The 144,179-nt window shown below is 44.5% G+C and overlaps 1 protein-coding gene and 2 long non-coding RNA genes across 3 annotated transcripts; 2 read left to right on the forward strand and 1 right to left on the reverse strand.

Moving 5' to 3' along the window:
• Window positions 1–28,138: 28,138 nt before the first annotated feature.
• Window positions 28,139–89,087, reverse strand: Sema6a (semaphorin 6A). The gene is made up of 18 exons (XM_059246181.1): window positions 88,966–89,087; window positions 86,758–86,875; window positions 81,970–82,030; window positions 81,006–81,068; window positions 80,181–80,282; window positions 74,340–74,430; window positions 70,819–70,938; window positions 70,056–70,144; window positions 68,960–69,177; window positions 66,481–66,612; window positions 63,633–63,788; window positions 62,101–62,277; window positions 61,666–61,806; window positions 61,497–61,577; window positions 59,411–59,469; window positions 56,799–56,819; window positions 51,187–51,351; window positions 28,139–30,235 (listed from the first exon to the last, which is right to left on the reverse strand). The coding sequence occupies exons 1-18, from the start codon at window positions 89,063–89,065 to the stop codon at window positions 29,034–29,036; spliced, it is 3,096 nt and encodes a 1,031-aa protein (XP_059102164.1). The 5' UTR covers window positions 89,066–89,087; the 3' UTR covers window positions 28,139–29,033.
• Window positions 29,932–31,024, forward strand: LOC131895694 (uncharacterized). Its single transcript, XR_009375241.1, has 2 exons — window positions 29,932–30,215; window positions 30,591–31,024. It is a non-coding gene; the product is annotated as an uncharacterized LOC131895694 (long non-coding RNA).
• LOC131895693 (uncharacterized) lies at window positions 31,747–97,840 on the forward strand. The gene is made up of 4 exons (XR_009375240.1): window positions 31,747–31,898; window positions 33,833–34,033; window positions 88,210–88,267; window positions 97,472–97,840. It is a non-coding gene; the product is annotated as an uncharacterized LOC131895693 (long non-coding RNA).
• The last annotated feature ends 46,339 nt before the right edge of the window (window positions 97,841–144,179 follow it).

Here is a 144,179-nt window from a genome sequence, read left to right on the forward strand (position 1 = left end):
CTTTACTTGGACAGTAAAGGACTTCATATCAGAGTGAGACTGTTTAGAGGCGGCACAACTTCCTATTTCCTTAAGGGACGAGCGTCAGGATTATTGTTTCTCTGAGTAAGAGTCAAACTATTGTCAATAGAAAAAACAAGTGCTCTGGGCGAACTCAGACTGTCTTCACTTCAAAAGAAAGTCGGTTATTATTGGACATGCTGGCTTGCTCTCAAGAAATCGTAAGGTTGCTTGAGACATCCTCAGTGGTGGAGACACTGAAGTGGACCCTTGCCAAACATGAGACCAGACCCACACTCGTGGCCTTACAGCCAGCAAAGGAAAACAGAGGACAGGGATACCATCTTGTACCACCCCAGACTTCAGTCCCACTGGGCCTGCAGGCGTGGCCCTCTTGGGAAGGTATATGTCCAGGTAGATAGGAATACGAAACTAGAAGAAGGAGCAGGGATTGTTTCTGACTCTTTTGCCTGCTCTTGGGGATGCTTTCCTTCTACTGGGTCACCTTGTTCAGCCTTCATATGAGAGGAGGTGCCTAGTCTTATTGCAACTTGATATGCCATGTTTGGTTGACATCCCCTGGGAGGCCTGCCCTTTGCTGAAGGAAAACGGAGAAGTGGATGGGGATGAGGGGAGGAACGGGGGGAGAGGAGGGAAGGGAAACTGTGGTCGGGATGTAATATATGAGAGAATAAATTAATAATAAAGAAAAAAGGGAAGAAACTGGAAGAGAAGGAGGAGAGCTGGGAGACCTCGGAAGGCCCAGGATAGGTTTGGATAGGTTCGGCAGCCACTGCGCTGTGCTGAGGAAAGCGCTGAGGTGGTGTGTGAGAACTACAGTCTTGCCCCAGCTCTGCTCTCCAGGCCTGGGTGTCAGGCTCAAAGCTGTATCCATCCACTTACAGAGAGGTTTCTTCAGCTGGCAACTCCTTTTCACTGGGAAATTGTTTATCTTACTCGTGGGTAAAATCAGTCTGCAAATCAACCACTTACAGATAAGAAATCACAAAGAAATTTTATTTTAAAACAATTCTTTGGTATATATATATATATATATATATATATATATATATATATATATATAATCTCACCATTTGCTAAAGAGAAAGCCACATTTGCATACAGATGAGGTAGGCATGCTTGTTTATTATTACATACAGAACTAAATCTTGGCTAACTAGTTAATACTGCAAAATACAGAGGGTCACCAATGTTTTTTAGAGTTGATGGGGAGTTTGATTTTGTAATTGTCAATGCTGAGAACCTGCTTTACATAAATACGGAGTACAAAACAGAAGAAGGATGTTTACAGCTATTTCAAAAATTGTTCAAATTCTATCCTGAACCTAAGACAAAACTCAATGAAGATTTTTAAGTGAAACTCAAGTCAGCACACCCAGCAGCGTTTTTAAAAGTCAGACATTCTGCAGGGTGGTGGCACACGCCTTTAATCCCAGCACTTGGGAGGCAGAGGCAGGAGGATCTCTGTGAGTTTGAGGCCAGCCTGGTCTACAGAGCCGAGTTCCAGGAGAGCCAGAACTACACAGAAAAACCTTGTCTCAAAAAACAAACAAACAAACAAAAAACAGACATTCTAGCACAATATAATGAAAGATAGGCTAATTCGATACTTTGATGCTACAGGACAACAGTAGGAAAGCTTTGCAGGACTAAATGATTGTGTTTCGGTAAGAACAGAAAACTTTGTATGTCCAGAAAAAACCCTGCAAGGTATAACACAGTCTGAAATGTGAGCTGAGTGGGTGATTATTACAGGAGTTGTTTGGCCTCACCCTGTGTGGTGGCTGCCAGCATACAGAGTGTGAAGTGCCTACTTCATGTTTTCAGAACCAGCACCTTAGTAGGATCGCCCCATGCAACATGCAACATGGGCAAGACCTGTGAGAAACATCCCAGACTGGCTGGTTTTGGTTTTGAATTTTTTTTTGGAGGGGAGGGGGGTTGTTGTTGTTACTACATCTAAATACTTTGTGCTGTTGCTAAAATTCTTGCAAGCCCCAAATTCAGTGACATGGTCCCATCTGATGTCATAAGTAGTAATTTTAGGGAGCTTTCTGTGTTTTTTTTAATTCCTATAGTCACAGCGTGAAGTAGCACCTGCTCTGGGCTAGAACAAAGTACCGAATATGTGGGACATCCCCTGAAGGCCCCAACTCCAAGGCTTTGTTCTTCTACCTCAACCCTTGTACAGAGCAAGGAGCGATGTTAGCTAAATAAATCCCTTCCATCCGGCTTGTCTACTGTGTCGGCCTTTGGATGCCTTCTTCTCCGTCCCATGGAGTGTCCTGCTGAGTTCAGAGTGGCTCCTTCTGGGGAAGATATGGCAGTGGGCTTCCCAGAGAGGAAACACCTGTTTCCTGGTCCATTGGCAACAGCGCCCAGCCCTTCCCACTGGGCTTCTATGAGGAATCCACAGCAGTTTCCCAAGCCTGAGGGGGTCTGAGGCGATGTAGGCGTATTCTTGCTTTCTGTAGGCCCCCCATTAGGTAGTGAGGGACATCCTCCTGTGGGATTTAAAAAAAAAAAAAAAAGGTCCAGAGACGCCCGGATTCAAACCTCCTCTATTGCCAAAGTCGAAATCATACTTTTAATTTTGTTCAGAGAATTCACGTCTTTGCATTCCCTTGTTTTATTTTTCTTTCCTCTGTTTGTGATGCATTTGGGGAGAGAGCCAAGTTTTGTGGGGCCCCTTGCTTATGCAGTTTGGAAGGCCTGCCTTATGGCAGACATCTAAAATAACAATATGGAGCTTGGGGTAGCTAGGAATGCTCACGTAGAAAGATGGGAAGTGTGGGGGTATTGAAATGGGGTTTTACTGAGTTCGTGGTGCTTCCACACGACACATTTAGTCTTGGTTCTTCCTTTGTGTACAGGAGAGGAACAGCCAAGAGCCAGAGCCTTCCGATGGGGAAAACGGGGAGACACTTACCCTCCTGGGCCTTCCAGCATTTCCTCCACTGTACACAGACGGGACAGAGCGCTTTGACAACACCGTGGTCAGCTCTGCTGTGTGGTGTCACAGCAGGGGTGAGTGCAGAGAGAGAGCAGAGGCAGAGTGCTGGGTGGGCAGCCCTTCTGATCATAAAGTGAGTGGGTTGCTCATGCAAAGACCTTCTTACCTGTCACGTGTCCTCCTCACTCCCACACCCACCCCCTCTGTCCCTCTTCCTCCTTCCCGTCAATCTTTTTCTTTCTGAGACAATAGCTCACTACACAGCTGACTTTGAACTCACCATCCTCCTGCCTCAGCTTTCAAAGGTCTGGGTTACAGGCATGTACCATGCCTACTAGGTCTGGATTTTGCTAGCTGAATTTAAAATTCTGAGGACATGTCTGTGGTCTGTGAAAGGATTCTGGGAAATCTGAGGAATAAGTGACCATAGGTAACCCTGGCCTGAGAGCATCTGTAGGGGAGTCATGAAATTGTGGGGGACTGTGAAAGACTGGTTCACAGAGGAAGAACAAATCATTCTGGCCTTTAAAAGGCCAACAAGCATTGCCACAGAGCCCTATGAGAAGACTTCCTATATCAAACAGCAGGTCACAACCAATATTCAGTGTCTGCATTTTGAGGCCACAATCATCTAAAAGCAGATTTTTATTTATTTATTTATTTGACTGGATTGCATCCCAAGCCTTCCTCAGGCTTTCTGGTACCATAAATCATGTCTGTGTTCTGTGTTCAAGCTTATAAAAATATCTCCGTTTCTACTGGACTTGCTCAGCTTTGGACAGTGAGCAAGCTTTTATGGAGGCAGACCAGTGAGGGATGTCGGATCCCATGGACCAGTGAGGGATGTTGGATCCTGTGGACCAGTGAGGGATGTCGGATCCCGTGGAGAGCCTGCAGAGGCTGATGCTGGAAGGGAAGAGTGATTGTCAGAGAATGAGCAAGGTCGGAGGACCCCTCTTTCTTCCTGCAGAGCTGGAGAACAGAACTGCAGCTATGACCCTTCCCTGAGTCTTAATCCCACCCCAGGCATTTAGAATAGGTATATTTCCTATGCACACCTCTGTCCTAAGCTCTTGGGCTTTGTCTGAACTCACTGTCGTTGGTCCCCATCCTGTTCTGAGCTTCTGCCCCTCATTCAGCTGTGCTGCCCTGGGCTTTGAGTTCTACTGAAACCTGCATTCATCACTGGCATTAATGGGGGCAGGCCACATTTTATTCTCTAACTACACAGAGGTAGGAAAGTACCTGTGCGTCCTTCACCGCCGAATGTATTTTTAGATGACTCACAGATGTGGCTTCTCTTTCTTTCTTTCCTTTTTTTTTCCTTCCTCAAACTCCTAGTTTTATTCTTGGAAGCAGCCCCCCTGCTGCTGACTTTACTTCTCTTCTTGGCTGTGTTTAAGGAGGGCTGCTGTGCCCAGTCTCTCATTATCTGCTTAAGGGTGAAGAAGGACATGACGATCGGCTGAGAAAGAACACTGAGTTCACATGGAAAGCCCTGGGTGCAGCCCTAGTTTGCTCCGAGTGAGGATTTTTTGATAAATTTGAGCCTGCACCTGGGTCTTCTGGGTGTAGATTTGAGGATTTTCCCCCCCCTTAGTTTGTTGTTTATTTGCTTTGAGACTAGGTCTCATGTATCCCAGGCTGGCCTTGAACTATGAACTATAAATGTAGTCTAGGATGACCTTGTGACCTTGACTCTCTGATCCTCCTGCCACAGGTGTCCTGTGCCTGTAATCCCAGCACTCAGGACACCATGTCTGTTTTATGTAGAGATGGGGATTGATGCCAGGGCTTTGTGCATGATAGACAAGCACTGTACCAACTGAGCCTCTTGGACTTAGGATCTTAAGTGAAATACTCCCATCCAAGATCTGAGTTCATCACTCCCTGCATAAAAAAAAAAAGTTGTAGTTCCTGTATCAAAGGCCTTTGATACATTGCATAACATTGCATTAATAAGGCCTTCATTGTTTAACTGTACCCAGGTCCCAGGCCTCCATGGACCCCACATACCATCTGCTCCACTTCCCCCTGAAACTGGCCCCACAGATCCGTGCTCTCTTTGCATGATTGGGATCCTCTTGCTCCATTTCAGTCTCCTGTGCATCAGCACCTATCACCTAGAACTCCTGACAGCTTTGTATTCTAGTCTTCTGTCGGGAGGGAGTGAAGTCCTGAAGGAATGTGTGTTGTTGACATGGACATGGCTATGTCAAGGACACCAATGCCTTTGACTCCCATGGGGGTGGGAAAGCCTTCCCTGAATGAGACTCTAAAGAATGGCAAAGCCTCCTTTTGGTTGGAGCATGAATGTTGACAATGTGTGCAGAAAATGTCCGCCGCTGCTCTATTCCCCTCGGATAGTTAGAACCTGAAGACTGTTCCCTAATAGAGACGGCTCCTAACAGGATTGGATAAACCTGCCTCCTTGTTCACCTGTGTGCCATAAACCTGTCTTCTCCTTGTTCAGATGGATGTAAAACCCCACCTCCCTCTTCAACTGGATACAGTCAGCACACTGAGCCTCTGGATCCTGTGGCTTCTCCATCAGAGAGCCTGGACCACTTGAGCCCCGCTTCTGTGGGTCTGTAATTTCTCCAGTGTGTTGTCACATCTTCATCTTCTCATCACTCCTGGACAGGGCTCCTGGGCCCAAGCCATGCACTGACACCTCCTTCCACCTTCCTCTAGAACATCATCAAAATTAATTTCAATTATTTGCTCATGTTTATATTCCTCATTTGCCCGTGAGTTCAGTGACAGACAGTGCTCGGTTCTTTTTATTTTTTCCCTGCCTTTTTGAAACAGTGTTTCTCTGGGTAGCCCTGGCTGGCCTCGAACTCACAGAGATCTGCCTGCCTCTGCCTCCCAAGTGCTGAGTTTAAAGGCGTGCGCCACCACCGCCCCGCCCTAGTGCTGGATTCTTAGTCTCACTGGTAAACTCTGAGCACCAAGTGTGGCAAGCAGGTATCTGATAGATAAAATGAATAGTTCTGGAAAGGTAGTTTTCCCTTGGACACCAGAAAACGCGGAGTTTAAAAACAAATAAGTCTCCAAAACCCCAAATAAAACAAACCCCAGCTCTCTGCTGACCGAAGGAGCCGGTTCCTTGGAGGCTGTTCATGCTCCTCCTGATGATCTGCTAGTTAAAGACAGCTGTGTATCAGCAAGCTCTCTGTGTGTCTCTGTATCTGTCTCTGTCTCTCTCTCCTTGTGTGTGTGTGTGTGTGTGTGTGTGTGTGTGTGTGTGTGTGTGTGAGAGAGAGAGAGAGAGAGAGAGAGAGAGAGAGAGAGAGAGAGAGAGATGGAAATTTAGAGATAAACTGGAGTAATTATTCTATCGAAATCCTCCTTCCCCACATCACCCCATCTCTTTCTTGCCTCTAGTTTTCTGACAGTAGTTTTAGAGCCGGTCCGGTCTTTCATATCCATGCTTTCCTCTGGAAGCTGTGTGACGTCCTTTTGGAAGCAGGTGGGGTATCAATAATAAATGAGATGAACATGTGATATGGCGCTCTAACGATGCCTCACCGCCTGCTGCAGCAGGCGGCATCTCCCTGCCGCGGCTGTGTGTTCCGACTCCCCGCACATCCTCACCCCTGCAGATGTACACCCTGAATTCTGGGTCACACTTAGGAGTTGACAAGGTCTGTGTCTCTTTGTGTCAGCCCAGATGAGACCCAGGAAGGGATCTTCGCTTATGACCTTCTTCAGGATCTCTTGCAAATGTCAGGATGTAGTACTGTGCATGCAATACTTTTCCCTATGCCATGGACAGTAAGGCCCCAATGCCTGCCAAGGGCTTTCCTCTTAGCAAGGATGCTGAAAAAGCAGATAATTTGGAAAATGTTAAGACACAGAGTGACTCTCCACATACCATCCCTGGCCACACAATTTTATATACAATTTCAAGGGGACCCTGAACTTGAGTTTTAAAACTTAGTCTTGAAGCCCTGTCTCTAGAAAAAAAAAAAACAAAAAAAAAAACAAAAACAAAAACCTTAATCTTTATAGACTGGCTTAAGGGAGACGCTGTAACGCACTTGAGTAAATACTCGGCAAATCCAAGATGATCAAAAGGAAGAGCAAGGCAGCTTGCATTTACTTGCTTGGAAACCACTACAGTCTTTAAAAGTATTGACATAAACGCACCTATTGACCGGTGGATGGAATAAGAAGGGAAAAGGATCTAAGAAAGTATTTTTAAAACATATAATACACCTGATGGTCTCCCTCAGGGATCCCGGAGCAAAACCATGCTCAGAAAGACAGAGCCGTGGTTTACAATGGGGTGGTCTTCTCCCCAGGGAACATTTGGATGTTTGCCCTGGACAGTCTCTTTGTAGTCACAACTAGGATGCAGGTGGTACTGGACATAATGAGCAGAGTTGACAGGATGTTGCTGACATCTTGTAACGCACAGGGTAGTCCCCACAGCCAAGAGTCAGCTACTTCCAATGCCAATAGCAATGTGGTTAAGAAACCGTAATATAAAGGTCTGAGTCTGGGACTTAGGTCTTGCTCAGCAGTGAGATCTTATGGAAACCATGTTAGGGTTTGACAGTGGGGGTGGGGGGCTCAGTCTGGCCCACAGTCAGTAACCTGGACCCAGAACTGGCAGAACTAGACATTGGGAGAAATAGCAGGGCCAGATCTGTTCTCTCCCCAACCCCCCTTGAGGCTGTGGGGGAGCTGTATGGAATGCTGTGCGACACAGATGTCAGGCCTAGTACTCAGACAAGGAGCAGCAGGTCTGGGTGCTGTCCCAGCCAGAAGCCCAGAGGAGCTGGCACAGGACCCTGCACCCTACAGTGACCTTCAAAGCACAGCTGTGTCGTGACCAACTTCCAGGTTTTCCCTGAACTGTCTCTTCCTGGAATCACACAGGGAAGGGAATTTCGGAAAAGGGAGTTGTAGCTCAGCTGAGGTAACAGAGGTCACCTCACTGGTGTTACAAGCCAGTGGGAAATAGACTCATGTAATACACAGGGTTACAACAACGTGTGCGTACGTGGAAGACAGGACAATTACAAACTTGTCTAAAATTGAGATTCAGGAAAATGGAGAAAGTCAATGAAGAAAAAAGAGGGAAAATTCCCCCCTTGTTTTCCTACGTTAATGTAAACTTGCTTTTCTTGATTAATACTGAAGAATGTGAAAACTGAAATGATAAGCCTTTTGACCCACAAGACTGGCTAGACTTACAGAACTAGAGGCCCTGCATGGGACGTCAAGACATGAGAAGAGTAATTTTATCTGTTAATAATTTTACTGTAAATTATAGCAATATATTCAAGAAATAACTATTACTATTGAAACACACATACTCTTTGTCTAAATTTTAGAAACCCAGGAAATAAGTAAAATTTTAAGGTATAAGTTAAGGTTTGTGTACTATAGCCTGGTTGACTAAATACATGATGCTGTATATTCATGGTATTATAATATTATGAAGTGTAATAGCACTATTGTCTTGGGTATTTGGATAATACAAATAATATATTTCACAATCTATGGTTGGAGCCGAGATAAGACAAAGAATGTAAGGGTGTACCTCATACTGTCGGCAGTGATTTCTCCGTGTCTGTGTGTGTGTGTGTGTGTGTGTGTGTGTGTGTGTGTGTGTGTGTGTGTTTTCCTATATGAGGGGGTTGCTCAGAGGAAAAAAAATACTATGCATAAATAGAGACTGAATAACGTGAGCTGACTTCAGAGGTCTTGTCATCTAAAGAAACATGTCTATCTTAGAGTTGTTCTTACAGGAGACACATTCATAGAGCCTAGGCTTTCACTTACACACATTTGCTCTTTCTTATGGGATACCTCTAAATCTCCTATGAAGGCTAATCCTGGTTGCCAGCTTGATATATCTGGAGAAAGGAAATCTCAGTTGAAGAACTGCCTTGGTTATATTGGTCTGTATGGTATTTTCTTGATTGCTAATTGATAGAGAAGGGCCCATCCCATTATGGGAGGTTCCACCCTTAATCTATTAGACTATTTAGGTCAGTTGAGGTGGGCAGACTCACCCTACAGGTAGACCGTGCTATTTCCTGCTCGATTACTTTACTATTGCTGTGACAAAACACCCTGACCAAGGCAACTTGTAAAAGAAATCATTTAATTTGGGGCTCATGGTTCCAGAGGGCTCGAGTCCATGATCGTCATGGCGAGGAGCATGGCGGTAGTTAGGCATGGAGCTGGAGCAGTAGCTGAGAGCTCACCTCTGATCCACAAGCATAAGACAGAGAGAGAAGGGGAGGGAAAGAGCCCTAACTGGGAGTGAGATGGGCTTTTGAAACCTCCAAGGCCACCCCTGGTGACACACCTCCTCCACCATGCCCATGCCTCCTGAGCAGGAGCGTCTGTCAGTCTCTTCTTGACCACAGCTACCACGTGATCAGTTCCCTCAAGCTCCTGCTGCCACTGCTTCCTCATCATGATGCACTACTGTCACCTTGAACACCGAACCAAAACAAACCTTTTCTCTCTTAAGTTGCATTTACCAGGATATTTTAGGACAACCACAGAAAAATTCAGTACAATACCCACCAGCCAAATACTATTTCCACAGCTAATTATCACTCATCTTTTAAGCTGGGAATACCTCCAAGTGACCTTGTATGGGTATGGTGTATGTACATGTTTTTACGTGCGCATGTGTGTGTTGGTGTCTGTCTGTGGAGGCCAGAGGTTGATGGGAGGTATCTTCATTAATTATTCTCCACCTCAGTTTTTAATTATTTTGTTTACTATTATCGTGGAGGGGTGTGTATGATGCAGGAGCGTGTGTGTGTGTGTGTGTGTGTGTGTGTGTGTGTGTGTGTGTGTGTCTCTCTCTCTCTCTGCTGGCAGTCACATGTGTGCCAGGGTGCGAGTGTGGGAATGAGAGGATTACTTTGGGGAGTTAATTCTCTCCTTCCACTGTAAATTCTGGGGATGGAACTCAGGTCACCAGTAACCAGCATGTGATCTCAAGTTTTTGAGACAAGGTCTCTTGTTGAGCCCGGAGTTCTCCAATTTGGCTAGACTGGTTGGTCAGCAAATCCTGAGATCTTCCCAGCTCTGCCTCCTCAGTGTTGGGATTATGTGTGCATACCACCATGCTTGACTTCTGGGCTGGGGATCCAAATTCAGGTACTCATGCTTGTTAGGCAAGTATTTTACCAATTAAGGAATCTTCCCAGCCCCAAGATGCTTTCTCAAGCTCCATCCAGTCCCACAGCCTGTGGGGGGACCCTCCTCTCGCTCCGCTGTGAGTCACGCATGAGCGGGCAGCCTACTGTGGCGTGCTCATCTTTTGACTTGCTCATTTTCTCCATCCCCTTGAACAGCACATGAAGCATGGTCTGCCGTGTGTTTTCTGACTAAACGCATCAATTTCAAATTTTTCTAGCAGACATTTTCAGGAAAACACACTTGTTTGTTTTGACCGCTAGGATTCCGCTACAATCCTTGTGATCCTAACATCCAAGCAATGAGAGTAAGGCTTCGCTAAGGGGGAACTCTGTATTATTAGAACTCCATTTCCCACCCGCTGCACCCAGGCATCCCACATTCCCTCATCTATGAACACAATTTGTGTGTTGAGCTTTTTTTTTTTTTTTTCCCCTTCCTTACTTGACAGCTGGTACTCTGATATTCTGGGAAAATATATTTTAATTTTACCATTAAAGTATAAAAATACATGGAACACCTATTGAGTCACATTAGCCACGTAGAATGTCGTGTTTGTTTAAACACATTCGGGTCCTAGAGACTGCTTACCACACTGCCACTCAGCCTAATGGTCTTGTACGGGTGTTGTCTAGATGTTAGAGCTCAGTGAATTTGTATGCACAGCCAGACTTCAGGATAACTGATGAACACCTAGTGCTCCCTGAATGTGCTGGGATCCCTGGATCCTGTGAATATTCCAGGAGTTTAGCCTTTGATCAACCAACAAGGCAAGATGGAGGAATGGCCCATTGAGATGAAGAAATAGAAGCAGAAAATTTAAGGGACTTTGCTCAGCTGCTGTGGTGACGTGAAACCCAACATTCCAACTACACTCCCTCTTGTGCCCTTGGATGGCACCTGGGACAGGAAGTACCTGTCCACATACATGCAGGCTGCAAATAAGCTGTGATCTGTTCAGGCTAGAAGGCTGCGGGGCCTCCAGGGGAACAGCAGCTACAGACCCAGGGCTCCAGTCCCCGATGCCAAGTCGGAAAGGCATTCACTGGCCAGTCTCTGCTAAGTGTTTGGGTCACGGTGGACTGTGCTTTGGACACCTACCTTGCAATAGCAATCTGTCCGGATAACCCAGCTGAGTAAAGTTTACTGTAGCCTCCCTCCTTAGACAGAGGGCTCATACTAAACGCCCACTTCCGGTTTCACCACATATCAGTGTACACCTTCCCCGTCACGCTGCACTTTAACCCCAGCTCTTCCCTGGCATATAGGAACTGTACCATCTCCAGATGTTCAGTGGCTTCCAGCTGTGCACCTTGGGCCTGGGCTTCCAAGGACTCATACATTGGTTATGATGTATTTAGCGTAAGTGAATATATCTAGGATCCCGTACATGCTGGGCAAGTGTTCTACCTCTGAACTCTACCCCTGTCCTCTTTTTAGTCCCAGGCAAGCAGGAAGGATGTCCTCATGGCTTCTCCATCTTTTCCATAGGCTGCTTCTGAGATGGAATCCCCCATCTGTGGATGAAATCGCCTATGCTCATTTAAATCCAACTCAGCCCACAGTAAAGCCATGTGGGATGGGAACTGGGGTCTCTCATGTCCTGCTCTGTCCTTTAGCAGAAGCCTGGGGCATTGCATATGTCAACAAGCTTTAGTTGCTTCGGCATTTCTTAGTTCCTGTCTTTGTGAAAGGCTCCTCCTTGTCCTGCACAGTTCCTCATACAGTGTCTCATCTATAAAGGTGGTTGCTAAATGTGTCTTGATGACAATAATGACTGTCATACCAACTCTCTCTCACAAAGGTCCTGCATGCCAAAACAAAACAAAACAGAAAAACTGGTATTGTGTTCAACTGCAAGAGGTTTCTTCTCAGTCTTTTGCTCGTGTAGACTCACTGCCCAGACAGGAAGAGAGGAAAGAGGAGCTAGGGGGCTGGCTCAGTGGATAAAGTGTAAGCACGAGGACCTGAGTTCACACGCCCAACACTAGTGTAAAAGCCAAGTGTGCCGGGGCACCTGTGACCCCAGTGCTGAGGTAGAGATGGGGGGGGATTCCCAGAGTCCGCTGGCCAGCCATTCTAGCCAATCTGTGAGCAATGGGCTCAGTGATTGACACTGTCTTGAAAAAAATAAAAAAGGGAGGGTGATAGAGGAGGACACCCACCTTATATTCCTGTCTTCCACTTTACACACACAGACACACTTACACACTCATATGCATATACACTCACACACTCACATATACTCACACAGTCACACACACACACACACACACACACACACACAGATGGGCACTCACTATCACCATCCATCCACTCCATCTGGTGTCTTCTCTGAGTCCCAGGCCAGATGAAGCGGATGCACACAGAGCAAGGGCTGCTGTGATGAGGCTGTAGCTGTCCCATCCTTCACTCACTCCCTACAAAGTCCCACAACTTCTTGAAAATATCACTTCGCTTTTCACCCCAGATTTTTGAATAAGTGAAACTTGAAGCTTTAATTCCCTATTTATTTTAAAAATCTAATTTAACTCCTTCCCACACAGCCCAGATGTTCCCCCAGGCTTCTTACGATATCCTTTCGACACCGGTTATGATGGAGGGAATCAGGGGACACCAGAGGTGCCGTCCCTAACATCTTGCTCCTTAAAAGGTTCTTAGGAGACAGTTTCTCCTGCCCCTCATCCTGAACTTCTCTGCTACCTATACTCACTGGTGGCCTTGCCCATGAACTTGGAGAATGTATAAGCCTGCTAATTCAGGCACCTCTCTGTCAGCCTGCATATGCCAGCACATCACAGGGATGGAAGACGAGCCAAAGCAAAAATAAAATTCAAATAAATGGTATTTAGAGACCAGGAAGCAGGCTAATTTAGATGTGATTTTTAAAAGACTGGGTTGACTTTTTCCCCCTTAATTTCTTAGTTGAGGTTTGGGGATTTTTTTTTTTTTTTTTGGAGTGGTAAAGCAAAATGGTATAAATTTTTCCTTATTTCTTACTTCCACTTGCTTCAGAGAGTAGTGGTAGCTCACATCTATTTCCTTTGTGTAGAACAGGCAGTCAATTAATGAAAGGACACTTGGGCTGCTGGTCGAGTTTACTCAGTCCATCTAGCTTCCCACAGCTGAGAGAGGAAAAGGCAGATGTTAAACACTGCTGAAAAAAAAAAATTAAGAGGAGCCCTGGTCCTTGAACCACCTCTAGGAGATATGGCATTACATTTTTCTGTGTTTCCTAGGAAACCAGTTCGGTGTAAAATGTATTCTTTGTCTTCTGCTCTTTGCAAAATTGTTTGAGCCATCATATCTCATAAAAGGTTGCTTCACAGGCAATTTGAACAGCATTAAAAAAAGCTTAATCTGCAGTTTGCTACAGTGAAGGCGATATACCTTTATGGGAGGTTGAATGTTTCAGATTGTGTTTGGTGAAAACGGATAAGATTATGCTATTATTGCTGAAGCAGCCGTGAAATCAAACTTGTTGTCTTTTCCCCTTCCAAATATGTCCAGGTCGCTTTTAAAATAATCTCCTAAGGTGGCTTTAGGAGATTCTTATCATTACTTACTCCGCAGAAGCATTAAGAACTCTCCCTCTTGGTCCTGACTCCTCTCTTACTCCCGGCTAAGAGCTGGAGGCACATATTTCGTCCCCACAGATAATGTGCTTATGTGTCTGTGGTGCCGCACTGGTCAGAATGTCCCCAGATACAGGCTCTGTTGTGGTGTATCAACTCTGATTCATGTTCCACTACCTGTGAGTGTTCTCTCGTCATTTTGTTTTTGTGAGTGACTTTGGACCCATATGTGCACTGGGATGGGGATGTGGTGAGGGTCAAGTGTGAGGGTGTCGGAAGGTGTTTGAAGCACTTGGAATTTCAACTATTAACTTTATCTCAGATGCTAAAGCCCTTTGAAAAACAGGATGCACATCTCAGCAGGACTGGCGTGGGTGTGCACATATGGACTTGCTGCAGGATTGGCTGCACGTTGCCACCATGGATTGCCGGAAGAGAGTCTGTCTCCCATCCATTCCTCGTGTCGTTAATCACTGGTTTCTACAGTGTAGGCTGTCTCTTGGTTTCTGCTAGTCACCCTTGATCATGTTTAAAAGTGACTGAAAGCCTTGGCTACAGGGTCACCTAAATGTACACCCCAGATCCACTAATTACTAGCTTGGTGTGTATGAGAAAATCCTTTAAGTTTCTATACTAGAGTTGCTTTGTGTTTCAAATAGAAATAGCAAAGGCTGCCTACCTGATAGGTTTCTTGTGAGGATCAAATGGCCTACTATGAGAAAACACCTAGGCTGGTGTCAGTGCGATGAATGCGCAATTTGTACCTCAACTATCATCACATCTAGGGCAACCACTAGCAGTGATTTTCGTCTCTGTGGTGCATGGAGACTCCACTCCTACCGTCTGCTAATGAGCTCTCCATTTAGTAAATGATTACTGTACACCTACCATTTGCTAGGCTCGGTGTAGACGGTGGGCTTGTAAAAGTGGGAGATAATAAAATTATCGCTCTTAATATGCTTAGAGCACAGGGTGAGCAAAGCTCTGTGATCAGCAATAGAAGGTTACAGGCAGAGGGTGCTCTGAGAGCTGTGAGCACACCACAGCCAGGGAGTTCTGTAGACATTTACTGGGGACAGGAGCCTGAGATAAATGCCTATGCAGCCTGTGTCCTCATCGACTACTGTATCCTCACAACCTACAATAGGACTGATATGACCTTACATATACAAAATGTTATTTAAAATATTTAATTGATAAATATTGAACTTAAGTCCAGTGTATAATGATAATTTGATACAAAAGATGACTATTTGATAAATATATGCACATAGAGAGTAGTGATGACCATGATGGAATTAAGTAACATAGCTATCATGCTTAGGGTGTACATTAGATCCCCACAACTTGTTCATCTTATAAATAAAGTTTGTACCCTTTGACCACCATCTGTCCATTTCCCCTCTACCTTAGTTCTTAGCAACTACCATTCTGCCCCCGCCCCATTTCTGTGAGCTCCATTTTGTGTCTATTCCACACACTATATAGTCACTTTATGCCGATTTATTTAACTTAACATAATGTTCTTTGAATTTATCCCTGTTCTTATAAAATATGATTCCCTCATTTATGATTTAATACTATTCCTCTGTAAGGGTATACACTGCACTTTCTTTTATCTTTTCATTCTTTGATAAGTAAGTTATTTACATAGATTGGCTTTTGTGAAAAACAGGGTAATAAACAAGGCATGAGGTGACTTCTCACTGTGGTTTTGGGTGTCATTTTCTGGTGCTTAGGGAAGCTGATCACTGTTTGTACATCTACTGGGCACTTGTGTGTCCTCTTTGGGAGGTCTGTTCAAGTCCTTTGCCTGAGTTTAGCCAGGTTGTTTGCCTTTCTCCACCAACTTTGTGAATTCTTTGTGTAGTTTGGATTTTAGTGCCCCTATTAGAGGTATGATTTGCAAATATTATGTTGTCCTCCATCCATAAGTTGACTTTGCCTTGTGTTGTTTGGCTCCCTTGCTGATAGAAGCTTCTTAGTATGATGCCATTTCACTCATATATTTGCTTTCGTTGCCCAGGTTTCATGGAAAACAAATCATTGCTAACACTAATGTCAAGGAGCATTTTCCCTGTTTTCTTCTAGTTTTACAGTTTCTGACCCTACATCAAAATGTTTCATTGCCAATGTTTAAAAAAAAAAATGATATGTACCATGAGGATTTTAGCACAACTGTGCTATTTAGTTTTATCTGTCAGATTGACACAACCTAGACTCATCTGAGAGGAGAGTCTTCAAGAGGAATTATCCAAATCAACTTGGCCTGTGTGCAAGTCTGTGAGGGATTGTCTCGATTACCAGTTGAGGTAGGAAGACCCACTCTGGTATGTGGGCAGCATCATTTCGTGAATTGAGCCCTGGGGTTGAAAAAGCTAGCTGAGTAGTAAGCAAGAAAGGCTGTGTATATTACCTCTTGGCACTTGACTGTGGATGTGATGTCTTCAGCTGTTTGAATTCTTGCTTTGACTTCACTGAAATCATGGACTCTAAACTGGGATTGTAAGCTTAATAAGCCCCTTTCTCTCCTAAGATGCTTTTTTGTCTTCTATCAAAGCAACAGAAGTGAGACTAGAACAACCTGAAATCTACATTTCTGCACCTCCTTTGATGTTCATTGTAGCCCTGGGATACACTCTGTAATGGTTTGAATATGAATGCCACTCCCCATAAGCTCATTTTTTGAATGCTTAAATATCGGGGAGTAGTACTACTTAGAATTGGGAGGTATGGCCTTCTTGGGGGTAGGTGTGGCCTTATTGGAGGAAGTATGTCACTAGAGGTGGGCTTTGAGGTTTCAAGAGTGCATGCCAGGCCCAGTGGCTCTCTGTCTTCCTGCTGCCTGCAGATACAGATGTAGACCTCTCAGGCTACTTCTCCACCACCGTGTCTGCCTGCATGCCTCCATGTTCTTCAACATGATATAAATGGACTAAACCTTTGAAGCTGAAAGCAAGCTACAGCTAAATGCTTTCCTTTATCAGGGTTGCCTTGGTCATGGTGTCTCTTTATAGCAAGAGATCACTGACTAAGACAGAAGTTGGTGCCAGGGAGCAGGATACTGTTGTCACAGGCCTGACCATGCTGTTTGTTGGCAGAATGTGGACTTTGAGACTTTGGATTAGGAAAGCAGTTGAGTGCTTTACTCAGGGTTTAATGGGCCATACCAGTAGGTGAGTGGAAGCCAGTGGTACTGAGAGCAATGTAGATTATGACCCCTGGCTCAAGGGGTTGCAGAGGAGAGGAATATTAATAAGTGGCCTAGAGACCATTCTTATGATATTTTGGCAAAGAATGTGGCTGCTTTCTGCCCTTGTCCAAAATATCTGCCTGAGGCTAAATTGGAGAGTTTTGGATTAATGGCTTTGGCCGAGGAGATTTCAAGACTCTGTCATATGGTTATTAGTGGCCACTGTTACACTGATCTATTTTGTAAAGGAGCAAACTGAGAAAGGAAAAATACAACATGTACAGTTTGAGGAGAAAAGGAGCACCAGGAAGTGTAAGAGAGCTAAGTCCAGTGCTCAAGGAGAAGACAAGTTTGAAGAAAAGCCTGATGTTAAATGGGATAAAGGGGGTGATGACCTCAGGGCAAGACCCTGCCCAGCTGAGCTTCCAACTTGTGAAAAGGAATTAAAGAAAAGCTTAAGCAGTGAAGAAAACCATCAGAAACAGAAGGCTGATGAAATGTATTTGAATGAAATGGCCAAGTTCCAGCCCCAGGAAGCAGAAGAACATGGCAGCTTTAGCCATGTTCTGACTTTAGAGTTACCTTTGCCCCTAAGGAACACTGTCGGGGCCAGGCATGTGTCAGGGGTGTCCCTGCATGGAGGCCCAGAGACACCCTTGAAGCTGTGAAGGTGAAACCTGGATTGTGTCAGAGACCCCAAGATGTTGGGGATACCTACCAAGGAAAGCTGCTAACAGGGGGTGGAACCAGCCCAATGGAAAGAAGTGTGTTACAGTCAACAAAGCTGATAGTGGTTGGAGATCTGAAGAGTGTTTTGACATCAATCATAGAGATGCAGAATTGGGAGTTTGCCCAGCTGTTTTTCAGTCTTACTTTGGTCCAATATTTCCTCACTGTGCTCTCTTTCCTCCTTTTTGGAATGGTAATGTATGTTCTGTGCCACTGCATGTAGGAAGTATGTGTTTGTTTTTAATTTATTATTATTATTTTGATTTTACAAGGATTGCAGTTAGGATGGCCTTGAGTCTCAGAAGATGCTTTGAACTTGGGACTTCTAAACAGTGTTGAGACTGTGATAGATGATGGGGACTTTTGAAGTTGGACTGAATGCATTTTGAATATGATTTGGCTACAAGCCTATGGGGGGGGGTCAGAAAGTGAACACAGTGGTTTGAATAAGAATGGCCCCATAGATTCATGTGCTTGAACGCTTAGTCATCAGGGAGTGACACTACTTAGAAGGATTAGGAGGTGTGGCCTTGTTGGAGGAAGTGTGTCACTGGTGGTGGGTTTTGAGGTTTCAAAATCCCAAGGCAGATCTTACTAATATACACTCGCTCCTATGGGATGTGAACAACAGCATTCCATGCCATCCATGAGATCAGTCCTTATGATGACTGAGTGGGTGACCAGTTGGATCTGTTTCCATTTGCACTGACTGAGAATTTGTCAGAACTTGACGGAAATTGTCAGACATTTTATAAAATTGTCAAAATTTAGAAGAACTTGTGTCTGGATATGGGAGCCACATATCAACTGAAAAGCTGTCCCACTGACCTTGGACCCTACGCTGTAGAGCTATTATGTAAGAGTGAAATAAATTTCTATCCGGTTTTTTTCCCCCTAGCCTCTGTGTTCTAGAATTACTTTTATCAGAAGTTAGCATTCTTTAGTATAGCATGGTCTCATTCGATGAGATAATAATTTGGGTCCACCTGTCTTTCTCCCCACATCTGCCACAAAGAAGCAGTGCATAATTGAGCAAACAGTCATGTCTGCATTTATTCTTCTTGAAAGTGAAAGTACTGAATTAGGCCTTTCAATATTATGACATAATAGTGACTAATATTTTTAGTATAATGCTTTAGAGTTTTTCCCCTGCAAGGAAAGTCATGAACTCCTGGGATATGAGATAGAGACGGATTTGGGATGGAGTGAGTAGTTCTTCTATCCAGGCCATTTTTGCAGTAGAAAATGAAGCAGTTTAGGTCTGGGGCACAGCAACATTGAAGATGCCTTTGGGATATGTAGCTGTGAACATAATCAGTTTGAAGTGTGAGTCACCAAAACGGATTGGCAAGCCAAGGTTACCAGGCATCCTGACCTGGGGCACAGAGTGTAAGATTCCTGGCCCAAAGGCAGTGAGTGAATTTACAGATGATTCCCTGGAGGGACTTCTGGGCCCCGTTGAGCATCCTACTCAGAGGCTGCAGTTTTTCTAACACAGCACAGTAGAGCCCGGCGTGGTAGAGGAGGCAGGTTTGTCTAGGCTACCCATTTGGGAATGGACTAGGAGAGCTGCATTGTAGGATTTCCTGCCCCCGGGCCACCATGTGGACATCATCACATGGCCAAAATGCCACAACAATGAAACAGAAACAGAACTCTTTAGCTGTCTAGGCAGGGTAGCAAAGCCTGCTTAGCCAGGTACCACTGGTTGCTTTTGTTTTTAGATAAGAAATAGCTGGGGTGGGGGGAGGGGAAGAGAGAGAGCACATGCGCATGAAAGAGTAAGAGAAAGCAAGAGAGTGAGAGATTAAGATGGGGTGGGTGGGTGTGGGGGGGTGGAGGATTGATTTTCATTATCAGCAAGATGGTAGGTAACTCAAAGTCATTTAATTTGATGATGTAGAGGGCTGGGATTCTCATTTTGTCAACCACACTGGGAACGGGAGATAGAGTAGGGTTTTGAGTCTTTCAAGTACTCTTTAAACATTTGCCTGATTTTATTTCTGCACTCTCCTGCAGGGTGGACAGGGAGGCATCACTAAATCTATTTTTCCAGGTTCAGAAAAGAACAGGCCAGAAATTTGAACTTCTGTCCCAAAAGGTGACCCACGGAGAGCAGGGCCAGCTCCCTTCTCAGCTGCCTTGCCCTGAGAAGGGAAAGTGCCAAGCTACTAAATGAAGAATGATTGTTCTTAAGAGCCTCTGAGGGTGGGGCTTGAAGCATTTCTTTCCCACAGCGCCAACCCCCCCCCCCCCACACACACACATACACACACATACACACGCCGAGCTGTATCCCTGGGCTCAGATCCATCTGTTGCTCTAGCCAGGTAACGAGAGAGAGGATTGTTTTGGGGTAACTCTTTCCTTGAGGACAAAATGATCCCTTTGGCTTCTGGATTAGAAAGCCCAACAGATTGAGTGACAAGGAAAAGTTTTTGATCTTGCTATTATAGTCACCTAATTAAAATGAGATGCAGATGCTCCAGCACCTAGTAATTTTCACCTCACTTACTTTGGCTGCAATTACAGCCCTTCCCTACTGACTTACACTGTTTAAATTACACAGGCAGAGGAAATATGACTATATACCTGTTTCTATTCATACATATACGTCTAACACATTATCTTTTCTCCCGAAGCAAGAAATGTGATCACAGGCTTTCTCTTCACCCTGGAAACAGAGGAGAATAAATCTTTGGTTCTTAAGTAAAATTAAACACCAATAAGAATTCAAATCAGCTGACACCTACACCAACCGTCAACAGACAATTTTGTCACACACACACACACACACACACACACACACACACACACACACACACCCCTTGTCTCCAGGAAAGGAGGAGGCGGGCATTCAACAATGGCAATCCAGACTCTGAAATACATAACCTCCTTTTCCAAGTTAACTGGCTATTGACTCTGACCCTTTGGATCAGGGGAAGTTAATTGCTTCCAAAGTTGTTACCCTTAATGAGTGCATAATTAAGTAAACAGCACTGCAGTGCAGGTGGGATTACATACATGTTTTATGCCCAAATTACTGGAGTTGATCACAATCAAGGTTCCTTATTTACCGCAAAGCACGTTTGCGTACAGGGAAAAGCCTACATAGCTTGGAAACAGGCCTTTAATTGTCCAACAAACAAGCAAACAAAACACCGAGCAATCAGAACAAAGAAAACAGTGGGATCCGAGAATGTCCACCTGCATCCCCTGTCAGCAGGATCTTAAATCATCTGCCCATGGCTGGAGGAGATGGGCGTCTTCAGAGTGCTGTGGAGAGGTCCAGTCTGGTGACTGTCCAGCCACACAGCCTGGAGACAACACGGAAGGAAGCTCCTTCTCTCCCATACAGCATGTTGTTTTAGCTTATGTGCTCCGGGAGGTCTACTCTGTGGCCCTTACAGAACAGGACTTGGGGCATAGATGATGATGAGGGAAATGGGAGGTAGAGGACAGATGTTGTTTTCTGTGTCTTGAAATATTGTTCTAGGCATGTAAGCAGATTAACTGTTCACATCACCCTGCGGGGCCAGAGAGACAATAGTGGACATTCCTTCCACACCTTTCTTTTCCTAACTACCTCTGTCCTTTGGAGGAAGAAGGCTGGGAAAACTCTCCAAGCTGCCGGGTGTAGGTGGGACAGATCTCTTTTTGCTTGTTTGTTTTTATTTTGTTTTGTTTTGTTTTTGTTTTGTTTTGTTTTTTTGTCTGCTCCTCATGCAGCCTGGGTTCTTGCAAATTGCTGAACCTTCTTTTGGGACCTGTGTGGCAGGGATAGGAGGAAACAGCTACCCAGGCTGAGTCGTTTACCTTTTTCTTTGCTTGGAGGCAAACTATCAGCATGCATGGAGTGGCAGGGTCCACCCTTAGAAGGACAGCCACCACGCTTGGCTCTGGCTCCTTCTTGCCCTCCTTTATTGAGCGTTCTTAATAACATGGCTGGCCCCAGGACTCTGCAGACGCAGGAAGGAAGAGTTGTGTTCTTTAATTATGGAAAAATATTAGAGCACAATGGCCCTAAAATAGAACCTGTGCACTGAGCCCTTATTTGGGGGACTTTATTGTTGTGATCATCCCTCTTGGGAAACGCCGCAGGAGTCTCTTCCCTTTCAGTGAAGCTGGGTAATTGTGTAACCCGAGGTATCCCTGAGAGAGCGGCAGGGATGATGTCAACACACAGGTTTGTGAAACATGACTATGTTTCCATGCTAAGTGCTGTCCTGAGAGGTTCCCCCCTGAATTCCAATTTCTGTAAAATGGGGATGATCATGTGCCTGCTGTCCATCACACCAGGCTAAGATGAAGATCAAGGGGTATATAATGGACAAGACACTTGCAAATTACAATATTCAAAAAATGCATAGTACTATGCTTTTCGGTAGTTGGAAACCAAGACTTTCTCTAGGTGATGGGACCATTCCACTTTTATTTTTATTTTTTTAAAGATAGTTCTACTATTAAAATTCATACTTTTTCACTGACAGGACACTAGCTATGCAAAACGTTCAGCGTTCTCATCAGAGGGTGGGCACAACATTTTGTTGAGAGCAGCCCACTTTCTCACCTCCCCTACCCGTGCTCAGAAAGATGTCATGACACCCAAGAAGTGATCTGCTCCTGGCTGAGTTGTCATCATTATCCTTATCAGGAGGAACCTAGGAGCCCTGGCCCAAGTGTCTTTTGTCGTTGGTTTCTTGGTATCTGGTGGTGTGCTCAAGGTCACCTTCATCTGTTTTTATTGTTGTTGCTGGAAACCAATGAAAGCTGCTTCTGATTTCATGGTTCCCCACTTTCCCCTTTCATTATCTTCCCGGATTTGGACCATTATTACAGTGGGCGGGGCTAGCAGGATGGAGGACTTGCCTTGGGGACGGTGGTAATGAATCTCTGGAGAGCTCTCCTTCTGAATGTCATTAGGAGGAATGAAGAAGCTGTTAGCCACCTCGGCCATTGTCACTGGCTGTAAGGGACCTGCATAAAGCTCCCGGAAACCTCTTCGGTTCACATTTCTGAATTTGTCATTCATCACGACTCCCCCCAGAAGTGCTTAGGTTGAACCCAGGTTCATCAAGAAAAGAGGTGACAAACGGTGCTTCTGGAAGGACTACTTTCAGAAGACACCAGTTCTGCAATTATGACCTCTGTGACAGTTTTGGTTCAAGAAAAAAAACCCACAGCATAGAGTGTGTGTGTGTGTGTGTGTGTGTGTGTGTGTGTGTGTGTGTGTGTGTGTGTGTGTGTACATGAGCATGCATGTTTTCTGAGGGGGTTAGGAAACCCTATGCAAATCAGCTGCCTCCCTTGATTTGCTCAAATTTCATTTCCATTACTATCGGGACATCTGCACAGTTTTCTGCCCAGCCACATTTAATGCACATCCATTCTGCCCTAACCCTCCATCGAGGTCAAACTCCCCCATCTCAGGGGATATACAATACTCTAAATGGAATATTGAAGATCCCCATCTGTCTGGTAGTCCCAATCAATAAATGTGAGCCCTTCCGTCCCGCTTCTGTAGGAGAGACACGTCACCACCTGGTTTCAAGACAAGCGTGAGATGGGGTTTCTCAGGGTTACTGGTCCAAACAGCCAGCTGTCACAGGGCTGAGCCAGGGAAAGGCTTATGTTCTTCATCACATTACTTCATTTCTAAGGGCTTCTTCTAAATTCCTCCTGTCTCTTTCCCTTCAGCCAAATGGACCAGTGTCTGAACTCAGAACTGTCTTTCTGACACTTTCACTTGCTGAATGACTTCGTTCTGAAGGAGCCTTTGTTCAGACAGCAAAACCCAGGCATGGGGGTTCTGGAGCGTCATGGTTGCCTTCTGCCAAATTGCAAGGCTGAGTTTACCTGACACAGAACTTAAGAAAAGAAGTAAGGTCCAAGATGTCCACTCTGGACCCATGAAACACCTAGCCTGGCATCTGTATGAGGACAGTCACTCCTTAGGCACAACAGTTTAAAGACACCCTGCAGAAGCCTCCGGTCTCGTTAACAAGCGCCCAAGCAAGCAAACACGGCAATTAAAAATCTGGGTTGTCTGAAATGTTCTTTTCCCATCCAAGTGGGGGCATCCCCGGGGCGCCAGCGAAAATACTTGCTACACCTGTTCAGCCTCTGTTGCCTCCTCGCAAGGCCAGCACAAGCTGACTGCGGTAGACGGCACCAGATAAGTATAAGGTTGCCCTGGAAGGATAGCCTACCTCACACCTAGGGCTCCTGCCCACCCCTTGCCTTGGCAGAGATAAAGGTTCCCAGTATGCTGAGCTAGCTGGGGAAGTGTGGGGCCTGTGAAGGAGGACTGAGGTTGAGATGTCATAGAGGGAAGGCATCAGGTCTTTGTATCGAATGCTGCTCTGAGGATCTGAGCGAATGGGGGTAAGAGACAATGGACGGGCCGGGTGGTGGTGGCGCACGCCTTTAATCCCAGCACTCGGGAGGCAGAGCCAGGCGGATCTCTGTGAGTTCGAGGCCAGCCTGGTCTCCAAAGCGAGTTCCAGGAAAGGCGCAAAGCTCCATAGAGAAACCCTGTCTCAAAAAAAAAAAACAAAAAAAAAAAACAAAAAAAAAAAAAAAAAAAAAGAGACGATGGACGGGGTTCAGCTCAGCTGTTCTCTATCAGCTTTGGGATCATAAGCAAATCCTCCCCTCAGTCCCATCTCTTCCCCCATTATTATTTTTTTAAATGGAGCAGCTGTGGGCCATCCTTCCAGTTCTATGAGAGGACACTTGGGGACAACTGGGCGGGACAAACTTGCCAATCATGCAAGAAGAGAAGTTTTTGTCTAGCCTTGGATGGACAATGTCAGAGTGGCTTTCTGTTTTCTTGACGTGGAGCTGGATGAGGGCTTTCCCCTTAAGTTGCCACTACCAATGGGGCGTATCACTTGGCATGCTTCCAGCTGCCTGCACCTATGCCCTAGGACCAGCCATTTTCCACATTGTTGCCGGTGGCTTTTCAAGGGCATGGATACATGGGTTACTCGCTCTGCAAGCAGGGGAGGGCTCTGGTGCTCAGTAGTTCAAATCCTAGCACATAAGAGTCGGGTCTTCCAGTCCATCCTCACCCTTGCCCTTACAGGTTCTCACAGGCCCCGCTCAAGGCAATCCAAGCTTTTCCTTTCCCAGACACAACACAAGCTGCCTTGGCATAAGCTAGCTCCTTTCTGGGCTGGATGGCCAGAGAATGCTTCCTTTAAGGACCAGCTCAAAGGTGGCCGTGTGACCTGGGTTCTGGGGAACTTGTTCAGTACTTGGTCCTTACCTTTGAATGGTAATTAAAGGAGCTATGCTAATCTCTCTGTGCAAACGAGGAGACAAAAACAGTCAGCTCTGTGCCCAGTGTGTTGGCACTATGTACTTCAAGAAACAGTGCTAGTGGATATGGCCAATTATGTGACATGCTTATAAGAAAATGCCATTATGATGCTCGTTCACTAGATATAATGACTATATATCACTAGATACAATGACTATATATCACTAGATACAATGACTATATATCACTAGACATAATGACTATATATCACTAGATACAATGACTATATACCAATACAAATGTGCATTTAAAAAAGAACTCAACTGGAAGCGATTTATGAGATGACTGGGCCAGACCAAGACATCACTCCAGATGTGAACTGAGGCCCACCCTGAGCCTGCAGCTTCTCACACTCAAACTGGCTTAAAACATATTTTTACTACTAAAGGTCACAACTAAAACACCATAGCCAAAGACTTGTCTAAATAATCGTTTTTAGTATGCCTCCAGAGGGGAAAACCTGACATAGGCATCTCATAACAGCTTCCTGGGGGTGAGGTGTCAAGCTCTTCATCCCAATGTGACTCCAGCCATCTTCCCAGTTACAAGAAAGAAATGCTAACAGGGAGTAAAATCCAGCGCCCTCCACCTTATCCATATGTAAGAAGGCTGAAGTCACATCTATGCAAGGATCTATTTTTAGTGGACCCTCCACACTAAAACCCTGGCCTTGATCTCTGACTATCAAGTCTACCGTAAATGTTTGATGAGGAACAAGCCTGTAAAAAGAAAGCGCACGAAATGAATAGAGGGAGTCGACGCGTGTTCTGCCTTTTAATTACAGAGGCTTCTGCTAAACTCCTGCTCCAGGGTGGGTGCAGGCAGAGAAACCACATCGATAAGTTGGGTGGAGGGAGCAGGCTGAGGATACAGCAAACGAATATGTCTAACTATGTGGTTATTTATACTGCTGAAACCAGATAGAGGTGGAAGAGAGAGAATGTATCCTGAAAGGGCGAGGGGGTGGCTAAAAAAAATGGAAATTGAAGACATAAACAAAAGCATTCAGGACACAAAAGATAACGTAGAACAGTCCGGTTTTATTACTCATAAGTAATAAAGAGCCCTTTCCTTGCTTTTTCTTTCTTCCTCCTTTTCTTTTTCACTTTTCTTCTTCTTTTTCCCCCCACAATATACATTAAACTGTGAATCGGATGTTAGGGTGTGTGGAGACGGAAGGAAAAGTTGGTGACATCACAATATTTTTACAACTTTACAACCAATGTAAGTCCAAGTCTGTGGCATCTACAGTGTCTAGCCAGGGTGGAAGGTAAAGGCACACTCAGGTTTATGGACGATCCCCCCAACACAAGGCGAGGGCACAGAGGGAGAGGAACGCGGAAATGCTGAAGACCAGCTCAAGACACGCGGTCCTGCAGGGTTAACACTACAAGGAATGGGCTGCGGGATGCAGGGATGTGGGTTTTGACATGGGTCTCCGTAACACAGCTGAGGCAATGGTACCCATGTTCACACCCAGGCTGGGGCAATACTCTTGGGAATCAAACACTGGTGAGAAGGTCACAGGGTGATCAACACCCATTACCTTTTGAATTCTTGTATTTGCAAAGGAAAGGCCAGGGGGAAAACAGTTATCTGTTTCTAGAAATTCTTTGTGGTGTCAGGGCACAGTGGTTACAGGCAAAATAAAGCCCAATGACATCTTAAGTACCCCAAAGAACAGCCTCACTGATCAGCAAAGGGACTCTTGGGACAAAGGGCTATGCACCTGTCCTCGGCTGGTGACTGCTCTGATTGCAGATGCAACACAGTAACTAACCAACCCAAATTTGTCCTTGGCAATCTTTTTTTTTTTTCCTGAAAGTTTTTTTTTTTATGATTTTATTTTTACTACAACACTAAATCCAGACCAAACTGGAAAAAGAAAGAGACAAAGAGACCACCGAATAAACTGTTTATATGAAAAACAATGCCAATAGTTACAGTGTGCAGACAATTCTTTGTTTATGGGGGAGTAAACAAAGGTTCCTTCTGTGTGCTTTAGCAAATGAAAAATAAGGGGAGAAAAACAAAACAAAACAAAACCACACACACACTACCCCCTCTCAACCCTCTACAAACACAAACAGATAAAGGAATTGAAAACAAAACAAAAGAACCTTTGCCCCAGAAAAATGGATTTTGCAGCATCCATTGTGGTTTGCCTTGTATTTTTAGGGTACCCATTAATCACAGCAGGGACCAGCCTGCCCGGTCTACTTCCTGGTTTTCTCTGTGCATCGCATGGGTGTGCTGAAGGCACAGCTTGGAGACTCCTCCCATCTGCCTCCCCAACCACCACAGCAAGTTCTCCAGTCAGTGGACACAGCGGAGGCGAGGGCTGGGACTTCAGCCCCTTCTCTGCCGGCTCAGGAGGATGTCACCATATTGAAATGATCTGGGAATATCAGGGGAGCAGAGAGCTCTGGGAAAGGGGATTTGCCACCCACAACACTCGTGGCGAGGGGGAGGGTACATGCTTGTTAGCACAGCCAAGGGTGGTTGGAGTTGGCACAACGGAAGGCATTGGAACTATAGGATGTCACCCAGCCTTCGGTATTACAATCATCACTACTGCATTCTTTTTCCATCTGCTTGACTTCAGTCTTCCAGAGGGCGGAGTGGAGGGTGGGGTTTAAATAAATATCTGCATTTATTTCAAGTAGGAAAAAAAAAAGAAAAAGTTGATCGTAACGACAGTTGACAAGTGTACACAACTCAGGGTGTAAGGCACAAATTTACATGTGGAAAACAGGCTATTCACAGATGTAACCCCACGAAACACCCGTGTGATCAAATCACTAGTGTATGCAAGGTAGCAGCCAGCATATTAATTAGTTCACACAGTTTGTGGATTTTCGTTTGCTGTCTCACATGCAAGGTGACATGAGATGGGAGGGGCTTCACAAGCTGGTGCCTTCGTGACAGTGGGAGTCTCAGACAAAGCCATGTTTCCGGCAATGGGGCATAGGTGCCGTTCTGAACATTTCTGTTCTGGTTGGAATTTAGGATCTGGAAGGATTTTTAAACTTTTTTTTTTTTCTTGGTTGGAGACTAAACTGACCATTTAACTGGGAGATTTAAATCAACATTCCCCTCTAAGCACTGTCCTTTTGCTACTGACCCGATAGTCCAAACACAAAGCTCAGAATTCCAGCTCCAACTTATTTACTCAGTGAATTTATTGTAAAAATAAAGAAACTCAATTATTCCAGTTAATGGATTTCACGTTAAATAGTTTAACTTTCCACGGGCTTTCTGCAGAGCTGTTCATACGGTGGCATTTGGAAGAGTCTTTTCCTTAAGGAAAAAGAAAAGGGTGAACAATAAATAAGAGTTACTTGAGTTAACGGTCACGTTATTCATTAAAAGCGAAGAGGAGCAGAAATCTATGACATCGTTGCCCAACATGGCATTTACCTGCTTTAACAAAGCCGTAACACTGGCGGGCATTTCACAGTATCTGCGCATAGTAAACTTCTGCCATTGTTAAAGTCTGAGTTAGAATTATCAATGAATTCTTTATTTATTTTTATTTTTTTTTTGTTTTTTTTAATTTTCATGTTTTTTTTTTGAAAAATGTATTTGTGTTTTAAAGTTTTGAACGCTTAGCCCAGTTTGGTAACGTCCCATGCAAGCAGGGACAAAATGTTATGGTGGTTGTTCACGTGTGTGTGTGTGTGTGTGTGTGTGTGTGTGTGTGTGTGTAGTGCACGCATATGAGTGTGGGGTGTGCATGTGTGTTCATGTGGGGATGGGGCGCGGATGTGCTTTTGGCTCATGTTTGTGATGATACTGAAGTCTTTCGTGAGTCCGACCTGCTGTACGATGTGGGGGAGTGTGAAGGAAGAGAATGGACGTGCCTGTAGCTAACCTTCACCAAACCACATGGCCTGCTTTTCAAGAGTGTCCCTGTGTCCCAGGGAGGAGGACTCAGCGTCCTCAACTCCTCCAGGGCCATCTTGGTCGGGTGGATACTCGAGGCAGTGGAGACCTTGCTGAGCTGGGTGGGTGCCTCGCCTCGTCTGATGCTTCGACTCCTGGCCCCAACCCCAGGGATTATGTACACGCATCATTGGGCTTCATGGATGTGGAAAGGGGAGCAAAGGAGGGTTTGGGGGGTACATCTGGCTTTAGCGAGGGGGTGCGCTTCAGCCCCGACCTCGTCAGTGAGTTGTAGGCATTGAGGCTGGGCTGCCTCGAAACAGTCACAGCCTGGCCAGGGGGCTGGGAGCCGTGCACCTGGATAGAGTCCACCCGCTGCGGGGCGGGAGGCGGGTTGTCTCCCCGGCCAAAGCTCTGGTTCCTGGAGAGGTGGGAGGAATTGGAGGAGTTAGTATTGTTTCTTTTGAGAGTGGTGGCCTGGTGGCTTCTCGTGAGCGAGTTCGTGGGGTAGCTCCTCTTATACTCAAGCCCGTAGGAGGAGGAGTGGTGCATTTCCAGCCGCTTGCTTAGGCCGGTCTGGGACAGCGAGGCTCCTGGGGGGCCCAACGAGGCCTCGCGCTGTGGAACTTTGGGGGGCAGGCTGTCCAGGTTCTCCACGAGGTTCACCCCGTGGTTGGGACTCTTGCTGCTCAGATGCTCTTTGATGGTCTTATACTCCAGGGTGGCAGCCTGGTCCTCCAGGGCCATCTGAGCCACCACCTCGCTCATTTTAGGCTGATCCACGTACTCATGCTGGTAGCCCTGCTGCGTGATGGGCAGCACCACCACGCTGGGGATGTGACTTGGGGAAGCCCGTAGGGGCAGGTCCGTGGGAATCACCGGGGAGCCCATAGGGGGCATGTCCTTGGTGCAGGCGTTGATGAGGTTCTGATTCCTCTCCCACTCGCGGCTGCCCCGGTTGGGCTTCCGCTTCTGCTGCAGCGTCGGGGTGGATTCCGGGGTGGGCAGGGCGGTGAGGTCGAGGTGGTGCTGATCAGCCTTGATGAGCATCTTGGCCGTGTTGCTAGGCGTGGCCAGCTTGCCGTTGTGCATGAGTGGCGTGAGGATGGCCTCCGGCTTCGGGTCTTTGGACTGGGTGTCCCCAAAGAGGCCACTGAGCTTGGTGACGCTGCTCATCGATCCCCGACGCGAGTGGGTGAGCTCTTTCTCCTTGCGCTGCACGACGGCCACGTCTTTGCGCCGGTGATCGCACACACAATACACGATGATGCCCGAGAAGACGGCCCCCATGACAAAAGCCAGAATGACTGCAATGGCCAAGAGGGTGACAGGAACAAGCTGGTCGTTGCTTTTGAGGTAACTTTCCCGAATCACTCCTGTAATAGACATCGCACATGACATTAAGAAACAACAACAACAACAAAACCATACTGTGAGGCTTACTGGTGTTTGGCAATCACACTGTTAATTAATAACAGGAATAAGTGACAGCAGCACCTCTGCATAGCTTGTCTTCAGGGTGCAGCTTGCCAAACATGAACTAATTAATCCTCCCTGCCCCCATACCACCCCAGCCAGCCCCGGGACGTATGTACATTAATTTTATTTGTTGTCTTCCTTGTGGCTTTCATTCTCTCTGGTCCATGATTTCTCAACTTCTTTCTAAGGACGATGGCAGGTTGACACTTTATTTATCTGGCTTTTCCTTTTGATCTCTTCCACCTTCTACAGAATTAGAATACATGCGCTATCCTGAGTCTGGAGGAAGCAGCGGCTATTTTATGGATGTTAAATGAACAAATCACCCAACAACCCAAGCTTTCCATTCAGCCTTTTTCTGAGGACTGCCTGTGACAACAGGGGGGCTCTGTCTGGAGAAAGGCATGTTTGCTTTCGAAGCCACAAGAGGATGGAGGCTTTGTGTCACCACAGTGAAAAATAGCTTAAGCTCACAGGTTACAATATTTACACTTATTTTGCATCAAAAAAGGAAAAGCCACACTCGATTTCAGGTAAATGTGCAGCAGCTGAAAAAAATATTTAAATCAGGGGCCCGTTGTGGGCTTGTAAAGTGTCAGGTCCCATTATTACTCTTAGGGCTTGCTGTCACTACGAGATTCTTCAGCAGAGCTGATCTCTTCGATTTAATAAAAATTAAGTGGCTACCCCCATCTATTACCTTCCACTACATTAACCAAGAAGCTTGGTTTCTGGAAAAAAAGTTGCCTTTTCTATCCCTGCTTAATCAGCCACCAAGCTGAGCGGTTCTAATCAAATGCAAACACTGAAGCTTTTATTTTTTAATACCAAGTGTGAACAGACACCACAGCCCTCAGATCCTAAGTGCTTGACGCCGGTAGCTAAAAAAATAAAATCTCAAATACTTCCATCCCTGCCTCTGGAGAGGGAAAGAACATGAATACATTAGAGGCACCGCACGAGGAAATGTAAACATTGTTCCTATTATGGAAAGATGGCAAGACAGAAAATGTACCTTGTCTGGTCTCTGGAGACAGATTTTTCACCTGCTAAATCAACTCTTTCTGGAATGTGTTTAATGTATTTTGCTGGCAAGTGTAAGTGGCATTGAATTAAAATGAAATGAAATAAAAAAATCTCTATCCATTCCCAAACTCACACCACTCATCCCTTAAACTTTGGTGACTGTTGCTGTTACATTTTAAATGTCACAGCCCAGACCTAGAAGAAACACAGCTCTGTCATGAGGGGTTTTCTGACTAAAATATTTTGATTACTCAAGTGATGGTTTAGAAACCCAGAGGACCTAGCTGGAAGATCACACTCTTCTCTCTCAACAATCCTCTTCAACTGTGACATCACTTGTGCCTGCCGGGGTGGGATGGGGGTGGAGTGGGGGTAGGGGGCCGGGGAGGTGGCTGTCCTGTGACAAAGGAGTCTGACTTCCAGTGGGGGTAAACAGAAGTAGCAAACACCTTTTAAGATGCAAAATTTTATGATTAAACAAATACCCCTGGTGATGAGGGATCAAGGTCCCCCACGGAACACAAGTAGAACATGGTAAGCCACTGAATAATTTCCCAATGTGACATTTTTCAAATATTTCCAGACTTATCTTCTGGAGCTTTTTAAAGGGTAAAAACCAAAGAGGGGGGGGGTGAACCAGCAAGGAAATGTGGTTCTAACTCACACATTATATGTGTGGTGCTCCCCAGACGATGGGGTGTCTTGCATTCAAATATGTTTTCATATCTATGCCTGAAAGAAAATGTGCTAATGAAAATTTCTTCCTAAAATTTGCATTTCCTTGTTGTTGTGTTCAAATAGCAACTGATTTTCCCTTAGTTTTGATTGTGTATGGAATTCTATCGCGCGCATTCTTTACTCCCTACACAACCGCACGAACAAATGTGTACACCTGTGAATAAAATGGTTTTATTTTATTTTTTCTCATTGATTTGGTGAGTTCCATGGTTCTAACCACGGCAAGACTCCCATCCACAGAAGGACGTTCCCACCACAATGGGCATTTCACAGAGTCTCTTTAGGTGCTCACATTTAGTGGGGACCGTCTTCCCAAGGAATGTGTAATTATTAGAGGAAGCTGCCTACAATGGGCTTCGGTGTTCTAGAATTTAAATGGCTCTCAGTTTCGAGTCTCAACCTTCCTAATGCTGCGACCCTTTAATAGAGTTCCTCAAGTTGTGGTGACCCCCAACCATAAAGTTATTTTCATTGCTACTTCATAACTGTGATTTTGTTACTGTTACGGATCTCAGTGTCAATGTCTGGCATACAGAATGGCCTTAGGTGACCCTTGTGAAAGGCTCATTGGATCCTCAAAGGGGTCATGACCTACAGGATGAGAACCACTGGTTTAGAAGGTCCAAGGGAAGGATAAAACCAAAGCTAAGTGTTGAGACCAGGTATCATAAGGACTCCCCATTTCACATCTTCCCCCAAATGACACAGTAACCAGGTGCAGTGTGTTTTCAGTCGTTACAACAAGTTTGGTGATGAGTAAGAGGAACGCAAGGAAGCTACTTCCTTCACCCTGTCCTTTGTTGGATGTCAACTGTGTATGGGGACAAACTACTTAGAAGGCTAGTCCCCAGGAGATAATGGTCTTTGTTCTGAAGACTGGCAAATCAAATCTTCTAACTAGAGCATCCTAACTAGCTGTGCGTCATTTGGTCATATACGTCCGTCTCTAAGGAAATGCCAACGGGTCTGCAATCACAGCTCCTACACAAAGCAGCACCGAGCCAGCCCCTCCCCCTGCAGGTTGCCCTTTTAGCAGAGGGTAGTTGCTCATCTGAAAATGAGTTCACTCATGGGATTGAGTTCAGCCCCTACCAGCCCCTTGCCTGTAGACACACCCTCCCGACCATGTAGTGAGCAGAATATGACTTCAGTACAATAAGGCTAGGACAACAACCCATTAACTTCACTGGGGGTTCTGTCCAGTTACCACATTTATCCATCGCTTCTTATGCATAATTTCAGCTCCTAAATATTATTCTTTCATGTAAAGGTCTTTAGCTTTCTGAGACTCATAGAAACCACTCACTCTTTCACCAGCAAAGACTTTTTTAGCTGATGACATGTGAGTTCAGGTTTCTGGTTGTTAACAAGTCAAGTAGGGTATGACCTTTCAGGAAAGTGGTACGACTATTCTCTTCTGTCTCATTTTGCTGTGTAAATAGTGCCAAAAACAAAAAACAGAAAACCTTTCTGTATCTCTTCATCTTTTAGGTGACTGAAGCCTGGGGCGGGGGTGGGGTGGGGGGTGGGGTGGTTCACTGATCTGTTTAGACAAATCCAGAAACCCCAAGCTCCATGTTCAAAACAGACCAGGTATTAAATAGAAAGTGAAGCTAGGAAAGGGGATTTTACTTTTGGAAATGCCTTCCAAACTTAAAGATTTCTGTGTATATCATGAAAATCAACAAAGGAGCATTTATGGCAATAATTAAATTAACTTTGTGATCTAGCCATGGTGAAGGCTTGAACTTCAATCAACCCAGTGGGGCTGATTCAACCAGCATGACGTAAGACCTCCAAGGGTCTGGAGTCTTGGGTCCTCACCTATAGACTGGTGACATTTTGGAGAGTGGCTTTTAACACTTCTGGACCTCAGTTTTTTTCATCTATAACATGGGGTCAACACTAAATGTCAGAAGACTCCACAGAAGGTAAGTGGTGAGTCAGTGATTCTCCGAGAGCTTCAGCATTAGCGGTAAGGCACAGCAGCTCTGGTTGAGTCTGCTAGTTATCCATCTCCCCAGGGAGGTGGGCAGACACATCCTTCCTGCTCCATGTGCTGTCCAAATGTGGACAGCCAAAGAGATGAGGAGACTCAAGGCAACACAGACAATGTTTTTATTTCCGGACAGCGTGTAGGTCCCCAACTTTGAAATAATTAAAACAAAGCTGGAAAATACTGAGCAAAACCCAGCAAGGGCAGTAAGATGCCCTGTGGACTAACACATCTCCAGCTCCCTGAAGCGGTCGCCACACCATTCACACTTGTCACCCTGACCTTCCCCAGGACTCAGAGTTATGTAGTTTAATAAGTGACTATTGACCATATATATGGGTTTTCAGTACATTGTAGGGACATTTTAAAATACATTTCTAACCGTATGATCCTGTGATTCATCTTTGGATTGACTATATAACCTTGCTTTGGAGGTCTCAGAAGGAAACGGTCTTCAGTTTTGATCATTTTGATAGTAACACCCATCAGACAAATGAAGAGAGATCCACAAAGGTACCCAGGTATTTGCTCAAAACAATAAGAGGAGAAACTGTCTTATAAATGAAAAGAAGTGGGCTCTGGGATAATTCCAAGGGAGCCTATGCAGGTGAAAGGTGATTTGTGATGACTGGGTGCTCCAGTGAGATTCCTTAATTCGAAACAAACGCATCCCTGCAAAGGGTTAAGGGCCACAGGCTGGGGCCGCAATGGACACCCGTTGCTTCAGATGCTGCATGGAAACCTGGGGATGGGACAGTCTCACCTGCCCAGGTGCCCCGACATGGCAGGAGGAAAGAATAGGCTTCTCCACTCTGGGCAGGTGATAGCTTTCTATCAATCCCCAGGACGTCTGTTCTCACCGGTTGAAAATGGGGCCTTAGGAATGAAAACAGGATCTGAAAAGTGCTCTGCATTGATTCATTAACCACCGGCTATGTCTCACCAGTCATAAGGCGCTAAATGGATCTTCATTTCCACCTTCCCACTGCAGGAAGCAAGGAGCACAAACATACAGAGTTCTCTGAAACCAGGCCTTAAACTGGAAGAACTAAGAAAGGTAGTGTCTCTGTGCTTTCTTGTCTTTTTAGAAGTGAGAGTTTTCAGGTTGCCTAGAGGCCTCAGTGAGGGAATCTGAAGCCCTTCAGAGGCCAAAGCAATGAAAAGATTATGAAGGATACCGTCCCCAGGCCCTGCAACACACACATGATTCAAAATAAGAGCAATTATAGATTGTAAAACCAAAAGGAGCAAACCCGATACAGTCCTGAATCTTCCCAGGATGACCTTGCAAATGAATCCTGAAATGTCAGGACCCCAGTCCTCTGTTTTGAAGAGTGGCTCTTGTAGGTCGCTCTGATTATGATTCCTCTGTGCCTGCCTCATCTGTGCGTGGGGGTCACATCTGGCCTCCAGGACAATGTACTCTAGACACGATGCTATCTCCTGACTCGGGTTAGGCTGAGATTCTCTGGGTGTCTTTCTTTTCAGCCTCCTGATATTAGCACCTTTGTGGCTGCCCTCATCAGACATTTCCTGAGCACACTAAAGCACAATGCCGGGAGGCTGAAGCCAGGAAGAAGGCAGACCTTGCTCTTAACTCCACCCGAAGTATAGAAACAGAATAGGATACTGCACTCCTGCTCCAAGGCTGAACAAAAGCTTTAACAAGGAGATGAGACTGAGCTGAGCCTTAAAGACATGTAGGGCTGTAGAAATGCAGAAAGAAAAAAAAAAGGGGGGGGGGGACTAATGAAGGGTGACAGCTTTATTCAGCAATAGGGAGGAGTCTAACGCCCTTCTGGTTCCTTACACGTCAGTGTGACCCACCCTGCTGCACTGTCCTTTGGTACTGGAGTTTCACAAACCCTTGACCCTTCTGTCCGGGAACATCTCCCACCTTCTCACATATGAGGCTCTATTATTCGAGTCGCAGCTCGGATGGAGAAGGACTCCCCACCGGGCCAGATCTACCTGCTACGTGCCATCTCGGCTCTGTTCTTCTCTGCTATAGTTCCTCACTGGCGAGATGCACACCCTATGTTCCTCTTCCTCAGCAAAGCTGCTCTAAGAGAAATGAATTCAACCCTCACTCCCGGGGAGAACGATGTCCAGCAGCTATCTGTTAAACCAACTGTAAATAAACGCTTGGGTGAATGGATACAGCTGGAGGAGAGCTAAGACAATTAGAAGCTACATGCATTTGGGAGAAGGACAGGAATAGCCTTGAATGACCAAAAAAAAAAAAAAATGTGCTTAGAAAACCTGGCAGTCTTAGAAGGAAAGTTATTTCCTCTTGTCAAGGGAAGCGGCCTCTAAGCTTGCTTTGTTCTATATTGAATTCATTACTGAAAAACCACTAGCTTACGAAGAAACCAGAGCCAAGTACCCTTGCACCTAAAGCACAGCTATCATATTATTATCATCATCATTCTTTCTAAAATTAAAATGCTCAATCTTCAAGTGTACCTATCACCTGCCACTTACACAGAGACCTGGGAGATACTACAGGACCTGTCAAAACAGACAAAGAGATCAAATCAGTTCTGCTTATGAAGCTAAAACCTGAGCCTGCTCCGACCCCTCCAATGACCTCTCTCCTGGTCTAAGATGCAGGCAGCCGGGAAACTCGAAATGGTTAAGTGCATACTTTAGCCTCTCACCCTGGTTCAGTGGGCTGCCTGTTTGGGAGCTGCGGTGGTATGATGGATGTGTCTGTCTCCATAGTGAAGTGATTAATAGGCATCTGTGTCGAGCGGACCCGGTGACCACAAAGACAACAAAGCTTTTCTGTGTCCTTTAGAGAAATATGCAAAGGCGAAAAGGAGGATGGACAGACATTTCCTCCATCGTTGAGCCAGAGGGGGTTTGTGTTGGGTCTGAGAACTAAGAACGATGGCAAACCCCCAAAAAAAGCCCCAGAGTCGAATTCCCTAAAAATAGACTCTCGATTCTGCTTTATAGTAAGACAAGCCTGCAATTTCCTTGAAATCCTCATAACAACTTGAGTGAATAGAATCTAACAACCCAATTTTTCTTGTTTGAAAATCTTATTGCAACAAACTGCCACGCTCAGAGTCTTCCAAGGCAATACGAATGAATGGACCAACCGAGAGCCAGAACCGCCAGGGCTAACCACACAGAGCCCACTGTAATCCCCATGAAGAGGAGGAAAAAAAAAAAAAACAAGCAGCAGGAAAGCCTCAACTGCAGACAATCTCTCCTCGGGGCCACACCCCAGCCCATAGGGATGACCACAGGGCATATGAAATGGGAGCTTTCTGTGGTTATCTTGGCAGGAAACGGTGTTCTTCTTGTCTTAGGGCCTAACGCTAACCAGATGGTTTGGGATAGACTGAAAATGCCAGCAGCCCTGGAAATGGGCTCAGAATTTGTAGCTCAAACTTTCCTTTTTATTTCTTTTTTCTTTTTTTCTTTTTTTCTTTTTTTTTGCTTCCTGGCACGATATAGATTAGGCATTGGGAGGAGTCTCTAGTCTTCGAGATGTCTAAAGTTAGGTGACTCACCATGGCTGAGTATGGGCAGCCTCTGGCCCTGGCTAGTTAGGAACCCCCATCTAGGACTCACAACATTGAAAGGATGTTTGCTGTGGCTGGCTGCAGATGAGCCCTCTGCCAGTTCTACCATCTCTAAAATGGACACAGTTGGGGTTAAGATGCCTTCACAGGCAGAGAAAGGAGAGCCAGTGTGAAACTCGCTCAGCTTCATTTTTATTAGGAATGCTGCCTTCATTTCCCCCTGCGCTTGGTTTCTGCATCCTCTGTGGCTCTGCTGGTTTAGAGGTGACCTTGCCAGTGGGATGGTGCATTTAGACAGTAGCCTAGTGTCTCTGTTGGGCCGAGAGTCACAGTAGATTAACTTTTAAAGCCGTGCCTTGGAATGTCGGTCTGTGGGCCCATGCTTTAGGACTGTTATTATCCCCATAAGTTTAGTGATTATGTTAGATTTAAAAAGTTTTTGTACAAAATTAGTTTTATTATTTTTAATTGTGTGTGTGTATGCATGGATATGTATGTTCGCATTCATCCTAGCATCAGTGGAAGGTAAAGGTATCCCACTTAGAGCCAGAGTTATGGGTGGTTTTAAGTTGCCTGATGTGGGTGCTGGGCACTGAAACTCTGGTCCTCTAAAGAGCTGTATAAACACTTAATAGCTGAGCCATCTTCAGCCCCATTTACACAATTTTCAAGGCTTATTTTCCTGTCCTAAGGTTTTCTTTCTAAGTAAGATTGTGATCTTTAACATCCACATGGTCCCTGAAATCAGACCAACGGTCTCATCCTGTCTTCTTTCCTTTGCCTTAAAATGAGGCATCGCACTATGAAATGGGGAACCGAGTCACCTTATAAAATTGGGGAATCCAGGTAATTCTTTGTTTGGATTATGTGTGGGGCTTTGATTTTTCTCTACAAAGCAAAGATAAAACAAATAAGAGGGAAGAGGTCTGCCTTGATAATATTCCAAGAGGACACTGGGAGGTGGTAGTTAAGAATATAAACTTGGAGGTCATAAAGACCTGGATTCGAGATTTGGTTCTATAAATAACCGACTGTGTGACCTGTGGGCATGTCTCTCCATCAGCCCCAGAAACACAGGTTATAAGATGAGGGTTATTAGAAGGATGAAATGTGTTTAGCAGATCAACACATGGAGAGCAGTTGGCCTGCTCAGGAAAAACACAACAGCAGTGTTTCTAGAATTTCGGTGAGTTGCCTGCCTTGAACATGGTCTCAAGATAGACGACTGTAAAAGCATACTTTGGTACAACCTAACTGTGTTAGTTAAGAGTGGAGAAGAAAAGCTTAAAACATACAGCCCCAAGTCTTGGCAAACGTGCTTCAAAGATACCCCATCAGCAACTTGAACAGTGTGATGAGTCAGTGCCCCCCAGCATCAGCATCACCTTGAACTTGTTAAAGACACAACTCGACAGGTCCAGCCTAGACCCTCCTCTGCATCCGATCTTAGCCGGGTCTGACACTGGTGTTTCTCGAATTCACTAACATTTTTGAACCCTGCCTTCAATGTCACCAGCAATGTTTTAGAAAACAAATCTACACAATTTAGCTCTGAAGCCCTATTTCAGACACAACTGAGGCAATAGATAATCAGATTTCCAAAAATGTTTTATGAAAAACATAAGAAGTAAATGAACCAAGTGTGCCTTGGTGTTCAAAGTGCAAATCTTTAGGTTATATATGTGTGTGTGTGTGTGATTTTTTTACTCTGATTAACACTAATGTTCTGACAAAGAATACAAAAGTGATGCTGTTTTATTAGAAAACAACTAAATCTATCATATTTTTTCCTTGCACACATTACTCTCATCTTTTTAAAGATTTTATTATTTTTACTCATGTGTATGTGCCTCGGGGGGGGGGGGGGATGTACATGTAAATACCTGACATAAATATTACATGTACCTTAAAATATTCCACTACACTCATAACACCAAATAAAGCCACCCCAACTTGTTAGTTCCATGGCTCCTGGGAAGATGCCCATGGCCTCTAGTGGCCCTAACATGAAGACATGATGTTCCCATCTCTGTAAGAGGGGCCATTGGTTATTGATTGGTTATTGATTACATAACTCAGATGTGTCCCCGATCAGATCAGCCCAGGGAGGTCTGGATCTCAGGGGTAGAAGAGGCAGAATGCCTGGAGTGCCCAGCATTGGGTAAAGTCGCCTCCTCTAATGAAACCCATCTAACAGTACCCCCAAATCAGCTCCTTAAACTCCATTTATGACCACTGAAAATTGCTCAGGGCATGTAAAAAAATCTTTCCCCCTACCTCTTCACGACTAGACACAAGAAAAGGAACCCAGGAAGGTAAGAGGAACCTGAGTTCATGTTTCACCCCAATGTTAAAGTACTGCTTTATGATACCAAAAATGCCCAGCATGGCAGTGTACTCAATGGAACCTGGCACTTTGCGTCTGTAAAGGCGAACTGAATCTGAAAACCCATAGAAATGCATGACTTTTTAAGTTACATTAAATTTCTGTTGTGTGCTTTTAAATCACAGAGTGCAAGGCCAATCAGCACTTGGGGTGTATTTATTACCCTAACAAATGTCAGATGATTGTGTCCAGCGTTATCTATTATTTATGAATAACAAGAGGCTGGAGGACTGCAAATGACATACTTTAATATGTCTAAAAGGTTAGGCATAATCCAGTTTACAGCCCTATAAATTTCTTGACACCTATTTCCCCTTTGAAGAAAGCCCTGTCAGTGGCTGTCCATACAGAACTTCTATTATTTCTGTGCCATTCATAAGCACTGCCTCAGACTCCAGTGAAGTCATGGTAGATGCACATTTGAAAAGAAATGCATCCTTGTAAAAATATAAACTTTAAAAATAACCAGGGTGGGAGAACTCCAATGACTCCATTAAAAATGAACCGCTCCACACAGACAGCTCCCAAGCAGCAGACTTAGAAGAAATTAGGAACTATTAATTGAAGATGACAAACCTTCACATTGTCTGGAATAATGGGCTTTCGGACACTGATGAAGATCCCATCTAACTCGTGCCCAGGATATTTGAGTATACCCAACCAGGTTTCAGCAGTTTGCTCTAGGGCCTTGCTGAGATTTCAAGTACTAAAGAGATTGATGTCTGGTGAAGTTTGCAGGGCTGCTGACAGTCCATCCAGCAGTCTGTGCTCTTGGCAGGGCTATCCTGATGGCTTTGAACACTCTGTATCTCCCTGGTACCAACAAGAGGGCAAAGCTTTTCATGTCCTTTCTCTCTGGGGCAGTGGGGCTCGTTATATGTTTGGAGCAAGCCCGCTAGAGTTTGAGGCCATTAGGCAAAGAGAAGCTATCCTTAGGAAATTAGCCATTTTCCTAGGCCCTCTGTAGACCAGTCTGCCCACAGAACATTGAGGGTTGGAAAGCAAGCTGTTTCCGAAGTCTTCAGACTCACAAACTACACAAAACTGAGTAAGCTCTGAGAGAAAGTTAGTATCATCTTTCCATTCTTACATGGGACCCAAACTCTTAAATTGACTCTTCACAATTTCATTAGGAAGACACAACAGAATCTAGGGGAACAGAGTGCAGTTGAATCAATTAAAGAGCAAGTGTGTAACTGCTCCAGATGTTCTGTTAATAAGATCATGCCTAGCCTAGTCCCCGGAGTCCTTGAAAGTTCCATTAAGCTGTCAGGAAACTTTGTCATTGTGTGTGTTTTTGTACAAAGGATGGGAGAGAGTGGAAAAAAACCAAAGGAGAGTGAGGGGAAGGGTGGGGTAAAGTGTCATGTCGGAACGATAGGGCCTGAGAACACAGGAAAGGCAAGAAGAACAGCTGGACGGCAAATTTCTTTTCTTTAATACACCACGGTTTAAGCTGCTGCTTTAAAAGTAAAAAAGTCTAAGCTTTCTTAATCATAATTTAAGACCTTCATTTTGGAAGAAAATGGGTGTTATGTGGAAAAGGGGGCTTAGTGGGTGTCTCTAGGAAATTCCAATATTGGTGTACTGATTCAGGCAGGCAGGGAGATGTAATAGCTTTTGCATGGCTGACATTTAACTTTTTTTTTTCCCTCTCTACCCTTTCCACAATAATCTCATCAAGACCTTAGATGAATTCAGCTGGTTGTCAAGAGGATAGAAAATTAATTAGATCAGATCTACATCCTTGCCTGCACCACCGGAGGAACAATTGCACTGTCTGCATGGGATTCTCAGCCTGAGCCTCCTCCCTGACAAATGCACCCAGGAAGTCCCCACATCCTCCACCCTGAGGCCCACGTTGTCCATAGCACCATTTTCCTAGGTCCTTCCCAAGGGAGAGAGCACTCAAGTAGATTCTCTTTCTGGGAGGGGAGACAAGTAATATTCTAAAGCTGAAGGGTAACACATTGGATTACATTTTCACTTTTTTTCTTAGCCTCCCATGACTTCAAGTTCTGTCACGGGTGAAACATGTTACACATCACATACTCCAGCACCTAACTAAAGGGGCAGAGAAGGCCTCATTTGGAGTTCAGCTTGCTAGGGCTTTCCCTGGAATCAGGAGCTTACTTTGGCAAGAGCATCTACCAGAAAAATGTCAACAATGAGCAGTAATAAACTTGTTAGAACTAAAATTGATACAAAAATCCCTCCCCCGAATTCCTAGAATATATGTAATCCAGAAGCACACGTGACCCAACAAGCCGGCTGGTGTATACATCACTGACAATCAACCTTTGTCTTTTCCTTCCTTCCTTCCTTTCCTCGGGCCTCTGGCTTCTGCTGTCTTCCATTCTACCCCCATGCCTGCCAAAAAAGCTAAGACACCTTAGCATGACATTCAGGGCTCTTACTTTGATCTCAGTTCACATTCCAGCCCTTCACATTCTGGATCACTTTAGTCACCGCACATGACATGCCTCTTAGTGACTCACCCAGTGCTGGAGCAGCTCTGTGACTTGTCCATTCAATTTGTTCCCCTTGCAATGGTTTTCCCTCTTGCTCTGCTATTGACATCCATTTCCCCACCAACCCTTTCCTGTTACTGACACCCACCATTTCCTCCACCGCTTTTCAAGGCCTTTCCCTAGTCTACCCTACTCGGAAGCAGCCATGGCCTGTTTTTACCTTACCAGTGCTCTGTCTTCCCATTTTTTGTCCTTGACTTCTCTTGCACGGACTTGCTTCGGTCTCACCAGAAGCTAGCTGTGTATCTCACCCACTAACTGGAAACTGCTTCTGTGCAGGTTCCTATCAAAATCTGTATTTTCGACAGGCAGTGGTGGCGCACGCTTTTAATCTCAGCACTCAGATGGCAGAGGCAGGTGGATCTCTGAGATCAGGGACAGCCTGGTCTACAGAGTGAGTTCCAGGACAACCAGGGCTAGACAGAGAGAATCTCTCTTGAAAAAACAAAACAAAATAAAACAAAATCTGTATCTTCTTTAACATCCAGTACAAGACTTACATTTGTGCATAGACGTTTGTTGAATGAATAAAGAAACAGAGGAATGCTTTTAAGGGTTTTTGTTTGTTTGTTTGTTTTGTGTGTGTGTGTGTGTGTGTGTGTGTGTGTGTGTACAAAGGCCAGAGGACAAACTTGGGTGTTATTCCTCAGGATGCCATCTGTCTTTTGTCTGTGTGTATTTGTGCACAGGTACAAACGCACATGTCTAGTACTAGGGCTCCAGGAACAAGGCACCATATCTAGCTGTTTCCGTGGTTGCAAAGACTAGAATTCACGTTCTCATGCTTTTCTACCATACACTTCACTGACAGCCTTCCCCACAACCCTAAGAGTTTGTTCTTTCGTCTTTCTTTGAGACGACGGCTCCCGTCACCACTACTGAATCTTTACTTCCTAGTGCTTTCTCAGTCTCAGTCTCCCACAAACAAACAAGCACGAAAGTGAGACCAAACACCTATATGGATCACAGGACAGTTGACCAAAACTTTCATGCTAAGTAGACTTTAAAACAACAAATCTATTAACTTGTCTTGCTTGGGAGCAATTCTACTTATGAGCCTTCCTCCATAACAGTGTTAATTGGAGCCTACTTTCAGTGGGTGTCTGTTACCAGTACCATGTTTCTGATGGATATAAAAATTTTAGTGATTATTTCCTGAAATCAAATGTGATGAAACTATCACAGAAGGATTTGTTGTTGTTGTTGTTGTTGTTGTTGTTTGTCTGTGTAGCCCTGGCTGTCCTGGAACTTGCTCTGTAGACCAGGCTGGCCTCAAACTCAGAGCAGAGATCTGCCTGTTTCTGCCTCCTGAGTATTGGGATCAAAGGCTTGGGCCATCGTGGCCAGTTACAGAAGGAATTCTTAAACTGAGTGCTCTGATATGGTTTATTCTAAATCTGCCAGCTCTGAGACCAAAGTTATTAGCACAGCTTCATGGAGTCTACTTATGCTACTTAACTTTTTGACAGCTTGACATAAGCTAGAATCATCTGGGAAGAGGGACGCTCAATTGAGGAACTGCTTCCATTGGATTGGTCTGTGAGTGATGCCATCCCTGGGCAGGTGGTCCTGCCATCTATAAGAATGGAGAAAGCCAGTAAGCACCATTCCTCCATGATTCCTGCCTCTGATTCGGCTTGAGTTCCTGCTTGACTCCCTTCAGCATGGATTGTTACTGGGATGTGTGAGCCAAGTAAGGGCTTCCCTCCCCGAGCTGCCTTGGGTCATGGTGACTTTCACAGCAACAGGAAGCAAAGCAGGACTCTGCAGCTGTTAAACTTCAGACACAGAGGGATGCTTTGGAGAAAGTACATCGCGTGAGGGAACTGGGATAAACCAATGGGTTCGGGTAGAAAAAACAGACAGGATACTTGCTAAATATAAACTTGGATAATAAACAATAGTGCTTTAAAAGTATGTCTCATGTAATATTTGGTATATGCTTATACTGGAAGCATTCACTCTTATCTACATATTTGAAAAATAGTATTTAAGTATATTTGAAGTTCAAATTTCTCTGAGCACGTTGTACTTTACCAAGCAGTTCTCCTTTTCTACTTTCCAGCACTGTGTTTCCATAGCTCTATGACTCTCACAGTCATTTAAAAGCTATTAAAATTGCTGTGTGTGTGTATGTGTGTGTGTGTGTGTGTGTGTGTGTGTGTGTACACGCTGGTGCCATAGCATGCACATGTAGGTCGGAGGACAATTTACGATTGTCACTTCTCTCCATCCATCATGTGGGTTCCCGAGATCAAACTCATGTCCTCAGGGTTTCGCCCACTGGGCCCCTCCACCAGCCCACGAACACTTCTGATACAGACTTGAAAGTTTTGGAGGTTAGCACAGCTTGACAGAGCTATAAAAATGATATTAAACTCTTCATGGGGCGGACGCAGTACAACGTACACTTAGAAACGCTGGCATTCTGAGAGTTCTCTTTTCCTTACCGTCGGGAGCTGCATGTGCACCATTTCCCCACGAACAGCACAGGGTGCCTTCCCTCTAACACCTCAAACGGCAACCAACGAACTCTGCTTTACGGCCTGTCCTCCCCTCTCAGCTGCCCTGCCTCTGACCACGCATGCTCGTCTTGTTGTTTTGAACTTCAGATTGACCAGTGGAGGTAAGGGCCCCTTGCTCCTCCCACCACCGGACCCACAAGATAGCAGCCTTTTCTCTAGAACTTTCCTGGAGGCCAGTCATGCTCCACGATCACATCCGAAGATGACTGTGATGCTACATGAAAACTGTGCAATCAGTGTGGTTCGGTTGCAGACTTTTTTTTTTTCTTTTTGGTTTTTCAAGACAGGGTTTCTCTGTGTAGCTTTGCACCTCTCCTGGAACTCACTTGGTAGCCCAGGCTGGCCTCGAACTCACAGAGATCCGCCTGGCTCTGCCTCCCGAGTGCTGGGATTAAAGGCGTGCGTCACCACCACCCGGCCGGTTGCAGACTTTTTAGAGAAAGCTCCAGCTATTCAAGAAGTCAGTGTTCGCAACACTTTAGACAGAAGTCCTCTCTCCGACACTCCCATTATCCTCCCCTCCCGCTTTGGGGATCCATTACTGCCATGATATTGGCACTGAAGGAAAATGGTCTGGGTCACAGCGTCATCAGCGTGCCACACCCTTGTTGTTGGCAGCCTGTGGCTGTTCCCAACGTTGACAGTGTATGTCTTGATCTGGCTCACAGAGGCCACGCTGACCACATAGGCATTTTGTCATTGTCATTTCTACATGTGTCTCATAGGTCTGGCAGCTGGATATGCCTTAGACAGCAAGGGGGTGTGTCTGTCTCACTCAGTTAGCCCAGAGGACACCTCAATGGCATCCAAAACTGCACTTTAGGATCAGTGATTAATTTTTCCTAAGACACCCCAGGAAACATTTTTTTTTTTTTTTTTGCAGCATATTACTGAAGAAAGAGCACAAAACATCTGGCTTAAGTCAAGAAGGCAGCTGTTTGTCTTCACATTACTATCAGGAGGTGTAACGTTTTCTGTGCATAAAACCACTTGTAAAAAGTTTGATAAGGGCCAAGAAATCATTTTTTCTTCTTGGGAGAACTGGCATGCTCTAAAACACCGAATCAGGGAGGCTTTAAGCATTGGCGAGTATTACAACTCTAACCGGACCTGTGCTCTGTGGTTCAGTGTACTTGACTCCGGCAGCATGGATTCCTCAGTCTGTTAGCACAGAGGGCCTCGCTCTGAAGGTCTGGGGCTCACAGAGTGAGCGGAGGGAAAGGGAAGAAGGGTCAGTGTATGTATTTTCAGGACAGGGGACCCGGTGACAGCTCTGAAGAAGCCGGGCTGCTGGAGGTAACCTTTCCCTCAGGCCACCGTGTGGTTAAAAACTAGCCACCTTCTATTCTAGGGAGCTCGTGGATTGAGAAAAACGTGACAGGTGCCTGTAAGGCTACAGAGGCGAATTTCCTTATGGTCTAAATCCATTTGTCTTTAAACTCATACTTGACTAAAGTTCTCTTGCCCAACTTCAAAGCTTGGCTGTCAGGACAGAAATGAGAAGAACACGGGGTTGTCAATTTCAGCACTGACCCATGGTCACTTGGCCTTGAAGTGCCCAGACAGCCCAGGGCTTGTCAGCCATCCAATCTCCTTCCCAGTGCCAAGGACAGTGTGCTTGGTAGCAGTTCCATCCTTACCGGACTCTTTCAGTCCCTCTAGGCCAGCACTACCCAAACTTTATTAAGTCAGGGACCATTTCTACAGCTCTAGCTACACCAAGTCTTACCATATGACTTACTTAGTAGTATACCTTAAGACCGCCGCTGTGACTCCTTATGTAATATTTGCTTTTTAAATTAACTTTTACAATATTTCACATGGAGAATTCACATTAGTGTTATATTTTTATATAAAAAATGACTGTCACTTTTCATGGACAGAAAGTTAACTTAAAAATATTAACTGGAAGCAAACCAATATTCATTCTCGTTAAGTCCAGTCGCAAGATAAAGCTCCAATCTAAAGCCTGTTTTTTGCTATCGGTTGCACAGGGATACCAGCAAGTTTAGGAAACTATTGACAACAAAGAACCGAGAGGAAACCACAATTAAGACACAGTTAAGAAAGAGGGGGCACACATTCCCTCCATAGCACTCGCTATTCCCGAAGGCCACCATGTCCCCAGGTCACCAAAACCATCCTTATTCCATGTAAGGTGCTACACATCCCACTGGGAGGCAATACCATCATAGGCTATGGTGCATTCAGAAAATAAGCAATTGGCAATAAAGAGGATTACTGACAAATTCTAATTCATATAGCTGCATTCAGGACGGGCATAAAAACATGGGCACTCCACTCATCCTCCCCATAGACTTCGCAAGTCTTACTAGAGGCGTATTTCCCAAACTAATTACACACTGATTAAAATACTGTCTACAGTTACTATTCATCGTATTTCAATTTAAACGCTGCTTTTCCTTCTTGCCCCTTGTCTACAGTGACCGTCTCTTTCTGACTAAGCATGACCAGGTGACAGCATCTCACTCTCTCAGTTTTCTGAAATGGACAAGCATGCCATTTCTCACCAAGTGAGAACGTTTAATTCTCGGGTTACCATTTCCTCTGCTTTTCAGAGGACTCACGAGTGCAGCCTTCAATGAAGTCTGAAGAGGGGATCTCCCTCTGCTCCTGAGTTCCCTCGTATATACCAATAGCAGGCTTGGGGTGACGTTTCATATTTATGGCAGCTCTGCACCCGCCCGACTGCCTGCTGCATCTTGGGAATCCGGTTTTATACCATTCGTGATTTCAGGAAGAGAAAGGGGGCTACAACAGTGGCCGTTCTCCCCCCAAGTCTGTCTAATTTAAAAAAAGAGAAAGCTCTTGCATCTTTTGCTGTGGGGAGGCGTGGTGGAGAGTAAGGCCCGACCTAAAAATAAACCGGGTTCTCTCTTTTATTTATATGTAATTAGAGCCCCTTTGTAACTACCCATTACCACCTCAATGGTTATTGGATGGATACATAATATATATTTTTAGATGTGGCAAAAACCAACAAAGAAGGAGTCAGGGCTGCATCTAATTTATCAAGTCCATGATTAAAAGGTTGGCCTGAGAGGTTCCAGATATCTAGGGACCCCGAGATAAAACAGCGGTTGGCTGTGGTTTTTTTTTTTTTTTTTTTTTTTTTTTTACTAATGAATCCAGGGCTTGGAAAACATCAAGCATTTTTAAAGAATAGAAGCAAGGCCAGAGACATTAGACAAGGCCAACAGGGTAATAAAGAGCAAGGCCAGGTACTGAGAGAGAAAATGACTTCACTTTCTATGAAAATGCTTCTTTGTGCCTTGCAGGTTTCCTCTCATGCTTTGTTACAGTGTGGTGGTATATCCACGCAGCTTCTGAACGCTACTCACAGTATAGAAGGAAAGAGCCTTGGAACATTCCACGGGTGGGGGGTGGGGGTGGGCGGAGGGCTTGGGTCTACTCTTTCGAAAGGGGAGGCTAAGAGCAATGGTAGCAGAAGGGGGTTAGACGGCAGGGTGAGGAGGACGGTGCTGTGACGGAGGTGCGGGATGCACAGGGTTAAAACCAAGACCAAAGACATAACAAGGAAAAGAAAGGGAAAGCAGCAAACATACTCTGGAAATGTGTTTTGGAGGGTGGAGTGAACAAAGAATGGGCCCGGCCCGAGGTCAGTCCGTGGCTGTGCAGAGCTAAGCCAGTTGGGCTCACGCTGCTCACGGATGCTTTGTCACTGGCGCAAATAAAGGCCACTGGACACTTGACTCCTCCTCCTCCTCCTCCTCCTCCTCCTCCTCCTCCTCCTCCTCCTCCTCAGATGCTGGTCAGCAGACACAGTTTCTGCGTCGTGGAGAAATGTGGAGCATCTTAGAAACAATTCCAGAGTATCTTTGGCTCCGGAAGCTGGAGCACACATGTGTCACATTCCCATGAGACAATTGGCCCAGTGAAAAGAGCGCCCGCAGAGGCCCTTAGGAAACCCAGACAAATCCAGCATCCCAGCGGATGCCGAACACGAGGATGTGACGTCATCAAAGCACTAACATCAGGAGATGAAAGGAAGCCAGGAGACCACAGGTGGGGTCAGGTTGAGGGACATCATAGTGAGTCAGAAAAGGAACGAAGACTTTTCCAACAGAGGAACATCATCACCAAGTCATACCACACAGTGCTCGGCAAAACAAAACGGAAGTTGGAAACAAATCATAAACAGCAAACAGAATGGTCATTCAGAGAAAAGGGGAATCAAAAAAAAATCATAAAAATCATGGTACAGGGAACATTAAGCTCTATCATTTTCGATTTCTGCATAACAGCTCATTGGCATTGCCCCATCAATCACATACTGCAGCCGTCCAAAACCAAACTCGTGTTTGACGGGGCAAGGCAAGGAGGTTGGTCATAGCACAAGAACAGCAACCATGTTAAACACCCATGCGGTCACCTCTGCCACCATTGTCTGACCCTGTGCGGACTGCTTCCAGCTCCGTCAGTGCTCATAACAAGACTCGAGAGAGGGAACACGGCCGAATTTTAAAACAGTCTGTCAAAGTGCTAATTGGATTCCCGGAGAACCTCCATTACTTAGGGGAGTGGACAAATGGAGAAAATCCATGCTGCCCCTGTCAGTGAAGCGCAGAGAAAAGATTGCAACCCATGCCTGCCGACAGAGACTGTTTCTCCCTAGAAAAGTGTAGCAGGTGAAAACAAAGTGGATTTTTTTTTTTTTTTAAACTAAATTGTCTCTACTTGAGACTACAGTCAGGGATGACGTATCTGAGGTCTGAAGCCACACACAAATAATGGCACATGCTGGGACTTGTGGCCTGTCGGGCAGTTTCCCCTTTACTGAATACTTTCTCAGGCTGGTAAGGACAGATCCTTCTAACTTAAAGAGGCCGATGAGACAAAACCAGCTTTGTTCTTCTTTAAATAGATTTGGAGCGGGACATAGGAAGAAGCAGAAGTCTATAGAAGAATAATAAAATCAGCAAAGAGGATGCACAGAAGAGCAGGATAAAAGGGCCATCTTTACCATTTCGGCTCAGGAACTAGGGCAAGGGAATGCTCACTGCTTACAGGACAAAAGCAGATTAAAATATATATATGAAGAAATAGCATGGGAGTCCAGAAAGGAGTCCATGGGGTGGGGGGAGGGGAAATACGAATGCTGAAAACTCCAGGAGAGGGCATGACGCGGATTGTCCTTTAAGGGTCCCCCTGGATGCCTGACCCTCAAAACTCCAACCCCAATTTGGACAGAACTCTTGAAAACATATAGAAGCAAACAGTTCTGAGTGGGGGGGAGATGGCTCAGCCACATACCCGGGCTTTTGAGCTTTGATTTTCAAGACTGTTTTGGGGATAAGTAAAGACCTCTCTGATCGCAGCTGCAGCTGAAGTAGGATGCGCTACCAGAAGAGCAGCAAATGGCTCTAAAAGACATGACATTTCCTATCTGGAGGCCAGCACAGAAAGCGAAGGAGAATTTAGGACAGTTCACAGTCCAGTCCCTGTCACGTAGCGAGGCTTCCATTCCGTGGCAAACGCATAGCAGTTCTGCTTGATTAAATAATTTATTTTTGTTGCAGCTCTTGCCCTCCAAGGGTGATGACAGTAGTCTGAGGACCACAGGCCTGTTCAGTGTCAGAACCATGAGAGAGGGGCAATACTAGGAGGAGGAAAAGACTTTGCCGTTGTTCCTCAAGTCACTGACTAGCAGGCTTTAATTTCCACGGCTTTCACTTGCCAAAACCTGCACTGCATTCCCACCTATTACAGTGGGGAAAGAGGGTCTAAAAACCTACAGCGTCAGACCAGGAGGAGTTCAGAAGACTGGGAAGGGGTCTGAGGGGTAAGCATTTGCTCTGGACCAGTCTAAGCCTCTTCTGGAGAGAGGAAGCCCACGAGGATGTGCTATTGGTTTTGTGTGGTTTCTCCTGGGTCAGGAGACAACTGGGGATCAAGCCTGACTCAAGGGCTGGGTTGCAGTCTTTTCTGAGATGCTTTCAATCAGGTGCACAGGAGGTTCCCAATGCTACTAGATTCAGCTGGAAGCAGGTACACAGTCCTCCCCTTTCCCCCGCCCCTCACCCCCCGCCCCCCACTCCCCAGAGGAAGAGGCACTTCCAAGGCCTTACCCTTCTTGTCCTGGTGGTTATGTGAGGACACTGCCCCCAAAGGGTCTGTGCTGCCGGGTGCCTCGAGCAGGTTGTTCCAGTCCAGCATGCCTCCCCTAGACTCATACCCCTCTTGGGATGCCGAATCTGACGTGGTGGTGCTGGGCACGAGGGAACTGGAGTGCCCTGTTTTCATCACAAATACAGTTAGGGGAACATCACCACACAACACATTCCCCTTTGCTCAGAGGCCAGGAGATAGGACACCCACGATGACCTTGAGACCGAGGGTATGCCTTAGCAATGACAAGGCTTGCTGGCAGGGGTGGGCTGTCCTGTGCTACGCAGAAGACCCTCTGACCCTTGCACTTAAAGGACAAAAGGCCAGAGACTGTCTCAGCCCCAAGTGGGGTGAGCCTTGGAAATCACTTACCCTGTCCTCTGCCACACCATAGGGGCAGTGACCCCTCTTCCAGAATTAGGAAGATAAAATGACACAATAGTGAAAGTGTCACAGTGCCTGATCCACAGATGCTCAAGAAATACTAACGTCCTTCCCTGAACACTTCCCGTGGCAGCATGAAAGGCACTCCAGGAACATGGTTTGTGACTGATGGGGCATCGATGGCAGTGGATGGCCTCTCCCATCACAAATGACAGCCTGTCTCAAGCCCTTCCCAGCGAGGCTCCACAGTGTGTCTAGTGTTCAGTTTCAGCTCAGCCTCATGGGCATTCCTATTCTGGGAGATGCTCTCTCTCCCACGGGATCCACTCCCACCTCTTTGGCAGGGAAGAACTTCCTCGGCTACCTGTTGTTATGGGCGCACCTTCTGTGTCTAGAGCTGGTTTCTGAGTTTCATGACTCAGATGTATGAGACATTGTTTTTGTGGCCTCACTGACTGAGAAGGATAAACTAGAAAAAGGTAGATTTCGATCTCGGATGTGGCCCAGCATAGGATAGTGCCAGAAGGCAGGTGAGACCGGGAGTCATGGCAGATACCCTAGACATTTCCTGTGAGCACATTTAGGAGCTTCCTCTCCATCATGCCACGAGATTAAATGCAGATTGTATCGAATCCTTTCATCTCGGCTGTCAAAATGATTTAAAGAAGTCTGATTAGCAGTCCTCTCTTGTAGAAATAAAATACAGCCTCTCTGCGACTTTTGAGTGGATTATTAAACCATCTCGCCTAAAGTAATATCTTGAGCACTTAAAAAAAAAGACCACTGAGCATAATAGCTCATGCCTGTGATCCCAACACTTGGGAGGCTGAGGCAGGAGATTTGCTCTGTGCTTGGGGCCAGTTGAGGCACTGTAGATTATGTTCCAGGTAAGCCTGGGAAAGAAGCCAAGCTAGCTACTGCGTGTGTGTGTCATCAATGTCTTTGGCACAATGGAGACTAGACTCAGAGTAATTCTAAAACTTCTCACCTCAGGATATGACCACCTTGTACATGATAAATAAAATACTGGCCACCAGAAAGACAGATTCTATTGATAAATGCATCCTAACTCTCTCTAGTCTTTGAAAATCTGCAGTGATCATTAGAAGTTGGAGTCCCAGGAGACTTTAGGATTACAAATTTAAAACAATGTACTTTAAAAACAGCATTCATCTTGAACTGCTGCTGCCAGTGCAAAGTAAGTCAAGAGGAGAGGTTCGAGTCAGCAATGGTGATTTCTTCGGACCCATCACACCTGAATGCTATCATGAAGCCTCAGTAACATTTCAGAAGTCTCTCTCAGCGTAGAACCTGCGTGGTTCCCACACAGCTCCCAACATCTGTTCTGTTGAAAATAGTCTGCTTCAGAGCCCACTGCTAAAAATATGCTCATTTAAAACTCAAAGAATGTTTGATTTTCTAGACATTGCGTTTCTGAGTTCTGCATCCCATCCAATGCTGATAAGAGGACAGGATTGGAAAAAATCAGCCCGAGAAATGGAAAAAAGAAAATTTCCTTCCTGCTTACACTGGGGTCTAAAATATATTTATTTCTAAGTCTTTATGAATTCAAGACTACATAAAGAAAAAAAATATGTCCAGCCTAAAATACAACTCAGCACCCAACATAAGAAAACAAATTGAACTCGCTTTGTAGGTAGGTAGGGAGGTGGCGGTGGTCGTGTCGGGGGAGTTATGCTCCCCTTCAAGTAGCAAGAATTTCTTCTACCTGAATTGATAGGCGTTTTGAGCACTTTCAATTTAACTGTGTTCAAGGGGCAATTTTATGGTAATGCCATAAGTATGCTTTAGTGAGAACATTTCTTAATATGGTAATCTAGGGGAAATATATGCCTAAGGGACACATTTTCTGTAGAAAGATTTCCTGGACCATATGCTACAGATACATGGAAAACTCATTGGTGATGGAACGCTATGGCTACGAGAGGAAATTAATGTGGACCAGATGGTGGTTAGGTAGGAAAATGCTTTACACAAATGTGAGAAATCAGCCTCTTCGTATCTCTGAAGTGTTAGTCTAATACACACCACATCTCGATTTTCTGTATGTAAATCTAGAGAAACTATGCATCTGATTTACTCCAAAAAAAAAAAAAAAAAGTCTTTGCAATCTTTTAAACTTGTGCTTAAGGACAGAAAGCATGGGTTGGCAATAAATTACCCAGAGAGCAGATACTTGAGCCTCAAAAAGTTTAGAGCCACAAGGTGAGAGTGGAGAACAGCCGCTTCTGTGAGCAAGCAAGGAGAGTATTCTTATGATGATTCTCCACGCCTAAATACAGCTGCTAGGAGATCATGATGTTCTTTCTCACAACTTGATTTACAGGCTATATGATTTGTACACATTGTCTATGAGACTTTGTAACCAAAACGACTTGTGGACATGGTATGGCATGTCAATAGATTTGCGGCAATCATACAGTCCAATAAGAGAGGTCACATTTAATCAAAGGGATGGAATGGATGCTCTCATGGTCTTCAAAGATACAAAAACTACAGATATATGCAAAAAGTTAATTTTCATGCATCATGTTGTTTCTCTACATCTACAAGTCACTATGATTCTAGAGGTTAGAGACCATTTCTACTACTCAACTGTTAACAACGACTGTAGCCGATTAGATATAAAAGGGACACTAATTCAATACAGAGAGGAAGAGAGAGAGAGAGAGAAGACAGTCAGGACCCAATTCACTAAAAGGGGTTCTTGCATATGTGACTGGTGTTGCCTACAGCATTAGCCAACAGAAAGCTCGCATAGCGCATTAAAACGATCCCTTCACCTGAGAAAGGAAATTCCATTTTTGTGGTTTCTTCTCTGGTCCTAAATTAGCCAGGAAGTGCATGACATACAGAGGATACAACGACTAACAGTGCAGGTGCATTCTGGGCTGTCTTCCTCATCTTCACACCCATAAAAGTAGACATTAGGTCCTTCCTCTGAGGCTACAAATCCTGCACCTACTCCATTGGCCAGCACAGAGCAGTCACTCAACAAATATTTGTTGGGTGAATTAATTAAATATCTTCTTAGTCAATGTCAACACAGCACCGGTTATGAGACTATATAAGTACTGTATAGAGCATCACTCTTTCTTTTTTCTCTAAAAAAATTTGTTATGTTTTCCCTCCTTTAAAAGCCTCTCTCTATGCCCTTAGTAACTTCCTGACCTCTGTGGTGGACCATCATTCATTTTGATGGTCAATTAGTCACCTAACAGCTGCATACTGAACAGCTCCTACCTGCAATGGGCGGGATCAGAAGCTAAAGGAAAGCTCCACCCTTTGGTTTCCTTACAGAAGCTTCAGGTCAAAGGCTCACAACAACTGAGCATTGTCCTATAAAGTTTTAATTTTTCCACTAACATATGGAAAAATTAATAAATGCCTGTTCTTTGAGGAGGAAAGGAAAGATTCACTTGCTTGAAGAATGACTTTTTTTTGTCCATAAAGAGCATCCCAGAGCTTAATTATATGTTCAAAGAATTCCCTGGGAGTTAAAATTGACCTTGAACAATTGATAAATGCTAGGAAGGTTGCTGGTTCGATTAGTTTCAAGGTCTGGATTTCTCAACATCTGATAAAAATTATTCAGCTATAGGCAACGATGGCAGAGTCTGACATCACAAAAGAACAGGTGTTAAGTGGTTTCCTTCGTTAAGGTTAAGCCAGATGACATTTGCCTTTTGAGCAATTTTCTCCTGGTCTGCTGTTCAATATTCTGCTTTAAATCATAGATGAGAGGATGCCAAAGGTGGAGAAATCCTGTGGACTCCTCTGTTCCACTCTGCCTCCCATCAGGAGGGGGCTGGGCAGGAGGAGCGGACTGCACAGCTCTGGCTTTTAAGACAGTCTTGAAGACTTCAGTGAGCCTTCTAATTTATGCTAATTGGTCTCACGGATTGAAAATTTACACTGGGGGATTGAGCACATTTGTAGACACCTTGAACTCGTCTCTGCCTCCGAAACCTTGTGCTTTTCCTCTTCTTTGCATCTTTCCCTCCATTTTAACCTATCCTTATATTTAAAGCCTGTCCCTTAACTATTCATTTGTTGTATATCTCAATCCCCAAAACTACAAATGTACAAATGGCTGAACTCATGGTCCGAATTAAAAGGCAAAAGCTCAAATTTGATACCCCAGAGACGTTTCCATATCATATTTTGAAAAACACATTCAACCATTTAACTTAGTAGACATTTTGGGGGTTTATTTAAAAAAAAAACAAAAATGAAGCAGGTGCATTTCGGCTTGCACAAAAAGAAGTAAGGACACTTCCTGAACTTCACTAGTACTTGTATATTTCAGGCAGAGAACAATGGGAGAAATCCTGTTTGGACAGCACGCCTGTGCCCCACACTTCCGCATATACATTCTGAAGAAATCGCACTGGAAAATATGTTTAAGTATTCAAACGCTTTCTGAGCTTAAATTTTGTTGGTCAATTTCATGCTACACTGCACACGTTTGCCTCATAAGACCCTGGTGTTTGTGCCCTATATGGGAGTTCCTCTTTGGGGGAGGTTATCCTAACAACCAGGACTGGGGAGATGGTATTGTGGGGGGCTACAGTTTATGAGTTAGAGCCACTGTTCTTTGGTTTTGAATCTCCTTATATACAAGCATATTCAAAAAGAAGAAATTTCTTTTTGCTTGAGAATCCATTAGATGTATTTACCAAATTCTTGAATGTTGGCATGTTTCATATTATATGGATTAAATATTTAAGATTTGTTTTCCCTTATCAACTGTCCCATATAAACAGAGTGTCTTTTTTTTTTTTTTTAAAGCATAGTGAAATCTAGAAATACATTTAGTGAATTGGGGCCCTGAAGTAACAAAGAATCTGGTCTCTGATTAGGAATGAAAACTAGAAACTACCAAAGATGAGTAACTTTAAGTATTAATACTGATATGTATATATATATATATATATATATATGTATATATATATATATATATATATATATATATATATATATCATCAATAAACTGACCATACACTGTGTTGAAAGACATTTCATAATCTGGTAGAGGAGTTGAAATGTCTATAAAAAATGAGGATAAAAATGAATTAAAAAGAAACCTAAGGTTTAAAAATACTCAGGTGGATTAGTGCAATAGATTTCCATGGGCATGAAATTATAACAGTAACATCTTCCTTACCATTCAGTGCCACGAAGGAATCTGAAAGACAAAAGCAGGGAGGAGGTTACTGAACTGCACACAGGGAGTGGGGATAGCTAATGAGAACTGGGCCAATGGGGAAGCTCCAACACCGGAAACTGCTCCTCACTTCCTGCTTGTAACCTAAGCTGCTTCCTACTCAGTCCCATGTCCTGTCTCGAGATCTCTTCCACTGCTGAGTTTCCCCCAGACTCCTTGCTAACAGGCAGAGGAAACCCAAGGGTTAGCAGAGGAAATGGTCCCTGCAATGACCGTATGAGAGTCAAGAAGCCACGCTCCATTTTGCACAAAGGGGCATGGCTGTGGGTAAAGTAACCCGGCCACATCCGTAAGAAAGAACTTCTCTTCATGTTCTGTCTGGCTCCATCCTCATGAATGAACTGAGAGAGCCATCCAGTCTCATAATCCATAACGTTCTGAACTCATCAGCAGTTTTAGTTTGGGAATTAAAACTCCAAACCCAAATTTGGGAAGCCACACATGTAGGTCCGTGTGCTGGTGTCAAGGTCAGATCTCTGGTTCACCAAACACTGGCGCTCTATGACCAGTCTTCTAAGTGTGTCCAAGTCAGTGCAGCCACTATGCAAATACCCTCTGACTACGGACACATACACAAGTACATGGGATAGAAGCAGTTCCTGTTCTGGTGGAGCATGCAGAGAGGAGAAGCCCCCAGGACAGCGGGCAGGCAGAGGCATGGTCTCACCTTCTGTTGGGTGAAGGGTGGAGCGAGAGGGAAATGGACTTTATAGCTGACCCTCGGTGTAAAGACTAAACCACTACATTGGATCCTTCTACTTTACATATACCTGTTCTCTTAGGTTCCTCTGCCTGAGAATACAGGTATGTGTGGGCACTTAAACACATCAGCATCTTCTTTGTATACTTCCTGATTCAAGCCAAATCTATCTTCCTGTTTTTCTACAGACACTTAGACCACCAGATCACTAAAATGAGACGAAAATATTTTCTAAAGCTAACTTAAGTATCTGTAACATCCCCATACCCTCTTCCCTGCCCACCACCAAAACCTTATCTTTCTAAAACTGAAACTACAAGGCACAAGATAATTAAGATGTAATGATTGAACTTCAAACCATTTTACTGAACCAGGTAAATAATTGTACACAAAGCACAGATGTTTGGGTAATAACACATCGCCTTTGCCAATTTTGATGTGTAATTATTTCATGTGAAGATACGATAAATGAAAGTGTTGGCCATATATTTTACTAATAATCCAAACTACTTAAGAACAAGAACTTGTAGATAAGGCTGATATTTGCCCTTGTAATTTGATTTTTCTATATCTCTTGCAAAAGAATATGATAGAGAGTTGAATGATAACCTAGTCTGAAATTTCAGTACTTATATGACTTATGCTGGGCAGTGATGGTGCATGCCTTTAATCCCAGCACTCAGGAGGCAGAGATCTCTGTGAGTTCGAGGCCAGTCTGGTCTACAGAGTGAATTCTAGGACAGGCTCCAAAAACTACACAGAGAAAAATGCTGTCTCAGAAAAACCAAAAAAACAAAACAACAACAACAAAAAACCACCTGGAATTATATCCATGATCTTTATTATAGAGTCCAATGCTGTTAGTCACTCCATTTTGCTTCCTTAAGAGCTGTTTTTCAGTGCCATTTTGAATGCAAATTTCATGAAATTCAGCACATGGAACTTTTTTTTTTTTTTTTTATAAATCACAAACTAGTTGAGTTTCCTTTAAGAAGGCCACAGCCACATTTTCAGATCTGTCTTGCCTCCTTCCTGAATGCCTTTCTTTATCTTAACCCTAGTGCTTAGAGACTGTGTTAAAAAAACAACAACAACAACAACAAAAACAAAACAACAACAACAAAAAAAACAACTCTACTAAACTCCAACTGTGGTTTTAAAAAAGTAACAAACTGAAGAGCATTTCCTAAGAGCATAGCATTATTATTTAAGCTCACAACACTAAAGCATTTTCAGAGAATCCGATATTGATCAGATCATAAGACAAGTGGACAGAGTTCTGAGATCTCTTCTAGAAAATTCTAAGTAAAATGTTGCCACGTACTAGTATGTGACATGAACTCTGAAAGTGACATTGTAGGTTAATTTCTACAAAGAGGACATTTAGAATTGCTTTATGCTCATGGGTTATTTTTTAAGTGTGTTTCTATCTCAAATGGTTTTATACAGCCATACTTTGAAAAATAATTACTTTCGTTGGTGAATATGTTGAAGAACACTAAAACAACCCTACTCAATTAAAAAGCTAGAGCGCAATGATTAAGCTTTTGATTATTTGGCTAAAACGCAGTGTAATAGCACATTATGAAAAACAACAAAACTGTCACTTTTGTAACGGAAATACTGACATAAACGCTTTGCTATAATTAATATCCTCTAGGATGGATTTGTTCGACAGCATTAGAATAATGGGAGAGGTGGCTGTATTTATATTAATAATCCTAGCAGTGTTGGTTTCCACACACACCATTTCCTTTTTGTTATGTCCAGAGTTGGCCGCACTGAGTTCTAGACCATTCGATAAAAAGCGTCTTTATCCCTAGGCAGACAGAGATTTAAAAACGTTACTTACTGTGACAGTCTCCTAGGCCGTCTGTATTGCCACGCTCTACGTCCTGTTCAAAAGCCAGTCTTTAAAAAAAAATGGGAGGACAAGGAAAGAGAAAAAAAATTTTTTTAGTTTCATTAAAAAAAGTGACCCGTTTGCTAAACCGAGTGGCCAATGTGAAAGAGAAACTCTCTGAAGCTTATAAAAATGAGTTTTATATGAAACTCCAAAGAGAAGCTATGATAGCAGTGAGTTCAGATCTCACACAGGAAATTATTTATAAACCCACAGTTTGTGGGCTTTTCTCATCCTTTCCTTAAGCACTCCTTAAACTTGAAAAGTTTTCATACTACCGCTCACTCCTCATATAAGCACCATGGGAAGTGTAGATGAAAGGGTCTGCTCCTCTCTGCTTCCCTCTCCACTCTTATCCTTGCTTTCCCAAGCCCTTTTTTCTATTCCCTTGCCTACAAAACACACAGAACCAGCGTTTAAAGGCACAACTGGCCGGTGAGCATGTGGAGCCTGTGAGAGGGCGGACGTTGGGTGAGATCGTGTGCTTTCCCCCCCATTCATTTGAATCCTCAGCGTTCCTTTCCTCCTCCTCCATTCCTGGTCATCACCATTCATTTTGATTTTTAAAACAATCCTACTAGACTTGTCCATTGGAAGTGTCCTTTGGGAGAATTTTGTGCTCATATTTCTAAAACGTAATTGAAAACTCTGATTCGTGGCTGCCTCGCAGTGTATCACGAGCCACGTAAGAAAACGCTTTGAATGTCACACCTTGATCTAATAATCTGTATTTAGTCTCAAATGTCATTGGCTAGGATGAAAATTAAATTCATCCTCTCAGGATACGGATTTCTTGTAATGAAAGCCAGTATCCATCCAGTCCCCAAACCCACTCTCCCAGCAGGGCTACACATGTGTTGAGCAGTGCCCTGTGGCACTGAAACATGAACGCAGGCTTTAGAGGAAGTCCCCGAGAGTTTCGATAGTAACTTTAAAATAGTTTGTAAAAACTGCATTACCTTTGGTCAGTTGTTGAACACAGGACAACTAACTGATGAGCCCCTTCTCAGCGCCCCCCACCCCCCCAATCACTGATTCCTTTTGCCCCACCCCGAGGATTTTCATGAAAAGATACAAAGCTCCAACTCTATGAAAAGTCAGCAGGGCCCCTTCAAAGCCATGCTAATAATGTACAGCGGGCCATCTGCAGCCCTTGGGTTTCCAGGTTATCGTTTACAGTTATCGTCAGCTCTGTTCAAGAGAATATTTCTCCATTATGTGGATGGTGCTCACCAAATCGGGTCTTCCATGTGTCTAGCTATTTGAAAAGCAGAGAGGATGCTCCCAGCAGAGGAAAATAGTTGTTTCACAGGTGGGCCTGGGGAGGCTCTTCTGTTGAAGGAGAGCCCTAGACTGCCCTGGACACCTCACTTGCATTGTCCACAATTTCTCTGAGACATGCTTTAAATAGTTTTTTCCAAATGTTATTTTAGATTTCACATCCCCTGAAGTTAAAAAAAAAATCCCAGGCTGAGCAGAGGAGTTTGATCTAGGGGACCCATTGGGAAATTGCCAAGTGTTGATTGTGTGTCTAAATGAGTGATAAGGTCAAGGTTTGTTCGGCACAGGGGAAAGCTTTATGGGATGTGAACACCATGCTTGAAGCAGGATCACATGGGTTGACGAATGCTCCGCCATTTCTTCTCAGCCTTGTATGGTCAATTAGCTGTGGCTGGACAAAAGCATCCGCTAATCTAATTGGTACCCCATGGCTCCTTCCTCTGCTGTCCTCAACCATGATGCTCAAGGCGTGTATCATGTCCCACTTTCTAGGGAATACTTTTGAGGCCCACTGTGTTTCCCCTCGTGTTCTTAACCATCCATGTCTGAGGGGGATTATCCTACGGACACTCTGCCACATCCGATGCTGAGTCTCTGAACTGTGTTAGGGATGGAGCCGGTGCCTGTCAGTTCCATGCCTGAAATTCTCATCTGCAGAGGGATGAATGCTGATGGGTTGACGGAACAGCCAAGCCTACATCTAGCGTGAAGAGTGATCGAGGCACTTTGCCCTCCCACACCTCAGGCTCCTTACCTGCTATGGGGTGACAGATGGACACAGGAACCACTTTCCTTTACCCACCCACAGTATGGGTCTCTGGAGGCGATACAGGTTCTGCGGGAAAAGGATGACTGTCAGCTACCCAGGATCGCTTTCTTAACGACTATGGATTTTCAAATTGTCAATGAGGCAAAATACATACTTTTTACACTTGCCATGCCGCTCACACCGACCAAGAGGCACCTTTATCACACAGGTAGAGAATGCAACATACAGGGAGCCACTTGCCCTGTCGAGCTGCATGCCCATGATCCTTTTGTCTTCTACGCCGTCATAGCTGCACCTAGTTTTATGAGGTAGGAGAATACCATCAGGAGATTCTTGGGAACAATTTTCTTTCCCCCACCACCGACCTTGTACTCCATCTGTGGGCCCACATAGTCACCTCGTGATCTAAGACACCTTTATGTGGACATTATTAGCAAGGAAAACTAATGCTCAATATTTTTTAGAGACGGTGTGAAAAGTAACTGAAAACTACATTAACTATCTGGTCGGCCATGATTTTTCCACAGGCAGAAAGGGTTGCAGTAACGTGACAAATAATTACCAAGAAAGGACCCAATGTTTGACTCACTTTTCTGGGTTGTAAACATTCATCTCCTCCAGGAAAAGGCTGCCATTTAAGAAACCACTGCTTCCTATCCTGGCCAGGAACTTCAAGATGATTCCCTTTTCTGATCCCAGGAAAACCACAGTGTGATTCTGATATGGCCCAGCCGCATTGTCAACTGCAATTTTGGTCAGGCGGTATCTAAAATGACAGGGTCACATTTGGAGGGGAAAAGGCTCTCGGTTAGTCTGTCATTAAAGGTCCCCTTTCCACTTCAAACAACTGCGACACAGCTCTCTAGTAACAACGTCATGAAAAATAGATGCATGTAAGTAATGCTCTCAAGCTGTTCTGGCCCTTTACTTTCATATGCAGAACATTAGTATAGCTCCAACAGGGAGAAGGAAGTATGTGTGTACAGAGGCCAAGTTCCATAATAAATAAGTATCCATAACCATATGAAACCACTCAGCAACGATGCCTTCCAGGAGCAAGAAGACAAGACTGACAGCGCCAATGGAGAGGGCAGGCGTAAGAAGTAACTGTACTTAGCATTTCTTTGTAACATCGAGGGGGAAAGCAGTGGGTATCACTCTCCACGCTTTTCCTAGGAGGCACAAAGGGTTGGTCAACAAGATGCAAGACTAAGAGAACATTCTGAGTGTGCACAGAGGAGTAAGGAGGCCCCTGAAGGTGGGGGGCTCAGAGCAGTACTAATACTGCTACTGTACTAATACTAATAATCAGGACTGGCAAGCCAAGCCACTTTTGTTAAGGGAACGGAGAGAGACAAGCAGACAGTTAAGTCCTAGTGGGTATCCTCTTTCTATGAAATTCTTTGGTCATTCCACTTTTCACGGATACTTATTTGTCCTAAGTACCAAGACAGGAACTAGAAAACACCAGCCTAAGTAATAGGCCATGGTGGCTAGGTTATCGTCAAGTGAGATTTCATAGTTTAATAAAAGCCAGGGGATTAAAAATGGGGTAAACTCACCATTCTGTGTTATTGACTGCGGTTCTAGAAAAGCCTGCTGTATTATTTGAAAATACGCTCCCATCACAAAGGATGTTGGATGCTATCAAAGATCTCCAGTCAGCTACTGCTTCTCTGTTGGCATCACTTCAGATTACAAATACTAAGGTATAACTCCCTCCTGCTGGCATGCCATTACGAATGTGCTGTCCCGTCACGCCAGCAACCCAGTCATGTGTAACCAAGCAGGTAACCACTTCTTCTCACGGGTCCTCCCTCACCATTCCTCTGCACTGCACAGATTGGATTAATAAGCTAATCTGGAAGGAAATATTTTTCTTTCTTCTAATTGCTGGCATGTGTAAAACCGGCCTGAAAATACTGGCACCCTTCTCACTGAGAAGGCGGCGATGGGGATTTAGTGGCATCTACCCAGCCTGTCAACATTTCCCTGCTGAATCCATGCCCAGGATAGCAGAAGATGTTTGTGGCATTTCAAAGCATGATCCACTGACAGGATCCACGAGCACCAGATAAAGTCAAGGAAATCCATTTGGGACGCGGTTTGCTTGACACCCACCTGACCATCGTCCTCAGGAACCACGGTCGGTTGATGATGGAAGGTACTGCCTCGTCCATCAGTGGATGCGTCTTAATGAAGTTCAGGGTATCGTCTGGAAACTCATTGGAGGTTGCATACTTTTCTAAAGAGGATGAGCCAGCACAACAACCTGGCCTAAAATGAGACAAAGGGTGGGGTGGTTGAGGGGAAGAGTTATTTCATGCCTTCTGGCAAATTCTTTGAATGAACTGCTTCTCTCAGCATCTGGCACGAAGGAGACTGTACCGCAGGCATTGAAGAGGAAGTTGAACAATGCAGAATGCCACCAAGTACAATATGCTGAGACTTCCTCTGGACCGCCTCCTCATTCTGTGAAGAAGCCTTAGCTGGTACAGCTCAGTTTCATCTCCAGGCAACTTGGCTTCCTTCCAGATGCACAAACCAACCCCAGTGAACAGAGATGGAGCTGGAATTGAGTGAGTGAGTGTGTGTGTGTGTGTGGGGGGCCTTGCATCCCAGGCAGGCTTTATACTATCTGTCGACTTGAGACAAACCTAGCCATACCTGGGAAGAAAGACCCTCAACTGAGAGATTGTCTCTGTCACACTGCCCTGTGGGCTTGTCTGGGAGGCATTTTCTTAATGGGTAATTGGTGTAGGAGGATCCTGCCCACTGTGGATGGTACCACTTCTAGGCAAGTGAGCCCAGGCTATGTAAGAAAGGTGGCCGGGCAAGCTAGAGGAGCCCAGTCAGTAAGCAGTGTGCCTTGTGGTTTCTCTGTCAACTTCCCGCCTCGGCTTCCCTTGATGACAGACTATAATAAACTCTCCCGAAGTTCCATTTGGTCATGGTGTTTATCACAGCAAAGGAAAGCAAACCAGGACACCTTGCTGGAGGTTCTAGACGCAGTGGCTCTCAGCCTCCCTAACACTGCGACCCTTTAATACAGCTCCTCATGTTATGGTGACCCCCCCCAACCATACAATTATTTCATTGCTACTTCATAGCTGTAATTTTGCTACTGTTAGGAATTGTAATGTAAATATCTGATATGCAAGATTTCTGCTATGCAACCCCAAAAGGGGTCACGGCCTACAGGGTGAGAACCACTGTTCTGAAGGTGTATGTTCTACAAAGGAGGGGATTAGGCTAATACTTTAACAAGCATGGCAAACAGATTCTCAGCCACAGGGGTACACACCATCAAGACTCAATGTTACAACCTCTAAGAGTTTATTAGTTCACTTTTCATTTGTTATGAGATTTGGGCAGGTCTGAAAAGCCAGTTACATTGAAGATTCTTTCCTGAAAGACCAGTTCCTTGCCACTGAACAGAGATCGCTAAGGTGAACTTTTGCAAGAAATTCTGTAGTTTGGGGAGTTCCGTGGACATCTCAGCAGAGTCAGATTAGAGAATACGAAAGTCTGCGGTCTAGACACCCAGCTGCCTGCCGGTGCAGGAGAGGAAACTGTACAACATCACCCTCCCCCATCTCCGCCCCACAACCTTTTGTCATACCACGTAGCTACAACTAGCAAGCCCTCCACAATCGGCCCACTGTTTGCAAAAGGGATGAGACAAGTGTATGGAAGCATGTGGGTAAGCACACTGACATGGGAGAAAATCACCTATCACACGTCCTTGTAATGCCTGAGTGGCACCATATTCACACACCAAAGTAGATATATATATATATTCCCTAAAAACCAGTCCCTCGATTTTAACTCCCTTTTTTGCTTATTCAGAAGGTGAGGAATAACCCCGGGTGCTGAGTTAGGTAATCTATCTGGTCCCTAGAGTGTCCCTTATTCAGAAGGTGAGGAATAACCCCGGGTGCTGAGTTAGGTAATCTATCTGGTCCCTAGAGTGTCCCTTCACATTGATCTGCTTTGAACAGAAAAGGAACATGCCAGGCAACTCAGCGAATGGAGTGGCCACTTAGGCTCCTTTGGTTCCTAATATCTAAATTGGTTCAGTTAAATGTACTTGTAGGTATTTCAGTAGGCTAAGAGACTAAGGGAGAGCATTAGAAAACAAGACAAAACAAAAAGCCAGGAAGACACTGGTTCACTTTCAGCGCCACACAAACTCAATGGAGAGATTTCCATGGAACTTAGACCACCAAGGTGAAGGTGCGGACTATGTACCACCCAGAGTTGGAAAACATGGGATCAGGATGGGAGAAATGTTCCTCCAGAGTTAGCTCTCTAATGGAAGCATAGGAAGAGACTTTATAGAACCAAGAAACTTCTGCAGTGTCGTAGGTCATGTATGTGAGCGAATCCAGGGCACAGCTTGGAAAGGGCTAGCACTCTATTATATGTGGATGCAGAAAAGCAACCCAGTGTACCAACTAAACAATTCTTACCCTTGATCTGGCGCCCTGGACTCAACTCTGATCCCACTTGTTCCCCCAATCAAGGAAATATCATTTATAGTTCACATTTTATTGGAACTAAAGAGTTCATATAAAATCAGAGGGAGGCACAGCAGAGGTATCTCTCTAGTTATATTAACTTCCATAATACAGTTTCCTTTCTGGTCCTTAAATTCTCCACCTATACACCAATGGGACTAGATGTAATAGATGGCGCCTATCACCTATTGTACTGGCAAATCACAATTCACAAAGGTGAAGCAGAAGATTAAAGTCATGGTTTGTAGATACAAAAGATAACTCTGGGTTCTGGTAAAGAGGATGAATACAAATGGTCATGAGGGTCTTTCTGTTGTCCTTGGAACTCTATCTGCCCAGCTTGTGATGGAAGGCACCAGCGTGTGGTCCACAGGATGCTCACTGTCAGAGATGCCCATTTCACCAGTTCAGAGTTCAAAATAGCTGAATAAATAAATACTTGTTCATACCTGGGTTTAGGGACGCGCTCATCTGGAACTGGTGTCCAAGTAGAATCAGGAGATTTCTGTTCCTTGAATCTCCCAGTAAAAACATTGGCAATGTCGAGCATGTCATAGGCACAGACTGCAGACCCAGGGATGCTGCAAGGGACGTTTCACACAAGGTGTTACTCACATAACTGTTATACATTCCATTAAAAAACATACTCTGAAGAAACTCTTATCACAGGCAGGGAGAATTTAAAGCACTACAAGTAAAGGGATCATAAATGCAAAGAGAATGTGTCTGCCAATCAAATTTGCATCAACACTCTTAAAGAATAGACTAGTTAGTAAAGTAAACTTAAGGGGGGAGAATTATGAGCTGATATAGAAGTGTTGTGAAGCCCACAGAAAACAAGGCCCTGCCTTCAGTAGCTAGATCGTAGTTTACGATGAAGATAAATATAACAAATTCAGAGCAAGCCAGTGAGGGTTGTGCATGAGTTAGCACAGGATGTCAGGGCATGAGACCCCTCCACAGGAGTTTGATGGGTGGACGTTGGTCAGGCTGGAGGACCTTGCAGAGAAAGAAGGGCACGTTCCTGCACCAGACCACAGGTCTGGGAAGCCTGTGGTATAGAGTGTGCAACAAAAAAATGGGAGAAAACAGGCTGAGGAGGGGAGGGAATCAGAGCAGGCTGGGGCTTGCTTGCTCTTTTTCCCCAGGGTAGAGAGGGACTCCTCAAGGCTTGGCAGCAATCTGGCATAACCTAGACTGCCTGTGTGGAGGAGGAAGTGAAAGGGATGAAACGAGACTGAGTAAAGGCCACACATAATTTAGGAGGAAAATGGTAAACACATTTGTATATTGGCAAGTTAGGTTGTCTGAGCTTATTGAATAAATAATATTTCTGAGACCACATAATCATAATAAGAAGATAATTTTAGGGCCACTTAGGAAAATAAATGGATTACCTATAATACACAAGAACGCATTATGGTTTTATAATCACAAAGTAATCCACACTTTTAATAAAACGAAACCCCCACACTAGAAATGTATTCCTAAATTCCACTAACCCCTGCATTCCCATGTACCAAGACAGTATGTTTTCCAAAAACCCTAAATAGACGCGATCTTCAATGTGAATATTCAAGCCCTGAAATGGTTTATATCTTTCCTCTCCTCGAGTCTCCAAATCCCTATAGACGACGGAAGCTTACCTAAATCTAATCGAATACTTCTTGCTGCAACATAAGCTCCCCTTTCATTTATCTGCAGTGAGACATTCTTGACACTTGCCCTCCCTGTAATTGAGGAGCATGAGTTCATCCTTCGGCTTGCTCTCTTCTGGGCTCTCCCCAATACCTAGGCATGTCTTTCTAGATGCTATCTTCCAGTCTTATCATTTTTTTCATGCCTGGCATCTAGGCACTCATGAAGTTCAGGAAAGTCCTGGTAAAAAGTAGAATCCTAAGTGTATTCTTAGAAGAGGATATAATCTCTACACTCCTACATAGATGGGAGAGCATGAGGCGTGCGTTTAGAGCTCATGGCCAGGAGTTAGACCCAGAGTTAGGCTCACTTTGTACAACAGTGTTGGGCTCTGAAACCTTATTGGCTCTATAAAGAGATGGAAGCCAGAGAAAGATGGTAAGTCTCCTCCTCTGTCATTTCCATGCATCTTGCCTGCTTTGGGAGCAATTATTCATGTGTCATTTAATTCCTTAAAATTTCTGATGAACTACACATAAAAACAGAAATGAAATGACAGACAGTATTTCTAGGGATAGTGTTTGACGGCTGTGAGCCCTGGCTAGACGCTTCCAGAGGTGTTTGTACTGGGGTTGGGATCTGGGCCGTGAACCAACTTCTTTAAGCCACTGGGGCTTTACATGGAGGTTTGCATCCTCCAGTGGGATGATAAGTGAAATCTTGGGTGGGACCCTTGGCAGGTGCACCTCACTCCTAAATCACTCACTGTGGCATATTAATAAATGCGCAGTCTTTACGCGCGCGCGCACACACACACACACACACACACACACACACACACACACACACACAAAATCCCAATTCAGTCAGGGAAATACTAGAAGTGAAACAGGAATGTCAGATGACCTATAAGAGATCAGAGGAAAACACTGAATTCCAAACCTCTCCCTTCTATCACTGACTATGTGATCCAGCAATGGAATGTTTTAAGCTATTTCTTCATGTGTAAAAAAGAGGACAATAAAATTTGGTTTACAGGAAAGGAATCACATATAAAGTATTTATATGTCAGTCATATAAATAGTAGAGATTGTCATAACTTACGCTGCCTAAAAACCTTAATTTAATAATGTTCATAAATTCTAATTAGTTCATTGATGAAAACTCTGAGCAAAGTGCTTTTTATGTACATAGAGTGGGGGCTCCTTTTCCGTCAGTTACAAATCTGTTCCCCAGGGAAAAGGGAGCTGGGAAGAGCACATTAGGTCAATGCAGCCAGGGCACAGTTACCTGTTATAAGGCGTGGAAAAGGTTGCCAAGACAACGTCACGGCCATTAATGCGAATCACATCTGTAACTGCCTGGAGTATATTGAAATAGAAATGAGAGTCTCCAGGCACGGAGCAGTTCAGGCGAGCCTTCAGGAACGATGTCCACTGCTTCTCCAGGACTCTCTGAGACCCTCCCCTGTCATTCTTACAAACCTGAGCCACCCTTGGAAAAACCACCTGCAGAGAAAAGCACATGGGGAAAATGGCATGTGGTCATTTCCTTCTGAAATGCAGAAGATCCTAGAAGAATGTGCCTTCGCTTAACAACAGAAACAGACGACAAGGTGCTTAATTTAATATTGCATTTCTAAAATCAGTAACAGAAAAAAAAGGAAGAGGGAAAAAGGAAGAAAAGGAAAAAACTCAGCAGAGAAACAGAATGTTTTAAAAGATAAGGCGATGGCATTTAATATGGAGCCATAAATCCTTCAGGGGATCAGCTCCCAGCCACATAAACTCATTTCCATACAGACTGCTTAGCTTTTATTTCCTCAGACAAAAGCACACTTTGTATGCGCCATCTCTGCCATCCCCACTGGCTGCCTCTGGGGCCTGAAATCTCATACTTCCAGTGAGTCCCTCTAGCCATGCAAGCCACCCTGGTATTTTATTCGTGCCCTCTAACTTAGTGACCTTGATCTGCTGTCTAGTAAAAATAAATAAATAAATACATAAATAAATAAATAACTGAACTAAACCTCCTCTCACTGTTTTCTTGCTTTCTACAATAAAACCAAGACTCAGTTTGCCTAAAGATACTGGGTATCTCTTCTCTCTGTAGAGTAACTCAATTAAAAGGGGAAATTGTACCTGGAAGCTACATCTCAAAACACTTAGAATTCGGCAGGAAAGCAACCAAACATCTGTTGGTTAGATCTTCAGTGGAAGTATTTCAGAGGTTCCCTGTAATTTGTTACTGTTCTGAAAAAGTGCGTCGGGATTCCAGACAGCTCAGCCTGTCACTTCTGCGCATGCTTGCTTGTGTGGTTACTGGGTTCAAAAATGGGTTTCCCGACAACATCCCACACGGAGCCGGGGACGCTCTCCCCGCTTACCTTCCCCATGGTGTTGTACTCTACGGCAATTTCTCTGAAGAAGAAGTAGATATAGTCTCCATAGTCCAGTGCTTGGACAAAGTATGGTTCTGCAGACAAACGGGCACTTTAATTGGAGACATGTCACATGGTGTTAAGAGAATTTTACCCAAGTGTAGCCAAAGACGTGTTATTAATTGCAAGTGCAGGGATATTAGACATGTGGTTAACACTAACCATTTCTAATGACTTCACAAGTGCCAGCGCTAGTGATTTCAGAAGGCACTTGAGCTACAAATTACATCTTTCACAAGCTTTGCAGCCGAGAGTGAAGAATAAGGACGTTTTGCAAATCTCAGTAGTTTTATTTTCCGCAGTGGAATGTCCGGATTGCCTAGAGAAGTTCGTGTGCATGGCTCCGTCACCCTGACTCACACGGGGCTGTGAATAGCTACTTTCCTGTTCCCCACCACTTCATCCCCTGTCCCCTTTCATGAATGCTCTGTTCAGCTCTTTTCATGTGGGACTCTGCAATGAGAGTCTGGGGCAGGGAAAGATGAATGCAATGTATTCTATTGTCATGGCACTGGTAGTTTTGCTAATACTCCAGAAGCTCATGGAAAGGGAAAAAAGGAAGTAAATAAATCAGTGGAGGCAAAAGATGCAATTTACATGGTTTTGTCTGTCAGAAACCATTACTGAAATGAATCTACAGTCTGGTCCATGCAGACTCTAAATCTCTTCCGAGGTACGCATCCCCTCCCCCCCTCTTCAGATTGCTCACCTTTCAACCACTTTGAATCATGTTTGACGGTCCTGAGGGTAGGGCTGTCTCCAAGGCTCCTGTAAATGACTGCGTCAATGGCCAAGAAGTCAGTTACCGTGGCAGAGTAGAGTTTTCCATCTTAGGAGAAGAGAGAAAGAGTTGAACAGGGTACTGAGCAAGGAGGGATGGATAACAGTGAAGATGTCCCCGAGACTGCTTTCCTACGTCAGGCAAACGAGACAGGACAACTGGGGAAAATCCAGGAGTCGCTAGGAAAATGCTTGGCCCACATTCCTAACCGTTTGAAATTGGGATCTGGACAAAGGAAACATTTTTCCTTTTTAAATTGCATGGCAATTTTTCTAAGCAACAGTGGCAGGGGCAGCAGCTCAGGGAACAGAGTAAATAAAATATGTTATTTGCTTCACTTGATTAGATGAACCTTGACTGAAATCTCAAGGCCAAGGGACCCCTGGACGCTGCTACTGCCACCAGGCCATGGTCAACTGGATTAGGAGGCAGCCCTGAGCAACAAGAAAGCGATTTTATCAATAAAGGTTTTAAATCCATTCAGAAATATGGATGACCTGAGCCTAAGATGAGCCTGACTGGGTAAGGGGAAGAAGGAGATTTCCAGTGGTTGGCTAGATACCTACTTCTATCCTGAGACTCACAGTCCCCCTTTTCCTCTGTCATGAGATTCATTAACCTGCTGATCTAGCTTTAACAGACCTTTGCTTCTGGGTTCCCAACACTCACAAAATGGAAGCATTGTGGTATACAAGTGGCCAAAACAAAGAACCAAAGTCTGGGGAGAGCTGAGTTCAAATTGACCCTTCCTTGGGAGTGCTCTGTTTGGGGAGGTATTGGAGGGTATGTCCAAAAGCAGAGAGAAGGAAGAAAATTGAAAGCGAGGCTCTGAACTTCTGCCTCTTTACTGGACTAGAAAATACTCTGCAACCAGGGCTGGAGAGATGGCTCAATGGTTAAGAGCCCCGACTGCTCTTCCAGAGGTCCTGAGTTCAATTCCCAGCAACCACATGGTGGCTCACAACCACTTATAATGAGATCTGGTGCCCTCTTCTGGCCTGCCGGGACACATGCAGGCAGAATACTGTATACATAATAAATAAATCTTTGAAAATAAATAAATAAATAAATAAATATGCTCTGCGACCAAAACAATCAAATGAGACAGTTAAGAATAATAAGATCTATGTCAATTAAATGGAAACCAAGTGTATTCAAACTTTGTACAATTCATTTGAGGAGGGTGGTGAGACGACTCAGCAGTTAAAAACACTGGTTGCTCTACCAGGGGACCCAGATTTGATTTCCAGCACCCACATGGTAGCTCACAACCATCTGTAACTCCAGTCCCACGGGATCTGAATCCCTCTTCAGGCCTCCAGGGGCACCAGGCATGCATGTGGTGCACAAATAAACATGTGCACAAAATGCCTGTACACATAAAAAACAAAGAAAAATGTAAAGTCTTTGATTCATTTTTAAAATCTCTCTGTGTGTATTTGTATGATGTGTATGTGTGACATGTATGTGTAGGTATGGGTGTGAATGTGGGTGTGCCTAGTCCACAGCACACATGTAGAGGTCAGAGGGCAACCTCATGGCCAGTCCTCACATTTCACCTTGTTTGAGACAGGGACTTTTTGTTGTGAGCTGCTGTGGAAGCTAGGCGAGCTGACCTTTGAACTCCTGAGGACTCTCCTGTGTCTCCCTCCCATGGTACTGTAGGAACATTGAGAGTTCAGGCTTACACCATTGGGCCCAGCTCTTATGTGGGTTCTGGGGATTCAAACTCGGGTCTTCATGCTGGCATGGTAAGCGCTTTACCCACAGAGCCATCTCCTTAACCCTCTTTAATCCATTTTAATGAATTTCATAGTTCCATTAATTAATCACAAAGAAACTTATATATAACATAGTGTTCTCTAAGTTTTTCCATATGTAGATTCTGTGGTTAATGTTTTTTTTTTAAAAAAAAAAACTTAAATAAACATCTTTAAAAAAATTTTTTAGATTCATTTATTTTGTGTATGAGTATTTTTGCTAGCATGTGGGTATGTGCACCATGTATGTGCCTGGTGACCAATGATGTCAAATCAAAGAACACATAGGATCCCCTGGAACTGGAGTTACAGATGGTTGTAGACACCACAGGGATGCTGGGAAGCAAATCCAGGTCCTCTCAAAGAGCAGCGAGCGAGTGCTCTTAACCTCTGAGCCATCTCCTGCTTGCACCATATTCTGCCTCTCTTGGTAAAAATACCATTTAATTGTAACTAGGCTCGTCCATTAACAAGCACTTAGTTTTTACAAGATTTCAAACATTCCAACAACAAAATAATGATCCAGTATCCCTCCTGCTTGGACAAGGAGACATGCCTTTTTCCTTGTAGCTGTTGGAAGCTAGGCAGCCTCACTCAGTCAGGCCCCTCTCCCCTTTCTAGTCCAGGCTGCCCGAAGTCCTCTGCTTAGATTCAATTTAACACTGAATCTTCCCCTGCTTTTCTTCCTGACCATGTACTGCTGACAGTGCAGGGCTGCTTCCAACGAAACTGTGCTGTCCTAGGGGGAGAACCTTCCTGTTTCTGCACTCTGTCCCTGTGGACCAACCCACAATGGGAGACTGAGAAGGAGCTAGGAACTAACTCTGCTTTATAATCCAAGGCTAAAAGCTCCCTCCCCACTTAGGCTGTGCTGGCTGTTAGCTGTCATGATGGGAAGAACAGATGATCCCAGAACAATCAATCCCTCTTACACCAACATCTCTCTGTACCCACTTTCACAGCCACAGCTGGCATTGAATTCCTAAACAAACTTCCCAATTAGAACATACTCATATACAAAAATCCCACTAAATTGCAAAACGATGGCCCTACTAGCTACTTCTCTACATCCTGTTCCACAGGAACATGGGGGTCCATAGGCGATCATCATCACCATCTCAGACACTATGGTCATTTGGTCAGAGGTAGGCATGTAGCTGAATCAGATTAATGGCATTTGAGAAGTCCGCTGCTCTACTGCTGTGAATGAGCTTCCAGAAGCTTCCTTGTACTTCTCTCCCTTTTTGTTCTGTATGTAGACAAGAGGACCTGCAGCCTTTGAGGCTGTGAGAACCACTATCTCAGGAAGAAGGTAATGGAAAGCAGGGAAGTGGCCAGGACAGACATGCTGTAGAATACCATCAACCTGATCTCCAGCGTGAGATCCACATTGATGGTTCAACATAAGGCTTTCCAGTATCTGAGCCCAAACTTCCTTTCAGCCATGTAGTGCTGTGCCATCATCCTTTCCTGAAGGCACCAAAAGCCTGTGGGAGTGAGGCAGAGACTTCTTTTGAGAAGCAAAGCTATAGTTTCCATCTTAATTTCAAATGGAAGAGGCATCCTTAATTACAGTATTCACCAGAGAATCAGTACAACGTTGACGACGCAGATCCTTCCGAGCAGCTTCTCAGCCACAGGCTGAAAGATGCAAAAACAAACTGAATGAGAAGAAATCAGGTCATTTACCTGCGAACAGAGCGATGTTGGCATGTTTGGCATCATAAGGGCATCTGGCCATTCCGCTAAATTCATCTCCAAAAGTTTCCAAAGTATCAATCTAAATAAAATAACAGGGCTGAATTACTACCAGTCACCCACGACAGTAACAGAAACTGATATTTAAACAGGGATTAACATGCGAAGTACTTCATAGGCACCTTGCAAATGCATCCTTGTAAATGCCTGCTGAAGGAAATCTATTAGTTTCAGATAAGGAAATGGAGACTTTGAGAGACAATTTACTTGATCAAGACTCTGTAATTAGGGTAGTGTGAAATTTGAGTATGTCTGATTGGCTCTTAACCCATTACAATAGACAGATTTCCATATCCTAGTGGAATGGCCAATAAATAAGCATTTTAAACTAAGGCATTTCTAAGTAATTACCGGGAAAAATCTACCTGCCCCAATTATCTCTTGAGTCATGAACTCTACAGAGAATGAGCTGCATTTCTGGATTTGTTTTTGCCTGATTGAGTCCTTCCTTTGTGGATTAAATCCCAGTAGGAGTCACTGGAATTTTTCCTCCAGTTGGTTGGCAGAACAGTGTGGCATCAGCCAAGATGAGAAACACGCATGCTAGCAAAACTCAGACGGCCTCCGCACCTATGCCAGCCCGGCTGCAGAATGAACTGAAGAGGAGAGCTGAGGCTCCAGAGGTGAGGGGCTTATGTAGGTCAGAAACAGTGAGAGGAGCAGCCACTACCCGCTGATCCCAGAGCCCAGCCTGGGTCTGGCTCCTTTACACTGAAGGATGGGAGGTTATACCTGAGGTGCTTGTGAGGTATATTTGGCTCTATTAATATGGAGAGATAAAGACAGAGACAGAGGCAAAGGAAAAATGAGGAGAAAGAGAAGAAACTGAATACTGATTTTAAATTTTTATACAAAGCCCTGGATTTCTTCCTTCTTTTTTTTTTTTGTTTTTTTGTTTTTTTTTTTTTTTTTTTTGTTTTTTCGAGACAGGGTTTCTCTGTGTAGCTTTATGCCTTTCCTGGATCTCGCTCTGTAGACCAGGCTGGCCTTGAACTCACAAAGATCCGCCTGCCTCTGCCTCCCGAGTGCTGGGATTAAAGGCGTGCGCCACCGCTGCCCGGCCCTCTTCCTTCTTTTGAACAGTAGAAGTCAATGCATGTCTTTCTTACTCATGTGGCTATTACTCATCTATCGCTCCACAGGTAACACACACATGCCAGGCCCACAGGCATTTGTGGATGTGGCAGAGTCTCCCCAGTTGTCCACCAAACACCATTGCTCTTTCCTCCGGATCACACCACAGCACATCCCCCCACCTCCCCTGCACTCTGATGCAGTGGTGTGACCGTGCTCTGGCCAGTGACATGTGAGGACCTGGGTCCTTTCTGCTTCCCCTCAGCATATTATGGAGGATTCCAGGGTCCTCAGGGAGGGTGATGGCAGCCTCAGGAAGGACTCAGATCTTCTGAACACCGTCATAGACTAGAGACATCTCCCTGAGGCCAGGTGACTGAGGGAAGCCTGGAGTACACCTGTCACACGAACCAGAGGTTAGCCCATCCTCCCCAGTGTTACTCTGCTGACTGTGGTCTGCTCCCTCATTTCTTAGGATCTTATGAGAGTTCAACACCAAGTTCAAAATCTGATCTCATTAACATCACTATTGTCAACCTATTTCTAGCCTCCTCTTCGCTCCAGCATCGTTTGACCACCGATCTGAGGACGAAGAGAAGATAAATCTAAGACAGAAAAGTCACCTGCAGTGCACCAAGCTGCCCAAATCAAGGCACCTGAAGTCACTGCTCGGGAGCAGAGGTTGAGGATGTGACAGGCATTGTGCTATCCAGTCAGTCGTACCTACTGCTCTAATGTCTCCATTGCCGGGACATGACAGGCCTTCCTCTTTCAAGTTATCCTGTGTTTGCAAACTGCATTTGTAAATCACATAAAACAGCAGTGTTTAAAATGTAACTGTTTTGTGGGGGAAGAAAGTCAAGTCAGAGACATCTTTTAAAGCAATGTATTCTCCCTCACCAGAACATTCCTCACAAGGGTCTTTATCCCAAGAGCTTTCTGTTGAACTGCACAGACTGTGTGGTCTGTGGGTCTGGCAGGTACTCAGCAATGGACCCCCTGAACACACCATGCTATTGAAGTGAGCTATTCCAAGGGGGTCCCCGCTCTAATCCTAACATCAAGAAACAAGACACGAGAGGGATACGAGACCTTCTCCTAAAAGGGTGGCTATAGGGACAGCTGAGTGAAAGCAGGAAGCAATAAAGAATGATGTGCTAATTTGTGTCTTTGGAAAGGCCTAGAGACTAGACAAATAAATACACACCATGGGGAAATACCTCTTTCCATGAAGTAAGAACTAATCCTTGCAGTCACAAAAATCTCTGAATAAAACCACAGCCCCTGGGGAATTAAATCTCCATCGAGGACAAATAGTTATATAAAGAACCCTCCTGACTTTTGTAGACAGTTCAGGAGGTCTACAGCCCCAAAGGTGAAAAGGAGTAGATAGAGCTTTAGAAATAGTGTGAAGCCCTCAAATTCTTCCTTGGATAATTTTGTTGAGGTCTGCAATCTTTCTAATACGTTCAACTTTATTTTAAAAAAACAACAAAATGTATAAATTAGAACGTGGTGAGGGGGCTGAGACTGAGCACCTGCCGAGTTACTCTGATAACATTGCCACTTGCTTTTCTATTAGAGACTGGGGCTCATGGTGGAAGGTTAGTTATTGATTTTGCTTTGAGTCCTTAGTCCTGACCTGTTGATAAAAAGCATGGAAGAGAATAGCCCTTTCCTCCCTTTAACACAGCGGTCCTCAACCTTCCTAATGCTGCGACCCTTTAATACAGTTCCTCATGTGCTGGTGACCCCCCCCACACACACACACACAAAAACAATCATAAAATTATTTTCATTGCTACTTCATAACTGCAATTTTGCTACTGTCATGAATGACAGTGTAAATATCTGTGTTTTCTGACAGTCTTAGGTCACCCCTGTGAAAGGGCCATGTGACACCAAAGGGGTCGAGACCCACAGGCTGAGAACCACTGCTGTAGCCCCCTGTCAAATCATCTCCAAAGCTACACGGTGCCCCAAGTGTAACAGAACATTCACAGTGCTGGGCATGAGGCAGGAGGAGAGTGAACACCATCCTGTGTGTGACTTCTGAGAGCACCAGGCTGCTGGACATGTCACCACGGGTGTGGCTGCAAGGGAGAGGAGAGAGCATTACTACAGGTGATGGAGGGACTGTGGGAAATGGAATATGTACAGGGGGAAATGAGCTAGGACCCTCGTGGCCTGTGTATGCCAGTGCCGGGAAAACCGAAAGATAGCTTTCCAGCTAGGGAATTCCTTGGACTGTGTTGGAAGCATTCATCGTAACAAGTCCTCAACAATGACAAACAGGGATGGAATATCAAGTGGTAGAATTAAAGTTAAACAGCACCTGGATGTTGCAACTGACTAGAGCAAATACTTGGCTAGATGGGTTGTAGTCATTAAAAATGGATGGGCCGTGTCTCTTTTAAACGGGTTCTTTCCTTCCAGATAGACTTGTCTGTACCACTTTTCATTTCGTTTATCTTAGTGACTGTATTTTGGGCATCCCCTTCTGTTTTGTGACGGCGTAAAGAGAACCTCTCTTGCTTCCCCCTAATCTTGTTCGCTCTGCTGCGATTAGTTTCTAAGCATAAGGTGCAAGAGAAAACAGACTTTCTTCTCAACCTTTTTTTTTTTTTTTGGGGGGGGGGGCCAAGAAAAGGCCTGAGTTGGGAGGTCTTCTTCTGGGGAGCCTGATAGTTGATGCTAGCCCACCACTGCTTTTCACATTCTCCATGGCATTAAGGGATTGCTTTCGGAGGACAAAACCAAATTTATTTCTCCCCACATTGTTCCTGAAAACAAGCTTCCCTCCATTGTCTTGCTGGACATGTCTACTCATCTATATGGGTGTTACCTGCTGTCCTGGTTGGGTCTTCTGTCAACCTGACATAAGCTAGAGTTATCTGAGAAGAAGGGATCAAGCCCCCATAAGACTGACCAGTAGGAGGTCTATGGAGGAATTTTCTTGATTAATGTGGGATGGGAGGGAGTTCATTGTGGGTGGTGCCACTGCTGGGTGGTCCTGGATTGAAAATGAAGTCAGGCTGAGCAAGCCATGGGGAGCAAGCCAATAAGCAACTTTCCTCCATAGCCTCTGCTTCAGGTCCCGTCACAGGTTCCTGCCCCAAGTTCCTGATTTAGTTTCCCTCATGGATGGACCTGAGTATTTCCTGGAGTTGTAAGCCTAAATAAACCTCTCCTCCCCTAGATGCTTTTGGTCACGTGTTCTATCACTCAATAGAAGCACTGAAACATGTGCCTGGCACAACCCATACACTACATTGTAGAACGCCCGGCTCCCAGAGCCCTGTGCATCCTCTGTTCCATCTAGACTGGAGGCAGCCGTATCACCTACTCTTCAAGGGACAGTCTAGGAGGCCTTATCGACACCTCTCTCCCCCTCCCTCCCTGTGCTTCAATTATTAAGTCTCCCTGGGTTATTTTGTTTTGTTTTCTGTTTTCTGTTTTTGTTTTTCCTGAATCCACTCTCTTTCCTTCATTCCCGGGGCAACCTACCTCTTCAGTTTCTTGTCCCTGTCCCTTGTCATTTCAGGGTCCAACATTCCCGAGCTAGATGAAGTTTCCCAAGATCAGTAGGTTGTTTCTTGTGCCATGTCTTTGCTTATCCTGCTCTCCCTACCCAGAATGCCCTTAGCCTTCATGTGGCTGACTTCCTACTACCCTTTAAGACAAAAAAAGGGTAGAGACTGCCTCGTTCATGATTTATCCCACCAGGTGCCGGCTTGTGTGGTGCTAATGCTCCAGCTATGAGACCAGCAGATGGGAACTCTCTAGAAGGGTCTCATCTGCCTCCTTCCTACAGTTCCCACCCCCTTTACCTCAGGTGAGGGTAATGACATTTGTGTGGTGCTTCCTTAACTCATCTCATCATCTGACCAAAGTGGCAACTCCATGGACACGCTGCATTCTTCCTGGGGTGTGGCCTTTCCTAGTGCCAACACTTCTCTGCCTTTATAGTCTCAGTGCTTGGCCACTACAGAAAATCAACATTCATTTCCTGAGGGAAAAGTGTGCCACAGAGAAAAGCTGACAGAGGCGGAGCCAATGTTAGAGCACTGGTACTTCCGCTCCAGCAGCTCAGGAGCTCCCAGGTTCCTCAACTGTAAACTACCTCCCCTCGCCCCCCACTTGATTTCCTGAGTCTTTAAGGCCAATTTTTTTTCCTTTTCCTCTTCTTGGCCAAATCAAGTAAGGCCATGGCCAAGTGAGCTGGTACAAAATGGAATTAAATTCCTCTCTTGAAAAAAAAAATCTTACAATGCAAGAGTCATGTTTCAAGCAGCATGCTTTGGCAATATCTTTTACAACAGGAATTCCTTACCCATTAAGTGAGTTTTTGTCCTCACAGAGGTAACACAGGAGTGGGAGGGACAAAGAGCAGAAAAGAGGAAATCCACAGGCCATTATATGTGGCAAGTGTGCAGACCTCGGAACAATAAAGAATAGAACCTTCTAGAAATCACCTTCACATGAAAGGTTCTTTAAGGATGTGTCAGTCAAACAGAACAAACAGGAAGCTTAGAAGCCTGATTAGGATCACTGTCTTGGAGCAATGCACCAAGCTGGGTAAGTGCAGGGAACCCGTGTGGTGCTGAGTTACCCCTCTTCAGTTGCGGCAGGTACGGTGACAGCAGATTACGAAATACCTCCTGGCAGTGTGCTTCCAAACAGACAAATGACATTTACCTTGTAGTTTCTGCAGGAAGGGTTGAAGGCATTGGTTCCACAGACAAACAGGGTATCATCATTCTTCTTGAGAAGAACTTTAATGAAATTGTGACACTCATCCTGAAACAAAATTCAAACTGGTTTGAACAGAATCCACGCAGCACAAAAGCCCATTCATCACCACAGACCACGAGCCGCCAAGAGAAGGACTTCTGTGAGTAGAGGAGAGTGTGTAAGGTTACAGAGCCGAGAGCCCCAGGTACTACATGGTCAAGCTGCTGCTGATGTTAACCACGAAAGGTCGTCCACGATTATTTCAACAGTAAATACAAGCCTGGCGGAGAACGGTAGCGCGTATGTTTCTTGTACGTCACAGAAGAAAGGAGAGTTTAATGCAGCTGTCTCCCATCCTATTAATTTTAATGTCAGATGTTCAAGGGTTCCTTGAAGATACCTCTGTGTTATTTGGCCAGAGGCACAAGAGCCTGTGTGTTGAGTCTGCTGTGCTTTCCGGGAGTGCTTTCACTGACTGGAGGTGTACCCTGGCCTGCAAGGTGGGTTACTGGGACAGGTCATTCTGAAGACTCAGGGGACCAGCTCGGAGGCAGTCAACCCTGCTGCGCCTGAGGAGTTCTCCGTGCAGTCCCAGCCGCTGTTGCAACGTTTCATCACATTAAGAGCCAACTATTTTTGCAAATTAAAGCTTTCAATAAGTTGATGGAAAAAGCAATTACTGGGGCAAGGGGAATAGCAAGATGCATTCAAATCATAGTCTACGGCTGGAGATAACCGTCAAAAACGTAACCCGAGGTGGCAGCCGCAGGAGAAATGAAAATTGCCTACCTTATGTTTCCCCTTCATTCTGCATGTGTCTACATCAGCCTGCCTAGATTTCCATGTCAGTTTCTGCAGGGATCAAGAAAGAAATCAATTAGAGCCCAGAGGTTGTTGCATTTGATTTGAGAAGTAAAAGTTCCCTTGGGGCGGCTGGAGGCTGAACATATATTTATTGAAAGCTTTCCACACCCTTTCCCCATGATTAATTCACCAGGACAACAAAATATTAGAGAAGGAAACTTTTTGCTTAATTTTGATTCTTCTCTGTCCATTAAACTACAGGATAAAGATAAGGAAGCGTGGGAATTTCACATAAAACATCCCAAGCAACGTGTAAATTGTGCTCATTTTGGTAAAATATGTGTCACTGGCATTTTTGTTCAGTTCATCAATCAGTGTTTGCAAAACTGACCTTTCCCTTAAAATATGGAAATCGTTTTCTTAAACATAAAGTGGACATTCACTCCAGGCAGACAGTGATTTAATTTAGGTTGTGCTCCTTCGTGTAAATTCATGGGCTAAGTCCCCTACTTGTACCGCAAAGTTTATTAACTAAAATATCCCCATGTGGAGTCATGAGAAAAGCTTTATGTACGTCTGGATGATGATTAAATTCCAGAACCTTCGCCACTCAAGGAACTTCCATGCTGCATGACGTAGAAACATTAACATTGGGACAGTTTTTAATATGTTTGGGGGGACAGAATTTTATTTATGAAAATTGATATTTTCTTGGATAAACACGGCAATATTTTATTAAAGGATTTTACAAATTATATAAAACCCCAAAATATATATGCACACACTGATGAAGTATGTGTTCTGGAATGTGTAATAAACCCTTACTAACCCCTAAATCGGACTTTACAAAAGTATGCTGGCATTAGTCATACCATCCCAATCACTGCATTTTAGGAACATATTCCCTAAGGACCCCCATTTAAGAAAGATGGATTTAAAAACAACTTACTTTGCTACAATAAATTTCTTCTGTGTGGGATGTATCTATATCAACAGTATAAATATGGTCCCTATAAAAGAAAAATTAATACAGAGTCAAACACAAGAGTTAAAACAGCTCATTTTCTACAGAATAAGTTTATTATATTTGGGACAGGTAAGCCCATGACCGCATTTGTTAAAAATCACCACCACCAACAAAAACAAGATATCAGCTGGACTTTGGTAGCGCACGATTTTAATCCCAGCACTCAGGAGGCAGAGGCAGGCAGATCTCTGAGTTTAAGACTAGCCTGGTCTACAGAGCGAGCTCCAGGACAGCCAAAGCTACAAAGAAAAACCCTGTCTAGAAAAAACCAAACAATAACAACAAAACAAAAACAAGATAGCCACATGCTCGAAAAAGGAAAGAATTTAGTGTAAGAGATTATCTTGAACCACGTTTAGTACTTATGATTTATCATAGCATCAGGTTGATATACAAAAACTCCAAGCAACTATTGTCCTCATCTCAGAACTACAGAGCCATATGTGCAGAGGGTCTGCAGATTAGCCTGGTCCAGAAGCTGGAGCAGAGATGGTTCCCATTGCCTCTCAGTACCTTCAAACCCATGCACAAGTTGCTTGGTATTCAACATGCTACACTTGATAATTTGACAGACAAGATGGAAGAAAGGTAAAATTATTTCCAGAAGCTGCCCTTCCCTCCGCAAGACCACATTAAATTAAAGTATACATGTACTCGAGCTAAGGTTGAACTTCGGGCTTCTGCCCACTTGTTTTGTTCTGAGTTTGGTTGTCTTTACAGTTTTTGCTGCCAATCTCCCCTTGGAAGGGGAGACACAGCATCAGCAGCTCAGGTGTGGGGCTATATTTAAACCTCCCTTCTGTGTGAGCAGAGTACAAGGGTCTTTTTGTCTGGAATTCCGAAGAAAGAGAAGAAAAGAAACACACTCAGTGGAGGAGGTAGGGGGGCTGGCGGGGGCAAATCCAAACAGCTCATTTTCCCTTGAAATAACATTGACTTTTTCTAAAATGCAGGAAGTCCTGGGGCTGGAAAATTATCCACAGCTTTAAACCAGGACCTCGGGGCTCCTGAGCAGACTTTCAAACCTCCTCATTAGTTCGAAAGAAACAGGGGCTAGGGGAGAGGAAAAGAAAGCAATTATTTGTAAGATTCATACGATATATGTATGTAGACATATACATATATGCACATATACATATATGTACATATTCACATATGCACATATACATATACATTCCATTTTTGAGAAGTCTATTTACTTTGCTTTCGGAGAAAACACAACAGATGAAAATTCAAAGCAGTTTCTCCCATGGAAATAAAAGAAGAAAGCAGGGGTGTTGGCTTACAGATTCCCGTGCCTGCTTCTGAACCGTGTGTACACTTGTGTGCGTGCGCGTGTGTACATTTGGCAGCGAAAGACGTGTGTTTGGGTCAGGGTAGCGAAGGGTGGAGCGAGGAGCCCACTTCACCAACAGCTGGACTGGGAAGCTTCTCCCAGCTTCAGTAAGATGCCAACATCACCCTGCTCTGCCCTTTAATTTCGAGGCCGTTTATTGCATTCATTTATTACTTGCTTGACTTTACGATGGCGCTGTGGTCGGGCACATTATTAGACTGGAATTGCCTGTGACATTGGTATTGGGTTTGAGAGGACTAGAAGAAGCCTTTCCTTGCCCCCTTTCCCTTCAAACCTTAAGCAGAAGCCGAATCTATGAATTGTAAATTAACCACTGATGAATATGCATTGGCAGCTTCTCAGAAAGCTCTCAGGTGGCCCCCTTTTGGCATGGTCTGTTTATGTTAATTAGCAGTTTAGAGATTAAAAAGAAAGAAGAATGTACAAAGTGGATAATAATAAGAAAGACTTGGAAGGCGTTCTTGCCACCAAACCCCATCAGTCCCCAGGGTTCTGGATGGGACTTGGCTTTGGATCGCTGACACCAATTGTCTGGGAGAACTGGGGAGCCTTTTATAAACAATTCCATGAGTGAAATCTCCTTCTGGACAGAGGCAGTCTTTTCAGTATCTCAAGGATCACGTGACCCCAGGGGATAGAACTGGTGCTTTATGGTCGACTACAATCCAGGGTAAAGGACTGTCTCTAGCTGCCCCTCTACACCCTAGGACTCCTGATGCTCTTGCATCTGAATGTAGCGATTTGACTGACATCTGACTGAATCCTAGGACTTCCTCTTTCCCAGTCCATTGAACACCACTGAGCTGTGCTGCCATGGCTTGAGCCTCTGGGAAGGACTGAACTTTAAATCACGTTAACTTGCTACCCAGGAACCTGGATGTCTCAGGGTGGTGTTGGGAAATGTGAAATTAAAAGGAGAGGCCCTAAATACGGCAACAACAAAATTCTTTCCGGGATTTTTCAGAGTGTATATAGAAGGGAAGTGGCTGGGTATGGAGTAAATGTAACATGTCAATGTAAGGATGCTGTACACTTGACCTTCAGTGCATGGCGAGTCTGTTCCACTGCTTTGGAAAGGAACACACTCCTCTTTTTCTGTTTCCTCTTTTTCCTTTCCTTGAGGTAGAGAGTTCAGATGAAACTGTCTTGGTTTTAATGAGCTGGAATAATGAATGCTTCTTAGGCTACACAACACCTGGCTTCTAATGTTCCTGTTGCCCTGGGCCTGCAGCCCACTCTATGCTAAATCACTGGCGACAAGGACTGTCTGTTACAACCAATTTTGTTCCCAGTGTCTTGGTTGGGAAGGAAACAATTTAGAGGAGATACCCAAGTCAACCTATTTTTCATGGGTTCGATGTTTAACCATTTGTTTTGACTAGCCATTTTTATATTGTGATATAAACATAATCTCGCTTTACTACATGTAAGAAATTAATAAGGATACTGAAGGAGCTACCATGCTTCCAAACAGGTAGGTACTGAGCCCTCACCGGAATGTTCTATAATGAATACCCACAGAAGCTGCTCTCGGGCAACAGCTATTAGAAAGTTATTAGCTCGGGACCAAGAGTTTCACTTCACAGTGGGCAGCACAGTGAGTGGCTATGTGGTCACCACAACACTGCCACCCTAGGTCAAGGACTGCAGCTTTCATGGGGCCCCCTTATTTCCCACCTCTGTCCCTTAGTATCCTTCTACAGGAACTGGGGAAGGCAGTTGCTCTTTCTCATGAGGTTGTTTCTGGGATCCAGCGAATACACATTTATGAAGTTATGACTATATCATTTACTTTTATGGACACATCAGCACTAGTAGCATTGGTGAAGGCTTTCATTTTGTTGTTCCTGTTGTTTAAGTGTTTAGTGTTGCTTCTATGTGCTGGGCTTGGGGCATTTTCCTCACACTTGTGGCTTTTCACTTTACATTACAGAGATTGTCACCCATATCGAGACTTCCAAGGAATCTGCTGGTGGAATTCCTGGCCACTCCCCCAGCTACATGACCGCACATGCGCTGTTCAGATGCTTAGCCATTCCAGGGCTTTACGTCCTATGTAATCCCTGCGCTGCGTGGTCGCGTAATTTACGCACAGCGTGATCACACAATCTATGTGCATGAGTGGCGTAGCTCTGTAAACCCATATGGACACGCGCAAGGGAAATCCATAAAAAGCGGATCACAGACTCCTCCCTCTTTTTCTTCTCCCCTCCCCCCTTATACACATATCTTCCACAGTCTTGATCACATTCTTTCCTGTGCCTCCCTTCTCCTAAGAAAACTCTTACAGTGGGTTTTGTCGTGCCTTGTGGCTTTTCTCGCATGGTAACAGCGCCTGTTAATGAATAACATTGCGCCACCATATTAAAACCAACATCTAAAATATTATTTTAGCCACTCTGGTCCTGGGGTCACAGCCACATACAAACATCATCTGTCTTCTTCCCATCATGAAATAATTCATCTATTTAGATCCAGGTAAGTCTGCGGAGGAACACCTCAGGATGGTTCCTCCTGAACGAGTTACATACCCCAAACCTGGTTGGAATCGTGAGAAATAGGTTGACCCAGGCATCTCCTATGAATTGTTCTCTTTCCAATTCCATATCTTGTTGGAATCACCAAGCACTTCCTAAAGACACTTGCCTAACCTCTCATCTGGCAGGGGGTACATACAGCCAGAGAAGCCGTGGAGCAGCTGACCCACGGGCAGGATTAGAACAAAAGTCCGAATCCACGTGGCCCTCTTCCAAGTAGCATTCTTATCATTCCACTCTGCCTTAGGATATCAGTGTGTCCAGATATCATTTTCCAAAGGATGAGTATAGCTTATCATCTCTATTATTACTGTTAAATACAAAACACTTATGAAACATACACAGTATTCTCTTTTCTCTGGTCACCACTACCACTCTGTCAAATAATGGCAAAGATTTACTGCAAAAATACAAATAAGCATAACAGACACACATCAGTGCACACCGTACAATACATGTTGATACACCCCAGTTGATTTAACAAACAACTACCAAGTGGTAGACTTCTCTACTATGTACTTGGGTAAATATTTACCTATATGTTCAAGAAACACAGTGGATTATTTGAGCTGTAAGCTTGAAAATATGCAATTATTTCTCCAAAAACCCACGTAAGCTTAAACAGACATAGACGATCCCAGAAAGGTTAAACAGACAGAGAAAATCTTGAAAGAATGATTGCTTGACAAACACAAGGAGCTTTTAGTTTAAACAGCACAGTAAGGAACCTCGAGTTCTTAGAAAGATACATGGCTGGTGAAGTGGGGAATGGGACCTTCAGGTCCTCTGAAGGTGCACGTGAGGAATATGTCTTACCGAGCTGCGACGTAGAGGGTTCTGTTCATGACCATGATCATCTGGATGTCCAGCCTGTGCCTCTGTGTGGTGTTCCGTCCTGGCTTGTGGCCCACAAACACCGGATACTGTTTTGTATCTGTGAAAAGAGGAGATGGGGTAAGAGAGGGAAACGCAGATCAAGCCAAGAATCAACGGGGTAGTGTGAGGAGGCGGGGGGGTGGGCCACAGAAGAAAACCATGTTTAATTCAGACCATGCCACCATTTCCCATCGCTAGCCAAGCTGTTATTTCAGGAAACACTGTGAGAGCGCTCCTTAAGGATGATCGAATTACACTTCAGTTCCAGATGATAATAAACCCGGTTTTAACATTTCTAAGTGTCACCGTTTCTGAGGGCTAAACTTGCTGGTCAACCCTTTGCACGGAGGCGCTCTTTTCTTCCTCAGGCTTCTTTTCATCTTCTGTGGAGTGCTAAGCCTGAGGGGGGCAGGCTGCCAAAGATCTTGTCTCCGGACAAAACTATTTCAAAGCTGCCTTCCCCATCAATCACCACAAAGGCAATGTGGTCTGGAGACGAGAGCCTTCATCCAGGAGCCAGAAGAAAAATACAGTCTCCACAGGCGCCCGGGTGGAATAATCTACCATTGAGGGCAGGCCCTGCTAGGTTGGTTGGCATTCTAGGAACTGTGGGAGTCCACTCTGGAGCTAAGCCATTGGCTAATCTCACAGAAAAGTGGGCTTTGACAGGCCAGGGTCAAAGTGAGCGTAGCCAGTCAGGTGACCTGGCAGAGGCATGAGCACATTTCTTTTCTCTGGTGCTCTTGGGCTGAGTCTGTGATGTGTAATAATAGCTGACCTTTAGAAATACCTGTATCTCAACATCTCTGTTTCTAAACCTATAGTCTCCAGAGCATTGGCATTCCTCCAAGAGGAAGAAAGAAAGATGAGTCACATTCAAAAGGCCATGTTTTCTGGGGAGTTATGGGGATGTAACCATGAGGAGGAAACCATTCACAGATTCATGCCTGGATGACTGCACTTCAACCTTGTGGTATCTGGGCTTTCTCACAGCAGTGTGTTACTAGAGAGCTGTAATATATTTGACTCCCAAACAAGCCCGGTATACAATTATCTTAAGCTTTTCCTTCCATGGCTCTTTAATTTCATGTACCTGGTCATCATGGGGGTTGCTATGGTAAATCCTACATCTATTATCATGGTATTGTGTGACCATTAATGATTGTCAAGAGCATATTAGGGCTCGGGTCCACATTGTAGTGGGATACCAAAGATAGAAATCTTATCTTGAACAAAGGTAAATACATGGTTATTTGGTTCCTAATCCTAAATGTGGGGAGCTTAGCAATTTCAGAAGTGAGAGCATTGACCTTTGACCCTTTGTCCTTCCACTGTTATATATTCCAGTCTTGGCTCCTCATCTTTGCATATAACATTATCTCCTTTTTTCAGAAATTCCAGCTGAAAGCGGAACACTGGTGTAGCTACTTAATATCTTGAACATCTTTTGGTATGTTTCACTCAGTGTTTGTTTTGGGATCATTACATAGAAAGCGGTACTTGGGGAAAATGTTCTTTACTTTTACTGGAACACAATGGTCTTTTGGAGGGCAGACAGTAAAATAGGAAATCGGATGTTCTTTCTAAAACTCCTCTTTGAGGGAGTCACCAGAAGTTTTAATTATGTCAGCACCTACCTCTGGCAAAAGTGGATACGGAAATAAACTTATAAGCGGAATAAATCTTCCATAAATTCAAAGACAGTCCTTCCCTGAGACTAGCAAACTTGTAAGCCTTTTTTTTTAAAGTTTCTTTTCCTCTTAAGTATTTCAAAACACCCGTTATTTTCTATCATGCTTTATAACGTTACAAGTTACAGATGGAAACACATAACACTTGCAGTCCTCAAATGACAGCAATATTCTCCCCTGTAGCTGGTGTGAGGGCAGAAGCATGCCTTCGTGGGGGGAGGGGGTGTGAAACGTCATCAGGAGACTCGAGGGACATTTCAGAGACTCGATGAAGCTCTTAACAGTCACCCCATCCATCCGACTCCACCCACCTGACCAGGTGTGCGTGACCAACTTTGGTCCGGAGCACAGTTTACCATTACAGAGCCTCCCCCCTGCTTCCTTCTGACTTCTGGTTAGGCTGCTGCCGGCTCAAATGTCCCCCAAAAGCCAACGGGAGGGAGAGGGTGGTACTTACAGTTGCCATGCGAAATACTGATTGGCTCAGAGTCTTCTGGGAAACCGGCCCCAGCGCTGTGCAGCAGTGTGAGACTTAGCAGCAAGGCTTCTGGCCTCATAGTAGTTCAGCGGGGAGACTTATCTCTCTACTTCACCCTGCCCAGGAGCAAAGGAGGCTGCTTAGTGGCCGGTTGTTTTTTTTCTGCACGTCAGCCTCATTCAATTCCAAAAAACGCAACGGTCTTGAAGGTAACTCAAGATCACAGGCGTCTGTGTTCTGCTTGGTCCACAGTGAATTCATGGGTTACAGTATTTTACATAAAGACACTACCCAGTACCCACTGCACCCAACGTCACCCTGGCATCACACACTTTTGCAAAAAGCCTCACTTCCTTTGACTAGGGCCGTTACGGGCCACTGTGTCTACGATCTCACAATTATGAGACTCTGGACTCATAAGTGTGAACAACTGAAAGTAATTTTTTTCTTTACTTTTACAGAGGTCAAAAATGCCATCTTCCACATGTGGTTTTTTTTTTTTTTTTTTTTTTTTTTTGGTTTTTCGAGACAGGGTTTCTCTGTGTAGCTTTGCGCCTTTCCTGGAACTCGCTTTGGAGACCAGGCTGGCCTCGGACTCACAGAGATCCGCCTGGCTCTGCCTCCCGAGTGCTGGGATTAAAGGCGTGCGCCACCATCGCCCGGCTTGGTTTGTTTGTTTGTTTGTTTCTGTTGTTGTTTTGGCCAGTCAAGAATCTCTCAGAAAGAGATGTGATGAAGAATGCTGATAACTGATGATGATCTGGAATTCCAGCTTCATTAGAAAAGTCAGAATATGAGCTGGGCGGTGGTGGCGCACGCCTTTAATCCCAGCACTCGGGAGGCAGAGCCAGGCGAATCTCTGTGAGTTCGAGGCCAGCCTGGGCTACCAAGTGAGTTCCAGGAAAGGCGCAAAGCTACACAGAGAAACTCTGTCTCGAAAAACAAAAAAAAAAACAACAAAAAAAGAAAAGTCAGAATATATATCCTACTGTGACACAAGGACAGTATGATGGTACCATACCTCTGCCTCTAGCATGCCACACACAGACACATCAAACACACAACTGACCCCATTTCCTTATTTCCTATGGAACCTCTTACTTAGTTGAGATTTTTCAACTCTTGTCTATGTCGTTGTTTGGTTTTTGTTTTTTTTTTTTTTGTTTGTTTGTTTGTTTTTTTTTTGTTTTGTTTTTTTTTGTTTTTTCGAGACAGGGTTTCTCTGTGTAGCTTTGCGCCTTTTCCTGGAACTCACTTGGTAGCCCAGGCTGGCCTCGAACTCACAGAGATCCGCCTGGCTCTGCCTCCCGAGTGCTGGGATTAAAGGCGTGCGCCACCACCGCCCGGCTGTCTATGTCGTTTTACAGTGACTTTAGACCTAAATAAAAATTACAATTTATTTTTCTATTTCAATTAAAATGTAATCATAGTATTCTCCCCTCCCTGCCTTTCCTCCCTAGAGCCCCTCCCATGCCCCTCTTACTCCCTATCAAACTTTTTTCTTTGCTAGACATACATATTTATACACATGCATTAATATATAAATACAACCTGCTGAGTTTGATTGGCGTCACTTGTATTATACGATTTTAGGGCTGACCACTCCATATTAGGGGGCTCAGACCTGGAGAAGACAATTCTCACGCTCTCTCTCATCAATTGTTAGTTGCCTGTAGTTCTTTGTCAGGGGCCGGGTACACAACTCTATTTTTAGAAAGAAGTACACCATTTCCAATTCTGTGAAGAGAGTTTGAACTGGCATCTTGGAACAACATTGCTGATTTTTTTTTTTAAAGAGACTCACATCTCTGTACATTTGCTTTGCAATGATACCGTTCTGCTCAGCTGTATTCTGTTAGAGCAGCTTTTATGGATAGAAAGATTCTTCTGCAGCTTAGAAATAAAAAGTCCCAGGGAGCTGCTGGATACAGTGAACACAGCCTCATGCTACAGTAAATATCATATCATTCTCAGGAGTATTTCAAATAAGCATTGATGTATCAGGGAAATTAATGTAAAATGGGGTATTATTTCATCTTTCTAGAGCAGCAGTCTTTGAAGCAGCCTGCCAAAGATTATCTTTTTTTGAACAAGGCTATTCTACAGTAGTCCATCAATCATTTAAGATTTGTGTTTAGAAATGTCAAACCTAGTAACCTAAATGTCTTTGAAAATTAATTTGGCAAACAAACTGCTAACTTATGCTTTGTGGAACACCACTTAATATTAGATACCTATGTCTCTTTTCTTCATGCCAAAAAAAGCATTAACAAGTCCCGGGTGCCTTGTAGGTTATAATTTCACAGACACAGCTGGGTCTTAATCATTTCTTCAACTGAAAAGTGCACATTAATTAATTTGCTTTATCTCAAAAAGGAAAAAAAATCAAAGAGAGAAAGAAGTTGAGAGAAGAGCCTAAACAGGTCTATATCTCTATCTCTGATGTGAAGATTAAAACTAAACTTTGAATGATTACTTGTTCGCAAAGGCAATCCATTACCAAGAGACATAGCATGTATTTACAGGACGGTTAACAACAGGTCCATTCATTCCCTTCTCTGCCAGTACTCCCTAATCTGGGGCATCTGAACACAAAAGAAAGAAGCTCCGGGGTCCCCCATTTGCTTCTCAGGAGCCCTGTTCAGTATGACATCAAGGGGGAGCAATCCGTAACAAAGAGGAACTAAAACACAAACACAACACACATCAGCAGTTACAGTTTATGAGAAAACACAAGGCTAGAAGCAGCAGCAGCATCACCAAGGGCAGAATTACAGCCTGAGTTCGCAGCATGGAGCAAGAAGAAAGGGGACTTGAAGGCAGAGCCGCCTTCCCTGGGAACACTGGGAAATATAGAATCTATGCTCTTAAGGATTGTTTTCCTTGACATGACTAGTGAGCCGCTACCCTTCCACAACCGCATCCACCCCTGCACCAATATCCTACAAGCTCTAGACAAAGCCCCGCTTTTCTTTTATTATATCTTACTTCTTTCTACCTTAAGATTACAGAGGGGGAAAACTCTCAAGCCCTCACGCTGGCAGGAAGAACAGTGCAGAAAAACCTGTTATGCAACTCCACAGCTTCTTTTAACACGTACACACAGTCAGCATCACAACTCAGATGCCCCAGTGATGGATCTCTGGGTTTACAGGTGGGCTCTCAGCCAGGAAAGAATAACTGTTTTATATGTCCCTCCATCTCCACATCGTCACGTGGTTAACAAGTTCATCACAGGGACGGAAGTGGTGAAAGCTCGCCAGCCTTACCAAGTTGGTCTTGTGGGACCAGCGTCTACACACATGAACGAGAGGATGCTGCTTGATCTAAGACCACGTGGGGTTGCTCCACTCCCTGTCTGCAAGTCCAGCTGTCAGAAATATGTAAAAATACTCTTGGACCTGACGGTACAGATACAACTTTTGTCTGTTTGGGTACACACAATGGAATCTTCTAGAATGTTCACGCCCGAAGAAGGTTTTAATAGTAGGTAGTAACGATGTGAAAAACACGTCTCGGAAATCCTAGTGGTGGCTTTGAATAAAGGGAGGAAATAATGGTAGTAGGGGTGTGGCTTTTTCCTCATGAACAAAGTTAATTGCTACAAAGTTTCAACAATCCCTTTAAAACCACGTTGTCTACTGACATCATAGGAAGTTTTGACTACAATCAATAACTCACACTGTCGTTATTAGAAGGAAGGACATGTGAGTAGTGTGACTCTAGGCAACTCAGTCAGGCTGCTGGTTCTCAGCTTTGCCACCTGCAAAATGGAAGGACAGGAAATGTCACGGATTCAAAAAGCCCTCAAGGTTGAGACTGTATTCCAGTGAGGCTGCGGAAGAGGGAAAGAAGAGAAAAGAGAAGAGAAAGGAGATGAGGAGGCACAGCGCAGGGAGGGAGCCAGGGGCAGGGAGAAAGGAGAGAGAGAGGAGCAATGAAGAGCCCAAACCAAGGAGAGGTCCTAAGATGGGGACAAGAGCCAGGCGCTGAGATTATGACAATCCAGGCAGAAAACGTCCCAAGCACCTGGGAAGTCCGTCCGCTCTGCAAGTCAATCACGGTACCGGGACTCCTCTCTTCCTCCAGTTCCTCCTGACTGTTCCTACACAGTGTGTGGACAGAGAACTGTCGGGACAATCTGCATGCCATGTGCGGTAGTGCGTGTGTGTGTGAGATGAACAGGAGGGGTGGGGAAAAAAACCTAGCATCGCTCTACTGCAGCAGTTCTCAACCTGTGGGTCACAACCCCTCTGGGGGAGGGGCATAGAACAACCCTTTCACAGGGGTTGGTTGCCTAAGACCATCGGAAAACACAGATGTTTCCATTATGATTCATGACAGAAGCAAAATCAGAGTTAGGAAGTAGCAACCAGAATAATTTTACGGTTCGGGGTCACCACAACATGAGGAACTGTATTAATGGGTAGCAGCATCAGGAAGGGTAGGAACTACTGCTCTAACAGATGCCAATGGGCACAGTGTGGAAGGCAGTGTGCACATTTCGCCAGCTGGTGCCAATAACCACCAGCATGCCATGCTGCCTCATCTCAACATCAGGGTCAAGTGTAAGTCTGATAAACACTTCTAATGTGACCAAAGAGAGTGCTACTGTCAGCATTTAATCATATTCAGAGTTTAGCTGGTATTTACACTGGGCATTATCACATAATTACAGCAATCCTGACAGACAGGCCTTATCATGTCCGTGTAAGGAAACTGAGGCCCAAGCAGGAGGCTGTTACTTTTCTAGACAGCACACAGTACATGTTTATAGCACATTAGGAAAAGGTAAGAGCACAATAATCAAAGGGGAAAGCTAGCTCTCAAACCCAGATCTGTGTGACTGTAACATTTATGTCCTTCCTGGGACATCAAGGAGGGGGAACAGGAAAGGGTTTAGGGAAGGCAGAAGTAGAAACTTCACTTAAGATAATAACCGAATACTGGTTGATGCGTCTTTGCTTACATAGCTAGAGTAGCTGAAAGTCCCTAATGGCTTCAGTCATAAAAATCCATAAACTGAGTACACAGTCACTCTCAAAACCTGTAGGCACTCAGGCTCACTCCACCTCACAGGCCTGTGATGATGGGAAGATGCAAATACTTCTCAACCACTGATTTAGGAGGAACTGATTATGTGGGGACTTAACTGTGTTAAGTGGGACCACTCAGGGTCCCTCCTTCCTGCCTCCCTTGATGGGGATGTTTTAAAGTCAAATGTTTCATAGAAAGTAGTGTCATTTGTTAAGCGCAAGAAGGAGGCTGCCTGCACACACTGGATACATCTCAAGCCAGAGCGGAACCTTCACCCACAGAGAGGTGGGGAAGCAGGTGTTTGTGCAGAAAACCCAGCTCACTGAGGGCGGGAGAGCTGTCAGAGATGGAAACTGCTGATTATTCTCACACTCGAAGAAAATGTAAAGAATTAATGAGTGTTTGAATAGTAGGTGTCCTTCACTGACCTGGACAGTACTGCTTCAAGGACTGCAGCATGAGAAAGATGCTCCTGTCCACAGGATGTGGAGCAGGGGGAAAGAACACTTCCCGAATGAAATTAGAAACAACGTGGGCCCATTGATTGTGGTAGAAATGGCCACAGTATGCAGGCTTCAGGGCGACTGTAAGCTAGGCTCACCTGCTCGGTGATGTCTGCATTAAGAGATATGGTTTACGGAAAAAGGAGAACCATAGCTCTAGACTCTCAATAAAGCATCAGCCTCCTAATACAGCGTCATTTCTCTTCTTCTTGGCCATTAACAGAGACATAAAATGCCCCCAGTTTAGAGGAAAGGGAAATGCCACAGACCTAACTTCAACACATTTTTGGAGACCAATGATGGCATTCAATGGAAGGTTGTAATAAATATCGACTGCATATAATAGATGATCCATTTCAGGTCTGAAACCACCGGGCACAAAGGCACAGAAAAGCAGCTGTGAATTCAGAAGTACTTCTAGAAGAATTTTATTCGTATTTTTTTTGCATAAAGGCTGGTGTGTGTCTACCATCTTGCAGCGGGAAGAAGGCATGTTGTGGCTTCTCTCTCATGTCCTTGCTTTTCCCCTTGCTCCTCCCCCAAACACACACCCTGAGCCTTCAAGGGACTTTGCTTAGATGCCTCAGATAGAATCTAAGGGCTCGGTTGGTCTTTGTCACGTGGTCCTGATCTCCACAGGCCTGAAAACACTGAGGCGAGAGATCTTGATCACAGAAAACAGCAAGACCCAACCCTGTGTGCCCATGGCTTACCCAGCCCTTTGCCATCCCCGTCTCTTTTAAACTTTAAAAAATATTGCTGAACTCAAATATCTGCTCCAGCTGCAGAAACAAACACTCCTTTCATCCTACTGTTAAGAAAACGCCCCCAAGAAGTGGGGTCAGTTGCCAAATGTGGAACTTAAGGAAAGCGGCAAAGCCAGGCAGCGGTGGAGGGCTCCTGCTCCTCCGTGGAGCTCTCCCAACACGACGCTGCCTTCTGAAAAGGAGCCAAAATTCATTCATTTCTCCTTGGCTTGTTGCCTGATGTTCATTTGATTTTCATCTCACTGACTCTGTTTTCTACTAGGAGCCAGGCACTGTGCAGAGATGCTGACGTGGGGATGGGAAGCCCGTGAATACGCCCTGGTCCTCTGCCGTGCCAAGGATGGGATCCGACAGCTCTTGGCATTGCATCGAAATAGAACACCAACGCAACCATAACTTTTCAAAAGGAGTTAAGGTTTTACCTTGGGCTTGGGTGTTGCAGAGGTTAAGTGGAGGGAGAAGACCCAAAGAAGCTTGAGGGGAGAGCGCCCAGGCGGGCTTTGTGAGCCTTATTGCTCCCCAAGTCAGACAGTTCAGACGTAAGGACCACGGCAAGGCAGCAAGAAGACAACTCCATGCTGACTGGACTTTGAGACACACGCTTTGGTCTAATTTGTACCAGAGGAAAATTTGCTTAAGGAAAATCAAACATTTGTCCAATGTAATGGTTGGATTTCTTTTTCATTACACCACATACTTAAAAGTATTGTAACTCAAAATGAAGACTGTGTCCGAGGACTTTCTTCTAAGGATGTGACAGACAGAAGACAGGGAGAGGGTTGCTCTAAGGTACAAACTCAAGATGTCATTAGGCGTAGCCAGAGCTGAGCTGAGCGTGTTGGTCATTTTATATCAGTCTCCCTAATTTTCTGTACATTTTTTTTTTTAATTTCAGTAAAAATGAAACACATTAGGCGTAAGGCACTTTCCCCAGCTGCTTAGAAGAGTTATGTGTAGAATGACTTCAGGAGAAAACTATAGAAACTTGGTGACCGGAGCTTTTCGTGGTCTGTGTCAGCATGCAGGAAGGATGTAAACTAAAATAAAGCAATCACTATGTTCTACTAACTTATCCTGTTTTCTCTCAGTACAGTTAATAGAACAGAAACCCCAGGCCACAATTCTAACCTTCCGACCCTTCCTCTCCCTGGTCTGCAGGGTTCCTACCCTGTGGGGAGGTGTTCTTTCCCCCACTTCAAACATGGCTCAGAAGAAATCCAAACAACCCGAGAAACACCCCCACACACCCCGTGCCACAAATGATGCTACCGTGAATGACTGAAGCTTTGAAATTCTATAAACCCCTATTGTTTTCTTGCTTATAAATGTCTGTCTTTGTGAAAACTGTCTCAAGATTGGGAAGAGTGCCGAGCATTTCTCGTGCGGTCAGGTCCTCAGGTGCTGGCTGCCTATGCCAGCCTGCCTTCCGTTCCCTGCCTCTGCAACGATGCTTTCCCTGCACGTTGAAAGCCAAAAATAGAACTTATAATTGACTAATGGCTTCTGATTGTACAAAAAAGAGACATAATATCATTACAGCGACTGCTCCCTAATAGAGCGAGCATCCTCCTCAGTAAATGTCTCGACGCTCACAGAATCTTTTCATGTCTGGGTATGTCTACACACTCCCACAAACATAACAAATGGACACAGAAGCACTGTTTCCCCAATTTCCTTACATTCCTTTGGATAGATACTTCATTAACTTTTTTCTCAAAGTCTGCTTCATGTGCTAACGATCTGGGTGAAATTGCAAGCCCACGCATTTAAACCTATTATTGAATCGGGTAGATGCCGCCAAGTTTGCCTAAGTTAATACCATTTCCATTGGCTGCATCCATGTACTTTACACGTAAAACAGTGAGTGACTCATGAGGTTGGCTTTATTTACGGAGAGCAAAGTAGCCAAGGACTTTCCCAAAGGCAGTTATCAATTTGCTTTGGGGTGGAGGGAAAAGCATTTGCTAGCTGCCCAAATTGGAGTCAACTCCGGTCATACCACTCCTTAAAATGTTCACATAATTTTTTTTTTTAAATAAGAAGTCCTACCTTCAAAATCAATAATTATTCCCAAACATCCTGAATAAAAGCTTCCTTAAGGCCCATGAAAGTGAGTTCCAGGAAGTCGGAGCTTTGTTTAAATGTCTCCATGACCTAATGATGTGCTTCTCTTCATAGGTGACTTAAGGGTCAGAACACAGATCAAGAGTTACAGTCCTGTTTACTGGACAGTGACAGAGAGCATCGAGGTGGTCAGCATCTGGACAAACCATTTGGGTGTCGCCAGCTGTTTTTAAATCTGTCTCAAACTCTCCCTGAGTTTAAAGGACAACAAGATCAGCTTCTCCCTCTTCCTCCGTATGTGGCATGCTTGCTCTGGAGAGCGGGCACACGGACTCTTATTGGCAACTACAGACAAAACAGAACAAGCCTCCTGAAAGCCAGAAAGTTTTCCTTACTTGCTTGGCATCACAACTTGACTTGAACCAGCATGAGACCATTTGTTTACTGCCTTTAGAGTAAATGTTTACACATTTCACTGCAAAACTATGAGTCGGTTTAATTTTGCTGCATATTGCTACAGACCTGATTTGAGTATCTGTCCCCTTTGCCACATTCCTATCACCCGCTAAATTTTAGACTCTGAAACACACGTTTCCCAAGGCTTAAAAAACAAGAGGCCTCGGAAGAGAATGAAAACAGAATAAACAGGGAAAGCTCTTAGGACGGGGCTGTCAGTGTGGTGTTGCTGAGATAGGAAACTCTGATCATCACATAGCATCTTGTGAAATCTTCAGAGAATTAAGAAGAACCTCTTAACTGATCTATTTTTCTAATGTCACAGTATCCTTCAGGGATAATTCAGTGATTAGAAATTGCTCAGTGAGTTGCCTCTTCCTAATTTCCTCTATTCTGTGATTTTAATAGCAGGTTTCCGGGCTTCCCTCCCTGCAAGACACCAACAGGAAAAGGCTCCCACAAGTGGAACGAGACTCACAAAGTGGACGTCATCTTGGTAGGGAGGATTTTGAAGGGTCCTATGGGAATGCAGTAACTAACAGCAACAGAGATGCCTGTTTCCCTAGGCTTGACAGCCCTCTGCTTGAGTGAGCTTCCTTTTCTCTCGAAGCTGACCTCAAGGACAGGGAGGGGTGCCCAACTCCCCTTCTTTTGTACATGTCACAGGCTTTTCTGTATTGTTGGTGATCGTTGCTCCCAAGCAATGTCCATAATGTCATTAGTGATCTCTTTCCCCTATGGAATAATGGAGCAATGGACTTTTCCAGAGACACCTAGCATTTGGATGGCAGTGGTTGGCCAACAGTAGCTTCTCAATTTGTTTGTGCATTAAATTTTTAGACACCTGCAAATTTCATGTCTCTTCTTCCCCCACCCCACCCCCTGGTTTTTTGTAAAACCAGAAGTTATTGAACTAGGAAATAAAAGAGAGAATTTGGAATTTTGGATTCCCTGGATCTTTCCAGTGTACAAACATGGCCTTGGAAGACACACATGCTCTCTCCCTGTCTTGATTACTTTTCTATTACACTGTCTTGAAATATCCTCTGCCAAAGAAATTAGTTGGTTTTCAACTAAGCTTCAAACAAATTCTTAGGATAAGGGCAAAAAGAAGCCTCGTTCTTGGTCAAACTATCACAAGAATGGCCTCTATCCCAGTTGCTGTTAAAAATCTGGCTTTTCTCGGAGTCTCTTGAGATGGGTCTCCAGAGTCTTCCAGGCTTCTAGGATGGCCTGTTAAGTCCTGCTCACAGCACTCAACAGCTTTTCTAATCCAGAGTTTTCCATATTCCTCCAAATGAAACAAAACAGATAAAAAACAAAAGAAACAAACAAACAAAACCAAACAACAAAAAACACAGTTATGTCTGTAACAGTAATAGCCCACTTTCTGCTACCAACTTCTGTCTTAGTTTTGCTTGTTTTTCTATTGCTGTGATAAGCTACCATGACCAAGGCAACTTACAAAAGGAAGTGTTTAATTTGTGGCTTAGAGTTTCAGAGAGTTAAGAGTCCAGGATGGTGGATCAAAGTCATGGCAGCAGGAACAGCTGAGAGCTTACATCTTGATCCATAAGTTGGTCTCAGAGAGAGAGACTGAGAATGGCCTACAGCCTTTTGAAACCTCAAAGTCTGCCCCCAGTGACATAACCTCCTCCAACAAGGCCACACCTCCTAATCCTTCCTAAATAGTTCCACCAACTGGGGACCAAGTATTCAATATATGAGTCTATGAGGGTCATTGTTATTCAGGCCACCATACTCCTTTCTCTCTCCACTCACCATCTCTTTCCTTTCTTTCTAAGTGGACATTGAGTATCAGGCACAATGGTAATCATTTTTAACTATGAAGTAAAAATGAAGGCAAATGGTTAATATCATAGTAACCTGGACATGAGGTTAATTACTGTAGTTCAAATTACCTGGAGAGAAGATAACACATGGTTATCACCAATTAACCCCTCAATCAAAAGGACAATCATGATTCTTATAACTAATAGCACAACAGACAGTCGCTGTAATTATAATCTCTGCTGGAGAGTTCCGAATAAGAGGACAAGTAAAATTGTCCAATAAGCTTGAATATGACAGGCAGCGAGCGACCAGATTGATGTGCTGAGGGTCGCACAAAAGAGAAATGATGAACCCGAGAGAAAGTGAGTGGGGGACACACCCGGCAGCAGAGGAGCCTAGGCTCATCCCCCTCTTGCAGCAGGAAGATCCAAGCAAGCACTGGCTTGCCTTTCTTTGAGAGGAGATAGAGGCATAGGGCATGGAAAAAGGGATCGGAAAGCCTCTGATGCCCCGGCTACAGGAAGCCAAGGTCCATCTGGGTTGTCTGGCCTTGCCCTGGTAAGGACTGGAGGGTCAGGACAGACAGACGGGATCCCACAACTGTGGGAGCTTGGAGGGGAATCATGCATGAATATTATTTCAGAGAGGAGCTAGCCCAGGTTCACTCTGAATAACCAAAAGACTAAGAATAACAGTATTCTTCCTGTTTAGTTAACAGAGTCTTCATCTAGCTAAAGAGTGGGGAGAAAAGTCATCCTCAAGTGTGATGCAAGAATAGGCAGGTACGTTCTTCACACATTGATTTAATCAGCTCTTTCCAGAAGTACCAAGGCATGAAATAAAGGCTAAGCATTCTCCAGGATCTTCAATGCTGAGAGAGGAGAGCAGATGCCACAGGAAGCTTGGACGAGATTTCCATCTTGCTGCAAGTGAGGGGCAGAGGGATGTCTTTCCTTCCAAGGTAATGAGAATCGTTATCAGTGACAGTTCCACTCTTTGAAAGTAATTTCATTCCAAAAGAACATTACTTTTGTACCTCATAGATTATTCTCTCAGTGTTGGGGGGAATTACCGGCAAAAAGCATGAGGCATCAGAAAGCACTGTGCAAGCGTGTAAACATTGGACGGAGGTGTCGTTCTCAATATTCAATAAAGCACAGAAACTGCCTTCGGTAGCAGTTCACTGCATTTGCTCATTCGCTCATCCACTTGCTCCAGACACTCTGCTGGGAGGGAAAGGAAGTAGGGAAGACCAGCCATGGGCTCTGCACACACTCTGTTCTTAGAAGGCCTCCTGAAAACCAAGGCAGAGGGCATAGAAACAGGTGGAGCTGTACTGCCGGGGGGTTAAAAATGGTGAACGGCAGCATCCAGGTGTTGGCTGCAGGTCCCAAATGCATGCCCTATTGTCCGGTTCCCTATCTGCAGCTCCAGTCTTCTTACCCTAACCCAACCCCCTCACCATCTGGATTTCTACAGGAACTATCTCATTAGTCTTCCTTCCATTTAATTCCTATATAACAACTAGTGGTCTTGAAAAAAAGGAGAAAGGAAAAACAACAACATAGATGACATCATGTCCTGCCGTGTACAAAGCTCTCTGATGGCTTCTTATTCCATTCACAACAAAATTAAAGCCCCCAACCCAAGCACAGACGGGATCACCTACCTCCCTGCCTTTTAACATTCCATTCCACAAGTTTCCACTGGCTCCAACCCCTCTGTCTTGCCTTCCTCAGAGGCCACTTTATGCGGACTTGCTGTCCTTCTCTTTTGAAGAACCGCACCAGGACTTAGGACCGCACCAGGATTTATGGAAGTAGCTTGCTGTCATTCGGTTAAAACATCACGTCTTCAGATTAGGCCCCTCCTCAGCCTCCAAAATAGCTTCACCCCTTTTGGACTTTTCATCATTTCATTGCTAATTTTTTGCAATAGATTTGAACCTAGATGGTCTTCTCACATTTCTAGTCTCGTTTGCGAGTGTCTGTCCCTCTCTTACTAGACTATAAGGTCCACGTGGGCATATTTGCTCTCATTATCACGGCCATCCCTCATTCTAGAAAAAAGCCTAAAGTATCATAAACTCCTAAAAGATACTCGCTGGATAATGAATGACTATTGCTCCAGACTGTTTTTGAAAGATTCCTGTTAAAAACAATGAAAAGAAGATCTGTTGAAGGCAAGGCTAGGTATTTTCAGCTATCTGAAGAGAAACTTGACAGACGGCTGTGAGATGAAAACTAAGCGTGAGGAGCAGCAGCTGTGAGGGAACGGCTTTTGTGGTGCAGAAAAAGGGATTTCCCACAGTCCCAGGAACACAAACAGGAGTCGGCCTACACTGGGGTACAGGGGGGCCAGGTGAGTAGAAGGACCGAAGAAATAGTATCCAGGGGACTCAGACAGAGGACTTGGAGCCAAATTACACAACATTTATGGTCTCTGTGGAGAGCTTGCTTGCCTCTGGTTCTCACACCCTCTGACAATCCTTCCTCCCACATCCTGGGAAAGTACTGCTTAGAGCAGGAAGCCACAAAGGGTCCAGCAAAATCCTGCTCCGGACTTAAGACTCTTTGGGCAGCTGCTCCCCTCTAGCTCTGTTGATGAAATAATGTGCCTAGAATCAAAAAGACCCAAAGTCCACAGGCTTTGACCACGTGTCACTCATTAAGCTTTTCAGTCTGGCCAGCATGTATGGTTTATGGGTCAAAAGTCAAAACATACTTGCTAAGAGAGAGATGTCAATAATGTAATTCATAACATGGGCTATGAAGTCTCTGAGGGTGGGGACCTACAGCATCCATATACTCCCGCTTCATTTCACTCGAGGTAGCTAAGTCCTGGAGGGTGGCTGGTGTGTGGCCTTCTAGGAATGTCAGCCACTGGCTTGATGCTGAGACTCAATTGTCAATGACAAACAGACCCCATGAGCTGATTTAACTTCACTCTTGTCTCAAATCCCTTCCCAGTGACTCATAACTTTCTCCTGACATCAGAACAGCTGGGCCAGCCAGCTGGAGAGAAGACATCCAGATGTTGCTGGCTGGCTGGAGCTCCAGGGCCTCTGAACTCTCATTCAGGCTGTCCTCTCAGACTGTCTCAGTGGACTGTGGGGTTAGGTGTTTCTCTCTCCCCATGTGGGTGGGAAGAGCAGCTCTGCCTGACCGCTTCCATCCTTGAGCACACGAGTGTGTGGAACAGTACACAGCAGCTCTTCTTTGTCTGCAGTTTCCGGATGTTTTATTTGGGGAGGATGGGCAGATCTCTAACCAGAATGTACTACCCACCCTCAGGCATGGGCCTCACACATGGACCTCAGTTAGAGTATATAGGAAAGGCCGAGAAGCTGGGGGGGGGGTGGGGCAGGGAAAAGAAAAAAAATCATCTCTGGCTGGGAGAAAATAATCTAGAACAAAGACTTCTTTATTGTGCTAATATAAATTTAGGTTAGTTGGTTATTTTCAAAGTATGAAATATGTGTGTAAAATCCCCATTCAGAATCGCTTGCTTGACAAAAATCATCCACATTGTTAACTGTTGGTTTGGTTTCAGTATCTCTGAATATTTTTTAATTTCAGTGTATGAAATCCTACAATGACTGTAAAAGGGGCTATTTTTGTTAATGAAGATTGAAATGCAAGCCAAGACTGACTGATTTTTTTTAAACGTGTTGTGCATATTTGTTCCAATATGTAAGCATCTAGTAAGTGTCTCTGAGGGAGGAGGACAAGGGGTCATAGAGAGAATTAAATACACTTTTTATATATCGCATTCTTTTATGAGTTTTATTGGGAGGGTAGAGTCTCACATTTGGGGGGGGGGCAAACCTAGCTCTTACTGTATATAAAACAAAACAAAACAAAAATCCCCACAACTTCCCCTCCAGAGACAAACCTGAATTTTAGCCCAATAACATCTGCCAATTCTCCACCCCCAGAATCTTTTCACGGTGTGCTCAGCCTCTTGTATGCTACATGAATGGCTGCCTAATATCAAGTCTTCCTATACAAATGTGGCCAATTCAGGAAGGCAGAGTACAGTGAAATCCAAGGAAAAGAATCAGTAAGCTCAAGGCAAATGCTCGCTCTCTCTTTTTCCCCAAAATAAAGCAGTACTGCTTTAGGTGGGGTTTCCCCTCTCCTCTTCCCGAATGTCTGTTTCTGCACACATGCCCATCTCATGATATCTGACCCCACGACCTTTTTCTCCCTCATCTCCTGTGCCAAGAGAAGCAAAGGTCCAATCCATCCTTGGAAATACACCCGAAGGATGACTGTGGCTTAGAAGCTGAATGGATGCTGATGGAAGCTGGGATAGTCTCTGTGGAGTGACCCAGGGCTACTGAGCTCACCACAGCAATGTGAAGAGGTTCCCACGGTGTGGGAATATGATCACCAAGACTGTCCTCCATGCTAGCCTTTACCTGTCTGAACGTGAGGAGCAAGAGGACAGCTTGCCTGTTTTTCACTTGTCCCATTCACAAACATTGAACTGGGAAGCATCAAGACTTACTTCCCCTTCTCTTGACATCCGTACTCTTCATGGCCAAGCCCACTCCATCACCTCTGAAGTTGCTTCTCTCATGCAGTGGGTCATGGAGTTCAAGGTCTCTTACTGGGATTGGAAACAGTTTCTTACTCCAGTTTTAATTCCAACTTGAAACTTGGAAGCTAGTGATATCCCTGAGATGTGGCCTTTCTCTTTCCCTTGTACCGCTACGATGTCCATAACCGAACACAGACACCTGTAACACTGTTGGTTTAAACCTCTGCCTTTCAAACTGGCCTGCACATCAGAGCTTCCAGTAAAGGTATCTGTGTACCATAACTAGAGATGGCAACTTAATTGGCCTGGCTGTGTGACCCGGGATTTAGAAATTTTAGTAGATGGGGGGGGGGGGGGGGGGGGGCGGCGGCGGTGGCGGGGCTTCTGCTAGTAAACAGATCCAGTTTGGGAACTTCTAACACATACACAAAGGGTTTCCAAACTCTAATCCTAATCCCTTCCATTGCCAAGCTTTGAGCCACAGGCAGGGATAATTAATCCTGAGTCAAAACCCTGTGCTTAGGCCAGCTTCATGGAGAGGCTTTAAAAACATCTAAGTTTGTTTTGCGCCCACCTACCCTCGCACCAATCCACTTACCAATATAATTTAATCCATTAAAAATTACAGGGAGCCACACAGAAACTTCTCGTCCAGCGTGGGGCCTGCAAAGTATTCCTAATGTAAACACAGACAATAGGTGTGCTTTCTCTGCTGACAGGCTTGAAAGAAAGCAGACCTAATTAACCCACCCAGATTCGAGGAGTGGAGGTCATGTGAATATCGCCTTCGGAAGCCCATCTCCCAGCCTTATCAAAACTGCCTTTCTCTCCAATCATGCTCCCGTAACCTGGGAAATATAAATTTTGATTGCTGATTGCTGCGTTGTTAGTAACTAACTATATATCACCAGGCGCTGGTCACCAGTGTCTGCCCAGGCTTAATTATCTCAGCTGAAGGGAAAGGAACCCCATGAAAGAGCTGTTTTCCAATTAAAGCAGCTAGAATATGTGATTTGTCTCTCTGGTGATATCCGACTCAGAGTCCTTTTCATGTTATTTGTATTGTGTTCTTTTCCTCATTACAAGCCCGGAGTGGTGAATCTTGAGCTCCTAGCAAGAAACACATAAATATCAGGAAGGCAGCTGTCAAACCTAGAAGTCTTGAGCAGTCACCACCAAAGTCCTACCAGTAATTACAGAGCTCCCACCAGCAAATGCCCCAGCCAGGGTTAAAGACTTTCTGTAGAACTAATGGTGTTCACGGGCTTCCCTCCTACAGGATCTGGGCAAGGTCACACAGTGTCACAAGGTACCTACACCCACCCACACAACTTTCAGAAGCTGTTCACCAGAAGTCTGATGCTCTGCATGCTGCCTCAGCCATTTTTTTTAACTGACAAGAAAAAAAAATATTTTCCCGCTATTATAAGGAATATATTTTGGGTAAAGATCTAGGCAAAACTATCTCCGAGTCTGCTTCTTCCTTATCTCACTTGTCTTTACTGTTCTTTGTTCTTTAGTCCACTTGAACAGCTGCCTTCCATGCCTTTAATTCTTTATCCTGAGAGCAGGTACAAGAGTTCATCGTCTGTGACTAACTGGCCCCTCTGCACTCCATAGACATGGACTCTGAATTCCGGGTTAAGAAAAGTATTTGGGGCACCTACTGTGCGAGCATGCTGTAGATATTGGAGTTCACCCCTGAAGAAGTCTATGCATTCAGGTAGTCATAGTCTAGTGACTGGCAGATTCCTCCCATAAGTGGCCAGTAGGGTCATGCCTGGGCTGTTTAATCTCTAAACTTCAGGTTTCTTGGATTTGAAATGGGTTAATGGTACTTTCCTTCCCTTTGGCCATCATTAGGATGAAATGCCTCCAACTCGTTTTTTAAAATGTGTAATGTATGCTTGTATCTTCCCTCAGTGTCCCTGGAGTTGGCGTTTGGAAAACTCAAGCATCGGCGTCATTCATCAATTTGAATTTCGCGTAGGTGCCTCTCACATCTACACACCATCATTCCCCACCCCCACCCCGCCCAAAACTGTTTCATCACTACAGTTTTAATTTTTTCCTGGATCCCAAACTTTATAACCACAGCCTTTTGTTCCTTGAGCTGGAGTTGGCCCTATCTTGTTGCTACTCTGAGCTGTTGACTGTAAAACTTGGACATTTAAAGAATTCCTTCGGGATAAGGAAGGTGGCATTTCATTGGGCCCATTTTTCAGTGTCATGTTGATGCAAAAGGACAGGAGCCATCTGCAGCCACTAGGGTGGGTCCTGATTTACTTGGCCCCAAGGCTCTTTTGCCAGCCATACTACGAACACCTCAGAGCAAAGAGCTTTCTATTTTCAATTCTTTCCAACAATTTAATCTAAGCATGGATTGTCTATTTATGAGCACAGCGCTATTGATGTGCTATGACCTTCACAAAGAGCAGGATGGATGATCCGAGAAGCAGGATGGAAACAGAATACAGGACTCTGTGCAGTCTTCTCACAGAGCAGTGGGTTGAGCTGTTCAGCCTCCACACCACATTGGGGCTCTCCTGCCTAATACCTGGGCTTAACAGTATGTTCCAGACTCCAATTCACTTGAACTGAACAGGTGAGCAAAGGATTCGGGAGGATGGCTCTTCTGGGATCTCCACTGGCTTTCTTTGTTGTCGTTGGAATCTTGCTCTACCCTTCTTCCCTTAGTTAGCGTCTGAGTTTATCTTAACACTGATGATTCTTACCATTCACATCCCCTCCACAGCCCAGTTCTCAACCCTGATTTTGTTTCTGCCTTTGGGCTTCCTACCATTCCCTGAAGACTTCCCCCAAACTTCATCTCTTCTGTGAGGTCTCCTGATTCCCACTGGCAGCTGATCATTTGTTTCTCCCTTCATTTTTCCACGGTGCCTGAGCATGCTCTATCACAGCCATCAAATAGACGGTATTTGTTTACTAATACGTCCACACCGCTCGATGGTGAACCTGCCAAGGGCTCACAAACGCTGATGTGTAAAGAAATGGACCAACTAGTGCTATAGACAATTCCTGTCTTGGGGGGATTTGTAATTCATGGACTCCTCCAGATGTGGTAATAACAAACTACAAACTAAAGCATATGTAACACACCAGAGGAACGCTGTCTGTGCTAGCCTTTAAATCATTCTGTAATGGCTTAGGTCCACTTGCTTTGCTTCATAGGAAGCAGGAGTTGGTGTCCTTGAAGTAAACGGTTCTTGTAGATTGCACTAGAGTTGTTTCCATTTTAAAGGCCTATGGCAGATAGGCACCCTAGTAACTGAGCACACTGATATGTGGTGTTTGTCTTCATCATCCTCAAAACACATGGGCTCACGAGATGCAAGCTGCCGGGATGTTTAAAGTAACACAGCACCTCCGCCTTCTCTGGAATCCCTGAACTCATCACATTGCTGGGAGTACAGCTGAGTGGGTATAAAGCCCATCACAGGACAAAAAAACTGTTATTTTGAGAAAAGTAAATTTTGTATTCCCAAGTTCGGTATTATTAAATCTGTGACCTTATTATTGCATTAGGAGATACTTTATTCAATTTTTTTATGGACAATAAAATAAGAACAGAGAGAGATGTAGCTAGTCCAGAGTCCCTTGAGTATGAAAAGATGATATTTCATTTTATCTACTCCTGACAATGAAGTTAACATGGTTACCAAAGCTACTACCAGCAAAATAGAAAGTCAAGAAGAAAGTAATTGCTGTCAGTCATACCTAACATTAAACATCTTTTTATCCGCACTTAAAAAAAAGGCGATTGAGTGGTGTGGTGGCACACCCCTTGAATCCTAGCACTAGGGCGGTAGAGACAAGGGGATCTTTATGAGACTGAGGCCAGTCTGGTCTATATTGCAAGTTTCAGGCCAGCAAAGGCTACATAGTGATAGTGATGGTGTTGGATAAGGAAAACTGAATATGGCCAAAAGCACTGTCAAATTAAACAAATGGGTTTAGGTTTGCTTTAAAATGATAATGGTGGTGATGATGATTGCTGGGGGATGTCTTTCTGTATGCCGTGAATATATATTGTTTCCATTGGTTAATTAATAAGCAGCTTTGGCCTATGGCAAGGCAGTTTAGAGGCAGGCGGGAAATCCAAGGAGAAAGACAAGAAAGAGAAAGGCAGAGTCTGGAGAGAGATGCCAGCCTGCCGTCCAAGGAACAACATGCCAGCAGACTGGTAAAGCCACAGAACATGTGGCAGAACACAGATTAATAGAAATGGGTTAATTTAAGACAAAAGAACTAGCTAGCAAGAGGCCTGCCATAGACCATACACTTTGTAAATAGTATTAAGCCTCTGAGTGATTATTTTATAAGCGGCTGCGGGACCATGGGGCCAGATAGAACAAAGACACCTTCAGACTACAGAAGATGATGGTGATGATGATGATGATGATACAAACTATTTCTAATACTTCAATTCAAGAGAACACATGAGTTTCTTTCCACACATAAGGAAACATTTTTCACATAAATAATTACAGAAAATGGGCCAGCAAGGTGGCCCAGTGGGTTAAGGCAGTTTTCAAGCCTAACAAGCTCAGTTCAGTCCCTGCTCTCATGTGGTAGAAGGAGAGGCATCCCCTGACCTTCTGCACACATACACTGTGACACGCTTGAACATACACATATAAATGAATGGATGAATAAATAAATAAATAATAAATGTAATCTAAAATGCTTCCAAAAAATGTCCTTGTCCCAGTAAGCTGTGAAAATATGAAAGTATAAGTGAAATGATGGGGGAAATTCTACCCATCTGCCACCCAAAAGCTGACATGAGGGAACACTGGCGCCATATACTTTTAGCCTCCCATTTACATAAATGCTTATCTGTGTGTGTGTGTGTGTGTGTGTGTGTGTGTGTGTGTGTTTTGACAATTGTTTTACTTTTCTTGTCAAGTAAGTCACTTCGAGCCAGGGCTTATTATTAGTCTTGGGCTGTCAGAATCAATAGCATGGTGTGAACGTAGTCAAGAGTGTTTTGTTAGGAGTCAACCAGTGCTACCCAAGACAATAGATAGGATTAAATTATAATACGCAAACAGCTCAGATTTAAGCATCCAAACCTGTCTAATGAATGGAAAGTGCAGCTCAGGTGCCACTAATTTAATCACTTTCAAGTCTAAAAGGCACAGGGCAGATGCTTATTAAAAGAAGGACAAATATAGAGGAAAGGAGTCAATACTGCTGGTGGGAATACACAGAAGTGCAGCCACTATAGAAATCAGTTCCTCAAAAAAGCTAAAAACAGAACTACCATAAGATCCAGGTACATCCCTCCTGGGCATATTTCCAAAGTCCTCTAAGTGAGCAGGTGATGGAGATGCCTGCAGACCCATGTTTATTGTTAAAAAAAAAAAAAATCACAAAAACCAAGACATGGACCCAGCCTAGATGTCCATCAACAGACGAACGTTAGATATACAATGTTTTATTCCATCATAAAGAAGAATGAAATTTTCCCATCGGCAGGAAAATAGATGGGAAAATCATTATGTTAAATGAAAATCAGACTCAGAAAAATATCATGTTTTCTCTCAACTGCAGAGCACACATATTCATATGTGTATAGATTATGTGTGTATATGTGTGTGAGTGTGTGAGTGTGTGTGTGTGTGTGTGTGTGTGTGTGTGATGAGGAGTAGGAGGAGGAGTGTGTGGAGAGAGGAAGAAGTCTAAAGGGAAGGGAGAGGTCAGGAGAGAACAAGAGGGTAATAGTGGGAAGAAAGGCAAAAAATCATGTTTTCTCTGACATGTAGAATCTAACCCCCCACCGTGTGTGTGTGTGTGTGTGTGTGTGTGTGTGTGTGTGTGTGTGTGAAAATGTCACTCCCAGGGACTGAAGAGAAGGCTCAGCAGTTAACATCCTTTACTGCCCTAGCAGAGGAGGTGGGCTGAGGTCCCAGCATCCACATGGTGCCTTCCAACCTCTTGAAATCCCAGTGCCAGGAGACCTGAAGCCCTCTTCTGGCCTCTGAGGGAGGGCTCCTGCACACATCTGCTACACACAACCACACGCAGGATCCCAAACATATATATACATTCTTAGAAAACTTTACAAAGTGTCATAATGAAACCCAATATTCTGTCACTAATTTTAAAAATTAATAAAAACCAAAGAGAACTAACATGCCAGTTAAAAAGAGTGAGAAGTGGGGGAGGGAGGGATAGAGAGCTTTTCCTCCCATTAGCAGGTTCTTGTTAGGGATCAAGGTGTAGATAAGGTTTCCTTTAGGCTGTATCAGTTTAGTGGGTCTAGTTGTAAAGCAATTTCCAGCTCTCTAGCCCCACTAGAGTTAACACCCAATTAACAAATGTCTTCTGCTTCCTGTTCCTTGTCTCCACTCCTTAAGGGCGGCATAATATTCTTGAGTGATTGACAGGGGGCGTGACTCCTCCACTTCCAACGTAATCCTTTGAAATCAGAAGTGGTTAACAAGACTTAGCAAACTCCCTGCTCCCTCTCACGCCTCTCCATATAATGTGCAATTGGGGGACCACTCTCTTGAAATGGGGAGTAACCACACAGACCTGAGTTTCTCTTGCCAGGCCCACTCTGGTCGGCCCTTACTATCAAGCTGGTACTGCAGACGCGGTTGGACTCCAGGAACGCCGCCAGCTCAGGTGAGCCATCAGAAGACCGAAACCGACTAGGCTCAAATGTCCACTCAGCTGATGAGCCTGCCATAGGCATTCTACTACTCTTTTTCCAGCCCTTTCTCCCATCCTCCCACCTGAAAACCAGGCAGAAGCTTAACAGAGGACAGACAGACCCGACAGACGGACCCGGCTTCGCATTCCCAGTTCCCCAAAGGCAAACAGCAGTTTTCCTAAGTCCTGATTGATGTGCTTCGTGGCAGAGGTACTTCACGGTTACCCAGCGGACTATGGGGGCTGCTGTGGTTCTGTAATTATATCCAGCCCCACACTCATCCACTCCAGGGCTGTGAATGGCTGTGCCCGGCGGCGGGGTGGGGGTGGGGTGGGGTGGGGTTCAATTTCACTGTCCCCCCCCCTCCACCAGACAGTGCTGCCCAGGTGTCACTTTGACTTTGAAACACGGTGAAGGAGACAAATGAGTTTTTCTCTGACTGTGTTAAATGAACTAATGGATTCTAGTTGTGAAATTGGCATAACAATAAGCCAAGGCGCTGATGGTAGTGGGTGGGTGTTTCCGGTCTCTGAGGGTACCATTAATCCACCGGAAGAAAACCAGAAGAACCAAACAGGATCTAGGCAGGCTGAATAAAAAATGATTGATGTGAATAAGGAAATTTTTTTTCCTATTTCAATGAGTTGTTTTAGTATCTTAAGACTTATAGTTATCTATAAGTTATATGGGTTGTTATATGGAAAAAAATTGCACATTAAGAAAGCAACTTTTTGCAAAGCTACAGAGAAACCCTGTCTCGAAAAACCAAAAAAAAAAAAAAAAAAAAAAAAAAGAAAGAAAGCAACTTTTGAATTCTCTCTCCTTGCTCTTTCTCTCTTTTTTTTTTTAAATTCCCAAGGACAGTGTTTTGTTTTCCAGGCCAGAAGGTGTCTGAGATTCATTGTGGCTGCAGGTATATCCATTTGAGGCAATACGTTGTAAATTCATTTACATTAAATTACATTTAAATTTTGGCCGTTTGCATTACTCACATACCAACATATGAGTTACTAGTGCTTCTGATCAGTGATAAGAGGCAGTCAATTCTGAACATGGGATCATCTCATGGAGTCCAGTGTTGTAGCTATGTGGACACACCCTGCCGCACATGGTCTTAATTTTTAAGTATGAATTTTTCTCTCAGTTCTCTAAACTATTGTAGGCTTCATTTCCATTGAACTGAAAAGATAAATGCTCTTTCCCATGTTCCCATCAGAAGTCTGTGTGTTCCCAGAGGTCAGCAAATCATAACTCAGCTGTTCCGAACTGTACTAGGATTGAAATTTGGCATCCCTGATGTGAATTTATTTCCAAAAAGGAAACAGCCTCTAGCAATCGCTTCTTTTCCTCCAAAAGGGAAAAATAGTTTAGAAAAATTAGTTCGCTATTAAAGAAGATTTATACTGGACTTTGTTTTTATTTTAAAAATAAGGTTACGTGCAATTTCATTTGGCTTCTCAAGGGTCAAAGCTCATGTTTACAAAAAGTTTATACCTTAAGAACAGGCTATTGGAAATGCAGAGGCTGCGTGCCCTTCATTAACCAAAAGTAATCAAAATCAATTAAAAGTACCTGCTTGCATTTACGCAGTGTATTTTCATAAGTGAGCTCTCTGCCCAAAATTTTTGCAGAATAGTATTTTGTAGTTTTACTGGGTGTCCGCTGTTGATATGTATGGAGTCAGTCATCTCAGCCCCACAACACCTTCAGGTACAAGCTGTTATTACCCCCATTTTACAGGTGAGGAGACTCCCCACGGCTACACACTAACTCGTAAGTGGGGGAGCAGGCAGGGGTTTGGACTTGGCCAAGCTGGTTCCAAAGCCCACATTCCTGACTACTATGTGTCCTGTTCATCTAGCCATAGTCATTTCTCTGATCTGTAATTCACAAACCATTTCATATGTGGCACTTAGTCTGTTCAGGGCATTGTAGTGGAGGTGGGAGAAGGTATAAAGTGGAAAAAGGGATGGAGGAGGAAAAAGCAGTCAGGTGTTGGGGGGACAGCTCAGTCTAGGTAAGGTGCCTGCTGTACAAGCATGGGGCCCCGAATTCAGGTCCCCAGAACCCACACTTAAAATAAGAAAGCTGGCTGTGGTGGTGTGCCTGTAAAGGCAGTGCTGGGATGTGTGTGTGTGTGTGTGTGTGTGTGTGTGTGTGTGTGTGTGCAAAAGATGAGCCTCCAGTTCAATAAGAGACCCTGTCTCAAAAACTAAAGGTAGAGAGTAATCAAGAAAGGGATACCTCATCTACCTCTAGCCTCTGTATGTGTAACATTCACATGTGCGCCTCCCTGCACCCATATACCCCTCCATGTCCACACTGTCTTGTGGGCCAGCGGGACATGGGTCAATGGCTCCACACTGAAGTTGTATACATTGCTCTCGTCTGGTGGTTCCTTTTGGTACCCTTGATCCCTTCGGATGGTTTAACCTGTGCCCGGTTCAGAGGACCTTGTGTGAGGACCCTCCCATTGACCTGAGCATCTTCAAGAGCCCCGTTTCTAAAGCCACCCAAACCTGGCGGCCAAGTCCTCACCCACATCACAGAACTTGAAGGCGCTGGTCCTCTGCGTTTTGTCACACATAGCCAGTTGTTAAGGTATCATTAGCAGGGCCCCAGACAGAGATGACAGGTGTAAACAGTTCATAATTGACGATGTGCAGGATCGGGTTTCTCCACACCCTCTGCCAGGCGCTCGCAAACACACCAGGTCTTGGCTGTCTCTGCGTGTGTACTACGCACGCTCTTACAGAGCTGTTTTTAAATAAATCCTGTAGGGCATCTATTTGGTAACGCTTTGGCCATCTGAGACTCTTTCATTGTTCACTTTCAAACTATTTGGGGTTGGTTAAAAAAAAAATAGTTCCTCGGGTAAAAGCACTGGCTTTGCAGTCCGGCTGACCTGAGTTCAATCCCTGAGGACCCATGTAAAGGCGGAAGGTGAGAATCAACTGCACCACATTGCCCTCTCACCTCACACACCCATCTCACCCCATCACGCACATACACACAGCGATAAGTTAAGTAAATGAATACAATGTGACAGCTGTTTGATACTACGGGGTAATTTCCAAGTTGGGAATGTCCTGCAGCACTAACTAGGCAAGCCCATCTTTCCTGGGCCCCTGAGAAGAAGCCTTCTTTCTGCTCCGAGCTGTGGCTCCCCTTTGTGTTTCTTCTTTTGAGCCTGAGGGCTCCCCTGCATCCGAGGTGGCATGTTTGAATCGGCTGGCAGCTGAAGAGCCGGCCACTCTTGCTCTTGCGCAGATGTGAAATTTCTTATGCCTTTTTTTTTTTTTTTTTTATTGGACATATGTAGCTGCCTTCTGCATTTTTCAGTGCTGACATGTTTCAGTAAGACTTTGACTAACTGGAATTCTTGGGGGAAGGGCATTCTGGTTGAGTGATTTCCTGGTGAAACTGAAAGTTATTTAGAAGGCCCTTGTTATTGAAAATCTTTCCAAAGTCTATCAGCACACTTTTCTCTGGAGTGAGGGAGAGCCGTGGCAGAGAAACATACAGAGCTGCTGTTTTGAAAGGCAGAAAAACAAATTTCAGAAAAGCTGCTAACTGCTGGCCAGTCTTTCCTCTTGCTAGAAAGCAGTTCCCAGAGGCAGCTAGGATTCCAAGAGGTTTTTTTTTCCCCCCTCAAAGCTTATTGCCCCTGGTAGCACTGATACCCCCCCCACCTGCTCTTACCCTAAGCACACACAATAGGCAGGAGGAACCAGCCCTCCTCTGCCCTGCCTCCTACTTGGAGTCTGCCCTTGAGTCCAAGGCTGCCTACCCTGCCTCAGCTAAGGCAACTCTGGTCCCCAGCCTCTCCAGCAGGGTTCCCCCACCCCATCCCTTTGCCCTTTCTCTGGTGGTGTCGTTTTCTTTTCTTCTAGTTCACAGACATTCCTATAAACACACCATCTCTTTTTCTTCTACCTTTCCTTGAGGGCAAGGCTAAGCCACTACCAAATGCCCGCCTGGCCATGAGCGGCAGTTACTGCCTTTTCTCCCAGACACTCCGAAGCCAGTCTCTCTCCACTGGTAACCCCCCAGAACCACTCCATCGGCCATCCAAGGCTAGTCCACCGGATCCAAGGCTTGTTGTTTCTTCCTAAATTTAACCAGTGTTCCTTCCCTCCGCTCATACGGCTGCCACCATTTTGTTTTGCCTAACTTCACTTGTACCCAATATAAATCGGGTCTTATCAGTGCTTCCCAAAGCACAGAGAACAATGGGCAGATTTCCTGCCCAGCTCTCACAGCCCTGCTCGGCTTGGGGCTTTGTCCATGACTTCCAGGCAAACGGCCTTTTGAGCTAAGTACTTGCTCTAGCTCCTTCTGGCCTGGAGATGATCTCAGATCACCTTCCTCACCACAACACTCTCTTCAATCCAGCCGTCTCTCCCTTCGAGAGTGAGCCTCAGCTGTGGCGATAAATGCCCTTATATGCATACTCAGTGAATTACTGTGAACCCCTGTACTATACATGGCTTTTCTGGAACTGCAGAAATCCTATTCAACGAAGCGCAATTGAAGAAGTTCACATTTTAAGCTTTCTAGCAATTGAAATAGCAGAGAGGGCACTCAGTGAACCCTTATATATATGTAAATCAAGCCACTCGGCCTTGGCGAGTAAAGCATTAGCGTAAGACAAACACTTGAGGAGTAATGAGTATGTCACATGAACGAAGGTGGAAAGGTAGCCAGGAGCTGGAAGGTAGGAGAGCCAAGCAGCCCAGGAGCCTGCCGAGGAAGAAGCCAAGCTCTAGAAAGTAGTAAATCGTAGGCCAGGTAATAAGGTCACTGATCTGGTGAGTAAGCAGGGAAACAGGAAACATTTCCAGAACTGTACAGCCAGTTGGCCTCACTGCTGGTTAGGACTGAGGACAGAAAGGACTTGGGTGGTAATGAACAGATAAAGGAAATGCGCACTGAGTGTTGGAGGCTGTTGTGGCCTTCTGAGCAAGTAGGTAGAAGCAGCCTGGGGAAGGTGTGTGATCTTTGGATCATGACACCCTGATAAGATATAAGTAATACTGTTCTGAGTTTGTATTCAACAAGACATACAAGTTACGTTCTTTTCCAACGAGAGACAGAAAGGGAGGAGATCTGGATGGAAGGGGAGGGGAGGAGTTACTGAGAGGAGCAGAGGGAGGGGAGACCACAATGGGGGTATAGCATGTGAGGAAAGAATCTCTTTTCAAGAAAAGGAGAAAAAGGAATACAGGCAAAAAGGTTGATGGATTAAATATCAGATAGGAAAATGTATGCTGATGAGAAGCGGGCGAAACTCAACCTGAAGGGAGTCACAGCCCACCAGCTCAGCTTCACAGGGAGCCTAGAAAGAACATCACTTCCATGCTATTCATTCCACTGGGGGTACTAATATACCCCATAAAACATGGCTGGGCCTCAGCTCTGGGGAGGTTGAAAATCCATAGCTCCTTTCAACAAATGTCTAACATTTACTAATTAATTAATTAGTTAATCTTCACGGTTTTGAGAATCGAACCCAGGGCCTCACACATGCTGGGCAAGCATCTACCCAGCCCAGTCCATTTCGAATATACCCACTTATAGTGCTAAGCACAGAGCCTCTGAGCAACAGATTTTGGAAACCATATTGGTCCTACTCGCTCAAATTTTCAGCGCCTGATTGCCACTGCTAGAGACTACTCATAGACCCAAGGTCACTGTAGAGCAAGCATATATGATAGTCATTTCGAATAACTCTTTAGTTGGCTTAAAATACAACCCCACAAATGTTTAAACGCCAACCCCCAAGTGCCTCCATCAATCTAATCCCATTTTCCAAGAACCGAATGATTTCAAGTAACGATGCCCACCTGACGTTTGACTTGCCCGATTCTGCCAGCAAAGAACAGGATTGTCTTCGCACAGAGCTCATCAGCCATGAAAACAGGTATTCGGCATAGGTGTGAAACAGTAGCCAGAAGCAGTAAATTTGCCTTAGTGTATCCCCCCCATCCTTCCCCGCTGTTGAAACTGGATTAGTCCTTTGGTATTACATTAGGAGTGATTGGAATTTAATTTTAGTTAGGAAGAGCTGAACCCACTGTTTACTTACAAACAAATAAAAGAATCCTCTTCCCAGCATTAGGATTCCTGCTTGGCTGATTTTAAATAGAGGAGGCTGACCAGATATTTACCATCAGCTTGGTGAAGAAAGAGACATTGTCCGGAGGAGCCGGAGTCATGGGAATTTAGTCCACACAGTGATGTATTGCTCACTGCAAGTGGACTATGACCCGAGTCTCACTGTACATTTCACAGAGGTGGGACCAAAACAGGAACAAAACTTGCCCTGAGAGCCAGCCTGTTGGAAAGACAGCGTTGCAATAAGATTGGGAAACCCTCTCTGGCAGGCAAGCAACAGCTAATACAAACGGCAATATGCTTATCAGGGTCTGACCAAGAATAGGGCCCCAATCTTCCCCAGAGCATACTGGCACCAGTCCCAGGCCCGAGGCTCCTGAATAAGTCCGCTGAGCGGAGCCTCAGTCAGGTACTCCATTGTCAGCCTCGAGATGTTCTCAGCAGTCCAGGGGCAGCTGCACAATGCGAGTAGCCTCTGAATGGGCGAAAAGCTTTTTATTCAGGCCTTGTGTGATAAAGGAAAAAAAAAAAAGCCCACCAAACTGGTGTTCTTTTGTGCTTTACAAAGGCAGTACTTTGCTGGCTCCAAGTTCAAGACTCATGGGCTGTTAGGAGAGGCAAGATGGGCAATGCATTAGCATGTGTGGACAAAAAGAATAGGCGTTTCTGAGAATGAAGTCCATCACAAGAGGAGGCCAGTGTTAAGAACACCTACCTAGCCAGCAGTTAGAAGGCGAACGTCTGCAGGCAGCAATCACATAAGCACAGACACACACAGACACACACACACACACACACACACACACACACACACACACACACACACACAGAGGCCTATCCATGTGAAATGACAGCATGTCTCCACAACAAACATTTGACACTGAGACAGTAAGAAAATGTACTCACAGGAAGGTTAGAACCAGGAGGAACCAGAGACCATGAAAAGTTGGGCCTCAATCATGGGACAAGCCTGTTCTTCCAGAGAGGTTAAAGGACTCACCCAAAGGCACCTGCATATTTCATAAACAAACAGTATCTCAACGCCCTTTACTGGGGATGCTGTGGCCCTTCTAACCCACTATGCACCTGATGCAGTGTGGAAGGTTCCATGGAGACCTCACCACGGGCTGAGGCTCTGGCGTTGCTATTTGGTAGTAGTGACTTAAGGGAAACTTCCCTTATTCTTCCAGTCTCGACCGACAACTTGACTCAAAACAGGGGACAAGAGTAACACATGCTCTTAGGATTGCTACCACGATAAGCCGGGCGCATCATGTAAGTGTTGGCTGTTGAACTTATTTCTATTAAAAATAGAAGTAGGCTTTTCTTCATCTCAGGCACAGAAAGGTTACAGGAGTGGGGAGGGGGAAAGAGGGAGGGACATGGTAATGGGAAATACATAGAGCAGAACCACAGAGGAATATGAGAGTCAGCATACGAGGGATAGACGTAGGCAGGTCACACAAGCCAGAGGTTTAATGGCTTTACGCGCTCTCGAAAACATGGGCCAAATGCTTAGTGTGAGTAATTATCAGCCGCCCGTAGACTGAATCTCAGGCTTCTAAAACAGTAAATAGGCTCAATGGTTGGACTTCATTTTTTCCAATATTAGTAATAGGGGTTCATTGATCTTTTAAAAGCACCGTTGTCTCTCTCAAAATAATTTGTTGCTGAACATTTTAGAGGTTTTTTTTTTTTTGTTTTTTTTTTTTCTGATGATCAGTGGGTATCCTGAAGGACTAATGTGGATAGCCAAGAGGCAATGCCCTGCATTATCTTGGCACCAAGACTGCACACATACGGAGCCTCCTGGGAGGTTTATGCAGTGCTAGTCATACAGCTCCAGGCCTCAGGAATGGTAGGTAGGCAAGCATTCTACAACCTAAACTACAGTCTCAGCCACAAGGCGTGGTCTTCATTTCAACAATAATTGGTAATGTTGTATTGCTACCTCATTCACTTACCTATTCTTTATTTTTATGTGGCTGTTTTTCACATATAAATTATATCCCTAACGTATGGTGAGCCTCTCATAATAAATAAGTAAACATAATGGACAGCGTTCAAGTTCAACATGGTCATCACTCTAATCTTTTTTTTTCCTAAGACAAGCCTTCTCTCTGTGTAGTCCTGGAACTCCAGGACTGGCTTCCAACCCAGAGACTCCACTGCCTCTGCCTGTGCTGGGATTAAAGGCCGGTGCCACCACCACCCAGCTAATCATGCTAATCTTAAAGCATTTATTTCATCCTCCAACACTCCCAGTCTATCCCACACCAGGGACATCCATTAGCATGCCAATTCTTAAATACTTTCTAGAGTTTTCTTTTCTTCTTTTTCCTTGCATTTGTTCAACAATACATTTTATTGTCATTACACTCTTGGAGTTTGTTGGCCATAGTTTGCACAGGAAGTCCCTAATAACAGCTAACAAAATATTTTGTGTTCTGCAAAACTCTTCATTACATATCAGTCGCAGTTTTAAATATCTCCATCCCCATCCTTATGTACCATTGCACCAGGCTTCCATCTTGAGAAATGCCAAGAAACAGCCTTTCTCCCTTTGGAGAAGGGAGAAAGCTAAATCTTTGCAACGTCTTCAGCATGAAGCTTACATTGTGGTTCTGCCTCTGAAAGCTGGTGGCAATAGTAGGTTGCTCTTGCAGTTCTTATTTTATTTTTATAGTGTTTCTCCTGAAATATGTCACATATTCCTAAATCTAAGGTAATTAAAGCTCTATAGACTGTGGAGTGTGCACATAACATGACATGCTTTGAAAGCGGTTGCCCTGTTTTGCAATCCGAGAACAAAACAAATCATTGAGAGTCACGACAGGAGAGTTCTCCTGCTGCTGCAGCTGTGTGGGGTGGTGTGCAGAGCTGATCCCATGTGCCAGGCTTAGTCTCCAGAGAAAGGCTCCTGGGATTCCTGCCTGGTGACCTAGCGCCTGGCTGCAATGATTTCAGCAACTGTTCTCCCACTGACATGTGCACCCTTTCATCAATATGTCCCCAATTAAGTCCCCTAAACCACATACACACACACACACACACACACACACACACACACACACACACACGCACACACAATGTCAAAAGATAGATGGATTTCCCTCTTGACATTCACCCACAGAAGGGTTAACACCAGTGGCAGATGCTCAGATGAATTATTTCCCCGAATTCTTGAAATTCAGATACTTACACCCAGTTATTATTTTACTTCTGGTCTGAACAAGAGCCTCTTGATTTTTATATAAAATTTGAATCATTTAGGTTTTCAGATGCCCCAGTCATTCTTAGTATATCTTAAACTAACAGAATGCAATGTATGGCTTTGTCTGGTTAAATTTTAGTTAAATTGTGGATTAAAATTTGAGAGTTTACTGGTCCCATTCTTTTTTTGCTGCCGTTGTTTTCTTAATGTTAGTGTTTCTTTCCATTACAAGTTCATTTGTCTTATTTACTGTGTAACTTCAGCAAAATTTCTTTTTTGCACTGTAACATCTTGGCTAAGCGAAAGAATTCTGTATATGCTTAGTCTCTTTTTTTTTCTTTTCTTTTTTTACATAGATGACATGGGATTCAAATACTCATTGTGTTCAAAGTATGCAGTTATTGTAACACTAAAACAGTCATATTTTCATTGAAAAAACTGCATCATTACGTTCTTGACTGAAAATCATTGCAAATACTTCCTTTAAAATACTATGGTGCCTTCAAGCCACAGCCAACTCTGCCATCATTCCAAACATGGACTTGAGCAGGTGGTGAGGAGGCTGCTTTCTGCCCAGGCCTGAGTGTCATCTCCACCACATTGGAAGTCTGACACCCTGGATCACCTCTTGCTTCGGGTGTTCACAAAAGAGCCCATGGTCCTCCCTGTACCCCTCCTCTTCCTGGAGGGCCTGGCCCTTGTCACAGTCTGAACTACCAAAGAAATCAACTCTCTCCTCATTCCCATATGACACTTCATGTGAACCCAGAGATGCAGGGCTGAGCATAAAGTTGGCAAGATCAGGGGCAGGTTTTAGAGCTTTTCCTCAAGACTCTGTTTGCCTAGAAATCAGCTGTGCTTTACAGTTCCAACGGATTGACACTGTACATATGCATCACCCAGGAGAGGAGTGTGGGACGGAAAGAGAGATGGGGAGGGAGAGAGAGAGCAGATGAGCATGAGCGGCCTAAGTTATCATTTTCACTGGTATCTTCCTTGGCAGTTTATTCTCATCTGACTGGCACCGAAACCTGCCAACAATTTCTACTTCAGATCAGCATCTTTTGGCACTTAGATGAAAGCGTATTTCTACACATGGTTGAAAGTGGACAGGAAAAAGTCTTGTGTAAATAATGTTTTCCATTACCATGAACTCATGTCAAAGCTCTCAATCCATCCCTAGACAATAAAATTCTCAATCATGATAATGTGAAGACGACAACATAAATTACTCACAGGGCAGGCTGTTCTGCCTTGTTTGATATTGTTTGGGGGCGAAATTCAGGTGTCAGATCTGGATCATGTCTTTCTCGGGCTGCAGACACTTGATAGTATTCATGAGGAACAGCAGTGAAGGGTGGAGACAGGAGAGGGGCGGCAACCAGCTGAACCACATGCTGTCCCTGCTACACAGATTACAAGCTGGCAGAATCAAGTGTCCGGTGTGCAGTAAATATTCAAAATCTGGCAGCTTCAAGTTAATATTTGAAAGGCTTTGGTCTTTGCCCAACCCTGATGTATTAGTTTTCAGAAGTCCTATGCTACAGATTGGGGGTGAAATTATGAAAATGATAATTATTATTATTTTAATGAGTACTAGTATTCAGTAACAATGGAAACCAATGTTCTCAAAGGTATGCTACACAAATGTGACAAAGCAATGGGTTAATTATTGTGCATGTTCCAATGCTAAGAGGCCACCCATACAAGTCTGTTCTGGGGACACTAAGCTTGTGTGATTGTTCTTACCAATTCAAACACTAATTAACAGTTGAGGTAACTTAGAAACATCTTACATATGAATGGATACCAGGGCAAAACAAACCAACAAACCAACCAACCACTAAAGTTCCTGAAGACAACCTTCTTTAGCTAGTTAGAAAATCTTAGTGCAGAAACACACATTGGTTCTTGGCCAAAGTAACTAACTCCCCATTCATTTTCTTCTTTATGTTTTTTGATGATTCTGTACCTGACTCTTGAGGAACCCATGAGATTAAGTCTGTCTGTTTTCTCTTCAGTGGAAATACAGGAAACAAAGCAAAATTTTTTAAAATTAATTTTTATTTCACGTGCATGTGTATGAGTGTTTTGCCTGCATGTATGTCTGTGAACTATGTGCATGCCCGGTGCCCACAGAGGCCAGAAGAGGTCACAGGAGTCTCTCGGACTGGAGTTACAGACAGTTATAAGTCCCCATGTGGGTACTGTGAATGGAACCCTAGTCCTCTGGAAGAGCAGCCATTGCTTTTAACCACTGAGCCTCTCCGGCCCCAAAGATTTTGAGAAGGCAGTGAGCTAATTAATTATTATATCAGATGCTATTTACTATCATGCATGCCATCCACTCAAGTCTGCTACCAGAGCAGATCAATGTTGTTTGAGTGTTTTTTTTTTTTTGCGGGGGGGGGGGGGGGGGGGAGGAGGGAGGGTTTTGAGACAGGGTTTCGCTGTGTAGCTTTGCACCTTTCCTGGAACTCACTCTGTAGCCCAGCCTCGAACTCACAGAGATCTGCTTGCCTCTGCCTCCCGAGTGCTGGGATTAAAGCCGTGCCCCACCACCACCCGGCTTGTTTGAGTGTTCTTAAAGATAAAATATCGAATCACTTTGAGAAGTAAATTCCCATTTAAAGGGCCTCCGGACTGTGGGGTGTTTGTTTTTTTTTTTTTTTTCCCTTTTTCTCTTTATTGCTCTACTGTGCTTCTTCCCATGAGAACCATCTCCAGCCTCTCTACATAGCTGCACATACATGTAATTTAAACAGCCCCTAGACAGCAACCTTCCTGTCTTTTCATCTTTCATTAACAGCATCCAGAAAACATTTCTTTCCTCCTCCCTAACTTCCTACTACACCGAATATAAAAGCACCGTGAGTGCCTACATCTGTTGCATCAGATAAACTAACAGAAGAAAAGTCGACTACTGTGTTCTACTGGGATTCCCAGAGTTTGGATTTCTTTGAAGATGAAGTTTCTGGAAAGCCATCAGTCGGGGCCGGAAGTGCGGCGGAGTCCTCATCATTTTAAACACTGACTAAAGCTGTCCTTGCATCAAGCTTGAGAAGCAGGAAGTGTCTGTGGTGATGTGGGTGAGAAAGGCAGCAAAGGCAGGGTCCCTCTTCTGTCCAGGCACCGTGACATTGCCTCTACTTACTCCCAGACTGTCACCGCTTCCTCGACTACTCAGAGGCCGTTGCTTCAGGATCTACCCGAACCCTTGAACCCGCCCCTCCCACACATGATTGTTGTTCTTCATTTTGGAGACACTATTATTTGCAGGTTATAATGCTGAGATCCGGTAATATGTGGACCATGTGGGCCTGTCGGTAGACTCACAAACCTAAACAGACATGGAAGGCTTTTACCCCAATCTCAGGAAACGGTACTTTTCTCTTTGAAGGTGATGTCAAAGTCATTTCCAAGTACTATGGAGAGGGGACAGGATGTTCTGTTATGGCAATAACTGGATTCTTTTAAGTCATAAAAGAGTTACCTTGCACTTCATAACTAATTCAACTGTACTTAATGTTTCTGGAAGACTCTCACAAGTGACCCCTTGGTCCAGTACAGTGTCCTTCTCCACCCCTCGCATATAATACGTGACAGAATGACCCCGCTCAGAAGTGGTCCTCTCTCCCTTGAAAGCCCTCTGCTCTCATCTCTGAAGTGTTCTGGACAACTGAAGCCGTATCTCATTCCATCTTGTGTTTTTTTTTCTCTTTCACTAGGTTCTGCCGAGAACACCATTATCTGCATTACACTGGAAATCCAACCGGCCGCAGAGAAATCCCCATTCATTTCAACCAAAGCTTAATATCTAAACTTACTTGTTGCTTTTGAAAACAAGGCCAAGAACTCCACTTTCGAGCCCAAAGAGTGTCGGGAGTGATTAACACGGGATGACTATTTTATCTTCTCCATAGGTTCAGAATCGAACTGGCTTCCTGATCCTCCAGGACTGTTTAACACAGATTAGGTAGGAAAAAAAATACTCCCGCGTGCTGACCTGAGTTTTTGCTGGCAGAAGAAAAAGTAAAGAGGGATGATAGGATAAAGCAAGCAGCAGATGTGGCTTGATAATGTGGCCAAGCCTCAGTGCTCCTGATCAACAGCCCAGTGTGGTTAAACGCAGGACCAACCTGCCCCTTAGCGCTTCTGCCTCTGTCTCTTTGGCTTTGCTCTTTGCTTCTCCCTTAAGGTCTGTGATCTTTGGGGAAGCTCTTTGGAACACACATGGAGCATCTTTGATTATGTAGGCTTGCTGGTACACTCACAAACCCAAACATGGGGCTGAAGGCTTTTACTTCTCCTCTCAGGAAATGGTGTTCACTGACAAAGTTCTTAGATGGGGAACATCTTCACTTTGGTAAAGACAAGACAATGAATTTCCTTTTTCCCCTTAATGTTTTGCTAATAACTTAGGTATTGGGAAAGATGAGGCTAGCCTACTTTTTTTCTAGCAATATATTTACAGTTGTGGTTCCTTGCTGTTTCTAGGAATTGTGAAGTCAACCACCTTCCAACCATCACAACTACAGGTACCCCTTTTCCTTGTCAAAGTGAGTTCCTAGGGTCACTGAGAAATTTTCTTCCCAATCTTTCTCAAGGTTGACCCTGGGGTAACACGGACACAGGGTCTATGATCTTCCAACTTTACAGCCTCCTTTTACACTTCTGAGGAGAGGTCTCCCATAACCCTGAGAATGGAGTCTGTCTGTCAAACAGGCTGAGACCATTATATATATTTAAAAAAAAAAAAAAATGCCAGGAACAAAGAGAGACTTGTGACTGCTATGATGTCACCATTTCTGGTCAATGTTTCTCTAGCTTGGTATTTATTGCTTTTAAACTTTGACTTAAAAGATGAATTGGCAGATGACTTATCAGCCTCGCCTTCCACGGTTACATGCAACTATGTAAGGGGAAAGTAGCTGGCTCCCGTACCTCCTCATGGGCTTATTTGCTCTGGGAAATGGCGGCACTGAATGAGGAAAGGGAGCGCATCCAGGCTTTGATGTAGGTTCAGCAGGATCATTCAGATGTGGTGACAACCTGTTCCAAGGAGGGATCTTTTCATCCTACCCTCCCCACAGCGTTCCTATGTCCCGCCATCCATCGTCACTCTGCAGGCACTGTGGCAGAAATCACTCACCTTTTAGAATTCAGGGAACACAGCTCTGAGCTGTTAGCTGCTCGTGAGGCTGTTATGATGGCTGAGGTTTTTTTTGTTTTGTTTTGTTTTTAAGGGCTATAAATCATTTTGGAAGCAAGAAGCTTTAATAAAATGATAAATCATTTCAATAATAAGTATGTGCTGGAGACCCAGGCAGAGACATGTTTTGCTGATGGGAAAGGCCTAGAACTTGGTGATGATTATAATCCTACAGGCCATTGAAATGATGATCCTCCTTATCACCCAGCTTTCTTACCTCTGCAGCATTTGTCCACGTGTCTCCAGTCTTACTAGGTAAATAGTAGTCTCTGCCCTGCACTACGTGGACAAGTCAAGGTCCAGGGGCTCACTTCCCAGAGACACTCTGATTCCTTTCCATCTTGAAAGATAAATGAACTACTAGCAAACACCCTCTTGCGTCCACAATGTGGTTAGCACGCTAGTTAAAAATAGCCTGCCCCTCCTTTTCCTAAGATAACCCCCATTTTTGCAGCCCACATCTCAAGGGCATGTGTCCTTTCGACCATGCCTCTCACAAATTAACCTGCATGCCAATCACCTGCAGATCAGGACAGGGTGATGAGTCCTCTCTGGGTGGGCTGGCATGGGTCTGACCATCTGCATTTCTAATCAGCTCTCAGGTCACAGGGCTGAGGCTGGCTCAGAGAACAAGGCTTTAGATGCCTCTCAACCCAACCATGGGGATGTAACTAAGTAATTACTGAGAGCTCTTCCCTGGGGCCAGGAGATTGCCTGGGAAGCCCCCATACTCATTACAGTTCCTTATAGTAACCCCCCTCCAATTAACATAAGAGCACGGCAGGGAATTCCAGAGCTTTCAATACTGAGCTCTCACAGCCTATACAGAACCCACCCCTTTTCCCTGTCCCATCCCTGCACGCTCTAGCCATTCCTATCTCTTTTTATTGTTCATTATCACTAGTCTGAGCAAACACAAGCTTTGGCCTGATAAGTAATCAACTGACTTTTCCATAAATACAGATTCTCACAAAAAAAAAACCAAAAAAAAAAAAGGGGAGCAAAATGGAAAGGTGTTATATATTCAATTTATTTTAGGTTCCAAACCTAGTTTTTTTTCCCCCAGCGTTTGTTACCTGATTTCCATTAAGTCATTCTGTTTCCGCTCTGCCTTTGAATCAGTTTTTCCTGCTGTTCTAAAAAGGGTCTAAAAGGATTTCTAAAAAATCTATTAGCCAAAGAGAAAGGAATAGAAAAAGCCCTTTTTATCTTGTGGTATTAAAGAAAAATGGTAGGTAATACCATGAGTACTGAGTGTCCTGAAAAGGTGCACATTGATGTGGCTGAAAAGTTCCACATTCAGTGTTGTGGACAACACCTACTTTGATCCTTTTGTTCCAGGTCATCCTAATTGGATTGTTCCCAAGGCATACACTAAGCCCTCTGAGTGTATCCACACTGTAATTCATGTTTATGTTTCAATACTCAAACATATGAAGGGGTGTTATCAAAATGAGTCTGATTTATGTATTTTATATATGTTTATCTATTTATATTCTTAAAGTAAAGAGGATGTTTTAACAGCTTTTATCATTTTCCTTCATTACTCCGCTGGTAATGATTCTCGTTAGTAAGAAAAAGGGCTTTTGTTTTATCTATTAAGGAAGCCCCTACAACAGAAGCTTTATTTCCTAACAGTGTGATTAACAGACAACCATTAAGACTGGCCAATAATATCTTTGGATCTAAACCAGAAGAGAAAATGCAATGATGTAAACTGCTATAGGTCTGATACTTTTATTAAGATACTGAATGACCTCCAGTCAATACCAGCGAATGCAAAGCAGTCTGTAAATAGGGAGGGGACATGACCAGCGTGATTAATTAAGTGTATTACACTTAGAATCTTACAATATGTAAGCTCCTCTTTTGGAGAGCCACAGGGTTACAAACTAATACTATTTTGTTTTCATGCTGGGGGATTCTAGCTTCATGGTTGTCCTGGTTTGTGTAAAACCATCTACCCTAATCTCTCCATTCACACACCTCCCAATAGAGAGGTTTGGGCTAATCAATCTTCAACTGGCTCCAAAGCTCCAGGAATTAGCATAGTGGGGCTCTATGGAATAGCTAGGGCCCCTTTAGAGTGCCTTCACTATTCTTCACAGCTCTCTTCCTTGGACACTGTACTTGATTTATGAACCTTAATTCTTGCTTCCAGGGAAGGCCTACAGATTCCTGATTCTACACATGATACTCCCATGTCAAGGTGGCTGAACAACGGTTCTCAAAGCTCATGCTGTACCTTGGTGAACATCACACTCTTGTGACATTGAGGCAAAGAATGAGTTTTGGGATGGCGAATGGACTCCTGCTTGGGTGCTAGAGGGTTGCTACAGATAGGCTGTTCACACATTTCAGACTTTTTAATGGGAATGATAAGATATCTTCTCCACTCCCCGACATGTGTTAAATTCAAAGCTCTTTCCCTGTATGGTATATAAAGATAATGTTGCATACCATGGCCAAGTTACTGTGCTCACACAGCACACTTTTCACTGATACAGCATCTTTCAGCTGAAGAGTTTGAGATACAACTCCCACCCCCCAAAAATTGTGCCTTTCGGTGGGATGATCACTGAGGCCAGGAAACAGTTGCCTATAGATTATACAGAGCCTGTAGAAGGGATAAGAAGAAAGATCATTCTCACTGTCTGGATGACTTCAATTCATTTCGAAACAGCCGAACAGTCTCCTTCCGTAAACCACAATGGATACCAAAGTACTTTAAACTCTATGCTTAAAAGAATGCTGCCTTAGAAACTAAAGGAGTAATTGGATGTTCAGCCTTCTCTACCTGCACTTCCTGCTTCTAGAAAGAACCACACGGGAAGTGAAACCTGGTCTTACACAGTACTGTAAACTTGCTTTAAAGGGATTTTGGTCCTGGCTGATGGAAAGGTCAAATAAGAGTACATATATATATACTTTATTGTTTAATAAAGTGGGCCTGATGCATTTTCCTCCCTGATGTGTGAAAACTGGGGAGAAAAATCACATACTGAATGCATGAATATAGCCAGGCATCTACTAAGAGATTATTTTATAAGCCTCATAAATTTCTTGTGTCTGAGGTCTGAGTGAAGAGATAAAAGTTTCTCGTGGAGTTTGAGAGGCCCCTTTAAAAACCGGATATGTGCCCTTGCTTTGCACCTTCTACAGTGTAGGGAAATCTCTGCCATTAAGACAGGAACACCATGTCTTGGAGAGACCGGAAACAGGTTCTTGATTGTGCCATTGTCTGACAGATGACAATATTGTAATAGCCTTGTGATGTCAGGAGCCACCATGGAGACAGCTCCAACTGAAAGACCCAGTGGCCCTCCAGCTGTCCGTCCTCTGACAGGGGTTACAGAAGTCACTTTCATCTTACCTTTGTCAAGAAGGCCTAGACAGAGAAGCAGAGGTGGAAACCGGAGACACGAAACAAAATGAGTTCATTTATAATAACTAGGAAATGACACTCTTCTATTGAGGCATAAATACCCAGTTACTGTGAAGAGAATGCACCATGTGAGTGCTTTCCCGGCAACCACAGGAACGCACCACACTGCTTATGCAAAGTTCATGAGTTTCCCCCCTCTCCTTGACGCCACATGCAAATTATAATTCTTTTCAGAACAGCTAATAGTGTATAGACAATAATCAGAGTGCTCAACCAACATTTTTGCAAGATCACAGACATCTCTCTGACAGTGGCATATAGTATCTATATAGCCCATCAGGACCCACATTCAACTCAACTAGCTGTGACCCCAAACTACTACTTACATTTTTCATGGTCCTGCTGAACGACCATCTTAACATCATACTTAAGTTGGTGATGGAGCCTGACCTAGACAATACGAAGCCATGTGTCTCCCTTGATAGTTTAATTAAACCACAGGGTTGATGGTTTAGAGGGTTGTTTGTTTGATTTTACTCATTTATTTACATTTTGGTGCTTACCAAACTTAAAGTGATCATTGTCATTTTAAAAAATAAATTTCACACAGTCCTGCTAATTTTCAGTAGTTAATTTCCCTAACATTTCCTTCTAAGCCTATTAGGTCTTTATTTTAAGAGCAAAATTATACATACTTACTGAAGGGTCATCACAAATTTCACAGCATCAGCAATGTCTGGATTATTTTAGGAAGGGGGAGGTTATCAAGAATGGGGTTACCTGACACCATTATTCTGCTTCTTATTCTTGAACTTGAAGTAAGGTCTGTGAAATAATACTGCTAAAGTGCCAATGTCAACAAAAATCGTGTGATCTGAAGAGCCCCGGGAGTCTCCTGGACTTGAAACTTTGCCTCTGATTGGCTTTCCGGAACCTCAGTGAGAACAGGGAGGTGTTTTTCCCAGATAGGTTGACGTAATCTTCCCCAGTGACTGGCTCCAGAAGGACTTGTCAGCATGTGCCCAATGGACACCTCTGTGCTCTGTAGTCCGAGGGCCTTGAACAAGCACCCTGGTGTTGTGCAGCTAATAATGATAGAGATGCCTTAGGTTTGTCAAGAGCTTTGTGGTGCATTTAAACAGATGGGCCACCATGTGGTCAGGATCAAAATCATCTCACATACAAAAAAAATGGTATTTTCAGAATGGTTCCACTAGCCAGAAGCTTCTAGAATGGATTGAGTATCACGGTCAGGAAATGAGGAGCCATTTACTTCCATGGACTTCCTTGGTCTCAAATGTGAGGATTTTGATCCAGCGGGTTTCTGGGCTAGGGATGTAGTTCAGTTTTTAGAGTGCCTGCCTAGCATAACTAAAATTCTGGGTTTGACCACCTCAGTGTGACATAAAATCAGGTGTGACGGCATACACCTGTAACCTTATCACAAGGGAGGTAGAGGCAGGAGGATTAGAATTCAAGGTCATCCTAAATTAACCAAATACGTTGAGAGTATACGGCCAACCTAGGATACATGAGACTGTCTCAAAGCCAAACAACAAAACAGGACTCCATCACAGGCAGAGAAATTAGCTCCCCTTTCAACCATCTGTCACCCATGAGCACGCTCAACAAGTAACACTAGGCATAAATGACTTGGGTGACTTCAAAGGTGAGTGGCTTGATGTCATTCAAGGAGTGTCACCTGGCTGAGATACCTGTCACTACGAAAAGACACATGGGTGGAAGAGTAGAAGGAAGAATGTGGAGGAAAGAAGTGGGGAACAGTGGAGGAAGGGAGTGGGGAACAGTGGAGGAAGGGAGTGGGGACAGTGGAGGAAGGGAGTGGGGAACAGTGGAGGAAGGGAGTGGGGAACAGTGGAGGAAGGGAGTGGGGGACAGTGGAGGAAGGGAGTGGGGAACAGTGGAGGAAGGGAGTGGGGAACAGTGGAGGAAAGAAGTGGGGACAGTGGAGGAAGGGAGTGGGGAACAGTGGAGGAAGGGAGTGGGGAACAGTGGAGGAAGGGAGTGGGGGACAGTGGAGGAAGGGAGTGGGGAACAGTGGAGGAAGGGAGTGGGGGACAGTGGAGGAAGGGAGTGGGGACAGTGGAGGAAGGGAGTGGGGACAGTGGAGGAAGGGAGTGGGAACAGTGGAGGAAGGGAGTGGGGACAGTGGAGGAAGGGAGTGGGGAACAGTGGAGGAAGGGAGTGGGGAACAGTGGAGGAAGGGAGTGGGGAACAGTGGAGGAAGGGAGTGGGGGACAGTGGAGGAAGGGAGTGGGGAACAGTGGAGGAAGGGAGTGGGGGACAGTGGAGGAAGGGAGTGGGGAACAGTGGAGGAAGGGAGTGGGGAACAGTGGAGGAAGGGAGTGGGGGACAGTGGAGGAAGGGAGTGGGGAACAGTGGAGGAAAGAAGTGGGGACAGTGGAGGAAGGGAGTGGGGACAGTGGAGGAAGGGAGTGGGGACAGTGGAGGAAGGGAGTGGGAACAGTGGAGGAAGGGAGTGGGGACAGTGGAGGAAGGGAGTGGGGACAGTGGAGGAAGGGAGTGGGGAACAGTGGAGGAAGGGAGTGGGGAACAGTGGAGGAAGGGAGTGGGGACAGTGGCTCTGAGAGCAATGAAGGTATCGAAGAGGGTAAAGAAGTCGACAAAACCTAAATCCAAGAGGACAGTACTTGCTGTGCGCTATTTTCTAGCATGTGCATGCACACACGCTCGGGACACACACACACACACACACACACACACACACACACACACACACACAGCTCATCTCTCCCTAGCTTACAGCTTACACAAATTTACAGAGGATGAGAGTGGTGAGCACTTCTCTAATACTAACAGTGTAACAGGTGCTTAAAACAGTCTACACACATTGACTCATTGAATCCTACGGCTACCTCTCAGGCAGGCCCAACGACTACACTGTACAAGAAAACAAAGATCTAATGAGGTCACACAGCCAGTGTGAGTGGTAGCTCACGGATCTGAGTTTAGGCACTGGTTGCTCTGGAGCTAGCCACGAATGTGCTGTCCGCTCCGTACGTATTTCCCTGTTTGCTGGAGTTATTTCCCGCCAGCCGCCCCTAAGTTTTGTTCTGATTACTGGACTCAGACACACCAGGTATTACAGAGGTTGTAATCAAAAGCTTCCTCTAACCAGCTTTGGGTTTGCAATTAAATGCAGACATGCTACAAGGGCCAATGATCTCAGGATGTGTGAGTGTCTGGGCTGCCAACCTAAAACATCAGGCACCATCAACTCTCTGACTGACGGCCAGGGCAGGGCACTGGAACATCTGCCTGATATTTACCACAGGCATTCTCTTGCAAGACATGGTGCCCAGTCTATAGAGCTTCCCTGTAGTTATCTGGACTAACCTGAAGAAACAGGAAGAGGAAAACCTGCCAGTCACTAGACCCAGAGTGTCACCAACACTCAAAGAACTACGGATTAACCAAGAACACTGTAAGAAGAACCACTGGCTACTCCTGCTCTTTAACGCCTCCCAAAATGTGTGAAATGTGTGGCCCAGGGCGTCCTCCGATGTTTGCACACTTTTGAAAAGAAGGCTCTTGCAGGCAGCCATCATTTCTATGTGTTTCAGTTTGTCAAGCTGGAGAGTGCACAGTATAATATTGGGGGGGGGATTTTTTTTTTTTTTAAAGTCTCATAACTTGACACAGACCCTCTTTGTGTTGAGAGGAGAATGGTCCTTCCATTTCTCTAACTAACACAAAGACAAGTGCATGCAGTTCTGTCAGAACAAAATGAGATGGCGGATATACAAGAGCTTTGAATGCAATCTCTACTTGGTCACCCTCTGGGTCAATTAATGATTGGGTTCTCAGTGAACTCCTCCGGGGTCAACGTTGTTGGTAGAGGACGCACTGCTCCGTGCTCTGCATGGGTGCACAGGCCATGGAAGAATCTAGTTAGAGAGGCCCGAAGAGTAGGAAGGGGAGACGGCCCCCCCAAATGTGACATCAGGCTGTGTTGCTCTCTCCAGGGGTGCGCAACCAATTTGAAGTGGTGGGATGACTACTATAGGAAAGCCCATTCACACCCGTAATTCCTCTCACTTGACCTCATGGGGAATATTACCAATGGGGTAGCTTTAGAAATCCAATAGGAAATTATTTCATGAGCGGTCCCAAGTGTTGCCAGATGTGACAAACATCAATAACTTGTCATCCAGCCATTGCCAAAATACACTAGAAATGCTTTGAAAAGTGGCTGGATTGTGTGCAGAGGGGCAAGTTAGTAATGATGGAGATCCCACATCCCCAAGAAAACCATCAGGGGCCCAGCAGGAAGAGGACAAGGCTCCAGGATGCCTGGGAAGTCTCCAAAGGACACTTCCTAATTTGGAAAACAGATTACTAGTATTACTAGTTTGCATGCCTCTTTAAAAACTATAGAGTAAAAAAAAAAAAACCAAATACATACAGCACATTGATTAGCACACTACGTAACTTTGTATCAGACCTACTTTTTGTGACCCCACTGGGAAACTTTTATTAATGTATTTACTTTAAACATATTCACCTCATTTATTCCTAAGTATTTGAAAAAATCCATCAAGCACCATCTTCGTCCAATTTCTCCTAAACTTCCCGTGTTAGCACGGGAGTCGGAGCATGTCTGAACTCCGGGTTTAGACCCCTCACAGGAATTGAATCTTAAACACATCGTCTCCACCGCTGCTCTGGCTGATCACGGCTTGCTGTCATTAATGTCTCTTTAATACGGCAGCTGATGCCTTGCGGTTCCCTTGCAAATGGGGAGGAGCAGAGCCTTGGGGAGGAGTGAATTCTAATTGCCTGCTGCCGCAGGACTGTGTGGCGCTGCCTGTGACAGCGGCAAATGGGGAAAATAGGAAGGCATTAGAGAAAGTCTGTTGTCGTCCTGATGGAGTGGAATTCCTAGAATACACTCTGCTATAAAATGAGATTTGGCTCCACACTGCTGGGAGAAAACAATGGGCTCAGTAGTGCCCGGCACTGGTTGCTGGGCACATTCTAGCTCCTTTACTCAGAACTGCCTTTCATTCATGGGAGTAGGAGCCACACCAGAAAATGGATGGGAGAGGGGTGGCCTACTGTTGCAGACATGCTGAAAGTAAGATGTCAGAAAAACCCCCGACATACTTACAAGTAGGATGAGTACCAGGATCAGGACAGACATATGGCTGTTCACACCCAATTGGACACAGCTTCAACAAAGACTATAATCTCTTTCAAACAAACAGCTATGATTAGTCAAATGCACCCAGTGTCCTAGCTGGATGACACAGATCATATTTTGAAAAGACCTAGAGGGCAGGATGGATCTTTATCTCTAGAAAAAGGGAATGAACGGGGTGTTGGGAGTAAAGAGCACAGAGAGCCTTGTCCTCAGGGAGAGTCCCTCCTTTGTCTATATATGGCCTGACTCTGGAAAGAGAAGCAATGAACAGTAGCATAGGATGAAAAGGTTTTACTTCATCACATTTGTAAAAACCACACTCCGACTCAGAGGGAATCATCCGCCAATCATGGAAGGCTAACACATTCCGTCAGTACACACCAGGAGTGACTTAGGATTTGTTCCCAACGTGCAAAATTGAAAGGAAAAAAATTAAAATAACTCACTCAAAAAGTGCCCCAGAGACTCCAATGATTGCTGAATTAAAAACCAGCTAATTGAAGGCTGCACAGGTAGGTGCAAGCCCATATAATTATTGATGAGCCATTGTCAAACCAGTTTGCCCCTAACGCACCCGCTTTAATGTTGCTGGTTTTTTTTTAAAGCCTATTTTAACTGAGGTGTATATTCAAAACTATTGCTGTCACCTGTCAGGAATTAGCAAACGGGGAGATGGGCTATACTAGTTCAGTCGGGGATGCTCATGTGAAAGTATAACTAACTTTTATAAAAACAACCATTCACAAATATTGCACAGAATCCAAGATGGTGGAGAAAAATCTGCATTTGGGCTTGGCTTGGTGAGCAGGGGGCGGTGATGTCCAAATGGCCTCTGATTTGCTGCCCATTTTGAAAGGGTTCGTCCAATACACACACAGGCGGAGGTTCACGTTAAGCCAAGCATTAGACACCCCTTTGGGAGCTTCAGGCAAGAAGCCCTGTGAGCCAAAGTCTCTGGCTGTGGAGAAGGCGCAGTGTCCCAACAGGGTCTCCACCCTCAGCCTAGGGCCAGGCGTGGGTGGTGATGGCCATTGGTGACCTGCCCATTCCCGCCTTACTTGTGACGATGTTAGGACAGTGTCAGTTAGTGCCTATTTTGATGAAGCTTTTTGTGTTGTGAACATCTGTCCACTAGCATCTGGTCAGGGTCCAAATCCATTTCACAAGAGACACCAAACAGCTGTCAGAGGGTCCTGACTTTGGGTGAACACCAAATGAACACGAGTTTTGCAACCGCTGGGGGAGAGCCCCAGTTCCTATCATCTATCTCCAGAGACACCCCATCTCTGACTCCCAGCTTGTTAGCACATTTCCCAAACCCTGACCAACCACGTCCTTATTTTTGTAAATTAGGCTGTGTTGCCCATTGGAGTAAACAATTGGAAGAGACAAGGCCTGAATTAACTCTTGCTTATCTGAAGGTCAGGGATCAATTTGGCCCTTTACTTTCCTCCATCTTCCTCTTTTATTTGTTTCTGAGCGTGGCTTGGCCTTCAGACTTGCTCTGTAGATCAGGATGATCTTGAGTTCCTGATCCTTCTGGCTCCTGAGGTTATGAGACTGCAGGCCCATGCCACCAAGCTTGTGTTTATGCTGGGGATGGAAACCAGAGTTCTGGGCATGCTAGGCAAGCACTATACCAACCGAGCTACAGCCCCAGCCCACTTACTTTCTTTTTATATAGAGATATTTTAAATATTTATCTTACTTTTGATTATATGTGTACGATTATTTATTTTACTTCTGATTATATGCATACGATATTTATTTTACTTTTGATTATATGTATAGGCATGTGTCTCTGTGTGGGTTTTGTGTAAATGAATGTGGGTGCCAGTGGGGACCAGAAGAGTGTTGGATCTCCTGGAGCTGGGTTCAAGTCCTTTGGAAGACCAGTGAATGTTCCTAACCACTGAGCCATCTCTCTGGATTCTTCCTGAATCTCCCAATTTTTCCATCTCCACATGGCACTTTCCTAAAGTAGGGGGTGAAGACCTGGTCAAAATAGGGAGTCACTTCCCTATTGGCCCACTTCGTTGTTCAGGAGTTAGTTATTTGAAAACCAAGGCTGTACAGCTAATGCCTCAATTTGACAGGCCGGAGTGCTGGGAGAAGTAGTTAATAACAGTGTTTCACTGTAGAAAATAAACTTGTTTGCATTTATATGTTGGTTTTGAGTCTACCATTAAATTAGAAGAGACCTCTCTACTGCCTTTCTTGTGACAATCCCTAAGCATTATGATTTCAAACAGAACATCACTTACAATCTAAACACTGCTTTCAGAAAATCCACTCAGCAAGGAATCTCAAGCACATGACTGTTCTCCAATACAGGAGAGGTGTAACCTGGCCAGGCATCAGGCGCCTCACAAACATGCTCTTGACTTGGAGCACTGGACCCAAGGAAGGCATAATTTAGTTTCCTCCCCTTTCAAGCCTTACTCAACATTTTGGAACTGGGCGTGATGGCTCATGCCCATAAATCCTAGCACTTAAACCGCTGAAGCAGCTTGGCTTACAGAGTGAGACCCTGTCTCAAAACAAAAAGATTTGTAAATGTAAGGTCGAACTTAGCTCTTTGCACCTAGGAGGCGCGTACGTAGTAGGGAACTCATGGCTATTAAGTTAGTTCTTGCAAACCGTGCATGGACACAATGGAGCACAGAGATAAGAGGAGAGCAAGCAAATGTCTCACTAAAAACAATCACCCGCTCATCATTTTTGCCTTTTCCGTTTTAACTTCCATTCCACTAACCCACACTGAGGTGGTGACAGAAAACACGGTTTGACTTCTCTTGAGTGTCTGCATGTGCCTGACCTCATTCAGGTGTATGAATCTCAATTACTCTATGAGAGAGGCACAATGGATAAGTCCCTTATTACAGATGAGAGAAACAAGACATAGAGGAAGACAGGAACTTCCCCCCAAAAGTCACAGTCAACCCAATAGCAAACCCCAGAGCTCATGCTTTGAACTCTATCAGGACATCACAGACAAGATGAAGTCCCAAGTGTAAAGTGGACGGCATTGTACATTGTGATATATGTTTGGCCTCAATATGCTCTTCCTTGTTCCTTCTGATCTCCGTTTTAAAATACTGGAGCAAACCCCACCACCAGTAGCGGCGGCAGCATCAGCATCACCCTGCCACTGTCAAAATATGACAGCCACTCTGCCGCTGTGTGCTGGATGCACTTGGATCACGGTCACGCCACCTCCGTACCTCAGGCAGAATGCTAACGTCGCACATGCAAAAATAGCTGCTGAGTCTGACATTTCTTCTGCACTTATTGCAGACTCTGGAGTACGCTCACTCCCCAGCTAAGGAAAAGCAGAGCTGGCACCCCTGTCGGCACAGGACTCATGCCCAGGGTGGCTGCAGCCAGGCTTCTTCATACGGTCAGAGAACAAAGCGCTAAACTTCCTATTAGAGGGTTTGCAACAGGGAAATGTACTGGTCTCAGAGCTCCATGGACTCCACCATTCTCCTGATACTTGCCACTTTTACATAGTCTTATTTCAAATTCCTTCCAAACTTGCTTACACAGATCTTATTTTAGCATTTACGGAGAAAAAGATAAGTGCCACTACTTGATAGTCTGGAAGCTTGTTAGGTGTTAATTTTCGTTTGGCATTGATTTACAGTCGTCAATGTGTTTTTCCATACACTATTGTCTCCTGTGCCATCAAGTGGGATTGTGATGGGCATGCTTTAATTTATCACAACCATTCAGACCTTGTACTGTAGGAAGTTTCTTAACTTTAGGGGCTCTGTGCATCTGGACGGGCGGTGGCTGCTGATCAAATGCTAACACTGTTGTGTTCACCTTTCAGGCAATCAGAACAAAAGTGGGTGTGCTGCAACCAAGCAACACTAGAGGGCAGCCTACCAGTGGAGTTAGAAACAAGCTGGCCCACATCTGTGCAATAATGTGACATGCCATCGATAGTGATCTAAATTCAGCACTCAGCATTATGACACCAACTCAAGCATGGTGCCAATGTTGTTCCCAAAGAATCAAAGTATTAATTTTCCATTTGAATGTGCTCCTAAAATACAGGTTTTCCCCCTCTAGAAACGGAGTCTGTTAAACCCCTGGAAAAGACTTGAAGCTTCTCATCTTTACTCTTCTTACTGCTCACTTTTATTGTCTTATTATTTTCTCATATTCTTCGACCTCCTTTTGGAAATAATAGATAAGAATAAGACGTTCATGCTACAAGTTTTATTTAGAAAACCCTGTAAGAAAAATGCAACATGAAAGTAAACACAGACTACTCACCCTTTTGGAGATTTTACAAAATGATAAATATTTCTTAATATTTATACTACATTGAAAGATTCTTCTAGGCAACTATACAATGTCAATATTTATCTAAAGAAATAGAATCACAAAACTGAAATATGTGAGACCTCGATCGCCTATACAGTGAAGATGTTTTTAATGAAACATTAAACATCACATTCTCCCTTCTACTGTATGAGCAGTGTTCAATTTTAGTACAATGACCCACACATGAGCACTCATTCACACACACACACACACACACACACACACACACACACACACACACACTAGCTGCCTGATTAACACTGTCTTATTAAATCAACAGCAGAGTTGAGGTACTATTTGTGTTTTGTGAGTAATGTCATCTGTGCCATTTCTGTTGCTTAAGAGACAATCACTCACTCAGATATGACCCACAAGAAGGGAAGGGAAGGGACAAGCGTATGGATACTTAATTCCAGAACTCAGAAACTTTCAAAAAGGTCAATTATTGAGAATGAAAGAAGTGGGAAGCCTGGTTTTCACATGAGCAGTAGATGCACAAGATAGTGCTCAGTTCCTCATGCTATCTACCTTTGAACACACTGAGAACCCTCTCACGGCTAGAGAAAGTGGCGGGGCTGCCAGATGAAACGTGCATGGAACCCTCCATCCAAAGGCCTTCAACACAAGAGAGGCAGCGTGTGCGAGGTAGACATGTGTGCAAGCCTTATTCTGTCTATTCTGACTTACACACAGGGTATGGGGGCTGCTAGTTAAATACTTTGTAAACCTAGCCTCCTGTCTTGACCGGTGTCACCACCCTCCATTGTGTTACGCAGATGGGACATCTCAGAGCTATTTAAACTCATTCCGCTCTGTACCCCTCACATCCAATGAGTCCCCAAGTCCTGTTGGTTGAACCTTGCCCATACAGTCAGAGCTTACCCCTTCTGTCCACTCACAGTCTTATCATGTGTATATTTACTTCAGAAAATCCTATTTGGTGATGCCTCCTTCTTGTTAAAAACATGGAACACGGGCCCACAGTCCAGCCCTCTACCAGTTCACGATAAATCAGTACATTCTAAACGCATTCATTGTTTTCTGTGCAGCAGATAGGAAGCTTCTTTGCCTAGAGAAGGTGCTAAATGTCTGAGTGCTGAATTAAGCCCAGCTGTTCTTTTCACTAGACTAGCAGTTAGGCTGAGTCATATTTAAGATGGCTGCCAAAGGGAAGAGTCACCTCAGTTGTGCTATGAGGTCTACTTCATTCCTGCTAAAAGTGCATTTCTGTCCCATAGGTGCAAACTGCCATATCCCGGAAGGTTATTCCCACCAAAATATCTGGTTCAACCTTTTGTCCCTCCTGTCGCACCCAGGGTCACAGAGTGGCCGCCTGGTGTTTCTGTTTTCCCTCCAGCCATAAAGCAGAACCCCAAATAAAAATGCCCTCCGCTGCCAAATGGTCTTCTTCGGGAGACTTTTGTCCTAATACTTCAGGGGTCTCCAGGGACAGCACCCACTTTGGGAATCCCCTCTCCACTGAGAAGTAAGAATTCAGGACCCAACTGCTCTGTAGCCTCTGATGGCATTCACAGACAGCTTCTTCTAAATGTGTTCCCTATCGGGGTTCAGACTGCAGATGGACAGAGGTAAGAATATCTGTGGTTAGAAACTGTACTCCTTTTACAAATTAAGTACTGAGTAAACAACACAGTGACATTTTAGAGGGGCGGAGGAACAGGTTCTAAAGGTTGGGGACCTTGTTCCAGGCCTTTCTTTTATCAGAGATGTGCTCTCAGGCAAATTATTTGACCTCTCTACCCCTCAGTTATCTCATCTTTAAATTGAGCATAATAACACCTGCCCTGCCTGAAGCCATTATCATACCTGCTCCACAACCCAGAGTTGTAATGAGCTGAAATGAGGTAATGTTTGTTGACATACTTAAGGAAAATATAAGCACGATATAAGTGAGTCTTTACTATTAACACTCTTGACAATGATCAATATATCCAATTAGTTCTGAGGCAGGACTTGGTGGGATGGCTAGAAAGGAAGACCTTTCTTTACAGAAGGGCCCCGTAGGAGCAGTTCACTGCTGGCAGGACAAGCACGGCCTGGGAAGGGAGAGTGCACAGTAAACATGGGCAATGAACGAGGGACGCACATCATGAATACTTTTGATAGAACAAGCCCTCGGTTAAGGCTAGGAAGGCAAGGACGGTTGGTAACATGCAAGAAAAAAATACTTTGTCCTCACCCTTTCATTTCTGCTGGGAAGAATTTTGCATTTCAATAATAACGTGATAATGTCAGGCTATTCACAACATTTCAAAGCCTTTTCTTCCACACCTGGTGTGTTGGGGGAATCTGCTGAAGAACTGGATGTGGTTGTTTCCTAACAGCAGAGGTGGTGGTGGTGTTCTCTTTATTCTTGGGAACGGATGTGGTGGATAGTAACAGGGCTTGTGTTATAGGCACAGCAAAATGTGACATGGAAGCTCCACCCTCTGAGATATCCCTGGAGAATTAATTAATCAGCATATTCAAGATGTTCAACTTCCCCTCATCACAGATGAGAGGAAACACCTTGTATATAAAAGTTGATTTTTAATAAAAAACGTCCCTAGACTCTGGACATCACAAAAAAAAAAAAAAGGATCCCAGTCCCAGGACCTGGGAGATGGCTTGGCCAGTAAAAAGCTGTAATGGTGCAAGCCTGACCACCTGTATTGAATCCAAGTCTACGTAAAAAGGCAGATGTGGAGGCAGGCACTGGCTGGGAGCTCATGGGCCAACTAACTTAGAGTATGCATCAGAATGACAGAAACAAGGGACTCTGCCTCAAAACAAGGTGCAAAGAGGAAACCAAGCCTCTAAAATGTATCTTCTGACTTCCACATGCCCACACAGCACACAGGTGAAGAACTAGGTCTACACTCATGCACACACACAAAATAATAATAAGTTTAAAAACTTTAAAAGTCCAAAAGACATGTTACCTTTTTTCTCTTGGCTACGTATGATGTGTCTCTGCTCTCTCCACTTTTGACACCTCTCCTCTGGTCAAACATGGATCACACTACAGAACTTTTCTAGTAGATGCAATACTGTGCCGCATGCTGTGGGAGATAGCTCTGAAAATTACCTTGGGCAATCACTATTCTAGAACACAGTCTAGTGGATATTACAAATCAATTCAATTTTGGTAATTTCTCATTAAGATGCCTACAGATGGGTAAGTCTAATTGTAAAAGCTCAGCATTTATAATTCATAAGCACAAATTATGCTAAACTAGATGGGGCTATATGTCATTAAGGTTTCGTATAAGCTACAGAATGATTGTTCAGACCAAAATTTAATTCATAAGTTGGCATTTATATATTATATCTAACTTTTATTAGGCTCTCTAGTTAAAAGTTGAATGTAAATAGCACATTAACATTTATAATTCAGTTTCTTGATATCTGTTGTAAAACTCATGACACAGAAAAACGCTTTCAACCAAAAGTTAGACCCTGTTTCCTCCAGTTTTCAAAGTCCCCTGATAAGTTTAGCACTCACTAAAGATGCTTTTGGGTAAAAGAAATGCCACTTGGCCCACAGCATCCAGTACATAGCATGTTTTATTTGAAAGAGCTGGGGCACCACTCTATGTCCCATTTTAGTCTTTGGAAGAAATAATTTTGAGTCCAGAATGGAGCCAGTAAATATCAGACAATGGGATAGAGAAACTCTTAAAGTAAAAGGTGGTTGCTCTACAGAGCCAAAGGCTCCATCACTTACAGCATCCCAGCTGCTCCTTTACTGGACCACTCTGGTGAGGAGGCAGGATCATTCTCTCCATCACACTAAGAATCCGGTGTGGTTTGTTTTGCCTAGCAGGTCAGTGGGCGCATGCTCACAACCCTGCTTTGAGAAATGCTCTACCAAAATGCAGTCGCCCCCACCATCACCACTGGTAACCATCAAACTTGCTTCAAGTTCACTTTGTGTTTGACTGATACCCACACAGAAAGCATCGAATATTTTTTTGAAATACTATGTTTAACTGGATTCCCAATTGTAGCCACAATCTTGTTATCACTGAGAGGGCAATAAACTAAATTCACTAAAATACTTCCAGAAACAACAATTTTTTTTTCTCTTTTCCTAATGCTTTTCTTCCCCCTCCATCTCTACACACATGTGTATGCACGAGTGTGTACATGTGTATGCATGTATGTACACATGTGTGTATTTGTGCATGAATGTGCATACATGGATGTGTGCATGTGGACACGTGCTTATGTGTGTGCGTGTGTATCCACATGTGTAAACATGTACAGAATACTGCAGAATGAGCAGGGTCATTTTCTTACCCTGCCCCACCTCCCTCAAAAAAATCAAGGGTCTATAGTACTGAATTTACAAAACCATGCTTTCCTTGCTTTTGGGCGATATATGGGGGGGGGGACTGCAAAGCAGGGCTGGTGGGTAATTGCAACCAATGGGTAAGGCAGGCAGACCACATGATCAAAAACTGATGTGACACTTAAAAGTGTTTCTCCACAAGGAATTCCGGTGCCCAGGAGCCTGGTGAAACCAGTAGCAATTATGGCCATGTTACCCTTTTCATTTACTTCATATTATTGGTCTCTAAAATCAATCATTCAGTGTGGTTGAGTAAGGGAGGCGTCTTTATAATAGGCGCGTGCATTCAAAATGCTTGTTGATCTTATACAGACATTTTGGCAAGCTAGATCTAGGAAAATTTAAAACGGCTGCTTTGAAGCTCACTTTGAAATAAAAACTAGTCATTTTCTAGGTTGTTTTTTTTTTTTTAAGTGACTAATTTTCCAGATAAGCCCTATTTGTAATGAAGTCCAAGTTTGCTTCCTCTGAATCTCCAGGATCTTCACATGCTGCCTTGCACGTCCAGAATTCAGCCCAATTTGCTTCTTTGAGTATAAGATTTTTTTTTATGTTTTAATCTGCAAAGGAATCAGATTGCTTGGCTTGGACATGTAGGAGTTGCAGAAAGTCCACTAGAGAAACAGGAACTAAGACTTTAAGACGTGTACTAGCCTGTGTTACACAGGGCCACACTGGGTTAAGGAACACCAGCTGTGGCCTCCCTCACCCAGGAGGCTTAACCAGCCTCACAAGCCTTTGTCTCCCTCCTGCAGCAGTTGCTTCCTCCAAATCTTCTCTTGATGTAGCCACACAATAGACACACAACTAGAGAACTTTTCCTGCTCAGCAACCCCAAAACAGAATATTAAAAGAACAAAGACATGAAAAACGTCCGTCTGCATGAGTGCTGACCTAGGCAGGAGACCTGCTGGTCCAAGGTTATCCTTCAGCTGTAAAAGACAACAATGGCCTCCAACACCTCAGGCATGGGTGTCAAACTTAAAAACAGTGAAGGCTAAACCTGAAGTAAAGTTCGAACTTTTACAAGGCGAAGCCAAATATAAGGCAAGACCCTCATGATGGCATCGCACTTATTTAGCTATCTGCCCTGCCCACATCAAGCGTAACGAAGAGGGTTGCATCCCTCTGCCTCAGGAAGATGAAAGTGACATCAGCCTTTGGACTGTAATTTTTTTTTTTTTTCCCACTGAGGAATTTTTTTCAAGGCTGAGGAAGGGGCAAATCCTGGAGTAAACATCAGCTGGATGGCCACATAACAAGGTCCAGGGAGATGCTCTCAGAAGTTGCCTCTTTTAATCTAGCACTGAATTACACCAGAAGCAGCTTTCAGCTCTTCCAGAGCGCCATTGCCAAAATAACTGCAAGGCTTGCAAGCCCTAGTATGTCTCAAATCTTTCCCAAGACACCCCAATACTAGCTGAGGCACTGAAACTATGGCAACAGAATAAGAAAGCAGCCTCCATGATTAATAGATGAAGATCCCCGTGACAGTGTCTAGCTGGGACCATCATTCATGATGTGAGCAGAATTAGCACAGAAT

Source organism: Peromyscus eremicus, chromosome 19, assembly GCF_949786415.1.
Source record: "Peromyscus eremicus chromosome 19, PerEre_H2_v1, whole genome shotgun sequence".
NCBI classification, from domain to species: domain Eukaryota; kingdom Metazoa; phylum Chordata; class Mammalia; order Rodentia; family Cricetidae; genus Peromyscus; species Peromyscus eremicus.

Coding starts and splice junctions, on each gene's coding strand:
- Sema6a (XM_059246181.1), bottom strand. CDS start 89,065: ATGAGGCCAGAAGCCTTGCTGCTAAGTCTCACACTGCTGCACAGCGCT. Junction 86,876..88,965: donor CAGTATTTCGCATGGCAACT/GTAAGTACCACC, acceptor CTCTTTTCACAG/ATACAAAACAGTATCCGGTG. Junction 30,236..51,186: donor TAACCACCAGGACAAGAAGG/GTAAGGCCTTGG, acceptor TGTCTATTACAG/GAGTGATTCGGGAAAGTTAC.